General features: G+C 33.7%; 9 protein-coding genes, 3 long non-coding RNA genes and 2 pseudogenes across 15 annotated transcripts; 5 read left to right on the forward strand and 9 right to left on the reverse strand.

Annotated features, from left to right (window-relative positions):
* Nucleotides 1-17,685: 17,685 nt before the first annotated feature.
* LOC144558079 (uncharacterized) lies at nt 17,686-18,956 on the reverse strand (annotated as a pseudogene).
* Nucleotides 18,957-20,990: 2,034 nt separating this feature from the next.
* On the reverse strand, nt 20,991-24,530 carry LOC144557864 (uncharacterized). Its single transcript, XM_078306488.1, has 3 exons — nt 24,019-24,530; nt 22,220-22,327; nt 20,991-21,499 (listed from the first exon to the last, which is right to left on the reverse strand). The coding sequence occupies exons 1-3, from the start codon at nt 24,322-24,324 to the stop codon at nt 21,191-21,193; spliced, it is 723 nt and encodes a 240-aa protein (XP_078162614.1). The 5' UTR covers nt 24,325-24,530; the 3' UTR covers nt 20,991-21,190.
* A 5,466-nt stretch (nt 24,531-29,996) lies between these two features.
* LOC144557865 (glycosyltransferase BC10-like) lies at nt 29,997-33,146 on the reverse strand. Its single transcript, XM_078306489.1, has 3 exons — nt 32,444-33,146; nt 31,323-31,809; nt 29,997-30,299 (listed from the first exon to the last, which is right to left on the reverse strand). The coding sequence occupies exons 1-2, from the start codon at nt 33,034-33,036 to the stop codon at nt 31,374-31,376; spliced, it is 1,029 nt and encodes a 342-aa protein (XP_078162615.1). The 5' UTR covers nt 33,037-33,146; the 3' UTR covers nt 29,997-30,299; nt 31,323-31,373.
* A 7,658-nt stretch (nt 33,147-40,804) lies between these two features.
* IQD5 (IQ-domain 5) lies at nt 40,805-46,815 on the reverse strand. Of its 2 annotated transcripts, none has more exons than XM_078306485.1 (8): nt 46,496-46,815; nt 45,786-45,898; nt 44,967-45,209; nt 44,406-44,633; nt 43,008-43,121; nt 42,582-42,908; nt 42,202-42,337; nt 40,805-41,805 (listed from the first exon to the last, which is right to left on the reverse strand). In XM_078306485.1, the coding sequence occupies exons 2-8, from the start codon at nt 45,867-45,869 to the stop codon at nt 41,657-41,659; spliced, it is 1,281 nt and encodes a 426-aa protein (XP_078162611.1). In that variant the 5' UTR covers nt 45,870-45,898; nt 46,496-46,815; the 3' UTR covers nt 40,805-41,656. The 2 variants fall into 2 exon arrangements, with proteins under 2 accessions (XP_078162611.1, XP_078162612.1); XM_078306486.1 differs by lacking the exon at nt 46,496-46,815 and adding an exon at nt 46,271-46,421.
* An 11,220-nt stretch (nt 46,816-58,035) lies between these two features.
* On the forward strand, nt 58,036-61,791 carry LOC144558751 (dnaJ protein homolog 2). Its single transcript, XM_078307613.1, has 6 exons — nt 58,036-58,318; nt 59,085-59,250; nt 59,417-59,558; nt 59,901-60,177; nt 60,843-61,041; nt 61,303-61,791. Exons 1-6 carry the CDS (start codon nt 58,169-58,171, stop codon nt 61,623-61,625), a joined length of 1,257 nt encoding a protein of 418 aa, XP_078163739.1. The 5' UTR covers nt 58,036-58,168; the 3' UTR covers nt 61,626-61,791.
* A 4,707-nt stretch (nt 61,792-66,498) lies between these two features.
* LOC144558752 (RING-H2 finger protein ATL70-like) lies at nt 66,499-67,263 on the forward strand. Its single transcript, XM_078307614.1, has one exon. It carries the CDS (start codon nt 66,499-66,501, stop codon nt 67,069-67,071), a length of 573 nt encoding a protein of 190 aa, XP_078163740.1. The 3' UTR covers nt 67,072-67,263.
* A 2,144-nt stretch (nt 67,264-69,407) lies between these two features.
* On the reverse strand, nt 69,408-73,185 carry LOC144558753 (Protein kinase superfamily protein). Of its 2 annotated transcripts, none has more exons than XM_078307616.1 (7): nt 73,018-73,185; nt 71,663-71,918; nt 71,390-71,442; nt 71,170-71,237; nt 70,637-70,726; nt 70,292-70,355; nt 69,408-69,940 (listed from the first exon to the last, which is right to left on the reverse strand). In XM_078307616.1, the coding sequence occupies exons 1-7, from the start codon at nt 73,055-73,057 to the stop codon at nt 69,648-69,650; spliced, it is 864 nt and encodes a 287-aa protein (XP_078163742.1). In that variant the 5' UTR covers nt 73,058-73,185; the 3' UTR covers nt 69,408-69,647. The 2 variants fall into 2 exon arrangements, with proteins under 2 accessions (XP_078163742.1, XP_078163741.1); XM_078307615.1 differs by having other exon boundaries at nt 73,009-73,185.
* On the forward strand, nt 71,928-73,162 carry LOC144558754 (uncharacterized). Its single transcript, XR_013512982.1, has 2 exons — nt 71,928-72,868; nt 72,913-73,162. It is a non-coding gene; the product is annotated as an uncharacterized LOC144558754 (long non-coding RNA).
* A 1,370-nt stretch (nt 73,186-74,555) lies between the features above and the next one.
* LOC144558756 (DEAD-box ATP-dependent RNA helicase 27-like) lies at nt 74,556-78,339 on the reverse strand (annotated as a pseudogene). The gene is made up of 12 exons (XR_013512983.1): nt 78,040-78,339; nt 77,519-77,704; nt 77,180-77,373; nt 76,973-77,056; nt 76,640-76,680; nt 76,399-76,507; nt 76,005-76,304; nt 75,859-75,897; nt 75,667-75,771; nt 75,425-75,493; nt 74,938-75,063; nt 74,556-74,823 (listed from the first exon to the last, which is right to left on the reverse strand). The product of XR_013512983.1 is annotated as a DEAD-box ATP-dependent RNA helicase 27-like (transcript).
* A 4,247-nt stretch (nt 78,340-82,586) lies between these two features.
* Nucleotides 82,587-86,396, reverse strand: LOC144558757 (uncharacterized). The gene is made up of 4 exons (XR_013512984.1): nt 85,984-86,396; nt 84,122-84,199; nt 83,957-84,010; nt 82,587-83,469 (listed from the first exon to the last, which is right to left on the reverse strand). It is a non-coding gene; the product is annotated as an uncharacterized LOC144558757 (long non-coding RNA).
* A 6,956-nt stretch (nt 86,397-93,352) lies between these two features.
* NUP1 (nuclear pore complex protein) lies at nt 93,353-102,376 on the forward strand. Its single transcript, XM_078306787.1, has 10 exons — nt 93,353-93,787; nt 94,920-94,975; nt 95,202-95,350; nt 95,743-95,920; nt 96,129-96,422; nt 96,502-96,585; nt 96,904-97,515; nt 97,685-98,100; nt 98,440-100,220; nt 101,233-102,376. Exons 1-10 carry the CDS (start codon nt 93,511-93,513, stop codon nt 102,318-102,320), a joined length of 4,935 nt encoding a protein of 1,644 aa, XP_078162913.1. The 5' UTR covers nt 93,353-93,510; the 3' UTR covers nt 102,321-102,376.
* Nucleotides 102,377-102,446: 70 nt separating this feature from the next.
* On the forward strand, nt 102,447-103,662 carry LOC144557837 (uncharacterized). Its single transcript, XR_013512804.1, has 2 exons — nt 102,447-102,711; nt 103,513-103,662. It is a non-coding gene; the product is annotated as an uncharacterized LOC144557837 (long non-coding RNA).
* A 3,031-nt stretch (nt 103,663-106,693) lies between these two features.
* Nucleotides 106,694-109,063, reverse strand: LOC144558081 (uncharacterized). The gene is made up of 2 exons (XM_078306788.1): nt 107,569-109,063; nt 106,694-107,058 (listed from the first exon to the last, which is right to left on the reverse strand). Exons 1-2 carry the CDS (start codon nt 109,061-109,063, stop codon nt 106,694-106,696), a joined length of 1,860 nt encoding a protein of 619 aa, XP_078162914.1.
* Nucleotides 109,064-123,205: 14,142 nt separating this feature from the next.
* On the reverse strand, nt 123,206-131,208 carry LOC144558755 (protein YABBY 1-like). The gene is made up of 6 exons (XM_078307617.1): nt 130,955-131,208; nt 128,414-128,533; nt 127,422-127,539; nt 127,048-127,096; nt 126,833-126,908; nt 123,206-123,473 (listed from the first exon to the last, which is right to left on the reverse strand). Exons 1-6 carry the CDS (start codon nt 131,036-131,038, stop codon nt 123,411-123,413), a joined length of 510 nt encoding a protein of 169 aa, XP_078163743.1. The 5' UTR covers nt 131,039-131,208; the 3' UTR covers nt 123,206-123,410.
* Nucleotides 131,209-144,179: the final 12,971 nt, after the last annotated feature.

A 144,179-nucleotide genomic window follows, 5' to 3' on the forward strand; every position in this document is an offset into this window, starting at 1 on the left:
AGAAGGGTTAAAATGTGTTCATTTTTTAAAACGTTAATAACTAAACATTTAAATTATAAACGTCAAATTAACCGTTAGATGTGATCTATGTTATTTTCTCTATGTGCTCATAAAATATTATCACGTTTCGATTTTGTTTTTATGTGAATCAATAAGTTGAAAAATCAACGTCTAGAAATTAGCCACATTAGTATGAGGAAATGACATATGAAATGCCATATATAATTTTTTAAGTGTACATAGATAAAGTGATGTATATCATATCCAACGGTTTTATTTTAACTTTTTAGTTTTAAGTTTTGATTTCTTAAAGATTTTGAAAATGAAGACATGATAGAGACACAAAAAATGAAGGCATTTGAATCCTGCTCATAATTATAACACTGATAGGCCAATACTATAGTTTCAAATATCAAGTTTTAAGATTCAAAAGATCAATTTGATTCATATATCAAAATCTTATAGCAATTTTTTTTATTAATTTTGTAAAACTCTTTACTATTCTTTTGCACAGGAAGAAAATCATTGATTTAAAATTCGGGATTGTCCAAACTAGCTTACTTAGTATTTACTATACAAAAAATATGTATATTTTCTAGTTAATCATGACCGGCTTAAATAAATTTATACAAATTAAACTTACAACTCATTACAAAAAGAAAACAGACTTGCAATATTTTCATTTTTCATCATGAAATGCACAAACATTAAAATTAGGCATAAAAGCTATATTATACCCACAACAATGCCTTACTAAAATATTAATGCTGCATCATCATAGCAAAGAATCTTGATGCAAGTTGGGTTTCCATAGCATCCTTTTTGGTACAAAACACGTACTGAACTCAGTCAATAGAAGGAACCAATGGAAAGAGGTCTTCGTGCTTTTCATAAAGGCCTTTGTTAAGCTTCCCAACAGATATTAATGGCATTACCGTCACTTGCAGGCTTGCAGCTTTGCTTCTTCATGATCATTAGTTGTTCTTTTTTATAAATTATATGTCTTTATTTCCGTAAAAACTGAGAAGCTTCGGCGCTGCGGTTAAGGCAGCATGCATGACAATTGCACACTAATATCAAAACTTCACTTTAGCTAGTACTTCTTGGTATTATTGTCCTCGTCAACTTTCCATCCCATATTTTGTGGTGAAATTTTTGTTTTTTTTACAACAAATGATTAATTAGAAACTCATAGATTTTTATAACTAATTTAGTTGTTTTACGAATAATTAGAGTAAAAACTTAGACAAATTTATAAAGTGTTCGCCACTGTTGCTTACAAAAAATTATGAGTATCGCAAAAGTAAAAGTGCTGATCGTAGATACTACTGTCGGTAATAACGATACCTCCAGAAATAATAATTTTTGCCTACGTACGTATCCTCAGCAATAGTCATTTTTTACACTCACAAGTTCTTGTAGCGCACAGGTGGATCACATAGGTCCTCTTGAGAGAGGACTTGGGCTCGAATCCCACAAACATTGGGTTAAGAGATTGACATCACTGTTTTAACTCTATGCAGTGCAAGAATAATAGAGTTAAAATTAAGGAAATATATAACTCATACACTACATGAAGTCAAAACAACATTGTTAATGTCTTTAACTAAGTGCATTGAGTCACTTGAATATGTGTGAAAGGCTAGGGCCTTTGATAAAAAAATGTTTATGAAATGTTCAACTTTTTCATCGCAATGCTTCACCTACAGTTTCCCAAGGAAAAAAAATGATGATATACTCAAGTTAAGTTTGTATGTTTATATTTTTAAATTTTTTTAGTTTATTATTATAATTAGATCTGATGTTGAGCAATGCATTATTTTGACATGTCCAATTATGTATAAATTTGAAGTTATAATATAAAACGAACTTGAGAAAATAATAACAAGAAATTTAAATCTTGACTCATCAAATTAATTAATGGATTAAGATCAACATGCAGTTTTAATTCGTTTTTTAAAACTAATTCGATAAATTTAAAGTAACGTTCAAAAATATTCTTAGTAGTGGCTACTTAATTTTACGCGTACCAACTGAATTTACTCTCTTTAATTGTAATATTCTTAGATTTAGGTGATTTTGATCCTTTACGTGTATACAAATAATTACAAAAAACACAATAATGATGTATATACACTTATATCCCACGGTCATTTTTGGCATATGGAATATGGTATAATACTATAAAGATTCCAATAAAAAAAAAATTATTGTTAGTCAGTTGATGAATAATAATTAATCTATGTTAACATAATAATAGTTCATTGCATGATTGCATGATATATTAATCATTAATTTCTAAAAACCTGACTACCGCATGCATGGTGATCAAACGGGACTGAAATTTGGCTGTCGCTTAATGTTTGCAATAAAAATTTAGTTAAGTAGTGTGATTTGTAAAAGGCAAGTGGTTTTATTTGGAGGTAAAAAATGACAACTGGAGGCGATAAGACCAAGAAATAGTAGCATTATAACGGGGGACGTGGCCCCGCTTTATTATGGTATGAGTAGATATATATTTCGATTAGATTTGATATATCTTGTGGGGCTCTCTTCGTGTTCGTGGAGCAGCGCGCTTGTAGGAAACGATATGAAGCCATAAAGGAATTCATATCTTCTGCATTAACTCAAATTTTGAGTTAAAATGTGGACTGTCCGATTGAGATCTGTACTAATATTAAAGGGCCCCCTGTGTTATAGGCTTGGGCCGGATTGGCCCTAATTCTGATCATACAGTTCAGAAATTAACTCAAACGGTACGTTAATGCAGAGGATATGTGTCCTAACAAAGAAGGCATGAATGATTTGTGAGATAAAGTTCCTAAAATTTACATTTTCGATATTAAATTGTTGATTATGGATAATCGGAACACAAAAGTGATCTCAATATCTCTCAAAACCCAAAAGTTAATATTTTATTTTTAATTATTTTTCCAACTTACATTTTTAAATCATCTCCGTAATTATTTTACTAATAATAAAAAATAATAGTCTGCGTGTTCAATATGTGCCCGCATCCACACATGAGTGCGTATCCTCTGAGACATCTCATATTTTGCGTGACCGACGCATCCGGTGCCTATTTGGGGATAGCATAGGGATCAATATTATTTGCGCTTTGAGATCGTGCATAACATATTTGAACGGTTGAGATTTTCCAAAAAAATACGCAAAATATGAGATATCTAAGAGGATCGAATTCATCCACATCCTTTATTTATGCTTATCGCCGTAATTAACGCTTGGTGTTTATCAATTTATATATCTTGATTGTTAGGTTTTTATATCTTTTATATAATGAGCGAGGTTTGGTAATATTAGAGCATTTCGTTGTATCAAGTGGTTTTGTGATTTTGAAGTTTAGATAGTTAATCTGAAGTGTTCAACGTGTTATCCATATTAAAATGTACTTGAAGTCCAAAGTTCACGTTTTGAAAAAAAAAAAATTACTATTCTTTTCAGATTTTTCAAAATCCCTGTTTTAATATGATAAAAAATAATATACAAAAAAAAAAATCTGAAAACAATGATTTTAAAAAGTCCAAAAAAATAGTAAATTTTTTTTCCAAAAATGTAAAATTTGATCTTCAAATACATCTTAATATGAAGAATGCATTGAGCACTTCAGATCAATTATTTGAACTTTGAAATCACAAAAATCCACATAATATAACGAAGTGCTATGTACCAACTTCTTTTTATAATACACAACTACTTAAAGGTGCATTATCTTACATTTTAAAATTAAGGTTCTTAATTATCATTGCATATTTGTAATGTCCTATGCTCAAACATTTTGATATTTATTTTTAAATTAAGTTAGATATTTACGAAAATTTATAATATTATAAAGGAAAAAAGTACGAAAGGACATAAAAAGTTATTTGTTACAAGGAGAAGGACAGATGAATGAATATATTTGCTAAAAATAAAACAAAAACAAATATTATTTCTTAGGTAGCCAAAATTAAAGGCATTTATATCTTCTTAGATTATAACTCTTCCGGTTTCTTGCATTGTCCTTCAAAATTAGAAAATTAATAAGAAACTGGTAATCATATTATGTGGAAGCATCTTCTTTAATCGAGTGACTATTTTCATGTTTACATATATCTCAGCTTCTTGTGCAATGATCTATTGAACAAAATATCATATTTCTGACTGAATGGATCAGATAAATCATGTTTGGAACAAATTTATCCCACCAATTCATATATAACTGAAGTTCAACTCGAATTTAATTCAAATTTACTTCGCTTAATTAGGTTGACAAGATCATAAATATTAACTTGGTTTGATCAATTCCAAATGAAATATAATTTGATATTATTTATGTTGTTACTAGCGGGATATACTTGTTCAACCAACCATTGTAATTTAAGTTGTTTGATGTAAGATAAAATTTACATTAATTTTTTTTATGGACATCCTATAAATATTATATAATTTATATTTTGAAAAATTGTATGTTAAATTATAAATTATCTTTTACAATTATAAAAATTATATTTATTTTTTATAATCTTGACAATAAGAGAATTATAATATGCTTTCTCTAAAAAATTAAATAGGAGCCTATATATAGGGGTGGCCTACATGTCTAGGTAGTGAATCTGTGACCTAGAGAAGACAGCCTGAAAGCCAGGGCCTCATGTCTCTCTCTCATGGGTTCCATCGAATTGTTTGGAATTCTCCTGTGGCGCTCATCAATATTTCCAAATGTAGTGCTACTTCATTATCTTAATTATTTCTAGTGTGATAAATTAATTATGGTCATGTTAAGTTATGGAGGAAAGTTAACGAGAATTAAATTATTTATTTCATCTTACTTCTCATATTTTGTATCTTGCTTGTTTGGTAGTTAAAGTTATGGATTAAATTAATTCATAAAAAGAATAAAATGTTAGAAAACGAACCTTTGTCTATGACAGTGAGTTTTACATGTGAAGTAATTTAATCCATACAAAGAAATGGAGTAACTTGCTTCGGATTAACTCATCTCTTATTTCATTTTACTTCTATTTTACTCTTCCTTTGATTACTCAAGTGCCAATTGTAGAATAAGAGATTTACTCCACTTCTTACTCCACAATTAAATATGATCAGTAAGTTTGAGTCAAACTAGGGAATATTATGCTTCATGAGTGTTTAAATTTTATGATTTGAATATAATACAAATATAATTAGAAATATAGTTCGTTATTTTTAATACTAATACTTTAAAATATTGATATCTACAAAATAAAAAAATTGTAAATTTTATGAATAATATAGGGTAAATTTCGCTGGAGGTCACTAAACTTTGTTATTTGTCACGAATTGGTGACTCAAGTTTGATTTGTCCCTTTTGAGTCACTTAACTTTGTTATTTGTCTCAATCAAGTCTCTCTATACTTTTTCATCCAAAAATTTAACGGAATATTCCTATTCCGTCCAAAAAATTAACGGAATATACTCATTCCCTCCAAAATATTAACGGAATTAGCATATTCCATCCAAAATACTAACAGAATTAGCATATTCCGTTAAAAATTTGGATGGAAAAAATAGAGGGACTTGATTGAGACAAATAACAAAGTTGGGTGACTCAAAAGGGACAAATCAAACTTGAGTGATCAATTCGTGACAAATAACAAAGTTTAGTGACCTACAACGAAATTTACCCAAGAACGAATATTGTGTTGTTCATAAATTGTCAATTTTCAAAATAAAATAACTAAAGTATAATATGAATATGATTTAGGAACCTTGTTGCTATGGCCCAACAAAAAGAAGTCAAGAAGCAACTTTTCTTGTTATTATTATTATTACTATTATATATATAAATATATATTATAGTGATAAAGATATTTTGATACTCATATTCTTATTCCTTTTCCTCTGATTAAGTCATCCTTATTTACATTTGTATATTATTTTTTTCCACAATCAGTACAACAATTTAATATGCAGGTATCTCTCTTTCAATAGTAAAAAAAAAATCAAAATATTGAACAGTTAATCAGTAGTGCACAAAAGTTTATTGTTGTTATAGTAAGACATAAACACATTAACTAATATTTCATGAAGTAGATGAGTTCCAAGTCGTCTAAGGTAAACCGAGTCATTTAACATAATATCGTTGGATCGATGATAAATTTTTGTCAGATTTAATTCGTATGGCCATAAATAATTTAGCTTTTACTAATAAAATGTCTATCCATGCATGTTGATATCTATTTTTTTTTTTTTGAAATGATATCTAGTTTAAATGTACAAAAAAAAAATGTACATAATCTACATGATAGCATTTGTATTTTGTCTCAGTTTAGAATTTTTTTTCCCTTCAATATGTATTTTTATTCTGGTAATAATATCCAAAAAATAACTAAAATATATAGTTATTGATGGTATATACAGGTTTTTGGTATTTACATGTATATTATAGTTTGCAAACGACGTTCTTTCAAAACTCAGATTTAGACATCAAAAGAAACTAATTTTTTGCCACTTATAATTTCATAATTAAAAAAATAAAACCATCAGAGTATACCTGAGGTCCTGAGCAGAGCTGTAAAAGGTTTTACAGATGACTACTCAGTTTTGTGCACAGTTTGTTGAAATCAAAAAGTTTTTTTCAAATAAAAAAAAAAAATTGTGCATCTATGTGGCTCAAAAGCATTCATCCTTTTTGCACAAATTAGATTGTTGAACAGCTTATCCATATCCAAATATACATTATACCAAGTGTAAAATATTTGCATGATTTTTAAAAGTAAACCATACAACAATATGTAGCGCTCTCTCTTGTTAATGGTGCGCACTAATGTTGGAGATTTGTTAGATGTATATCTCAGGACAAGGTTAAAAACAACTCAACAAAAAAATATTATTTTTTGCTTTTCTGACAAAGGAGAATCTAGTGCCACCCAAAATCATGCGGTCGTAATATTCCATTTGGGAAAGCATCTATGTAGATTGTAGACTATAGAGATTCTGGCGATTTGTATATAATTAACTACACATGCTTCCCGCATTTTGTAAGATCATAAATAATCTCCAAGTTGTCAGACATGTAACACATATTGTAATGATTTTTGTAATAATTTAAGAATGATGGGGAGCTTTCCAGAGTGGTGTCAGTGTGAAAACAAATTGGCAAGCATAACGGTTTTATTGGTGGATCAGGCTTCCTTGAATAATTTAAAGCGATATTAATTTTGTTCTGTTTACTGAGCCTTTTGAAATGTTCAAGTTATATTCAAATATTAAATTCAGTGAACAGTTGTATGTAGACTGTAATTTTAAATCAACTTCTAAATGCTGCTTTCTAATTAAGTCTCATATCTGACATGGAGAAAGAATATTCGACTTAATAGTCAAGTGGTCCAACTTTTTTGTTAAAAAAAAATAGCAGTGTAGTGGATCTAAATAAAATTGAGAAAATATTCAAAAATAAAGTAATAGCAAAAAATAAAGAGGAGGATTCAAATGTCTTTATTTTTTGTGTCTTCACTATGCTTTCATTTTTTAAAATGTTAATAAATCAAAATTTAAATCATAAACGTCAAAATAAAACTTAATTAGAAATCACTTCTGCTAATTGATAGATCAAATGGAATTGAAATCACTTCTGCCGACTGCCAATGCCATGTGAACCCTGTTCTTATTTTGATAGATAAAATGTTGAATTTTAATTAGAACAATAGAGATTAAAATAAAATGTTCTTATATATACATAATTATAATATAATCGCACAAATTGACCATAACAACAAAGCATATTTTTATGCAACAGTGCAGCACGATCGGCTGCAAATCGATAAAACATGTTGATTTAGTAGATAAATATATATCAGAGAATTATTTTCTCATCGCAAAATTGTCAATATCATACAAATATTGTTTATTATTTTTATATAAAGATGCATTCAAACTTTTCAACTTTTAAATATTTAAATATAAAAAAAATTATCAGCCGGATTTCGAATCCGCGGTTCCCACTATATTTATACACACTTGAAGACTTGAAGTTGACATTTTATTTTATTTCTTTTAACATTAGCGCATGGTTGAACAATGAAATGACACAAACTAATATATGTTTTTGGTCTTTAATTTATAATCTTAAATATGTCTTTTATGTTTAAAAAAACACTATAGTACTACAAATAAAAATTCCAATTGCGTATATATTAACGTGCGTAGAAACTTGAAGCATAAAATGATTATTAGGCTGGAAAAAGAACTAGAAATTAACTTGAGATTGTGGGAGCTGGATAAATAAGTATTATGTAATTTTATTTTATGAGAAGACTAAAAATATTATTTTTTTTGCAAAAAGTAAAAAATTTGAAGGACAAAAATTAAATATTTTAAATTATAATGAGAGCTTTGCCCTCTTAATTTCCCCTCTACCTACTTCCGCTCCTTTGTAAAGATTGGTCATATGATCCTACGCATTGTAAATCATCCAACATACTGCAAATTGACAAATTGAAATTATTTAATCCGAGGTTTGAAAGTGATCTAAAAAGCTATATATCATTACATCAATGAAAGTATATATATGCGAAGCACTAATACATTGTTAATTAAGGTAATTATATGCTATTTTCTTTGTAGTTTAACCTAGTCCAAGTGGAAGCCGTTAGGCAATCAAAAGATGAAGTAGTTTAATTCTTTAATTTATTTTAAGTTTTTAATTGTGTGGCTGACATACCTTACTTATGGTTGACATCTCTAATCAAATGCTTTTGAGTCGTTTATATTTAATAAAAAAGGGTCATTATCATTTTTCTATGGATGGGTTCGAAATTTCAACAGTACTTATTTTATTTTATTTTTTATGTCCTTTTTGCTTGCAATGAATTATTTTTAATAAGGTCGGAAATAAAGGTACAATACCCACAAAATTGCACTTCATGTTAGCCATATCTTTCTTTTTTTAATTATTTCTCTTATCTATAAGAATTTATCATTTTTTGGTCTTCCATAAGTGGCACATATATAATAGAATACTATTATTGTGTCCGTGCATTGCAACATAGACATGTTATAAGAGAAAAAAAAAATTCATAGAAAATAACATATTTTTATAAAAAAAAAATAAACTAATAAAAAGAATAATTATTCAACAATAGTTACTAATTATATTTAAAAAGATTGGAACAAGAACATATTACAAGAGACCAAATAAGTTAAAAAAAATTCATTATTTCATAGAAAATAAATTGGATTTTTAAGAGGGATCGAGTTACAACAATTTTGAGTTACAACAAAGTTACCACAACCATTTTTTACATTTTCAAAGTCCAAATCGTCGATCCAAACCGTTCAACTTCAACATGATCTCCACAATAAAATGTGCTTGCAGATCAAATTTTATATTTTTTGAAATTTTTTTACTATTTGTTAAGATGGGTACAAAATTCAATGGTCTGAAATTGACTAGTTTTTATAAAATACATAATAAATAGTAAAAAAATTCCAAAAAATGTAAAATTTGATATCAAGCACATTTCATTGTGGAGATCATGTTGAAGTTGAATGGTTTGGATCGACGATTTGGACTTTGAAAATGTAAAAAATGGTTGTGGTAACTTTGTTGTAACTCAAAATTGTTGTAACTCGATCCCTCCTCATTTTGTAAATCTATTATAGTCTTGTTGCATGAAAATTTGTATAGTTTTTGCTATTAATGTGGATCTGTAATTGTAATTCTTATTGCTATTACGTGTGGATTTGTATCCTTATTGATATTAATGTGGATCTGTAATCCTTATTGGTATTATGTATGGATCTGTATTCTTAAATGACATACAACGAAATCAAGAATTGTAGTGATTATTGTGGATCTATATTTTTTAAATGATATTTTAAAAATAGAAAGAATCAGAAACAATAAGAAGATCGAGTATCTAGCAATCAAATAACGGGGTTTAGGAAAGTTGTCGAAAAAAATGGAGAAATCATGACTAGGGGTGTCAATGGGTACGATATGGTTAGGATGGAAACATTTTCATACCCATACCCACTAAGAATTGACCTTATCCATACCCTACCCTTACCAATTAATAACTGACCAAACCTTACCCGTTAAAATTATCGGGTAACGAAACGGTAGCAGATGAATAATGAATAATGCTAATATAATAATTAATTTATTATATTTTACAAATAGAACATCAAAACTCATTCATTTCACACACATGCAATCACATTACTAATAAAAAAATATGTAAAAATGTGCAATCAATTCCGACTAAATTATTTTTTCATAAAACAAGAAAATTTAAATAAATATTTCTTCGGACAATTTAAATTATTTAAGTAAATAATAAAACGTGCAAATAAAAGTAATTAATATGATTAATATTTTTATAGCAAAAATATACACTAAATAACAAAAGTACAATACTAATTATTACTCAAATATTAACATCATGTAAATAAATATGTTATCATCACTAATATTTCAAACATTATCATATAATTTTATGATATATAATTACCCTATAGGGTAACGGGTACGAAATAGTCTTTACATGTACTCTTACCCGTTTACCTTATGAGAAAATAGTTCCTTACCCATACCCATACTCATACCCGATAAGCTAATGAAAAAAAAACCATACCCATATCCACCTTATCGAATACGGTACGGGTAGGGTAAACGGTTAAAAAGATATTACCCCTAATCATAACATCGACATATAGCAAGTATGTGTCTAAATAAATTTAGATTTCTACACAGAGAAAAATATAAATATTATGCATAAAATAAAATTAAAAAAGATAGATAGTTTGATTAGAGAGTTGATAATCAATATGAAATTTCATCTTTTAATCACAATTGTTGATAGTTCTGAACATCTACGTGCTTAATATAAGAATGAAGATTCATAAACATCTAAAGCCATATAATCATAATTATAGGTTATAACAGTGTGTTTGATTTACAAGATATGCAAGAATGAAAAGAATGAGATGCAAGAAACAGAGTTTATCTATTTCTTTTGATCAAACTTGACGTAAATCGATTTAAACTATAATTTGTCCTAAATTGATGCCCAAAACTACCAGAAAAGAAATCATCAATTAGTCATTCCGCACCCTAATTAAACTGGTAATCAGGAATGATTGATTTTTGAACTAATTTGTTTTCTCTCTCCGTAGCTGCACCTGAGTTTTTGTATTTTATCTATTGTCATAGAAACAATTTTAAGTTGCTGGCTGATATGGCACTAACTTCAAAAGTCTATCAGATTGGTACATGTAAAATTTTCGAATTTATTTAATACAAAATTAAGCGATAAAAAAAATGAAAACATAAAACAACTTAGAAATTAACCTCTAAAAGGTTCTTTTTTTTTTACTGATTGACTTTGTATTAAATGAATTCTAAACTTAAAAAAAAAATCATGTACATACATCACTCATAAAATAGATAAATTTTAAGACTTGGATTCATTGTTTGAAGTCAATTCAATAAACTTTTAGAGTTATGCTCACCAACACCTCTTGGTGAGTACATCACACTCTAACTTTGCTCGTCTAACAATACTGTCTTTTTTCTTTTTCTTTTTCTTTTTTCTCTTGACGCAGTACATTTAATAATATTTACCAATCAAAATAATAGAATAATTTATTGAGCTTTTAAAAAAAAATGAAGAATGTGTTTTTTTTTGGAGAGATTTCATGGACTAATACCTAATTGTTCCGTGATTTAATTTTTTTTATTTTTTTGTTTCGTAATTTATCAAAATACGCTGCAAATACTCTTAATTATTCTTTACTTCTTTTTTGAGGAAATTGAAATCTAGTCTTCATCTCATCTTATTATCTTTATAATTATTTATTTACGAAATGTACTAAATAATTAAAACAAATGAAAGATCAAAGCACTAAAACTATAATAATTAACTGAATTTGCAATTGACTAAAACTTGAGTACAGCTGTTGGAATCTCTTCCTTCGTTGATCATGCTGTCTTGGAGGAAGAAGTTCTCCAATTTTATTAATTCAATTATTCTGAAGTAGTAATCACTGACTACAACTATTTTTTAATGCTTAATTAATAGAAAATTTTCCTTTTCAAGGAGACAAACAAAGAACAGGGACAAAACAAAATTTAGCAACTGGAAGTTGTGTATATTATTTTGTGGTTTGAAGTAATGAAGTGCACATGACCCTGAATTAGTATAATTGAAATTGAACTTAAATTAATAGAACCATGCATGAATGTAAAAGATGGTCCCAAATAACAAAAGTTTTTTAGCACTACTACTGTTCAAAACCATTACTGACTCAAATGATATTATAATGTTCAATCGGTTGATAATTAGATTAGAAATGTATTAAGGAGAGAGAACACAAAACTGTACACACAAGGTACATCCCTTCTTATACCAATTATTCCTACGAATTATCGGGTAAAGATTTTAACAGAGCAGTTTTCATTTCATGTATATATGTAGCGCAAAACCCATATGCAGAATTGTTATGATTATTTTATAGTTTGTGCGCTGCCTGAAGTTAAAACTGCTGCGTTAAAATCTTTACCTTGATTTAGCTCCAAACCAGAAACAAAAATTAACAGTATATATCGGTAAGATTAAATAATCACAGGCAATCAAGATTGAGAGCTGGTAAAACATACAACAACAACAAAAAAAAAAAAAAAAACGGAATTAGTAGCTGATTCTATCTCAAAGTTTGTATAATGTACCTCCTGAGATATATAAATTGGCCATTTGAAGTTTACAGTTTTTGCCTTTGATTTTTACTCCACTTTTTAGGCAAGGGAAGTGGGGATAAGAACAAAAAGCTATATAAACTATTTTCCTACAATATACATAATTATAATATTTGAACAATAAAGTATTGCTAACCATTTGTTGTTATTTTGTTAGGGTTTTACAGAATAAAAGACTATGGATTCCCAAATTGTAATTTTATCATTTTTGTATAAAATGTCTCCACTTTGGTTTTACTGCAGCAGTCTGTGACAGCTTAGTTAGTAGTTTATACATTAATTACTGTTAAACAAAACGCTTCATTACTGTACAGATGTTTTGTTTACACTTTTTTCTATCATTCATTTTTTACAATGTTACTGTGTCAGGTATCATCATAGGCATAGCACCAATAAAATAGCAGATTACTTGCTGTGAAGTGAAATTTATTGCAAACCTTTCTAAGAAAAAGATAATTATAATTAAAACAGGAGATTTCAATTCCTGTTAGAGTAAAACGAAATAAACAAAAACAAAATAAAAGGGTTGACGAAGATAGCTTACATCGCATCTCGAAATGGAAAATTACTTCTGAAATGCGTCCATAACAAAAGCTACAAATTTACTGACAGAAGTCCAGGGATCAGTTTGAGTTGATATCTGGTAGATACCTTAAAATTGCTGTTTTCCGAAGCGTAATTCATCTGCAAATCTCGTTGAATTTTGAGTGCCTGATCTCATAATGATGGAAAACAAGCTTGAATACTCACCTATTTCTACAAGAATATGAACTAGAAACTATTCATAATCAAATTTCTTTCTAAATGGATGGGGTGAAAACTGAAAAGTTAAACAGAAAACTTTTGCTTATGTGACTTGAGCAAACTTCAGTTTGCTATATATATATAACCAGAAAAAATTGATGCCAAAGTAACAATTTGATTTGTACAAAGAGTCTCGTGATTAAAACCAATAAGTTTTGTTTCCCATGCTCTATTCTTCAGTTAATTTTGTTGGGAATCATAAAAGTCAAATAATTACACCTTATCTAGAGATCAAACAATTACATCTCATCTAGAGGTCAAACACTTACATCCTGGAGAAGAAGAAACAATTCTCATCTTAACCTAAGACCGTCTTATGCCAAAGAGATCCAAAAACATAATCTTTAGTGCGCAATACAATACCTGATTCCATGTCGTTTGTCATGGAATATCAAACCCTATGTTGGAGAAGCAACCGTCTTCGTGAGCGCGAGACAAGACTCTAGCAAGCTATTCCTTTCTCGCCCTTTTGGTTGAATCTTAGATTAGGTCTTCCAAAGCAACAAGATCGCCCTTGAGAAATCATTTCCAAGTTTCTAATGAATTTCTCTTCTCAATTCTTTGATGGTGGAAGAAGGAAGAAGGCTCTCAGAATTCTGTCTAAGAATAACCTCTTTTAAGAATTCTGAGTTGAGTTGGTTCATCTTGTGCCTTGGGGACCCATCTATATATAGTTATACACTTCTGGCGACACGAGTGTGGGTGGTTCACCCGCACTGGATTCAGTGCGTCCGCACTGGGTCGAAACGTGTCTAAGTAACTGCCTTAAAATTCAGCCCCAAAAATAGTCTGTATCATGAGTGCGTCCGCACTCTGGTTCAGTGCGGGTGAGCCACCCGCACTGGGCTTAAAACAGAACTTCTGAAATTGACTAAGTACCCAGTGCGTCCGCATTAGGCTCAGACATTTTTCTGCATTGAACTTCCAGAAAATCGACTAAGTCCTCAGTGCGGGTGGTTCACCCGCACTAGAGCTCAGTGTGTTCGCACTGCGTTCGGACTTTTTCCTGCGTTGTTCTGAAGTTCCCAAAAATTGGCTAAGTACTGAGTGCATCCCCACTCAAATCCAGTGCGGGTGAGCCACCCGCACTGGTCTCCCAAAAGGCTCCCAAAAATTGGCTAAGTCCTGAGTGCGTCCGCACTCAAATCCAGTGCGGGTAAGCCACCCGCACTGGACTCCCAAAAGGCAGTTTTCTCAATTGCAAATCTCAGAATCAGTTCATCAATGATTTGATCTTTGCCCAAATTATTCTACATACTTATGGACCACATCCTATTGAATACATAGATTGTCTAATATCTTAAATCCATATTAGATCACTTTAATTGTGACAACTATATATGACAGTAAACAATTCATAATTATATCACATATATGCTCAACGTTGGATTAAGATCCAACAAATTTGCCTATGATACAGAGCCAAAGCAATGCCCAATTTTTTGATTCAAATTTCATTTGGTTGAAGGGAAATTAAACTACCAGAAAACCAATTGATTTTGTTTCTCATGCTTGATCCTTTCCTTTACTATACAACTGTAATACAGAGATAAACCAATTACAACCGTGAAAATTTTAATTAAATGATACTGCAATTATGGAATCTTAAGTTGGGAAATTCCAAAAACCAATGATTTTTGTTTTTCATGCTTTCTATGATGAAAAACTAAACCGATGCCCATGATTTAGTTAAGTAGAGATTCGATTAACAAGGTTCTTTCTTTTCAGTGCCACGTTTCAGACAACAAGAGGCTCCCTGGCCTTTAAAAATGGCATTGTTAATTCCGGGTTATTTATGAAAATTCACATATGCACCGTTCGAACAATAAGCATCTCACACACGCGCACACACCTGTACCCAGGAAAAAACAAAAGACACAATTAATGGAGACGTCCATTGCAACTGGTTTAGCATCAAAAGTATTCTCTCAGCGACCTTGCTTCTAGCCCGCTGGATCTTGTCAAGATTCGTGTGAAAGCGGAAAAATCTTAGTAAGATTCGTGTAAAAGAAAGTAATTGAAATAAGCATACAACGGCCAAGATGAAAGAGGAGAAATCAAAACAGGTGTTAGACCCTTATTTTTCTAAAATAAAAAAGGAGAAAAACAAAGCTTTAAAGTTCATGATTTAAAGTTTTTAACACTTGACAGTACATTGAGAGCCTATGTTGACACGAATTCATGTTGACGCAGAATTCTGGGTTTGATTTTACCATATCTGAATTGATCTCACCGTCTTAATCTTCTCTATTGGTTTTTTATTCTAACATCATCATCATCCTCCTCCTCCTCCTCCTCCTCCTCCTCCTCCTCCTCCTCCTATTATATATTTTCTTCGTTGGGTCCAACAAGTGCACGGTCTAAATGCTAGCTAGCTAGGTGATGCCTACTCTTATTCGTCGGTTGGTTTGTTTCTCGATCAAGTGCCTTAGTTAATTAGAGCCAATAATAATTTTTAGTGGTTGTCAAGCTATGATCTCCTTTCTTAAAGGGCATGTTATGACATTAATTTCCATCTCATTACATGGTAATTTAATATTTATTCAACCAATAATATTCAGAAATCGTGAGAACAGAGTAAACCTGTCCAACTCATTTATGTTTCTTTTCGTAAAAATTGAATACTTTGAAAAACTTCATCAAAAAGAATCCACAGCATTTACATTGATATTTCAAATTGTAGCCTAATTCAATGTTAGCAATTCCCATTGTAGTCTAATTGTAATACCTAAAATAAATTATCAGAACTAATGCTTGAAAATTAACAAAGCAAAACGCTATGTTCCATTGATTGTGAACGCACCAAGCGACTGTAGTATGTAGCGAAACCGAAATGCGGCTGTTTTTTCTAAGAGAAATGTGACTTGAAACAACCAAACCCGAATCACTCGAGAAGTAACTGTTCAAGGAGTTAAGTCACTAGGCTATTTCACTTAGTATGCTTGGTTGGATTCAGAATATACTATTTTTGGAATTAGGCTATTCGGTGCTTGGTTGTGTTAGAATAGCTAGAATAGTTAATTCAAACATTTTGTCTTATTGGAATAGGTTATCTTTAAGAGTTTTGAGATTTGACTATTCTAACAAGACAAACAATAACTATTTTAGATTTTCTCATTTTGCAACCAAACATATCTCAAGAATTGTTAAGGACAGTTAGGGGGTGTTCGGCTGTAGGTGTTCTCTTGGGAATTCACAGGGAAATTAACTTTTCCGTTATTTCTTCCCATGAAGTGTTCGGCTACACCACTGTGTATTTCTATTTTCAAAATCATGTGGGTAACTTTCCTACTTTACAACACATCAAAGCCAAAAAAAAAAACTCTACTCAAAGCTCCGTTTTATTTCCCAAATGCTAGAGGTAGTGTATTCATTATACCCTTAACGGGTATACCCGATCATACCCGCCCGTACCCGCCGCCCGGGTATGGGTCGGGTACTTGGGTACGCGGGTACGGGCAAAAACCGGACCGGACCCATTTTTTTGGACAAATGCCCGACCATACCCTACCCGACCATACCCTACCCGACCATACCCTACCTGACTATACCCGTACCCGAGTACCCGTACCTGATACCCGACCACTGTTCATTGTAATTCAAAATTCAAAATTTCTGTTTTTCCCTCCCACAAAAAAACCAGAAAAAAACAGCAAAAAAAAAAAAAAAAAAACCCGTACCCGCCCTACCCGTCAAGGGTACACAGGTACGGGTATAGGACGGGTAGGGTATGGTTTTTAAAAAATATACCCGACCATACCCGTACCCGTATACCCTTGTACCCGTCCTACCTGTACCCGAGATGTACCCGTACCCGTCCCGGATATACCCGAGGTACCCGTACCCGCCCGCCCATTAAACCCCTAGCTGGAGGTAAGAAAATTAAAGACATTCAAACATGAATACTATTGAATACATTTCAAATAATAATTAAACACATTCAAAAATGAATACAATGAAGAACAAATAATTATTTTAAATAGCATTTCAACATTAGAATAATAATTAATCAAAACATAATTTAAACAAAACTAAAATTAATTAAACAAAACATAATTTAAAAGTATAATACAAAGGCTAAAATTAATTAAACTAGCAATACTTAATTTTAATATATTAAGCTAATTTTAGGTTAAGTTTCTATTCTAACGTCTAACATAATCATCCCACATAAGTCTAGCAATTTTATCTCTTTTTTCATTCCTTGCCTGACATTGATTGTTAAGTCTTTCAACGTCTTCGCCGTACTCTTCATCTCTATCTGGTACTTCCACAATATCATTTGAATCAATTTCCAAATTAGCGTTCGCAGTCCAAGCGGCATCGCCATTATGATATACAATAAAATTGTGTATAATGCATGTTGCTTGAACTATGTCCGCTTGTTTATCAATTGTGTGATATGTTGCAACTTTTAAAATGGGAAACCACATTTTTAAAATACCAATAAGTTTTTCAATATGGTTTCTAAGTTGTGCATGACGGAGATTAAAGAGCTCTTTGTAATTTCGCGGCTGTTAATTAGCTGCACCTTGCTCACATGCGTGATATCTCACACTCCTATATCATCAACCAAAAAAAAATTGCCTCATGGTACTGTGAATCCATCGTCGAGTGCACTCTTTAGTACAATTGCATATGAAGTTAATCATTCCCATCCGACCATTACATATGTAAATCGATAGTCGAAATCACAAACGAGCATAATATTTTGTGACAATGTATGTTTTCTATTACGATACGGAACATGTGTACCGTCAATGGCACCAATACAATCATGTATATTAAAAAGTACTTAATAATTAAACTTACCTTAATTTTAAAAAAAAATATTGATTTGAGAATGATTGAAATTAAATTTACCTTAAAGAAATGATTAAATATTGTTCTAGATTGGATACGTTTGGGTGTATGAAGTCGAGGGGGCATTATGATTTTTGCAGATAGTCGAGTAATAGCCGTAATTACAATATGGAAGTAACGACTTACTATATCACCCGACCGTTGGAATCGTTCTTGCACAGTGCGATTGCTAGCATTTTTAGCAAGTGTGTATAAGAACATTGCAACTTGTTCTTCAATCAATATTTGTCCATCCTGGAGCAACTCTTTGTCTCTCAACAGCTTGACAAATGCACGAAAAACAAAAGTCTCCATACGAAATTCTCGCTTACAACGACACTCATGATCATCTAAGACTTCATTGACATACATCATCCCAGTTAAGATTGAAGTATGGCATGGAGTTGGTTCCATTATATTTCTCTCTATATGTGACATGATGAGATTTGTATAATCCTCATCATCATTATTCATTTTTCATTGAAGAAGATAATCCATTATTTTGCTATGAAAGATGTGAAGAAGCATTTGCTGCAATAGCTCTATATATAAACAATTTAGATTTTTTTTAAAAAATAAATAAAAATGGTCATGATCACCCTTTTGTCACCCTATAGTGTATGGTTAATCATGATATGACTTTTCAGTGTGTGGTCAGTTCACCAATTTATTACTTTACAGTGTGTGGTTAGTTCACTCATTTATCACTTTGCAGTGTGTGGTCAGTTCACTCTAATATCACTTTTCAGTGCGTGGTCAATTCACTCATTTATCACTTTGCAGTGTGTGGTCAGTTCGCTCTGATATCACTTTGCATTGTATAGTCAATTCACTCATTTAAACTTTTTTAGAATCTGATATATACAATTATATTGATCATAATCAGTGATTAGTATTAATACACTTAATATAGTTTAATTTATTATTACATCTTCTATAAAAATAAAAACAAACAAACATCCTAACAAATTTTCCATGCATTTGTCAAACACCTACATTTACAAATTTCCAATGAGTTAAATAACTTTGATTTTGACAAATTGAAATTCTCATTCCCATAAAATTCCCATCCTACCGAACAGGCCCTAAGAGAATTTTATATTGATCATAATGAGTTATTAGTCTTGTACTGTGCCGGAACTTCTGAATAGATCACACAGAAAATAGGTGTAATTGTGTGTAATAAGATTGTAAGACCTTGACCTTTCACTTTTTTTTAGCTATTTTATTTTAATTTACTTCTCCATGGAATTTTGTGCGGCTGTGTTATTTGATCGCATGTACAACCGTTGAAGTGGAATGTGGGTTTATCAATAAACAAGACTCGCTATCTGTTGAATTTTCTAATCTGGGCCTCTTGACTGAGTTTTGCTTTTAACATATTAAGGTTTCAGAAAACATTTGGGCCGAATTTACAAGATCATGACATCATTCCATATGTGACCTTTTTGAAAAGTTGGAGAAGGCTTCAACTTATCTTATGTTAACGATTTGGTTTGTTTGGGACAAATCGTTTAAATTCGTTCAGAGTTGAGTTCATTACAAGAGAAAAAAAAAGTTCAAATTTCGTTGAGTGTAAAGTTCCTTTTTTGTTTTGTTTGAAAAAAATAAATAAATCATGTATACTCAAAAGATAAAGTAAAAAAAAAAAAAGATGACACCTGTAATGGACAAATCCCAGAAGTTTAATCAATCATAGTTAACGAGAAGAACTAGGGTATTTTTAAGCTCTCTGAGGTATTGATGAGCTTAATTTTAAAATCTATTAGAACTGTTTTAAATGGCAAATTTAAACAAGAATGTTTAAACTGTCAAAACCAATCTACTTCATTAGTGATGCACATATAAAATTTATAAATTTTTAAATTAATTTTGTGTAAAATCAAGCAGTTGAAAAAGAATGTTTATAAGTTAATTTTAATACGTTCATTTTTATTGCTTTTGTGACTTTATACTAAATTAACTAAAAAATTTATAAATGTAACATGTAAATGCATTACTCGTGAAGTATATTTATTTCAGCAATTTGAATTTTTTATTTGAAGTTAATCCCATAAATTTTTTAGTGAAGCTCACTAAAGAGCTTGATGAGCTTTAAAACACCATAGTTCTACTCCATAATTAACATTCTTCTCACCAAAACTTATTGTATTGATTTCAAATAACAAACCAATCTGAATAATGTGTTTAAATGTCAAATGTATATATTTTTTTTAATTAACTTAATATAAAGTCAAGCAGCCAAAAAAAAAATATACATATTTTTCATTATTTTTTTTTTTAATCACTTAGACTTCATTGTTTAAAGTCAATCTTTTAAATTTTTAATATAATAAAGAATTTTATATCCTTTTTAACCACTTGACTAGTTGACTTTATCGTTTAAAGTCAATTTTTTAAACTCTTTATTTCTTTTTCCAACACGGTATTAATTGTTCAGGCACAACTGGGAGTATTTTCTCGGTGGGGGAGGCGGACATTTGGGGACCCGTTTTATTAAAATCATGTTTATGGTTCAAGCTTCTATGTGATAATTCTGACATTAAATTGCAAAAAAATAAGCATTTTGAGCAATTATCAGAAACCCCAAAACAAGAATAAACATAAATTACAGAATACTTGCAATGAAGCCTCGTTCAAATATAAAAGGTACGTGTTTACTTCTGGTATCAAATGATACCAAAAAGGTATATTCCTAGAAATTACTAACCGTGTACTTGTAATAATATACATACATGATATCATAATATGAAAAACTTTAAAAAGCAAACTCTAAAAAGAGAAAAACAATAATAAGAATAAGCATTATCAAAAGAAACTGTTGAACTGGTCAGCGAGAGAACCCTTGAGGTCAGAGTAGAGGCCATAAAGAGAGTACTGGTTCATCTTAGAGACTTCATACCACGAGTTAAGTACAGCATCATGCTTGTCAGTACCAGAAAAAGCAACCTGGATACCTACACTACAGTCGACTTGACCACCTTTGTTTTTACAACTAGACGATTTTAGTGCACATGTGGTTTTTTCAAGACAAACAAAATTGCCACCCTTGCAAGAAGAGCATCCATTCGTTTTCCAGTAAAGGTTCTGAATTTGGCCCTTTTTGAACTCAAGAACCTGAAATTAAAATTTATCTAATTTGAGATTACAGGAGTTCAACTTCCCCTTCCAGATCAAGATGCAAACCTAAGAACTTTGTATCATTTTCCAGCACAACAGCAGTTGTGACAACTAAGAAATCAATGAAACTGTCACATACAGAACTGGCACTTGGCACCCAAGAAATGACTTTTCCCTGAATTGTTTTCTATGTTCAGTATTGCTATTTATTGTCCACACAGCAGCATACAGTGCAGTAAATTCCATGCATAGTTTTTCCAAACACTCGAGTCATATTCTTACGAAGAGGGAGTAATTCAACTTAAGGAACCGAGTTTTTCTCATAAAATTTGTTCAATGGAAGAGCTATATATTTCCAGTATACCCATGCAAATTGGGAATACCATGTATGCCACCCATGAAGTATGAAACTATTTCCCACACCCGTTGCAATTAGGAAACCTTCCCTGGTTTGCCAACTAAATTCCCAAATTACCCCTCTATGCTCTCCATCTTTTCTAAACTTATTAAATGAGGAAAACTTAAAGCTTTTCGTAAAAGTTTAAGAATAATATTGCAATCTCAGAAAAAATGTATCAGATATTCGTTGTTCTGCAGGAGCATTAACTATAGATGAAAAAATTCAGTTTTCTTTACAAGGGCCAAATCAATAATATCAGGTACCTCAGGTATCTTGATGAATTCACCTTTGTTTCAGAGTGACAATAAAGAGCGTACCAGTGTAAATCCTGTAACGACGTAAGAACTATTGCCAACAAATGTTGGGAAGGACCGAGCTGCATACTTCCTACCTGCAAATGCAACCATCCATCCCCCTGAATTTGCCTGAAATCGGTAAATAAGAAATCACAAGTTAAAAACTTTACATGCTATACCATGATTACTATTAATTCTTGGTTTAACACTAATAAAATGTACCAGGAGAAGTTAACCGAGAGTGTATGTGAATCACAGTTTTCAGTAACAGGTCTCTGTACACACTCAAGGGTGTTTGGTTTTCTAGCAAGGTTTTAGATTAATTTTGCATCTTTCATGTATATCAAAGAAGTAAACAATAGTACTAAAATAATAAATTGGCAAGTATTTGCAACAAGTATTCATTCTTCTAGAAATGAACAATAAAGTAAAGTATACTTGTGGTTCAATAATTGTATGTGCATATATAACATCTACAAAATTTACTTCACATACATGGAAATAATTTCACTGAAGGTATAAGCTATAATCAAATTTGACTAATGAAATTCAAAATTGTCCCCCACAACCATTGAACTTTGATATCAGAACTGTGTCATGGTGCTCATTTATAACCTCACATGACAAACAAATTATGAAGTCAAACTATTTGATCCATTAATATATAAGAAATATTCTGTAAATACAATTCACGAGAAAGAATGATGTACGTAACTTTACAAGTTTTGAAATTTAAAAAAGTTCCACAAATCAATACTATCCAATTTTAAGAAAAATACCAACTTATACGTACCTATTGTTCTAAGTAGTAGGATATAGCTGCAAAAAAACAGTTTCGAGGCTTTCAGGTCTTAAATTCTAAAACTCTTATCAGATTCAATGCTAAATATGATCTTATATTTATTTCTTAATTGATGAGTACATATGCTTATATTATAGCATGTAGTCCATATAATCAAAAATCTAAATAAATAAATGAGAAAATCCTAATCAGCTGAAGGAGACATGCTTCTTTCAGATATTGTAATGAATTATCCAAAAAGCTTATTTAAATTCAAACTAATTACAGAATGCTTTCTTGAAATATGAGTATATGACCAAACCATGAATCCAAACATAAGCTTAAGAAAACACCTAAGAACTTGAACCACAAACAGTCAAAATGCACCAGTTGTGGTGCCAGGATTTTGTTTTAGAACATCTAATATTGGGAGGATGATTGTAATAAAAAAAACTAAAGGGAAAAAAGGAGAGGATATGACTTCTGCGTTCTGAGTCTCTTATTTATTTTTATACCACAAATTTGCATGGTTGGAAATGGTTATTGAGCTGTGGGCTGGTGGCTTTCCTATTTGCTTTATTCAAGTGTTTCTGGGGTCCTACTTGTAATCATTATATTTCTACGGGAAGTGATCTTATCATCTATTGTAAATGTAGAAATCATTACGGGTTTACATGCCCATAAATTAGAGCAATTAAAGTAGCAATTAAGTTTCTCACCATTAAGTTGTGGAAGGGAATGGTGAGAAACTTAGTTGCATCAAGTAGCAGGTTTTGCCGAAGTACAAGGAAACATAAATAAAGCGAGCAGAGAAAAAGAATAAAGATTACCCTAATAACCTCAAATTAAGGTCCAATGCTTTTTTGAACTTAGAGCAATTAAGTTTCTCACCATTCCCTTCCACATTTTTCTAAAAAGACCATAACTTAAACAAAGCTAGTCCTTCTACAGCCCTGCTTCAAGCCAATTAGAACCCATAAAACAACCAAACAAAAGACATACGCCGCCATAAACTAGCAAAAACTTTATTAAGTCTTACAGGATCGAAATTAGAGGTGTTAATGGTGAGAAGCGAAATTTCATCGACTTTGGGTCGAAACACCGCGAGCTGAGCGTTCTTCGACTGGAGGGAGAGACGGCTGTCGCACGGAGAGTACTGCGGCTGGCCAGAGAAGAACGATTCGTAGCTGGCGAACGCGACGCCGAAGGAGAACCCATCCCGCCGCTGCACCGTCGCATCCTCGCAGGGGCTGTACACGCCGTTCTGATTGTCCGCGTGTACGGCGGAGATCAAGACGATCAGGGAGAGGGTTGCGGCAGCGATCGCAACCGCTTGCGTCGTCATCGCAAAATTTTGCTTTGTTTGATTGGTGCGAGAATCGGGAATCGTGAAGTTGCGTGGGAAGCAGGAGTTAACGTTTGACTGTTTTGAGTTTGTCGCTTGGGTTTGAGACCTGAGAAAAAGACAACTGGAAACGCGTGCGCTAACCGTCTGTTAGGTGTTTGTAGACCAGGTGCAGCTATTTTTTTATTGCTTCTGGTTTGGAGGGACTTTTCTCCGGGTTGCAAATAGTTCGGTCTTTGGAAAATGGGTTTTCGAACTAATGTGGGGAGAACAGTTCAGTGGTTGTGAATTAGTGCACCGGTCCTATTTGAAAGGAGCAAACTGAGCAAATAATATAAAGGTATATGTTGGCCCATTAAAGCCCATATAGAGTTTCCTTGATGGGAGGCTTTATCTGAATACTGATTCGAAGATTTTTCCTTGATGGGCTGAACAGAAGATGAAGACTGTCCACTTGAATCTAGTAGGGAAGCTTTATCTGAATACTGAAATGATCATTGGGCTTTATCTAAATCTATATCGAATAAAAATTTCAAATAGTCCATCGGTCTCCGTATAAAAATATTTCTAGGTCAAATTTTATATTTTTTTAAAAAAAAAAATATTATCTTTTTAGATAGGCAGAAAATTACTGGATGATTCTAAACTATTCAGAAAATTTTACATATCTAAAAAATAATAAAAAAATATTTGACAATATATAAAATTTAGTTTGTAGTACATTTTTATTTGTAGATGATGTTAAAAGATTCAGATTAACGGTTTGAATTTTGAAAACAAAATATTAATTTATTGTACATAACTATAGATCGATATGCGTTATACATAGTACAATAGCCTCACTCAACTTACGGTTAATTTTTTTTTTTTTTAGAAAAATGAATGTTTTCCATCGGTCATCCAACTCGTCCATAAAGTTATAAAAAAATCGTGATAAATAAATGTCTAATAATCAACTATTATCAAATAAATATCTTCTCAGATTATTTTTAAAAAATATATATAAACAAATTTTACCAACAAGTGTGAATGATATAACAGTAAAATTGTGCCAATCAAATTCTACCATTTTTTTGCCGCTAAAATTGCAAAATTGTATAAAGAATAATTTTTATTTTTTTATAAAGAATAATTATTTACCAGAGGTGGTTTCTTTTACACAATTTACCAGGTACATCGTCCTTGATGCACAATGTTAGTTAATGGCATCAAATCTCAGAAAAAAGGCCAAGGCAATAAATTTACATTGTCCTCGGTGCACAATCTAAGCAATGAATCTCCAGATCTTACCCCATTCTGGAAAAACATAAAAAAGAGGAACCATCGTGAAATTCTCTATCCAATCAGTTTTGGTAAATGGTAATGGAGAATGAACACCATTCTCATTTTGAGTACGCATCGTCTGCATTAACTCAAAAGAACATCTTTTGAGTTAATAGATATGGACCGTCCGATTGTAAACGGAGCTCATCTGGGGCCTGCCTAAAACATAGGAATCATCAATATTAGTGCGGTTTTTCATTCACACGAATCATAAAGCTGATCGGACAGTCGAGATGGATTAACTCAAAAGATTCCTTTTTGAGTTAATGCAGAGGATACGAATTCTCTCATTTTCTGGCACTATGACTGAGTTGGAAAAATATCACGGCGGAGTTGGTTCCTTTACGGAACAATACGGTATGCGTGTCGGTTATGTGTTATGACTCGTGCCATGGTTATTAGTGTGCCGTAACTATCTTTTGAAAATTTGACATGACACATCCTGTGAAATATCTGATCATGCACGGCATGTGGACACACAAGTCATGTGTAATTAAAACCGTTAGATCTTGATCAAATGGTGAAATTTGAATAAATTAACTTTGATTATGAAAAAAAATTAGTTAAACATGATTAGTCACGGCACATTTAGATATGACGTGACTCATGTAGCGTGATCATTCGCGTGCCGTGATCATCTCTCTACATTTCAATTACAGTATGGAACCAAAATAACAACGTATTAGTCACAACACGGCACAGCACGTTTTTTCCATTCTTACTATGACTAATTTTTTTTTTTTTTTGAAAATAATGTTGCTTCAGTTCTCTTCAACTCCTTTCATCAGCGATAACTCTTTCAATTTGAGTATAGCTGCCGAGTGCTGACAAGCGGCATCATCTTTGAGACTTGAAAAATCTTGCAATTTTTCGGATGTTGAGAGGATCTACATCAATCAAATAAAAATAATGTTGTCATAAAATTTATAAATATTAATTTAACTCAAAAACTAATTAAATTCTTTTCAAACGATATATTCAAACCGTTAAAACTTCTACTTCACAAGCAGTATGTTTATATGTAAAAAATTATAAATTAATTTAATATAAAATCAAGTGGTAAAAAGAAGATTTATAGTTTAATTTAATACGTTCATTTCTCGTCAATTTTTAATAGCTAGACTTTATACTAAATTAATTCGAAATTTAATAAATTTTACATATAAACGCATTACTCATGAAATGTATATATATCGATGTCAACTATTTGAATTCATGGTATGCATCAAGAATTAATAAAATTAAAATTTGACAATTAATTCCATCTGTTCATGGCTATAGATTATAGAATCGAAGTCAAAATTTGATATATTTTATATACATGTAATATTTGGGTATATATGAATAAAAAAAATTAACACCGTTTGATACTAATTATCATGGACAGTAAATCTCTCATGTTTATCTATATCCATTCTATATGCATTCCTAATGTTGGCAACATCAAAGATTCTAATTTCCACCAAAATCACGTTTGCAACATGTCAATGGCTTTTGTGCACGACTATTAAAATTTTCTCATATAATAATACAAAGAGTAAGGTTAAAATGTTTTATTAATTTTTTGCCTCATTCTTGCCATACACTTTTATTTATGTTTTTAAAGTTCAAACAAGTGATTCTGAGCGTTCAATATGGTATTCATATTAAAATATGTTTATAAATCAAAATTTTTTTTTAAATAATTACTATTTTTAGATAGGTACAAAATCATTGTTTTTTGGATGGTCGAAAAAGAGTGATTTTGTACCTATTTTAAAAAAAAATTCCAAAAAATATTAAATTTGATCTCCAAACACATTTAATGTTAGAGATCATGATGAGTGGTTCGAATCATCTGTTTGAAATTTATAAATGAAGATTAAAAATATAAGACATGAATGAAGCATGAAAACAATGGACATTTTAACACTATTACAAATAACCAAAACTAAGTGGTTGCATCAAAAGCAAGAATATGAAGGAAAAAAATTTATTATTCTTTTTTGCTCTTGATATTTATTAACAAATTTAATTTTGATATACGTATGTATACTAGAGATGACATAAATCATATTTAACATTTTACATGCACTATCAAGAATTCAAAAGTCGAGTAGAACTAGGGTGCTCTTAAGTTCATCAAGTTTTTTGGTGAACTCAAGTTCAAAACTCGTCAAATCATCTTCAAATGACAAATCCGAATCAATGAATCCCGTCTACCTTACGAGTGATGCGTCTACATATGAAAACTTTAAACATTCGAATTAATTTAGTATAAATTTAAGCGGTCAAAATTAGAAGGTTAATAAATTGATTTTAATGCATTCATTTTTTAAACATTTTTTGATCTTTTGACTCTATACAAAATTATTATTTTTTTACATGTAGACGCATCACTCGTAAGGTAGGCATGTTTCAACTACTCAGATTCATTATTTGAAGCTGATTTGACAAATTTTAGACTTCCTTGGTGAACTCAAGAACACCCTAGTTCTACTCTCAAAAGTCGATACGGCATTACGGTTAGCAATAAAATCCAGTGTAGGGGTGTCAATGGTACCTTTTTGGCCATTTACCCGACCTGTATCGTATTCGATAAGGCAGGTATGGGTAAGGTTTTTTTTCGTTAGCTTATTGGGTATGGATATGGGTAAGAATTTTTTTTCATTAAATAAATGGGTAAGGGTATGGGTAATGACTATTTCGTACCTGTTACCCTATAGGGTAATTATAAAATCCAAATATATATTCAATTCAATTTTCAACCCACTTAAATGTATACTCAATTCAATTTTCAACCCACTTAAATGTATATTCGTGTTTTTGAATTTTTATTCTTTATAAAAAATAATTTAGTTGGAATTGACTGCACATTTATTTTATTTTTTATTAGAAATGCAATTATATATGTGTTAAAATGAATGAGTTTTTGATGTTTAATTTGTAAAATATAATAAAACTAATTATTATACTAGTATTATCCGTTATTCACCCGCTACCGTTTCGTTACCCGATAATATTAATGGGTAAGGGTAGGGTAGGGTAAAATTAATTTTTAATGGGTATGGGTAGGGTATGGGTAAGGTCAATTTTAATGGGTATGGGTATGAAAATGTCTTCACCCGACCCGTACCGTACCCATTGACACCCCTAATCCAGTGCATTGAATCTCTATGTGTGAAAAAAAAATTCTTACAAATAAAGGAAACTAAAGGCAGCACATGGGAAGAGAGCTGATAATTTCAGAGTGGGCGTCAAACAAATAAATTGATGTATTAATTATTATGAAACATCTGAAATGCTTTAAAAACGGGGATTGACCCACTAAGTCTTTAACTGCTTGTATCAATTAGCATCCGATTCTCTCTTTCTTATATTAATTTCCTGTTGGACGATTCTCCTCTTCTTTCAATTTTGATCCAGAGAAAAAGAAAATATTCTTCCAAGTGCAACGCCATATCTTGCAAAGCGGCCCTCGCGTCTGTTTCAAATTTTCACAAACTTTCTGAAAAGAGAATATATACGGTGTTCTGAGGCACGTGCCGCCCCCAACTTAAAAAATATTCTTATAAATTAAAACTGGGTCAGATTTGTGTGCAATTATGATGGAAAATGGAGGAAACAAATCTTATGTCAAAAATGTTTCATGTCGTATATTTTCAATTCGAATCGAACGAATCAGATTGCATAACATAGTTATAGTGTTCATAACAATTATGACTGATTACTGAACCTTCAAAAAAAAAATACAATTATGACTGACTTCGTATCACAATAATTTTTCTATCTGATAATGATATCCTTCCGCTGAAGTCTTTGTTTTTCATTTAATTTTTAATCCCCACAGGAGCACTTGTGACGTTGCTAGTTATTAGATACATTGAATTCTTACGGATGGCAATTAATTGGCAGTTACTTACAATTACATCATCAATTTTCTGTGTTTTCATTTTCCAATTGGACTATTTTATCTTATCTTGTCTGAAGCGCTTAATTCGGACAGGCTCCATTTAAAGTCATTCCGTGCCCCCACGATGTGATTACATTTAATTGATGTAAATGCTCTCTTAATTAGGAAATAACTTTACATTATTTATATGGATACGAATAATGAAGCCTTCTAAATTCTAATCAATAGAAAAGAACGACATTTACATCTTCAAGCTTAATTTAATCACCAACCTTACAATCACAAAAGTACTGAAACTATTTTGTGTATGTGGATGGGTGCATGCGTTGCTACTTGCGGTAGGTGCAGGATTTAAACATCTAAAACACTTTATGGACTTACGGACTAGGGGTAACTAATAGCAGTAGTTTGCATGTGCCAGTTTTCACTAGCAACACGGTAAAAAAAAAAAAAAAGATGCACAGGAACCCCATAAAACACTTTATTTATATATTTACATAAACATATATATATACACACATATGACAAGCATATACATCACTACATGTCTACATCAGGTTCCATCGCATCATGTATTACTAGATATGCCTTTGCCTCTACATAATACATAGGATGGTAATCACACATACATATTAGGTTTATCACTAGAAACACGGGGGGGGGGGGGGGGGGGGGGGGGGGGGGCAGATGTGTTCTATACAAAAGCCTTCGGAAGAGATTAGAAATGAATCCGATAGTTCAGTTGCTCACCTCAAAATCCCTGTAAATGTTAAAAGAAGAAAAAAGGGGTTAAAATCAAAAAATAATACTTCAGGTAAAATCCACAAATCAGTAAATGTAGAAAGTTAAGAAACTTTTTAAAGACATTCTAGGTGCAGGTACAGGATTATGAAATCAAATCCTGTACCTCTGTAGACCAGTTATTTTGTCCTTTTGCTCATGTACCTCCGTAGACAACTTATTTTTTCCAAATTTTGTCTCTGTTAACCAGAATTTGGCAAAATATGAAATCAACTTCAATTTACCCTTCATTAAGTACAGTGCAGGTAAGGTGCTGGTACATGCGGATAATACCAGGTTGAACAGATTAAAAGAAAGAGATCAATGCTACTGCTTACTGTTGCAGACAATGTTAAATAACTGGTCAAATAGCCTGTGGAATAAGACATCCCTTTTTAAGCATAGTAGTAAATATAAAGGGATCAGTTCTCAAACATGTACCGGTCAGGACTCAGGAAAGTAGTAAATATAATGGTAAGATATCGCTATTATTGGAACAAAATGGATAAGCCACTGATCTGTGCAGTACTATTAACTAAATTGTGAACCAGGTGCCAAGTAGTATGAGCCTTCGGCATTAATTTCATCCTGCTGGAATTTGTTAGACAGGTGAGGCCCATGAAGTGGTACCAAAGAATGTCGTGGAAATGATAGATAAAGGACTCGGACAAAGGCTTGTTTGATTTAGAGTGAGAAAGGATCGAGAAGCCAGCATTTTGATGCACTGGAATTGTGAAACTTCAAATATATGCTACAATTTTAGTCCCTTTGTTTTGTTATTTTCCCATGTAACAATGTGAATTATCATTGTATTATTTGTATAAGTAACTATGATCTTATGTGGCTGTCAGAGGGATTAATGGAGATGTAAGAGAGACTATCGGTTTGTCAGTTTATTATGGCCCTGCAACTTAAAACAATTTACCAGATTCCATCTATTATGGAAATGCTGACACCATGCCTCTTAAATAAAAAAAAAGGAAGAAACAGAATTTTTCCACACCTTCATCCAACTCTCTGAAACCATAAAACTCCTTTGGAGTTTTTTTTCCCATCACTTATCATGAAAAATGACATCATCAGCAATACCCATCAACGGCTCAAGACATTCCTTTGAAAACTTTCTTGCGAACAAGTAGCTCACACTCTCCTTCTGCCTCAGCTCTTGGATCAGCGGAGGGGTTATCTCAGAAGGCATGTAAGTGCGTGGGTGACCATCAGTGCTGTCAGTCCAGTTAACCCTAGTTAGAGTGTACCCTCTGCAGCCTTGTGGGTCCATGATGTTTAGTAGGGTCGGGAAATAGTGTTCTTCAGGATAGCAAAACCCTTCCATGGTAGGAAGGCAAGGGATGCGAAATTTTCGCCAAAGCCGGCGGTCATGGACTACAAGATGGGCATGGCGCCTAGAGAGGACAAAGAACTGGGACCCGACTCGGAATTGGTCGTATGGCACCTCAGGTAGCATCATGTCTTCTCCTCGTGCCAAGTAGCTGTGAAGGGATCATAGAATTTGTTAATGGAAAAATATAAAGCACCCCAAATCAATGCCCTCCACATGCCCAACAGAAACAGACAAAAGTCCCTCACATCCCCCCTTCCAAAAAAAAAATGACTGGGTGAAATAGGGTGGACTGTGTCACTACTTTTTAATATGGTACTACTGCTGGATTGATATTTGATAAGCTTTGTTTTCATTGCACACTTGGATGAAGTGAACCCTTCTCATTTAATGATTATATGGTAATATGGTATTACAAAGGGCAGTTCCTCAATCCATTTTTACTGAAAATAAAAGAATATGCACAAAATTCCTAACCAAGAATTAAAACCTTCATAAACCAGTAGCTCATCCTACAAAATTCAGGTCTCATAAGTTTTGCAGTCAATTAAAACTTCTTAATGGTATTCAATGAACCTTGTGTCACTGCATCAAGATCTACAGAACCACACAAGTTCTGGTCTCATAAGGCATCATACTTCTCCGTAATAATTTTGTTTAATAGTGTTACACACCTAAAATTAACAAGCCTGCCATACCAAACTCTATACTTCTGACATCACAAAAGAGTAAATTCAAAATAACTATCGGTGTATTTGGTAGTTAGTAAAATTGATAATAATTACCGTTCCTGGAGCTGAGGCTCGTCAGAGAGAATCTCAATAAAGCTCCTCTTCTGCGGGTCGGATACCAGGCTCCTGTACACAAAATTAAATGAGCGAATCGGGACGCATGACTGGGACAGTAGTGCAAAATACTCATTTGCCGAATCATCAATAAGAGCAGCTGCCAAAAGTCGCTTCGTCGCAGCAATCAGACTAGCCGAGGCTCGCTGAGTTGGCTTTGCTGGCACGAACCGGTTTGCAAACAAACCAGTTAGCGGTTTCTCTACCTGAGCAGAGGGGTCCAGATGGATGTAGATGTTAAAGAGATTAGTATTGTTTTGGAAGAATCTCTCCCACAGAGGTATGAAGGAGAGGTCGGTGTTGGTTAGGAAAAGAAAGGCGATCTTTGGCTGACGGGTCTGTAGGGGAGATGACGTGGAGGGTGGTGATAGGACGGTGCGGTGAAATAGGTGGTCGACCACGCTGTGTGGACCCGGGTTTTTGAGGGGGAGGGCTTCGTGGATGAAGTTGGGGAAGAAAAACAAAAGAGCGGGAACAGAGAGGAGCAGGAGGGAAGAGAAGAGGAGAGGTGAGAAGTGAGGAGGGATTAACATTTGGATGATTTGGGAGGGTTTTAGGGGGGTTGCGCCAAAGAGTGGGGGAACAGGGGCGACTTTTGGTACAAGCGGAGCAGCGGAGTATTGAGGTTGAAGGAGGAGAATATGAGACACTGTGTCTGTGTGTGGAGTGAAAGAGAAGAAAGTCAGGAAAGGTAAAAATTGTCAACTGGACGCGGACCACAACCGTGCAGAATAGTGTAATTTTGTTATTCGACCTTGGATTTAAGAATATTAATATATGAGATGAAATCTTAAAACGCAAACTTAAGTATCTTACAAGAGATTATCTATTTTTTTTCATACTTTTCATTCTTTTATTATTATATTTTTTTTCTTGAACTGTATACGATTAAAAAAGTGTGAGACACAAACTTATTTTCAATTTTGTAATTGCTGCCAACTATAAAAAAAAAAAAAAAATTAATTTTACCCATACTCTGTTTCATTATTTTTGTTGAAGTAAAAAAAAAAAAAAGTTTTAGACTACATGATGATTATCAATTATTTTAATGGATCTTTTTATCAATTGTGATATTACGACATGTTCGATTTTCATGAAGTGAGCTACGTGTATGCAAATCTTCTCGTTTGATTGAGTGCAGATAAGGTTCGTAAGTCCCTTTCCTCAATTACCTTTCTTTAATTTCCAATATATCTCTAAATATTATCAATTATTTCTCGTAATTTTTAATATTTCCATATCGGATTCAATGTTATTAGCCGCAAATGACTCGTGCACGGACACTCTCACACCTAGATAAGAACCGTTGGATTGAAACAGTGCGTCAAATGGCATGCCACCATTTTCGCGTGGAAGGGAGTAAATTACGGCGGTGCGTCTCCGACAGTTATCGTTTGTGAACCTTACGTAAGCAAAATGGAGGGAATTTATTGTCAACTGATCCTCGTTTTTTTCCGATGAATCATGAACGCCTCCCGCAAGATGCCTTTTGCACCAGAGACGAGGAGAAAACCCTCCTTGACTGGAGAATAGAATAGGAGATGGCGCGATAAAAACGAGAACTAGTATGTGACTCGTGTCACTGCGGCAGTGCGGCAGCAAGGCGAGTTCATATTACGTTTCTTTATGAAGATTCATCGCGGCAGCTATCATGAGGTAGATTATGCGCAAAACATTTGTTGGCCCTGTGGAGGTCTGTAAGATAAATTTATTTTAATGTTATAGTATGATTTTGATTGCTAATTCATTCTACGAATTATTGTAAAAGGTTTATCTCATAGGAAATGAAAGGAAAATTACATGTTGCCATGGAGATAGAGAGAAAGAAAAAAACGATACATCATATAATCTAACTAGTATGATATCAGTGTTATATGATATCAATTTTTAAATTTATTACATAGACTTCAAACAACTAATTCAAATCGTTCAAACCAATTTAATTTATGTGTGATGCTTTTACTGAAAGTCTGAAATAGAAGTTTAATGTTGTTTTACTAAGAAAAAACAATAATTATAAGATCTTGGACTCGAATATTTCTTCAAAAAAACTCCTTAATTATTTTTAAAATATTTTTTGCTTGATTATTAAATATGAAAGTTCTATTTCTTTTTTTTTATCTTGAATTACATCGTAGCCATAATTTCCTAAAAGAAAAAGAGAGAATCTTAATTTGTAGGTCGTCTTTCGACTGTATTTTTTGGAGTTGGTAAGCAAAATTATATAGCAGCAGTTTCAGAAATTCTTAGCGCCAACCTTAAACTGTTACTTGTGATCATGTTTCACTGGATATAGAGAGTACAATCCGCCATTTTCGCTGCCAATTCTGATTCGCAGGAGATCTACGATTAATCAAATCAGACAGTTTGACGAGAATAATGACTAAATAATTTACAATCGCTTTTTGGTGCGGAGATAACGGAAAACGTCATGACCACATTATTTATTACTATTATTTACTTTTTTGAGGAAAATTACTATTATTATTATTAGTAACATCACAGGACTCATAATTTATAAACAATTGAATATTCTAACGAACACTGCCGACACTTCTGATTGAGTAACGGTCTCGTGTGGTGATCAAGTTGATTTTTTATGTATTATGCTGAGTCGTGACTAAAATATCAAGGAGTGATCACAGTATGCGAATGGTCATGCCACGTGAGTCACGTCGTGTACAAACGTGATTTGCGTGATCATCTAATTATAATTTAAGTTAATTTATTCAAGATTCACCATTTAATCAATATCTAATTGTTCTAATTACATGTGATTCGCCTGACTACATGTTGTGTCGTGTCTAGATTTTTCACATGATGTGTTGTGTCGTGCCAAAGTTTTAAAATAATCACGGCAAACGAATGATCACAGTACGTAACACGCGAGTCACATCATGTAACTGACACACGTGCCATGTCGTTCCGTGACGACACCAGCGCCGGCTTCGCCGTGCCATTTTTCCCACTCTAAGTGAGAGCTAAGTTACAAAATAAAGCGTTTAAGTTTCAGTTATATCTCATCAGATGTGGATTAATTAGGCTGTTTAATTAAGTTTAACTTTAAAATTAAAATTTTAAATTATCTCTTTAGGTGACTTAAAAATTAGTCTTTTCTGATCTCACTTTAACGAGTATTCAATATTTTCTTCATTTTTCTTTAGTCGATACTATCTATATATAACTTATAAAAATTTATTTAATACAGTGGAAATGATATCCGTCTGAATTTCTGGACTAAGATGCAAATAAGAAAATAGAAATCAAAGAGCTGTATTTTTTGTGTAGTAGACTAGTAGTATGCGGTGGAAATGATTTTATTTTTTGCTATTTATAATTTAAGTCAAATCTTCAAATAAGAAAATAAAAGCTGATTTTATTCTATTGTCCAGAGCAAAAATTAAAAGGTAAAAAAATAACGCACTAAATTAGTAAATCCAATAATTATTTTCCGTGTCTCTGCAATGTACCAGGCCGGTTACACAGCTATATATAATCTGCGGGCCTGATAATTTTGAGGTTTCTCCAAAATGTGACATCTCAGTTTATCTTTTTTTCTCGAAAATGGTAAAAAAAAAAAAAAAAAATCGGGACATTGTACAGAAATAACAGTTCAGGTTCGAATTCTCTGTTTTGTCAAAATAAAGTATTTTTTAAAGTAGTATAAGATTAATAGTTCACATTTCTCTCATGAAATTTTAGTTTTGAATTTTTAGTGCCATATAAAACATTAAGTATGATAGAACCAAAAAGGTAGACATTTGATCTATCCTCGTGATTGAGTTTGCCCGGACCCAGCAGTTCACCTATTTTTATTTTTTTTTATTTATTTAGTTCTTTCTTAATTAATTTTGGTCTCCTAAGGAGGAGAAACATCCTTATTTATAGATACTGTCTAATTTCCTCAGGAGAAAATGTCAAAATGCCCATTTTAATTCCAGATAAACTCTCTGTTCATATTTGATTTTGATTGTAGCATTAAGTCATAAAATAAGTATTTTATGAATAAATTAGTTTGATGAAATAACATAGAACAAAAAATTGTCTATGCCGTCATAAATTAACTTATTCCACGTTATTGTTGTTACTTGTTAGTATAATTATCATTATCATTATTTTGTCATCATCTTCGTCACTATTAATTATTACTACTATAATACTATTACTATAATAAGTAGGGTTAAAATGCACCATTGATTTTGTGCCCCAATCATACCTCACGCCTCTATTTCCGTTTACAAAGTTCAAATAGTCGATCCGAACCGCTCAACATGATATACATATTAAAATGTGCTTAGAGACAAAATTTTATATTTTTTGGAATTTTTTTACTATTTTTTTAGATAGGTACAAAATCACTGCATCTGGACCATCCAAAAATAGTGATTTATATTTTTATGGCTAGAGTAATTTGTGCATAAATTATATAATGATATTTTCTTTTAATTCTAAAAATCTTCAGTTGTACCTTGTTTTTTTTTTTTTTACACATTAGTATGCATGAAAAGACTAACATCTATATTTTTTTTAATTTTAAATTATCTGGTAATTAAAAAAATTGTTAATTGTTACCAAATGAGTATCTCAGTTGTTAGATTTTATTTTTATATAATTGTGTTCTAATTAAAATTGCTAATTTTAAAATATGAGGTTCAATTTGTTCCATCGTAACTTTAAGTCACAACCAAATAAAAATATCTCATGTCATCTTAATTTGGAATAAACAACTTATTTTATTATAACTTTAATCCACAACCAAACATGAACGGATGGGCTTTATGTATAGCTGCATAGATAAATCTTTCTTATTAAAAAAAAGTAGAGGGAATAAAAACGAGTATCTCAGTTGTTAGATTTATAGAAAGATCAGATATATTGTTTCCGATCGAAACCAATTTTTTCTTCATCATCAATTTATGAGATTTTTTGTGGCCTGAAAGCTGAAGCTGTGAAAAAAAAATGAGAGCAATTGGATTTATAAAACCGGAAACTGAAAGCTGTTTTCTAAATCAGAATGTATGTTATTGGCTGATGAAAGAAACAAAAATCTGAAAAGTGAAAAAACGTGGCTTCAGAAAAGGGGTCCATTTTTCTGAGAGAAGAAATAAAAAATCTCAGCAATTGCAGAAGAAATGAAAATTGTTTTGGATCGGTACTATTGTTTTTGAGTGAGTCTATGGTGCTATGCATATTACGATTTGTTACCGTGCTACGGTTCTATATTCGAGTTTTAAAATCCTAACGGTCGATCCGAACCGTTCATCTTGTTCTCCATATTAATATGTGTTTGGAGACCAAATTTTACATTTTTTGAAATTTTTTTACTATTTTTTTAGATTTATTGAAAATCACTGTTTTTGGATGGTCCAGAATTTTCAGATCAAGTGATTTTCTAAATATCTAAAAAAATAGTAAACAATTTTCAGAAAATGTAAAATTTGGTTTCCAAACACATATTAATATGGAGAACAAGATGAACGGTTCGGATCGACCGTTAGGATTTGAAAATCCAAATATAGAGCCGTAGCACGGTAACAACCCGTGATATGCATAGTACCATAGACTCACTCATTGTTTTTTATCTTGATTTCTATCGGTCTAACAAGTGAGTAACTCTTTCTCTTTCCCTCTATAATTTTGTAAAAATTTCTACGAATAAAAAATTCTCGCTGCATAGGTACGTCTTGTCAAAATTAGATATGCCTGTGCTCCTTTCTACTGTTTCTACTCACCCGACGTGGCATTACAAAAATTGAATTGTACCCGGCACACACTTGCGCGAGCGTGACGGTGGACAATGAAAAATTGGATACGAATCTACAGCAGCTTCTTGCTTTTTATTTGTGTCTTTATCTTTTTCTTTTAAAAAGGAGGAGAGAGAATAGCAGAAAGAGTAGAAAATTTGAATAGTAGTGAATTTCATTTCTAAAAATTACCACAAACATTAAAATGAGCACGCAAAAATCAGTACGCGTTTCTCTGTATTGTCTGCGTTTAGGTAAGAAGTCTATGATCAAACTTCAAAGGCAGCACACCAAGCTAGTGATGTTCATTGGGTCTGATTTAGTCGGTTTTGAACCAATTCGAATTAGTATGGACCAAACGGTTCGGTTTTTTCTGTTTAATGATTAGATTTTGTTTGCTTTTTAAAGCCGAATTATAACTTCAGATCGATTCGGTTTAGAAATTTTCAAAACCGAAATAACTAAACTGACCGAACTTTTATATATTATGAATTTGGACCGGACTGCCCCGGTTTATTTCTTAATCAATTGCTTTAAATACTTTGGTTTATTTCTTAATATCCCGGTTTATTTCTTAATATACTTCAATTTATTATAAATCAATTGCATTAAATAAAAAAATTAATATATTTCGGTTTGAACTGAACAAACCGAACAAACCAAAATTAAACTTTAGTTCGGTTCGTTCGGTTGCAATACTAAATCGGTTTGGTTCGGTTCTATTTTTTAAATCGAATTATAACTTTGGTTTGCCTAGTTCGGTTCAAACCGAACCGATGAACACCCCTACACCAAGCCCTTTTCCACTGATGAAACGAAGGTTTTGTCACAAAAATAATAAAACTTCCGGACTAGAAAATATGAGCAAGGTCAACTGCAAAATCTCAATTTGAACCCAGTTTATACAAATATTCTGTGGAAATCAGGGGCGCAAAATACTGATCATAATTGGATGGATTAAATATTATAACTACCAGGTACAGCCACAGGACTTAATTTTCTGTTGTCATTGTCAATCCAGGAAGAAGGGCCCTGCTATTTCTTATTTGGAGCATTTGATCTTTGCAGAGACGGATCAAATTTACAAAACAATTTTTCTCCGAATTAACAACAGCAGGTCCATTTGGTCCATATGCTATAAATCACTAGTTATGTATCTGCACGATGTAACATCCAGGTCCAGAGGCAGAGGGACCAATAATTTGCGGTTGATAGGCATCGGACTCAATTTGAGTTCAATGGATTTCCACGTCTGTCCGATCCACTCTAAGATCTGTGTGCACACCAGTTTTAATATTTATGCACACGGATTTTAAAGTAAATCGGACGGTGGGAGTGCAAACAGATCGGATAGTGGTAAAATCATATCCGCATCTATTTTTATTTTTCAGATACGGATACATATCGAATATTAGATGGATATGGATCGGATATTAAACAAATACGAATAAAGATATTCGCTTTTTATAATAGTGAATAACATAAAAAAAATATAAAAACCATATAGTATATATCTACTATTCAAATACAAATAATTTAAATTTAAAATTATGTCCGTATCCGTGCAGATATTCAGATATCAGATATTCGTATTTAATTTTCAGATACAGATTCAGAAATAGTCGGATAATATCTGATCCGTTTACACCTCAATCGGACAGACATAAAACCTATTGAACTCAAATATGAACCCGATGTCCATTGAACTCAAATTTGTATTTGAATTTTCAAAAATTAAACTCCACTTGTGTAGTTTCTACACAGCTTGTCTCAAGTCAAGAAAAAGGAGGAGGGTTCATGATAGGCTTGACGAGCCAGCGGTAAAAAAAAAAAACTCTTTGTGAAAATGAAATCCTCATGAATTGGAGGCAAGAGTAGTATTAGAATGAGTGACCTCCTGGAAAGTCCCTGTGTTGTTGATTTCAGTTGAGTTTTATTTCTAGCTTATCTTAATTTGTTTGGAAATAAAAACTTTGAAGAAGAAAAAGAATTATTTTAAAAAATTAATACTATTAACCTTCCTTGTAAAATAAAATTACAAGATGCTTATTTATCCGGTCCTCCAATTTTAATCTTCTGGCTCCATCATGTCGTCGTGGTGACACCGTGACAGTCCAAGAAAAGACAATATGAATCAAAATCCTAGTAATTATTGTTGCCAGTATGAAATTGCATTTGGTGAAAAACAAATAGAATAATTTAACTGATGAAGTGCAATGATGCCGTAGGTTTGCAAGGACACAAACATTAAACTGAGCGAAACTGTTCGAAAATAAAAATGAGTCTGGAAATATTATACCGTGAGGTTCAGATTAACAAAATCAACTGGATCTCAAACAAAATAGTCTGGAAAATCAAAGCTAAAATCAATTTCTTTGAGTCGCATTTTTCTAATTAAATAATAAATTATTTTCTCTATATCATTTCTCCAGTTAAATATTTTTAAGACAGAAATTCAATTCAGTTATAATTAAGAAAATATCTTCCCTGCCTAAAAAAACCAACACAATTGGAATAGCGCTGAACCCATCCTGAATCGGCCGAAACAAAACAAAGAAGAAATTTAAGCCAAAGCTCTGTGCAAATTAAAATAAAAGAATTACCATAATCTGTACCACTGTCATCATTCTTTCAGTGCCTTCCATACAAAATTCTAAAAAAAAAAAAAAAATACGAATTAAACCATGCATATACATATACAGAGACTTGAAACAACAATCGTCAATTTGTTCGAACAAATAACCCCCTCAACTCCAATTGAAAAATTGAAAATTTACACGCCAGAAATTGCAAACATTCCTGCACCAACCCCATCACATGGCCACGATATACAACAAAAGCTCATGTATATAAATATTATAGATGTTGAGAAGGGCAGTTAGATTAAAAATAAATACTACATATGGAACAACTAAAAACTGCAAATAAAATTGAACCTCCTTCCCAGACAATACCCTTGATAATTACTGATAGAGATGCACCAGTGCAGATGAAAGCATACTGATAAATGCACACTCCAAGTATTTGGCACACAATAAATGTTATCAACCAAATGCAGTAAAGCAATTCATCTGTCAATGATGAGTAAATTACACAAGTGGTCCTTGGTTACAATCATATCCACCAGTCCTAAACATTTCAAATTGAATATTGGTCCCTAACAGTCTATCCAGTTGAAAAAATGGACAGTATTAAATTTGGTATCATATTTCTCCATTATATAACAGAACTGGCTCATTAATCGTCAATGCTGGGTGCTGGCTCAGATAGAGTTTATTTCTTACTGAAAGACCACCGGGGACCAAAATATTACAAATTGGCATGTTTAGGGACTACATGAGGAACTTGCAAGCTACTGGGACCAAATGGAAAACAGATAATTTACTGGCCAATTGTGTAATTTACTCTACTATGATTGCTGTTCATCTTTTTTATTAAGCGACATTTTGCCCTCGGGATTAACACGGCTTTTAGGTTCAGGTTTCACATTATCTTTGCCAGCCTTTTGAGTACGGCTGAGTGTAGATTTGCCCAATGGTTGCTTCCTAGCTTCTCTTCCTGCATGAAATTAATAATATAACAAAATTACAATAAAACTAGCTCACAACAAACCATAATTCAGAAGGAAGTGAAAAAAATCTTAAGATGGGAGGATTTGGGACAAAAAATGCCCGAGTGGTATGGGATCCTCACCATCCATTAATGGGGCATTGATGCAATAAGGGTCTCTACCAAGTTTGTAAACAAGTAACTTTTTTGAAGGGCTTACACTCCGAAACAAATTAATTTTATCTCCCGAAGTTGCACCTTAGAATTACCCAAATTTTGGAATTGTGGACAGAACCTCTACAGGCTCTACTTAACTACTGAACAACCCTAGATAATTCTGTAAAAATAATGGAAAAAAAACAGAAACAGAAAAAATAAATTGTAGAAATTTTCAGTTTGACAAACCACTGCTAGGAAGGGAGAGTCTCTTGTGAGCCTGTGGGTCCATGTGAATAGCCCTCTCTCTCGGATTACTGTTAGAACGGGCCCCAAGACCTGATGGGCGTGAAAGTGCCTCCTCAGAACCATCCTTTGCCTTTAACTGGAGAAACCGCCAATATGAAAAACACAACTTAGGATCAAATGATACTCATAAATGGAAGGAATTTAGTAGTGATGGTACTCATTAGATACAGTTAACGCAACAGTAATACATGATGAATGTACACGCATACTTCTTTCCAATTGGTTCATTCTGTTGGATTAAATAAAACCTAATACAGAACCGCATGACAGAAGTACAAGGACCTAACCCTTGATCTATCAGAAGATAAGTAATACATTACCTTTGATTTGGCTGATGCTGATCGGGCCGAGGAAGACCCGCTCCCCTCAGACTGAGACGGTCGAGCCTTTTTTGGAGTGGAAGAAACCGGTTTCTTAGCAGAAGCAGGTGCCCTGCCCGGAGTCTTGTTGTATCCACCGCTGGTTTCAACCTGTACGGGTTTGGGTTCATTCACTGTTGCCGGAACATCCTTTGTGTTGGGATCAAGCAAACGATTTTCCCAAGGTTTGACAGCCATCCACCTCTCTAGCCAGTTCCAGCCCCAATTGTTCTTATCATCAGCTTCAAGCCCAGCAGGAGGTGGTCCCTGCCTCAACCCAGCTTGCCACTGCAATAAAACCAAAGTTCACAGTTGTTAATCCAAAAGATAGGAACAATTTTGACTGGGAAAATTATGCTAAATAAGTCTTTGAGTGGCAATAATTACCTGATGAGTTAATGCATACGCCATGGCTCTCTCTCGCTTGGCAGCTGCCTCTTGCCTTTTTATTATTTTTGCTTGTATTTGCTCAACTGACCCAATACTGTCACACCACCCTTCCTGAAAACAAAAGAGAAACTTACACAATGCACCCCATGAAGGTGGGTTGGACTCATAAAACATACACTCGCTCTGTTACACTTGAATAGTAACATTTTCAATAAACAAGATTTTTCAACCCATGATCATCAAAGACATAAACTCATTTCAGTAGCATATGCTTTGTTGGTAGATAAAGTTACTAAAATGTGTTTGGAGGCTATGTTGCATTGTTTTGTTAAGAAAGTAATCCATGCTTTGTTGTGTAAATGAACCATAAAGCTGTTATGGTGTTAAAGAAATTGAAAGTATGCAATAAAAAACCCTAAATCCCTTATAGGTTCCCTTATGAATACATTTCACTTTCTAAATTGGAGTTGAGCATCTAATATATTCTAAAAGATGCTGCCCAAATAACAAAATTAAAGCACCGAGGAAAAATAGCATAACAATATGCAATCAATCAAACAAAAAGAAAGTTAATAGTACTTAAATATTGTACACTGATTAGGGCTGTAAATGAGCCGAGTTTGAGCGAGTTACCCCCAACTTGAACTCGGCTCGTTTAATAAACGAGCGAGCCAACTCGAGTTGAGATGGTAATAACGAGTTGTAGAGCCAACTCGAACTCGGCTCGTTATCAACTCGAGTTGGCTCACAACTCGTTTATAACTCGTTTAACCAGTGATAGTATTACAACACAAGTTCAAACATATTTTGCACGAATCTCAAAGCACAAATAACAGTCTAGAGATTCGGATTTGATTATTTTGGAATTTATTGTGACCAATAATTTGCAACTCGAGTTATAAATGAGCGAGTTGGGGCCAACTCGAACTCGGCTCATTTATTAAACGAGTTGGCCAACTCGAGTTGTAAATGAGCTGAGCTGTAAATGAGCCGAGTTAAACGAGCTGTAAATGAGCGAGTTACGAGTTCAAGCTTTTTTGCCCAGCCCTAACACTGATGTATGGTACGTTAGTTTTCAATTTTCATTTAGTGTATGATTATGTTAATTCTCTGCTAATGTATATGTCCATTACTATCTTGAGCAAAAATGAAATATTAATTTAATATTTGGTAATGTACTTATTGGCATAAGCGAGTTACACAAGTCACATTAACTTAAAAGCAAGCTCTTCATAATAGCACAACAGAAGATAGTTCTGTCCAAATATTGCACAAAAATATATAGTAACCAGCATATCTGAATAAGTTCCACAATAAATGATAAATATAAACTCTCTGTCTTTTTTTCATATAAAGATAAAGTAGGTATCTAGAAAAAGCTTATGAGAAAGACACCTCAATTTCTCTAACTTGGTTCTCTTGAACAGGCTGAGGCTGGGTCACATGTTGACCAAGTTGACTTTCCAATGCTATACGGACTCGACGGGCTCGAACACGGGCCTGGACCCGCACCAGTGCTTGCATGCACCTGAGAGTGGTAGCTGCTTGTTTTCTAACAATGTGACCTCTTACAAGGGCTTGGAGCCTAACTAACCCCTTCAAGGCCCTCAAAGCCCGTCTAGCCTGAAATGTTTCAAAATTATCAACAAGTCCATATAAGTAATATTATTTCCCTATTAATGTGATTTTTGGTTAATGCACTCAAATGTAAACCAATTTTCGCTGATGCTTAACCCTCATTAATACAAACATGGCTCAACTAACTTGGATGTCTGAAATCAATCATTGAAGTAAGAACCGACCAAAAAAAAAAGAGGAGTCTTAATACAGGTCAAACTGGTACAGTTACCACGCAAACCAAGTGTAGCAGTTTGTACCAGCAACATACAGACTGAAACATTAACGGAATGTACAGCACAAATCATTCTGAGAAAAAGAGTTGCTTTAAACAAATACCAGAAAAGCTCGAAAAGCAGTCTGAATAAGAGTAGCAGCTTGATTCTCGCTATTGATTATATCAGCCTGGGACAATGCTTGCACATGAACCAAGGTAGAAGCTGTGTTAGAGCTGGACGCAACATTTGTGTCAACTGTGCTTGCACTGACTACTGTTGGCTCATCTTGTGGTGACACAGAAATGGCTTCAGGACTACTTACTTCTCTACTCTCATGCTGGGCTTCATTTGCCACCTCGTTTTTCTTTATTAACAAAATTGTAGGAAATATTGCTTTAGTACCTTGTTATTACATATTAAGACTAGAAAAATGGCTGTATAGTGACAATAAAATTGCCCTCTCTTGGCTGCCATACCAAAGTTTTTTGTTCTTGTAGTTGGTTTGCAAGTTCTATGATTTGGGCTATGCAACTAAATTTCGTTAATACATTGCCTGCAATTTATTCCTCTCTTCTTATTTTTGTTTACTAACAATAGGCTTGGTCCTCTCCATTGGTACTTCCATTTTGTACCTGATCTCATCCGGTATGATCTTTTCTACAATGTACCTAGTCGGTGTACCCAGACTTACAATGGTCAAGGTTTTGTTTCCATAAATCACAGCAATTGATAATTCCATGGTACGACTCAACTGTCCACCTATGAGAGGACCTCTCTTTTGCAACAGCCCACTTTAATTTATATATAAATAAAAGCCTACTGGGGTTTCCCCTAGTCTTTTCAACTTTTGGTGTAATTGGAAATCTCCTCCTCAATAAACAAAAGTGGTACAAAGAAAAACATTCAACAAAAAAATGTACTTCAACTTTAAATGACTTACATCTTCATCCTTTTTATGTTGGTCAGCCTTCTCTGATTTTTTCACACCAACTAGTGATTTGAGCCATTTAGCTGAGATACCCATTTTTGGTATTTTGCTTATAGTACAACAGCCTGAAAGAGAAGAAAAAAATCAAGCAATGATAAACACTAATCACTGCACAAATGACCCTATTTCCAGGCACAAGCAATCAAGAAAGGATTGCTGAGAGTAACAACATGACAACTAAAACCACTTATCAGATACCAATTAAACAACTTTATTGGACAACTGGTCAAAAAAACATAATTGTACAAGCAAAATTCCAATTATTCCATAAAGGCCAGCGTTTAGTAATACTTTGTACACAGCTCCTGTACAAGAAAAAAAATACAAAAATAATCTTTGGCGATGTAAGTAAATTCACTTAATTATACTTTTCTATGAGGCCAATCACTGACAATCTGACATGATCAAATTGACACACAGAAAAAAACAAAAATTACCTTTATATTCAGTCGTTGACTCAAGGAGTTAAAAAAAAACCCAAGATATAACAAAGCAATATTCTTTGAAGGAAACAGGAAGACAGATCAGCCTCGAATATTTTACTACGAAACTAGTCTAATTAGAGAAAGCGAAGGCTTTGCACTAAATTCACCGAAACAGTGGTAAGAAAGTTTTCTGAACAAGAACAATTGCAACAAGTAAGAGCTCGACATTGATTTTACCTCATACATGCGAAGGCAAGAGAAGAGAAGCGATCTGACTGTGCACACTAATTAAACGATATACAAAATGTAGCATCACCCAGAGTTAAAAGCGAGTCAAGAGGGGTATATAGCAGATCTGTGAATCTCCAGAGAGGAATCGAAGCGAACAAAAAGTATAAAAGGAAGAAAATTGTTCTGATTGCAGCCAAAGCTGAAACAATGCTAAAGGGTTTAATAAAATCTCTCCCTCCCTCTCCCTCTCTCCTCTCCTTTCTCTCTTTAAACTTTAAAGTAGAAATGTTTTTTCCCCTGTCCTTTTCTCTGGTCCTGTCGCAAGTCGGAAGTTTTTATTATCTCGCCTTTTATCTCCCGAATTTTTTATTTAAAAAAGAAGAGAGGGGGGAGATAAAAAGTAGTTTTAAGTTTTTAACGTTCTACTGAGAGCAAGATTAGATGAGTGCGTATCCTCTGAGATATCTCAATTTTTGCGTGACCGACGTGTCGGGTGCCTATTCGGGGGTGATGTAGGGGTCAGTATTATGTGTGCTTTGAGATCCGTGCAGAACGTATTTAAACGGTTGGGTTTTTCCATAAAGTCACGCAAAGTTTGAGATATCTCAGAGGATACGAATTCAAGATTAGAAGCTTTTACTGAATTCGGGACTCGCCACGGTTCTGCAAGACAGTCGATGAACATCAAACTACACATAATATGAACCGTTTGATTTGAATCGAACGGTTAAGCTCCTGCTAGACTCATCAATAGAATCCGTATAATTGGAGAGGAGCCGAAATCCCGGCAGAACTGCTGCCTTGCGATGCGAGTGGCAACCTTTCCTTAGTGGGAGCGGGCTGTCCTTCGAATCCGATTTGAACCGTTCGATTAGATGCCCAATTTTTTATAAAAATTAAAACTATAAATTGTTCCGTAAATCAAATTTAAACGCGCGAATAGCCGAATAGACTTTGGACCGAATTAAGTACGCTTTCTCATAATTGAAATCACGAATGTTTGTCGAGTAAAGTAACCATCATTTAACTCCTCCCCATCAGCTTGGTACTCGCGGCTCCGAGAAATTGAGTGCTTCAAATGTGAGTCATCGTAAAATTAGGTCGGAATCTTAAAATCAAATTTGGATGAATGAAAACTTCGTACTGTTTTTTAGCTGTTACGAATAACTGAAAAAAAAAAAAAATCCCGTTACTTTAATATCCTCATAAAAAGTCGCAACCATTATTGCAAATATATTAATTTAATTTTATATTCTCCAACTTTTTATATTTTATAGTAATATATGAAGTTAATTTCATTTTTTTTTTAAATAACGAATTGCAACAGACCTTATAAATTTACTGTTTATGTCACAAATGTGAAGTGTCTTGTTTCAGTTAGATCAAGCCATCTAATTATAAAAATTTACAAAAAAACTTCAATTTCAAATATGTAAATAACATCAAATGCCCCTCTAGATTACTTTATTTACTCAATCCAGCAAATTGGCATTTCGTGAGGAGCTAACTGTGAGAGCTAAAATATATGGAACTATTTTAAATATAAATTTATCACATTTTACTAGAGCTGTAAACAAAAACAAGCTGACTTGAGCTAAGCTAGTCTCGTGTCAGAACGAGCCGAGCCAAGTTAGCTCGCATAGAGCCATAGACCATGAGTCAAAAGTTAATTATTATTTTTTTTTTACAACGAGTTTTATTCTCTTATAATGGTACAAACATGAATAATAAAGAGTTAGAAAATAACTTCATCTTCTTCTTGCAACAAGTTAAGAAATAAGCCAAACCAGTACAAGTTGAGGTAGGTCAAATTTGAACTGATTATTCACTAATGACGACCCGAGTCTCAAACAAGTCACGAGCTAAAATTTTGTTTTGCTAGCTTAGGGCTGCAAACGAATCGAACTGAATCGAACTTATTCTAGTTTGAATTTGGTTTTAATTAATTTCGAACTACGTTTAGTTTGAATTAATTTCGAATTGAATTTTTTATGAACTCAATTTTGAATCTTTTACGAACTTTTTTACGACAAAGAAGAGTAATTGACTAATTGTAGTTGCCGAAAGTGAGAGGTGAAAGTTGTCTAGGGTTTTAGAACTGAGAGCGAGGGTCACGACTTACGAGTTATGACTTATGGCTGAGCGGCTTTATGTTTTAACTTTTAAGTCATTGGCGGAAATCAACGGTTCACGTTACTTTGAGATTCAAACTATTTCGAACGAACCGGGTCCAGTTTGAATTTGATTTGAATTAATTTCGAACTATTTCGAATTGAATTTTTTACGAACTTTTTTGAATCAAACTCGAATCGAATCACGAACTACGAATTTTTTGTGCAGCCCTATGCTAGCCCTACGTTTTATTACATACATCTTCCAAATTAATATTTTATTTATTGCTAGAATAAAAAAAACTTTCACTGAAAAAAATTGGGATTGACTAACAATCCCCCTATTTCAGTCCCCTATCTGTCCCCCCACACTAAAAGACAAAAAAAATAGTTAAAACGTGCTAACTACCACCAAAGAGCAAGATTAATGTTATTTTATTAATAGTCAAAACATATAGTATTCATACCTACGAATTTATAGTATTCATACTTATTATCATAAACATTTGTCATATGTAAACACAAGCTGGAGGGGACCAGTAACAACCAAGGGGACCGCTGACGTCTTGTGACAGCCTGGATTGGGGACCGCAATCGTCTGAAAGCGACATTTGCCAAGATTGGGGACAACTACAGCGAAACTATATATTATTCATATCTAAATAAAGAAGTATTCATATCTAAACAAATGGAGTATTCATACTGACGATTATGAAATATTCATACATGTTTGAAATAATTTATACAATTCAAATTCAAAGTCAGATTCATCTCTCACCCCACCTCTTCCAAGAAGTATTCATACTGACGATTACGAAGTATTCATACATGTTCAAAATAATTTATACAATTCAAAATTAATTGTCAAATTCATCTCTCTCACCCACCTCTTTCAAGAAGTATTCATATCTAGCATGAAGTATGCATATCTAACAAATGAAGTATTCATATCTAACTAATGAAGTACTCAATATATAACAAATGAAATATTCATATATATAACTATTCATATCTAACTAATAAAGTATTCACAGATGACACTAACAATATTCACATCTGACACTAATAATATTCACACCTGCCTAGATTGGGACCAAGAAATATTCTCAACAGACTAGTATGCATATCTAAAACAATGAAGTATTCATATCTAACTAAAGAATTATTCATACTGACGATTACGAAGTATTCATACACGTTCGAAATAATTTATACAATTCAAAATTCAAAGTCAGATTCATCTCTCTCATCCCACCTCTTTCAAGAAGTATTCATATGTAACATGAAGTACGCATATCTAACAACTGAAGTATTCATATCTAACTAATGAAGTATTCATATGTTGCATTGTGACAACCTTCGCTGGGCTAGCATGGACCCCCTCCAATGGTGCACCACGCTCTCTCCGCCGAATCTTGACGGTGCACCATGCTCTCCTCGTCAGATCTCAACGGTGCACCACGCTCTCCTCGCCGGATCTCGACGGTGCACCACGCTCTCCTCACCGGATCTCGACGGTGCACCACGCTCTCCTCGTCAAGTGAGAAGATTGAAGATTGAAGAGGGTAGGTTTTGACCACGTGAGGGAACAAAAAAAGAAAGTTGTTAGGGGGACAGATAGATGACAGATTCAAGGGGGACAACATCTTTACTCAAAAAAATTATGCCTCTATTGCTAAATCTAAAACGAAGTATTGATGTCATTAATGTACAGAAAAAGAAAAAAAAAAAGATACATTCTGCTCCATTAACTATGGTTTGTTAAGCAGTCCAATCAAAATATATTTACGCTTGCTTATTTATTTGGCAATTAATAGTAAATTAATTGCATAGACGTGGGAAAGAGAATCTTGAACCATCGTTGGAACTTGGAAGACGTGCAGCCGGCGCCGATGGGTGCATTGCAGAGATCGTCGAATTAGAAAATTGTACAGACTTCGCCGCCGCCGGCCAATCCCAGCAATGAGCTTCAGATCCTCTCCAGTTACAAACAACCATAGATGTCCTTTTTGATGTTAGATTGTCTGCTTGCGTGTTGATTCAACAATGAACCAGTATTGTAAATAACGGTATGGATTTATTGGACGGATATGGTATCGTTAAACGATTAATTGAGAATAATCGGTTATAATTAGGAATAATTAGTTAATTAATCGAAAAAATATGTAATGGTTTGATCGCCGCCAACGACTAATTGACCGATTAAATGGACGTTTTTTTACAACACTGGATTGAATAGGTGGGGGTAAAAATATTAATTAGAGAGTGTAACTAAAAGTTTGAGATTTAGAAGATTAGATGAATAAGTGTATATTGAAGGAAAGAAAGTGGGACTGTGACCGTAGCTGATTGGTGCGAATTACTAGCTCCATAATTAAAAAAAATTAGGAAATAGGGGAAGCGGAAGTGAGAACTTTGTAAAATTTTGACCGTTATGTTCACTTTCGATTTCATATGTTAAAAAGGTAAACTTTTCTGTGCGCTCTATTCTCTTTTTTCTCGTTCATTTTATCTCTGCGAGCGATTGTGGAGCATATTTTAAAGGATAAAAACTAATAGTAATACTTTTTGTGAAAATTAAGGATTTTAAAGGATAAAAATTGATTAAATTCAATTTATAGTGGTGCTTTGCTTAGCCTTCTTTTCTCCAATACTTTCACCACTAAGTTACGTTTGATGAAACAAAGAATAGAGCAAAAATAAAGATAATCTCAAGTTTAAAAATAGTAACTAATTTAATTTTTGATTGGGTTGGTAGAAATGTAGAATAGTGAGCTAACCTGTATATAGGGCTGCTAATAAGCCGAGTCGGCTCGTGAATCAATGAGTTGAGCAACTAAATATTTCATAACAAATTGGAATCGAAACTAAAAAAAAAGTTCAAACTCAACTCAGCTCGATTTTGAAAGAAAAAACATGGCTCCGTTCGGCTCATGTAAACACTTGGCTCAACTCGATTCGGTTCACAAACCGGCTCATATTTTTAAACTATTAACTAAAATTTTGTCAAATCGGCTCGGAGTCTAGAAACGTTGAATTAATTGCGAGTCTTGTTCAACATTTCTGTTGTCCAGAAACGTTGAATTATTGAGGATTTCAACTTTTTTTACTAATTTTTTTTTAAATAACAAAATAATTAATTTGTTGAATGACCTTAATAAATATTCTGAAAAGGATGGTTTCAGTTCAAATAAGTGAAAAATATATAATCATCAAATTATATTTTAACAAAAAAATTGCTCCCAAAAGAAACGTGCAATTATTACATGCTGGTTCAATATTAGAGGACAACGTTTTCTTTTCTTTCTTTCACATTATTTTTCTTTTCTTCCTTGAGCTTGAAAATATTTCTTTTGTAAGCTGAAAATATGAAAGCTCGATCTATACATTTTTTCCTTTTTTCTAAGTAACATATATGCTAAGGTAAATTACCAAAAAGGGTATGGATCACGCTTTTTCAATCAATAAAGATAAACAATTGGGTCAACGATCTATAATGGGAGTACGGACAATTATATTTATTTTAATCCGGGCCAGGCTGATAATGTAATTGATTGATATGTTTGTCTTTGAGATACAGAGAGACTAGGCATCCCTATCTTGCTCATTATTGAATAGGTTAAGTACTGTTATACTGGTAAGATTCAGAACTCGGTCCCATTAATATCGATCAGGTACAGGCTCACAGTTGCATTGTAAAGGGGCCTGGAGTTAGCAACTTATTACTTATCAGCAGTTTTAATTTTATTGTTAATTAAGTAGGTGAAAACATAAACTAAAAATATGAGTCAGTTCGCGAGTTGAGCCGAGTGTTACATGAGCCAAACTAACTCAAGTTATTTCTTTCAAAATCGAGCCGAGTTAAGAGCCGAATCATTTTGCTTCTCTCATTCAGTCGAGCAGAGTTTGAGCCGAAGCTTAATCGTTAGCAGCCCTACTCATATATGATAAACAAAGAATAATGGGTTAATGTTATTCTTGCTCTATCTAAACATTGAATAGCTCAAAAAAATAGTGCTATTCTTGCTCCATCCAAACGCACTCTAATAGCGTTGTTTTAATTTCATGCATCACACAAAAAATAGAGTTCAAATAAAAAATTATATGACTTTTGCATTGTATAAATAAAAAAGTAAAAAACGTTGTTGTTAGTATCTTTATACGATTATGTGGCATCTTACAACTTTTACAGATCGTTACATTTTGTTAACGCACCTTTTATTGATAATATGTTTTGAATTATAAAATAATCGAATAAACACGTAATTTATTGATCTTGACTTCTTCTCTTTTCTTTTACTATTCCACAGCAGTATTTTATTATGTATGATGTCAATTTTACCAACTAGACATCATTTAATGTAATAACCAGACATCATTCAATTTTGACTTTTTGGCTGAGATAAAACAAAATAGTATAATTAACAAAAAGTGACAGTGTTAATCCGACACGTGGGACATTGTCGAAATTCCAACCCGAAATGTTTAATTATTAAACCCGATACAGTCAAACTTTTATAATACATATAACTCTTATGATGCATATATTTAAAATTATTTAAAAAAAAATTATAAACACATCCACGGTTATTTAGATAATATGTGTATTAAATTTAGGTCAATTTTATTGAAAAGACGTTTAACCTTCTATTAAATAATTTAAAATTTTAATAGTAGACTTTTAATAGTTTCAGATAAATGATCAATCAAATTTTAAATTGACTCAATTTTAATAATTAATACACATCCTATATAAATAATTTAGAACACATTCACGATTTTAAGCAGTGTTTTAAAATTTGGCCGCATGAACTGCATATGTCTACGCAGTGGTCTTCCGCATACAAAATCTCATGCAGTCAAGTTCATACAGTTTTGAATATACGAGCACATAGATAGTTCATGCGGACTTGAAAAAAACCTAAAAATTATTTTGCGGTGGAGGAAATTAGAATCTATAACATTTATAATATGGTAAAGAACACAAATCATTAGACTTAACAAGTATTTAGATATAAATTAGTTTTACTTTATCTATATTTCTTTAACAAAGCATAGTAAAACTCCATATGTACTTCTGCATACAAATCCGCATATGCAGCCGCATGCCGCATATGCGGAATGCAGTGGCCTTTTGCATGTATGAACAAAACCGCATTTTAAAACACTGATTGTAACTATTCAATTTGAATGATATTATTCAAATATATTCATCATAAGAGTTAAATGTACCATAATAATTGAATGTATGATTGTACGCTACAATTACAGAAAAAGAAAAAGAAAAAGAAAAAGGGTTTTGGGTCAACATTTCTGCCCCGTTTGTATTGGGCTGGATCCAACACTTTCTTATCCCGACCAGTTCTTCAAGGTATATTTATAACCAAGACGGATCCAATTTCAATGCAAACCCATACCACACAAATAGAAAAAAAAAAAAAAAAAAAAAAAAGGTAAGCTACCGAATTTCTTATCTATCATGCTTTACTTTTTGTTGTTAAAAATTAATATATAATCAACGTAATTCTTAAATAAAAAAAATACAACTCATTTGTTTTTCTATGCATGAATTACTGCACAGTTGATCATGTTTTTAATTATTATTATTATTAATGTCTTTAGTGTTTGGAAAAATACTCGTCTGTGTCCAAGCGTTGCTATTTACGAACTGTATTTTGGGATAAATTCTCTCATTATAAAGATTTTTTTTTTTTTGAAAGCGAAGTTTGATAAACAAATTTAATCAAGAAGAAATGGTAATGGTCAACATTTTCCAATTGTGAAATTCCAAGGTATAATTTCCATTGTAAAGGGTGATTTTTTTTTTTTTTTGGTGAAAGTCAGTAAGTAGTATTGATAAAAAGGTATAAAGTAGCTTCTTCATAATATTAGATAATGAGTGTGTGTGAAAACATACAGTTAAATAAAATCAAAAACACGTAGGAGTATGCGTATTCAGTGGACATAATTTGATCATCCCTGCTTGATTGGAGTGATTGTTTTCTCTGTATGCATATCACAGCTGATAAGACACTGAATCCAAACCGGATCGGAAACTGAATCGACTGGACCAAGACAGTCACCCATTAGTCGAGAAGGCACTAAATCAAACCAGACTGAGAACTAAATCAATCAGTCCAGAATAACCACCTCTAAGCAAAAAGAGAAGAAAAGAGGCAAAAGAAAAAGTAGGAAACAACACAAAAGGGAAGTTATATCTACTGTGTACAGACAGGAGATCACTCACCCTTCCATCACCAAAGAAGAAAAGACACCCACGATTGATCTGTTACTTCAATCCGACACCCATCAGAATGAGACAGAAGCAGCAGAGGAGGCCATGACGTTTTCCTTCACTGATCGCCTCATATCGCCATTCTGTTCCCACTGTCTTAGGCACCGTTTTTTATTCACGCTGACTGAAAATATTGATTGACTTGTAAAGGGTGATTTATTGGATGGTTATCAACTCATTAGTGGCATATTGAACATATTGAAACCTTGCCACTGTAAATTATTGGACTGACAAACCTAGAGAGCAGAGGCTAAAAACTATACTACTAATGACATCATAATTAATGAAAAAGATAAATATACATAATGGACAGCAAATACATTCTAATAATATACACCTAATTATTTAATATTTACAAGAAATTTTTCAATTTAGATTTCAAACTCTTAATCTTTCATACAGATGACATTGTCTTTACCACTAGACCGAACACTAATTTTTCACATTTTAGTAGTTTTCTATGCACACAATTAATATACCATTTTTTATTTTTTTTTGCAAAATTTCACGTCCTTAGGCTTCTATTATCGCATACTTAGCAATTACATATTTCATACAGTACATTGCTATCCAAGCTTCCAAAAACAAATGACTGGTATTAAAAATTGAAAGTTGGAAATGTAAAACCACTAAACCCTTCCTCCAGTGAGCTTCCCCCCTTTAGCTAGGTACAGTCAACCAAAACTAGTTGGCTTCTACAAACATACCACTCAAATTAATTATTCCGCAAGCTCCATAATTCATTGATTTCTTTAAATGTCCTCCAATCCGTTTCGAGTGGTGGTTGCAACTCTGTCAATCTGTCATAAATTGTACAAGCGTTTGGCTGTAAGATATTTTTGCATAATGCATACTTCGGTTGTGCACAAATGCATGCATACCAAAATTTTGCAGAATTCATAATCCACTATTTTATAAAAGTTGATTAAAAATAGTTCGAAGGTGAAAACTTGAACAATAAGTAATATATTATGAGTCTGGCTAGCGTTCTAATGTTAAAATTTCAGTCAAAATTCTTCGAACCGATCTATTTCATGAGTGATATGTTTACATACAAAATTTATCAAATTTTGAATTCATTTGATATCAAGTTCAAAAGTAAAAATGATGAAAAATAAATGTATTAAAATTAACTAAAAATCTTTTATTTTTCATTATATTTTGACCGCTTAATTTGATACTTAAATAAATTCAAAAGCTCGAGAAATTTTATATATAAGCAAAATTCTTATGAAAGATATCGGATTGAACAATTTGAACTGTTAGGACTCTTGTTGAAATCCTATCGTTAGATGCTAGCCAGACTCATATTAATTTTATATATAAATATTTCTCTTACAGTATTTTTTATATCTAAGATGATGGATTATATTATATCATTACACTTAACAATATTTTATTTTGACAATCACAAAAATTTAACAAACAAACAAAAACTCAAACGAAAAATTATAAACAAGACATACACATGCAGTACACTTCTCACATCTGTACGAAATGCAGGTTTTGGTTTTGATACAAGTATCATCACGGGGTTTTATCTTCTATTAATGATTTGAAATTAATTGTCTTTGATGCATTTTTCATTCTAAATGACTCTTGATTTAATGACTCAAAATAAGATTTGAGCGTGGAATTTATAAGAAATCCATGGATGAAACTGACCAAATTTCATGCGCTATCCAATAGGAGGCAGAAAAGATTGGATCATATGCACATTATACGTGCATGCAATCCATTGGACGTCAAATCATTATCAGAATTCCGTAGAAAAAGCACGATAATTGTAGAGACGGTCCAAAAGATTTTGAAGTTCAGGCCGGAAAAAAAGTTTAGACTCTTTATAACATTTTTGTTTTATGAAACCGGTTAATACGCAGTAACGGATCTACTGTAGCACAGAGGCGAGCAGTCGCCTCCTCAGAATTTTGAGTTTTACTGGTGATCTATTGGTACCGATCGACTTTGTTCATCTCTGAAATTTTTTTTGCTCCCCTCTGGATGTTTGATTTGCAATTCAGGTTAAATTTAGCATTAAAATCAAAATAAATTTCTTGAATTATGATTGGTAATATTAATTATAAGTTATAGGATCATAAATTATAAGTCAGGGTATTGGAAAATATAAGTCAAAACATTATTTTTTTATCGAGTACCCAATTAGTTAATGGGTTTAAATTCGATAAGCTATTTAAATCCGATTCGATATTTTTTTGCCCCCCTTGACAAAAATCCTGGGTCCGCTCTTGTTAATACGTATTCATAAGTACTTCAACACCACATGTTTATAAGTTATTTTTGCATTTTCAAAGTCTAAACAATAGATCCAAACCGTTCAATATTATATCCATATTAAAACATGCTTGGAGACTAAATTTTATATTTTTTGGATTGTTTTACTATTTTTTAAGATAGATAGAAAATCTATTGATTCATAAGATTTTGGACCATAAAAACAATAATTTTCTATCTATTTCTAAATAGTAAACAAATTGGAAAAAAAATGTAAAATTTGGTCTCCAAGCACATTTTAATATAGATATCATGATAAATAATTTGAATTGACTATTTAGATTTTTAAAACGCAAAAACAACTTATAAAATTATGCTAACTATTTGCTTGTATTTTTTTTTTGTCATTTCTATGTTTGGAATACTATTTATTGACGTGATTATGCAATCATTTTTGTTGTATTGGTATTGTTGGTTGGTGATTTTTAATATAATTTATCATTTATCAAAATTAGTAGTATTAAGAGGTATGTCATATAATAGAAATGAATCCCGATGCCTGGCCATCAATAATAAGAATTTCCTCAAGAAATATAAGAATCCCGATGCCTGGCCATCAATAATAAGAATTTCCTCAAGAAAAAAAAAAGATTAATTAAAAGTGAGGCAGAAGCCGCAGAACCGAGAAACATCCAGACTCAAGTCTTATTCTTCGTCCAGAGGTAACTTCGTGCTTCTAGATACTTCTTTTTTCTTTTGATAAATTATCCGTAGACCTGTTCTATTAGAAGTGATCGTCAAAATATAGTACAGACATTCCGGTCCCACTTCTATGTTAGCCTGCTACTTCATACTTGTCTAAGTAGCAACTCATTGGTCTGTTAGACCAGGTTCTCCATACGACATCATCTCCTCCACTCGTCTGTTCGTCTCTTCTTTGCTTATAACCCCCCTCTTTCTTCTCTAGCTCTGCAATATCGACTACAGCTTCCATCTTTCTCCAAACGTTCGAGCGCGCGAGACCTCTCTCTCTCGTAAAAGATGTTTGGTAGAGCGCCAAAGAAGAGCAACAATACGAGGTACTATGAGGTCCTTGGGGTATCCAAGGATGCATCGCTGGATGATCTAAAGAAGGCCTATCGCAAGGCGGCGATGAAGAACCATCCCGACAAGGGAGGAGATCCAGAGAAGGTATCATCCTTCTTGCAATTTTTTATTTGATCGATCTATCGATCGGAATCTTTGTTTTAGCTATGCTTAGTTCCTTGCTCTTAGAAAGTTGGGGTGGAGTATGTTAGGTTATGATATACATTTTAAAGGTAAGACAATGGAATGCAAATTATCTTCTTCTTTTTATCTTCGGTGCTATCCGTGGTGATTGTGCAATTTACATCAGGTTATTTTTCATGCTATGCTAAACTATTGTTAGTTGTCGCAGTTCTTGAGAAAGCTAGAGGCTGAAAATGGTAAACCTAAAATGATAACAGAGGAGGGTTCAAATGTCTTCATTTTTTTCACCCCCATCGTGCCTCTATTTTTATAACCACAATAACTTAAAATTCAAAACTTAAATGTTAAAATAGAACCTTTAGACATAATATATATCATTTTCACTATGCACACTAGTGTGCATAAAGGATCATGACATTTCAAATTTATTTTTATTAGTATTGGTAGCATTCTAAATAACTATTCTTGTTCTTTCGTGATTGATCATTTCTGGTTGGAAGTCTATGCAATGTCATATGATATGATATTTTGATCAAAATAACTATCAATGGTTAAAAGAGTCTTGGTAGCATTCTAAATAACTATTCTTGTTCTTTCGTGATTGATCATTTCTGGTTGGAAGTCTATGCAATGTCATATGATATGATGTGGTTACTTGGTTACTAAAATATCTAATTTCAGTCTCTCATTGGTCAAGTGTCTAACACCTAACTATTTGGCCTTTCAGTTCAAGGAGTTGGCACAGGCATATGAAGTACTGAGTGATCCAGAGAAGCGTGAGATTTATGACCAGTATGGTGAAGATGCACTCAAGGAAGGAATGGGTGCTGGAGGCGGAGGCCATGACCCCTTTGACATCTTCCAATCCTTCTTTGGTGGAAGCCCATTTGGAGGTATATCTATTTTTCAGAATAAGAAATTGTACCTCAAAGTGGGACATACTGCTTGCTAATTGTCCTGAATAAAAAGTTAGAAACCCAAAAGAATTGCTTATACATTTTTGAAATACAGGTTCTTAACTCATTTTGAATAATATTTATTCTCTTTGGGGATTGATAGGGGGTGGTAGCAGCAGGGGCAGAAGGCAGAGGAGAGGAGAGGATGTGGTTCATCCTCTTAAGGTCTCTCTTGAGGAGCTTTACAATGGAACTTCCAAGAAGCTCTCGCTCTCTCGTAACATCATCTGTTCCAAGTGCAGTGGGTCAGTAATTTATCTATATTTTTTTACTATTTATTCTGTTTATTGCACTTCTCAAAGCTTAGTTCTTTTTCCTGGCTAGTCTTGGTGGATTGACATTATCTGTCTGGTGTTCACTTTGAGTGGCCTGGCAACACACTAAATTCTATAAATTTATGAGATAGATTTTTGAGCAGACTACTCAATACAGTAAATTTTAAACACATACTTTTGAGTAACCTTACTCTAGTTTAAGAGGAGGGCTAAGAACAAGACACATGCTATCTGTGACCTCTGATGGGTATTGAGTGAAGTTGCCTACTTTTTCACAATGAGCTAATAAAGTTCTCTTGTATGTAATGACAGAAAAGGATCAAAATCAGGTGCTTCAATGCAATGTGGGGGTTGCCAAGGCACAGGCATGAGAGTGTCGATCAGGCAGCTCGGCCCATCAATGATCCAGCAGATGCAGCACCCTTGCAATGAGTGCAAAGGCACTGGAGAAACGATAAATGAGAAGGATAGGTGTCCCCAGTGCAAGGGTGAGAAAGTCGTGCAAGAGAAAAAGGTGCTTGAGGTTGTGGTTGAAAAGGGGATGCAGAATGGCCAGAAGATCACCTTCCCTGGAGAGGCTGATGAAGCTGTAAGTGTTATTTTTTTTTTTTTTTCGTAATTCAATTGTATTGGTTGGGAGTATAGCTTGGAGCAGGCTTTTGATACTGAGCAACTAGTACCTTTACTGTTAGTGAATTTGCATATAGTTTGTGGACTGGCTGACAAAATTGGATCCCTTTTTTTTTCTTATTTGGCTTGCTTTGTTCTTGCAAAGAATTAAGGCTTAAATTAGGTTATCTTGAAGGTACTTTGCTAATAAGAGATTGCAAGAGAGGCTCAAAATTCAGGGTTTATTGATACATAACTACACTGAGGGTCAATCTGGGAACGTTGCTTTAAGTGCTAATATGGTCAATTGTGGGAAAATTGGGGCCTACTTGGGTTTAGCCTGGCTTGGTGCTTGGTGCCTGGTACCATAATAGGTTCAGGTAGTCTTGTGCTTTGAGATTTATGATTAAACAATTCTTTGTCCCGATTTACTACTGGGGAAAGGTGCTTTTTTTTTGCTGCGCCATCTGTTAACTCTATATGAAAAGTCCTCCAAGGGGTATGTTGCATTTTCACTAGTTTTAATTCATTTGACAAGTAAGGTCTTACAAGTCGCAAGGAGTTTATTGGGCAAGTACGCTTTATTCCTAGGAAGAGACCCAACAGATGCCTGATTTGTTTTTTTTTTTTTTTTTCTCTGTGCAGCCTGATACTGTGACAGGGGACATTATCTTTGTACTCCAGCAGAAGGATCATCCCAAGTTCAAGAGAAAGGGCGACGACCTATTCTATGAGCACACCTTATCCCTCACTGAGGCGCTTTGTGGGTTCCACTTTGTTCTGACCCATCTTGACAACAGACAGCTTCTCATCAAGTCCAATCCTGGTGAAGTCATCAAGCCTGGTAAGCATTTTTACTATAGTTTCTGAGAATTTGCAGTGCCACGTTGAATATATGTGTACCATACTGATCTGCAGTATTGGTCTTGTATAACATGGATGACAAGTCAAAGAGGACTTGTGCTTAAAGCTATATTGAACAGTATATATTAAAAAATTTGAAATCTTTGGTGGACATCCAGTTGCAAACAGCAAGCATTTGAACTGCTTTTCTGTTATAAACATAGTTTGTTTTAAAGCCCTGACTGTTCTGTTATAAACACAGATCAATTCAAGGCAATAAATGATGAGGGCATGCCAATGTACCAGCGGCCATTCATGAAGGGGAAGCTGTACATCCACTTCACAGTGGACTTCCCTGATTCACTTACCCCTGATCAATGCAAGGCTCTCGAGGCGGTGCTGCCACCGAAGCCAGCACAGAAAATGACAGACATGGAGCTTGATGACTGCGAGGAGACGACCATGTATGATGTCAACATTGAGGAAGAGATGCGCCGCAAGCAGCAGCAGTCTTCCCAGGAGGCCTATGATGAGGATGATGATATGCATGCGGGTGGCCAACGGGTGCAGTGTGCCCAGCAGTAAAATGCATTGTCATGGTCGGTATATGATACAATGCTATCAGGGTATCTATTTTTCTTTTGCTGGATTTTACTCCTGCGTAAATTCTAGGGTCTTGTGGTATCATGCTGTTTGAAGTGTAATAGCAACTGAACCGAGTAACTTTATGTTAAAAATTAGCTGAGGTAAATTTTCTCAATTCTTTTTTCTGTTTGTCCCTATAGTTTATAATTTCTGTCCTCTAGTTTAAAAATGATAGATGTATACTGACAAAAAAGAAAAAGAAATGCCAGATGCAAGTGGTTAATCTTTCTTTTTAAAGATAAAATAAAAAAACCAAAATTTTTATTAATATCCAAAAAAATATTAAATTTCAAAAACTACATCTTCTGAAAAGTTTCGAAATCTGCTCAAACTACAATATTTTACAGGAATTCAGTTTAGAACCGCAATTTTTTTTTGCGGTTTTTGGAATTCCAAAACCGCAAAAAAATTGCGGTTTTAAATTTGCAATTCCAAAGTCGTAATGTTTTTTAGTGGTTTTAAGTTTTTTTTATTATTTTTTTAATTACATAGAAATATTTATAATTTTTTTATTTTTTATTGAAATATTAGAAATATTTTATATATTTCTTTGAAAATAGATATAATACTATATAATTTGATTTATTAGGAAGACTGTCACAACCAATATTTATTTTTTAGGTCGGATTTTTTGCGTTTGTAAAAAAAATTAAAATATTGAGTTGTGTTATTGAAAAAAAGAAAAAAAAAATTGAATTTGAGTTATTGATTTCGGTTCAAAAGTCAAGTTGTGTTATTGAAAAAAAGAAAAAAAATTTGAATTTGAGTTATTGATTTCGGTTCAAAAGTCAATAAATACATAAAATATTGTGATTTTTCTATTTTTGTAAAAACAAAAAAATTATCTAACGAATTCTCTGGCAAGAATTCTCTTTGGAAAACTTTTTGTTACAATTTTTTATTTTTTAAAAATTTAGAAGAATCCAAATACTTTCTATATTATAAATATAAGTGATTTTTAATCGGATCAATAATTTAGATTTAAAATATTTTTAACTTTTTCAGTAATATACAAAAAAATTTTGAATTTTTTATAGGCACAAAAAATTCAGTCTGAAAAAATATTGATTCGAATTTGTAGCAGTTTTTCTAATAAATCAAATTATGTAGTATTTAATTTAATTTGTAGAGAAATATATAAAATATTTATAATATTTTAATAAAAAATAAATAAATTATAAACATTTCTATTTAATTAAAAAAAACTTAGAACTGCAAAAAAACCTTGCAGTTTTGGAATTCGAAATTGTGATTTTTTTTTGCTGTTTTGGAATTCCGAAACCGTAATTTTTTTTTTTTGTTTTAGACTGATTTTCTGCAAAAAAAAATGGCTGTTTGGGCAAATTTCGAAATTTCTCAGCATGGGGTTTTGTAGATTTTGAAATTTAATATTTTTTTTTTGGATATTAATAAAAATTTCGGGAAACAAAAAGGTAGTTGATCTTTTGTTAAAAAAATATATTGGCTTAGTCTTGATGCCACTTGTGTTTACTGGGTAAAGATAAGACGCCTGAAAGTGAACGAGGGGCTCCATCTGTTTTCTGCGTTGTCTCTGTGAATTGACAGTGCGAATTGATCTGTGGAAGCTGCTAAGCTATTTAAACCCTTGCAATTATGGTTGTCAACAATGTCAAGAGATTCCGTGTTTAAGATGGTTGTAATTCGGAATTCGAAATCCAGTAAGACAAACCTCCTACGAATTCCGAATTACAATTTTTTTTTTTTCACTGGCAATAAAATAAAATAAATTGTAATTCGGAATTCGTAGGAGGTTTGTCTTACTGGATTTTTCAACAATTAGTAGTAGTAGGCTAGGTGCATTGCTCTGGCTTAATACCTATGCATTAAAAAATATTAACTGATGTGGCGCATGACGGCAGGAGCTCATTTCGAGCATATAAGGTCGGTGAAGCACCCCTAGATCCCAGAGGTAAAAGATATTTATGGAGCAGTTTTTGCTTTATGCAGCACACAAGTTATTTGCAAGTTGCAACGCTGTAAAGCAAAAAAACTGCTCTGTCAATATCTCTACCCGGGCCACAGTATCCTTCAATATATTGCATTTGAACGTACAACGATGTCACGATGTGGCTTAAAATCTAAAAGCAGGAAACATGGAATTTTAGCGCTTACAATTAGAAAAGACTGGATTCCAAATTTTTATGCTTGAATTGTCGCAGCATGAAATATAGTAAGATCTGTACCTTTTTTTTTAATATATTTTTTTTTATCTTTGATGACAAACACGAATTCATATTCGAGCGACTCCGTATAACCGCATGCACAGAATATTTCATGTGCAAATTCGGACATTACGTATTGTATCAGGATTCATAATATAAAAAAATCTGTTTTTGAGAAAATTACATGTAATTTAGTGGTAGTGATTATCGTCTTCGTATAGGAGATTACAGTTCTAAAATTAAGTGGTGGTATTTTGGCTCTCATTATACTAAAAGAAAAAGTCTTTTAGGAGTGCAGCATGAATTTTCTTGCACGAAACAGGACAGGTACTGGGTGACGCAATTTCTAATTTGTGCAGTGGGTCGCGGTATTGGAAACTAAGCGAGATATTTTTCATTTTGTCTGTTTCCTTTTAATTTACATGATTCAAATTCGCCCAAATCGTCTCTCTCAATTCGGATATCAAATTTGTGAAACTAAGCATGTCCGGAAGCACAACAGAACGATCTTTCGTTCATGTTATTATCACAATATTTGATACTCACTTATTCGTAGCATTAATCATATATTCATTCTGAACAAATGCTCATTGACTGTTCAACTAGATGGAGTAAGCCGGAGAGAAACAGACGGATATTTACTAATGAGAGTAAGACGGAGTGTATCCTCATAAAGGACACAATAAGGGAGTGTATGCAATGGATGGAGAACTGCTAAGAGAAGTGTAAGGAAGTACTATGTAAATAGGTAGATTAATTGTAGAGCTAGGACAATAGAAGGCGTTGTAAATAATTGAACTATCTTTTCTTCTTAATACAAAAAGTCAGAGGCTTTGCCCTGACATTAAAAAAAAAACTAGATTTCCTTAATAGCCAATATAAATCAAGATTCGTTCTCCATTACTGATAGTTGAGACGTGAAAAAAATATTAATTGAGTACCTCACACGTATCAAGTTAATTTTTGATGAGTCTATATCCTTCAGTTTTGAGTTGAGAATTAATATTCTTAAATCACTTTCAGATATATAGTGAATTTCAAACCAATCAATCTTTTCATACAGCACAAAAACTTATTTAAATGGGTCAGACTCAGCCCTGATTTTTAATTTTTACAGTTTATCAGAAAATATTTTTATCAGTCAAAGAAAAGCAAAGACATTTAAACTGTCAAACAAAGGAGGAAGTCTTATAATCTTGTGATAAAAACAAACAACCTTATCACGTTTGCTTAATTTCTGCAATAGGTCCTCCAATCTATAAAAATGAACTTAAGCTCCAGATATCAGGTAGCTAATATTGGGAGAATTTACGATGGCATTGGCGTAATATATAAATTTTGGAGTGCATTACAGGAAAGAAAGGCTGTATCTAAATAATATGTAATAAATAAATAAGAGTTGACATTAAAAATGCAAAGAAATTCTGAGAGCTACTGCCCCTATTGGACAAGAGAAGAAGTCAAATGTATAGGGATCTATCATTCCTGATCTTGAACTAGAACAGGACAAAAGGCATTAGAGTGTTTCTTTCAAAATAAAAGAATATTCTGAAATTAAACACTAAACTAATTAAGCAGATTTCTTTTGGTAATACGTCCAGTAAAAGCTTAAAATTCTACAATGTGTTATCATGGCAAATAAAAGAACTGAAAAAACAAAACGCAAGGGAAATGGGAGGTAGCATAATTGGCTAGGAAAATGTTCTAGAGTTGTTATACCCAAAGGTCGAGAGTTCGATTCCTCCTCACAAACCTTGGTAGCTACTACCAAGTTTTCAAAAAAAAAAAAAAAAAAAAAACGCAATATATGAAATTTTTAAACGGCATGAATACAGAGAATTTGAAAATTGTGCTGTTTTTAGATTTCAGAAAAATTGCTGCCAACTTGAAACCAAAAATTCTATACTCAGCAACAAAACCTCTTACGAACTCGAATTATTAGAACATCTAACAAACTCAAACTTATTTAAGTTCAAATGATTAAATTTGAACTTAATAATCGGAACAAAAAGTTCCAAATAATGACACTAAAAAGCAATCGTTTTCCCAACAATCATTTTATAAGTTATATCATCAAGATTAGACTTATTGGATTAATTAATTAACTTTGTGAAAATGATGTATATGGGGTCGAGACGTGCAAAATCTAATTAACTCAGAGGGTATGACGTATGTGAACAATAATTTACAAGCAAATAATCATGTTGGTTAGCATTAAACAAACACAAGCAAGACAAAAGGACTACGTTACCAGCCGATATATATATAGATTCAACGAGAGAGAAATGGCAATAAAATGCCATCAAGCATTGACCTCGAAAACCCTCCCCTCACAAACTTAATTACCGTCATACATTATACAATAAACCTAAATTAATTAACCATTTGAATCTCTTTCCTTCTCAAATTTCAACTCTCTCTATACTTATCATGTGCCTACCCTGCATACTAACTGTTGACAATCTCTCTCTCTCTCTCTCTCTTGTGGGCACCAACTCCCTTCAAAAACACAGAAACTAACATCAAAGCAATGCACTCACCATTCGTGCATCCCTGTTTCTCTTAGCTAAAGGGAATAGAGAAAAAGAGAGGGGGGAAAAAAACAATATATCCTGAAGCAAGAACCATCAATGAGCACATTTGGCTCTAATGAAACAGCAACCGGTATTTTCTCGACTGGTCGAATTGGCGGCTTTGGATACGGTATCGGCGTATCAGTCGGAGTCCTTCTCCTCATCACAACCATAACCTTAGCATCATACTTTTGCACCCGTGCCAGCACCGGCACAAACCACGATGGAAGACCCGCTCGGTCAAGATCCCCCATCCAACCTGTCGGAGATAACTCCGAGGGTGACCTAGAGATGGGCATAGATGAGGCCACACTGAAAAGCTATCCTGAGGTGCTCTACTCAGAAGCAAAAAAATTAATGGCCAAAGAAAACAAGGAAGAGGAAAACAAAGGATGGAAGGTGATGCTGTCATCAGCGACGGCAGCCTGTTGTAGTGTCTGTTTGGCAGATTATAAGGATACCGATGTTCTTCGGGTGCTGCCTGATTGCGGGCACATGTTTCATGTTGCATGTGTGGATCCGTGGTTGAGGTCGCGGCCAACCTGTCCTGTTTGTAGAGCGTCTCCCCTGCCGAGCCCCATGCCGACACCACTCGTGGAAGTTGTTCCACTTACAAGGCCGAGGTCATGACGGTGATTGATCTTGGAAATATATTTTTTCTACCAACACATTTTTGTACTTTAATTTCTGGTTCTTGCATGTTTAGTATGTAAATTTATGCTAGATTTCTCTTTTGCTTGTTTGGATGTAATTGATTCGAAAAGAAACAATATAATTGTAAGCAACTTTAGAGACAAATTAAAGAGAAGTGTCTAACTCTTAGTGTTTTCTGAGTTGTTTCATTGGTTTACCTTGTCCTACTAAGAGCTCTGATGGTTTAATTTGGGAAAGTAAATCAGTTTCTTGTGTATGCAAATATTAATAAACTATCTTGATATTAAATTGATATCATGCATGGTCGACTGTTTATTCATCAGCTGGGTGCTTATATGCAGCGGTACCAGTAAAACTGATTCAAAGACATGTACTGAGAGTGGTGTCAATAATTAAGATCTGATTCGGATTTCAGATGAAATAACGATTCTCCTGCCATTTGTCTTTGTGAGTATATCATACCCAACATTATTTGAAAAATCCTCTATCTTATTTTTAATTTATCAATAAAATATAAGATTTGGGCCTTGATCCCTATCTTATATAATAAAAAAAAAAATCTATTTGTTAAATCCTTCTGCTCCATGGCAACACAAACGGGTGATGCTGATATTCTTACATTTTATTTATCTGCCTTTCATTTTCTTTTTCGATTCTGCAGGACTAGGTCTGTTCAATTCTTATTGTTAAATTGGAAACCTGTTTTCCTATTTGAATAACTCCACTCAAATCTGTTTTCTTTGGTGCACAGAATAATAGAGGATAATTTATTTATTCTGAGAGAACCCATGAACTAAAATCCAATGTCATAATATTTTAAAGGAACGAGCTATATTATGACAAAAGAATCGGGGGAGATTTGTAACCTATGTATTTTATTTTATTTTTGACTGAATACCAAATAGTTGGACTACAAATTATTTAGAAATGGTATGAATATTTTTTTGGGGGGACCTAATTTGGTGATTATTTTCGCAGCTCTATATAATTATTCCCGTGAATAAGTTTATTGAACTAATGCCTTTCTGAGAGAGAAATGTAGAAACTCTGAAACCAAACAACAAACCAATAATTAATGATAAATTGAGGGCAATCATCTTGCATTGTTGGACAAATACGAGAGCAATACTATCTATTTCTTTTTTATAGTTCTCAATTAATAATTCATCTTTTGTTCTTAGAGGCTTAAAGGAAAAAAAAGTCAATAGAAAGGAAAAAAAAAATTGTACACAGGAACCATAAAATATGGTAATTGACTAATTGCAGTTTGATCAATTAAACGTGTGTCGTCACGACAGCTTGTTAACGCTGAACCTCTCCAGCTCTTGTATTATCTTATTTTTTCCTTTTGCAAATTGCAATCAACTTCTACAAGTTGACTTAACAAATATCTTAATATAGTACATGTATATTTTTTAATTGAGGAGGGTTCAAATGCACCCAAATTTTTGTGCACCCAAATGCACCCTATCTTTTTTCTCCGTTTTCAAAGTCCAAATAGTCAATCCGAACCGTTAGATGCGATCTACATATTAAGATGTGCTTGGAGACAAAATTTTACATTTTTTGGAATTTGTTTACTATTTATTAAGCCACTTTGAAAATCGCTGATCCAATGGTCCAGAAATGTAAAATCAGCGATTTTCAAAGTGGCTTAATAAGTAGTTAAAAAATTCCAAAAAATGTAAAATTTGGTCTCCAACCACATCTTAATATATAGATTGCATCTAACGGTTCGGATTGACTATTCGGACTTTAAAAACGGAGAAAAAGAATTTAAAAGATAGAGTATATTTAAGTGCACAAAAATTTGGGTGCATTTGAACTCCTCTTTTTAATTTTATCTCTAGGTTGGCGCCGTCCTACAGTAGTTTACTTCCTTGGTTGATGCATCCTAGATAGACCCAAAAAGGGTACCATACAAGTTTGTCATTCGCACGAAAAATCTTTCGGATTTCTCCTCAAGAAAAGAAAAATAATTTGGATAAATTGGAACATATACTGTCCATTCAGGTCAGATAACCATTTGGTGCCTTTAGTTCAGAACTCGTCCTTTTGGATCTTCTGGGTTGGACTATTTACAGCTATTATTACAAACAAGCTGGTAGATCGGTCATCAGCAGTTACTCGTTGACATTACGAGAGTAAATACAGGTAAGACATTTAACCGGAAAAAAAATACTAGTTTACTATTCGGATCGCTTGCTAGTAGTATAACCTTTGTTATAACTTTTCCAGTATAGATACAAACCATCTCACACAGCAGGCTCAGTACCAGTAGTCTACATGAGCCAGAATCATAAGCATGATGTAAAAAAATAAAAATAAAATACATAGAAAACGGAGGAATGTAACATCTTATGTAAAAAAAAAAAATAACACGAGAAACAATATTCTGTACTATGAAAATCTCAGCAAATCTCCATATGCCCAAATGAACAACTTTCAGTGAATTATTATTTTCAATAATGAAATTGAGAGGTATGGAAAAGCAAGAGACTTGCTATATTATTTATAATTCCTCTTCAATATTCAAATTTTGAACTTTATATTCAAGAAGTTTGCCTCTTTTGCAAATAGCGGTGCACCAGTGGTACAGAGACAAACGAATCATGTCCACTTTTGGTGCATAGCCTTGCGGCAACCAAAAGGCTGTGAAGCTCTTTGGAGTTGTAAGTATTGCCTAAATCAGCATCAACCATGTTGTGAAGAGAGCTATGAAAACCTGATGCCTGGACCCACCGGACCAGCTCCTTTTCTCCACTCAGTGATTGGCCCGTTACAAGCTCAAGGATCAGCACACCATATTGAAACACTAATTCCTTTCTAATTTGTTCTGTGTTTTCTGTAAATAGTCATTTCTATCATCAGATTTAAGAATTGTTGTCAAGAATATGGATTATGCCACGAATACAGGATTGGTGAACAATTTAATTTATCCATGCTCTTAATTTTCTTTCTTTTATTTGTTTGTTTGGTGTTTAGTTCCGCAGCTGAGATTAAACTAAGTTTAAACTTGTTTGAGGCTTTGCAGGATGAGATTAGTTGGGACATAATTAACTGAAGTTTGATCATGATTGATCATTTCTGTCAAGAGGCTTTTTTCTATAGCAGAGGAAAAAAAACAAAAAAAAGACTTCAAAGAGTAAACTTAATTCAAATTACTGTATATATATTCAGGTTATTCAGGTCCTACCTCTTGAACACGATGCGCTGGTAAAGTTGGAGGTATTGTCGTTGAGAAGACCCACGTCGGATAACTAAAACACAAAAGGATTATATTATTATTTGGTATTTTATAATTTGACTCTTTTACATAATTAGAAGATAAATATACACCGCTTTACACAAAACTATAAACCAATTCATTATACGTTAGGGGCATGGAACAGTAATCAATATTCACAAGTTTATTTGGGGCAGTGAGTCAATTTGTTATTGGGCAAAATTGAAGGGACTTCTTTTAATTAATTTCAAATAATCAAAAGGTCCTTTCGTAAAAGTCAAAATATATATCTTTTTAAGAACACAAAGCCATCACCTTTGCAGTGTAATCAGAATCCAGCATCACACATTTGGTATTAACAGAAACATGAACCACAGGGGGGTCACAAAAATAGTATAGGTACTCCTGAATATGCAACAAACGCAATATGTTATTGTCTTAACAGAATATACAAGCAAATGCTATACTGCCCTTTGAAAAATCCATACTGGTGAATTTCTCTTCTCAAATCCGAAATTTACAAGTTAACCTACAAACGGTATCTCTTTCTTTAATTGTGCTTTTATGTACAGTAATTTGTGAAAGGCAAGGACTTTGTGCTAAAATTTCAAGTTTGTAGGGGCAATTATGAAAAGTTTACAAATTCAAAAGCTTTCAGAGATAACAGATAAGATTCAAACTAAGTTGGTCCTAGGTTTCAAATGCTATAGATCCATGTTATCTTGGACTTCATTAGTACCAGCATGTCGTTGTGTCATACTGAAAAAATGGACCAGTAGGGGGGGAGTTATTGGACATTCTTATAACACAATATAATTATAAATGTAAATATGATTACTTCACTGTACCAAGGCAGCAGCTACATCAATAGCTATCTTCAACCGGATGCTCCAACTTAATGGGCTCCTAAGTGGGTCTGTTCCAGTAGAAACATTTTAAAAAAAAAAAAACTGTACTAGTGAGTGGTAAACCATTACATCTCCTTTTATGCTTCAATAAAAAAACAGAATCCCAGTAAAGGCTATTATATAACATTACACAGAATAATAAATTAACTAATAGCTTTACCATGAAGACATTCCATCAAGCTTCCGTTCTCCATATGATCAAATATTAGAAACCTGAGAATTAATTAAGAAATCTTAGCAGAAAGCCAGGCATAAATACTTTTCACACCAGTCCAAACCTCAGAATAGCCCTATCGCAGTGTCCATTGGCATCAAACAATAAAGTCTAGACAAATCAATAGTGTCCAATTTGTACTCAACTACACAATTGCAAGAGGTACAAATACATCACTCCCAAGCCCCGAGTACCTACTGGTAAAGTGAGTCGACAAACCTGTTAACTTCATCAGAAAACCCAAGGAGCCTTACTACATGGCGATGGTGAAGTCGACCCAACAGTTGTACTTCCTTCAAAAAGTCCTCCTTTCTTTGCTCTGACGATTTTGCCCTTTTCACATCACATACAAGCCCATTTTCAAACTGGGCCTTATATGTTGTGCCATCTGGACCCGTTTTGATCACCATACTAAACCCATTAGTCGCTCTTTCAATTTCCTTGTTCTTGTATTTTTTTACAACGGGAGATTTACCTGGTAAAAAATTGAGGTCAGGAGCATTTTAAAACTATACAAAGCTAAGGCATTGAAGTACAACTTCACACTTGTTTGAAGGATAGAAACCACATACAGCACTACTATCCAAGAACAATCAAACAGGAGCTAATGTACCTAACTTGGACTGAATTATCAGATTTTGGTACCATTTGGTCAGGTCTAATCCTGAAATTAACAACTTTGTGTACGGGTTAGTGACGTACATGTGATTTGAGAGAAGTTTCACCCTTTTTGGTTTGTGTTTCAGTTTTATGGGATTTGTCTAGTGTTTCATTAAAAAATGGAAAAAAAATATCTGCAGGGCAAATTGGATTACATTAAGGGTATTGAAACACAATGGCACAAATGATGGTTGAATTGAACTAATAGGCAAAATTGAATTACAAGACTTAACTCAGTTATATGTACCTAAATGAGACCTAGTATTAGGTTTGTAATTGAGAGAGAGAATAGACACAGAGAGATGAATCAATGAATTTGTTATTCAATTGTGTCTGCTTACAATGTGGCCTCCAGTATATAAAGACCTTAGTACATGAGTCAAATCTTCTAACTAACTCTGTAACTGATACTGTTAACCTCACTAATTACAACCTTTGACTTAGTCAAAGTCTAACAACATGCTAACAGTAACTACATCTGACTAATTACTCTAATACATAGCAAAGGTTCATGAATTGGGTTAAAGATAAGATTAGTTGCACACATAACAAATTCAGTGAGTCATGGGTGCTGGTGCTGTACGAAAATGAAACCCATAATGTAAATTTAGTTGTATAAACTAAGATAATCGCTGGTAAGTCATCAGTAAGCCTTGACTGGATAATCAAAATAGTATCTCCGGCACTCAATTTTTTATCCTCTTTTCCCAAAAAAAAGCAATTAGAAAATGAACATAGTCAACAGCCAACACTAAATAAAGAAGGGTCAACGGTAGCTACTATAAGTTAATCATAGATTCATAAGCAAGGAGAAATCATGTGATTCATGTCTCCGTATCCCCGATCAAGCACTTCTCCATACTCTCAACCAAATCCCACACACACGCACGCGCACACACACTCACACAGAGTACCAGAGCGAGAGAGTTGGAGGCACAAGAGATGGCGCTGCATCGCGAATTCCAATGTATGACGAGCTGGTGCCACAATTGAGGGGACGAGAGAGAAAGACGAAGGAATCTGGCGAGACGAGGGGAAGAGGAAAGGGCCATTTGGTCCCTCCCCCTCGTAGTAAAAAAGAGAGCAAAAAGGGGTGGTTAAAAAAGAGAGAAAGCAAACAAAATACTGTTGCTATCTGGTTAGGAATATTGTTGGATAGGTTGCCGAAACAGAAGAATCCGTTGCACACCTTTTCTGCCAACCCGTTTTGCTCAGTCTTCGACTATACGCCTTCTTCTGGCATTTAAAAAAGAAAAAAAAAGTAAAAAAAAAAGGTGGTATGGGCGAGAAGAAATAAATCTGCTACGACCCTAAGGGATTGTAGGGTCCTACGATTCTAAATTCAACCTTTCATTTTTTTGAATTGCACGAATCTCTATAGAAGTTATTTTATATGTACGAATCTCAAAACAAATAAAAGGTTGGATTTAGAATCGTAGGACCCTACAATTCCTTTAGGATCGTAGCAGATTTATTTCCATGGCCGAGATGTAGTTTTTAACCTTTAAAAAGCAGAAATATCACAGCTGCCCTTGAAAGTAGGAATTCGTATCCAATAGGATACCGCACGGGAATCTTTTAGAATAATTCAAATTGGTGGATCCGAACTGTTTTTTTTAACTTTGCACGAATCTCAAAAATTAAATAATACTGCTCATGCGCTGATCCGAATCTCAAAGCAGCTGAAGTAAATCTCAACTCGTATAGTGGATCCCACCATGGAGTACTATACAGGATACTCATCTATGAGAAGGGATACCATATCTTAATTTGTTGCCTTGCTTAGTGAATTTTCCAGAAATTAAAATAGGTGTCCCTATATACTTCGATCTTTGCATCCTTCTTTTCTTTTGGAATTGGTTTTTTGTTGAATGTATTGAGTGTGAATGCAGTGTGGGTGTTGTTTATACCAAGTGTATATGGAGGGAAACTCGAGTGTAAATGGTTGGTATACCTGGTCCTAGAAAGTTTGGAGTGGAAAAAATTACACATCGGAGTTCATCACGGTACGGCATGCGTATCGATTATGAGATGTGACTTCTGCATCATGTATCGTCACCATTTATGTGTTGTAAATGATTATTAACAAAAAAAACATAGCACATAAATTACTTTGATCACGGCATGAAATATGACACGAAATACAACACGTTTAATCACAAAATGTTTTTTTTTTCTAGCATTAATTCTTCATTTTCAAAATTTTAAAAAACCATTCCACATTTTTTTTAAAACTTTGTTAAATATTTTCAATAAACAAATTTAATTACAAAAAAATAGTTAAATGTGATCAAACGCGCCATTTTTATTCATGACACGACTTGGTCACGACACGACAAAGCACCTAGTTGACACATGACCAAAATCACAACGTGTTAATTAGATGGGGTGGAACTAGAAAATCTTCCCTATTTCCAGTAAACCTTAAAAGCATTGTAACAGCATGATCAAATCAATCAATGAAATTATGTTTCATTCAATTCAATCTCACATTTAAACAAAGATCGTCTTCCAAAAATCAGCTACAATTATTTTATGCTGATCTACTATTACCTCACAAACTGCCTGTTATTGACACCCATATTTCCATAAGGGTTGGTAAAGCTCATGCCGGGCAGGCTTCGGTTCCTTTCTCGCCTATTCCTAGTAGTTGAGGGGCGGCTTTCGAGGTTAACATTCACTTTTGGTGGTGAGCTGAAGCAAAATGATTTTGCAACTCCCTACAGAAAACAATTAACCATCTCACACCGCAAATAAATAAGTCAAAAGAAAAGAACTATACATTATTTACTACATAAGCAAGCTATTGAAGTCTCCAAAGAAATTCAAATTACCGTCAGATTTAGCATGTGCGCATTAAAGACTGACTTGATTTGATGTGAATTGTATGCCTCAATGCAGGTTTTGTATGCATTTTTTGCAGATTGACACAGATAGTAATTCTCACCAACAATTTTCTCCTGCAAAACAGGTATGCAAAGAAAAGCAACTTAAAAGTTATTGCTTCTAACAAAATTCTAATGATAGGTGCAATCTATTATGGTCATTATTATTAGAAGCATTACAACCAATGCAATAAAAGTAAGCTCCAATACTTATAGTGCTCAGTCTGTGCAAAACCAAACCATTCATTTTAGTTGAAAATTTCAAAATTAATTTCAAATTGATTTGTAAAGTAAAATTTGGGGGCTTCAACTAAGTGCGAGCTTGGCAAAAATAATCTTCCACAGAAGATCCAGAGGCAATGCTTGTGTGTGTGTGAGTACTGTGCTTTATTATTGTCTGTGCAAAGTCATGTAAACATGAACATAGTCATTTCACCAAGAGAGCTTGCAGGTGTAATGTCTTTGTTATGTCAATCTTCTGTGTGATGACTGAGACTTTGGCTTCCTGTAAATAATTACACAGTTGAAATCAAACTATTTCAGCCTGATAGTAGGAGTTGTGGTAAGAACAAAGTAAATCTTAACAACTTGCAATTGCCAAGTTGGTGGAAACCCGAGATCTTCTATAAAGCAGATAATTAATAAAAACTATATCATTAATTAGGCCAATGCTAATACCTTCAAGCAAGAAAGAAAAGTAAGCTCTTGGGTCAACAAAAACAGAAGTGCTTTTCCTTTGCCACATTCCCCACGAGCTGTTCAACCAACCCTATGGATATACATCTGAGAGCACCGAATCAAGTCAAAATCTTCATCTGACCAAACAAACAAAGTTTAACGATTCAAAAGAAAATTAAAAGAAAGTCAAACCTCAGGTTTTCGAGGAGCATCATATTGCACCACCCAGTCCTGCAAGGATATGTGCATGAGTATTTATACAAGAATTAAAGCAGTGCAATTAAAAGGATTCCCAAGAATAAATTGAAGGAAAAAGAGAAATGAGGAATGGAACAAACCACAGAGGGGATATCAATTCCACGCGCGGCCACATCAGTGCACAGCAAAATACCGCTCTTGGCTTGAGTGAATCCACGTAAATTAGAATTCCGGGCACTCTGTTTTTGAGTGCCATCCATGTGAAAACACTCCATGTTTATGTAACCAAGAAGTTCGGAATAAAATTTGACCGCCTGACGGGTCGAAAAGAATACCATTGTCTTTTTGGACTGTTGTTTCTTGAGAAATTTATAAAGCGACATAAACTTCTCTTCACTCTCCACAATACAACAGTATTGTTTTAGCCCAGAAACAGTTGCCTACAAAATATTAAAAAAATTGTCATATGGCATCTCCATCTCAGTCGGTGCGTCTCTAAAATGAATGGGTCATGACCACAAGTTAATTCCTTACCTTGGGTTTTTTGTCATCGACTCCAATGTAAACAAGTTTTGGTTGAGCAGTCTCATGAATATTCTCTTCTGCCCTTTTCTTTAATGACAACTTTGCAAACTCAAAAACCCGAGAGATTTTGATTAAATCAGAAGCCAATAATAGTAGGAAAGATAATAAACTGCAAGTACTCAACATTAAGTAGGCAAGGAATGAACTAATTAAAAAAGGCAAAAAGAATATAAAGAAAAAAAAAAGTACCTCTGTACTCTGTGTTGCACTAAATAATATAGTATGCCTCTTCTGCACATCAAGTGAAAATCAAGTACATTATCAGAGAAGTTCTCATCATTCCGATTTCTGTGGAAAATAATATTTTAGAATTTAAATTATTCGTGGCATATATTGTAGTTATTACAAGAAGGACATATTTGGATCCTATTAAGCATTCAACAACAGCTTCAAAAGGATTCTATTAAATTGACAAGAGGATCTTTTCTCTTACTGTCTATGTCAGAAGACGAGATTTGAGTGTATAAAAAATGTTTAGCCTAATTGGAGTAAATAATTAAGTGCTAACAATAATTCAGTCTACCATTGGAAGGCGCTTAAGTATCTTCCCCATTTCATCCTTAAAGTTTCGACCTAGCATCCGATCAGCTTCATCGATTATGAGGCACTACAACAAAATCAAAAGAAACATGCACTTTGTGAGCAACTTATTAATTTAAGTTAAAATTAGTTTTTTTTCTTTGATACTAAAAAAGAAAAAAAAGGGATATGAAGGCATAATGGTTTTTACCTCCAAATTTTTGTAGATGAAGTTGTTTGTTTTCTTTAGGTGGTCAAGGAGTCGACCGGGTATCGCTACCAGCATATTCACCCCCTTTACAAGTTGCTGAGCTTCTTTTCCTATTGGAACACCACCAACTGCAAGTCCAAGTGTTTGTGTGTGGTACTGTGGTGCTTCAAAAGACTCTTTGCAACAACATGTGTCTACATAAGAGAAGAGTTCATTATTTGCAACATGAAATCAGAATTTAAATTATGTCAAGCAATTTCGTCTTGCTAAAAATTAAAATTTTGCTTAGTGAAAACAACATTAATTATCACCACTGTGCTTCACAGACAATTTCAATACCTGCATAGCAAGCTCCCGTGTAGGACTAATAACAATGATTTTCGTTCCATTCCTGGGAAGGCACTGGGCAAAATGCATCATCTCTATTGCTGGGACCAAAAAAGCAAGAGTCTTGCCAGAACCGGTATGTGCTGCACCAATTACATCTCTCCCCTCCAACAAAAGGGGTATGGTCCTTGCTTGTATCTGAAAGAAACCCAATGAATTTAACTGAGGCTGAGGCTGAGGCTCTAATTTCAGAAAATTTAATATTAACGAGGATGATAATGAACTAATTAATTAATGAGTATTTTATTAAGGTCCACTTGCTATAGAATCTTCTATTCTCTGTGATTAATATTAAAATTCAGAAGGATGACAATTAAAAAATAATAACACTACTTTAGAAAGAAAGGCAATATAATATAAAATAAATAAAGGTAACCATGAAGGGAAGAAGGGCTATAATTCTATAAATTATAAATTACCAATACCAAATTAAATATGAAAGAAGAGAGAGAGATATTATTGTTTATTCTCACCGCAATCATGGTTTTGAAACCCATCTAAGTGCCTTCAAAGTGGGCTAGGAAAGAGGAAGATCGGAGAAGGCACGATCTGTGAGGATACTACCTTCCAAATTCGTCCCTCTTCGTTACCTTCACTTCTTCTTGCGTTGTTCCTCTAGTAATATCGCCTATCTCAGATTTTGCAACAAATTCGTCTGTCAATCTCTTGGCCTTCTTGTTCTGTCCTACTTCCTCCTCTCTTTCGAAGCATGGAATCGGCGCTCCTTTCCTCTTCATCTTCGTTTCGTTTGATTGGTTGGAGCGAGAGAGACTCTTTTCGCGCTGAAACCAAGAAGAGAAAAAAAAAAAAAAAAAAATTCGATTTCTATCAGAATGGGGGAAGTACACAAACAATCCAATAATTTTAGAAATTTCCATCCCTGACTCTTTCCATTAAATGAGAGAAGTACAGAAATAAAATCTATCAATATGAAAAGTAATAATTATTTGCAACTCCAGATCACAAATGAAAATAACATCCTCAAAAATCGGAGAGCCTGAAAAAGAGGAAGATGACGAAGAACAAACCTCAGAAATCGAAGAGCCTAAACCCTAATCTCTAAACCTTAAACCCTAATCAACCCCATCCAGCCCATCCAAACAAAGAACAAACTATTTGAAATAATTTTGTTCTAAGAATAACTTATTCTTACTCCAACCAAAAATACCCTTAATGTATAAATAAATTTAGAAAAATTCATATAAAATGACATATTCTTATAAAATTAGACTAAATGAGTAACAATATTTATTAAATAACATGTAAACTTAAATAACATTTTTTAAATAATATAAAAAAATAGAAAGAAAAGAAAGACACGATCAATTCCAGTGTTTTAAAATGCGGTTTTGTTCATGCATGCGGAAGGCCACTGCATACCGCATATGCGGTATGCGGACGCATATGCGGATTTTCATGCCGATTTATATATGCGGATTTTAAAATAAAAATTCACGCATATATATATAGAGAGTGTGTGTAACTAATGTGCATTCGTATGCATACGGTCCAAATTTAAAATTTTAAAATCCAAAACGTTGATCCGAACCGTTCATCTTGTTCTCCATATTAATATGTGCTTGGATACCAAATTTTACATTTTTCTGAATTTTTTTACTATGTATTAAGCCACTTTGAAAATTGCTGATCCAACGGTGGCTGCTGATCCGCATGGGAGGACTGCATGGCCGCATATTCGGACCGCATGGCTGCATTTTTAATCCGCATATGCATTTTTTTATTCCGCATGGCCGCATATTCGGACCGCATATGCGGCCGCATGCTCAAAACCGCATGGGATGACTGCATGGCCGTTCTGAGCGCGGCTGCCGACCGCATACGCATATGCGGCCCATGCGGCCGCATTTTAAAACACTGATCAATCCATTCAAAAATCTTTAATTGACATTTTAAAAATAGAAAGAACTCATGACCAATAAGAAAGATGATACAAATTAGGTGTAAATAGTACGTATCTAAATAAATTTAGGCTTCTACATGTAAAAAAAATATTTAAAAATAATATATAATCAAAATATTTAGTCGGAAGACTAATATTCAATCACAAATTTCATATTGTTAATCAAAATTGTTGACAAATTTGAACATCTACGTCCATAAGAATGAAAATATAATAATATTTTAATTCGACAATTTTGACAATCTTTATCAATGAACTGATTCTTAAAATAAGGAATCCAATTTTATAAATTGAAAATATGTGATTAAAAAAAAATATGCGAAAGTATAGTCAAAACGTAGTATATTAATCATGTTTTGCCCTTTTCCAAAAGTAACTATTTCAAATTAGTCATGTAGCACCCAAATCATTCGGTCATATAATTTTCAAATTCATATATTAACTCCCAAATACTGTCTTATGTAATCCAAAGAGTGCAAAGTCAATCGAAATGCAGCAATCAAGGCTCTAAATGTCACCTTATTCTTCTTATTCCTAACATTAAAAGACACATACTTCGTATTATTTTTATAAAATGTACAAATTTAATAAGTTCATAATGATCTGTTGCGGTTCATAAGATGCAATAATTCAACTCATGAACTGTAATAATTATAATATATGGGTTATGAGTCATGAGAAGATGAGAGTTCAAGATGTGAAAAGCACGCCTTCGGCCTCTTCGTCATTTTAGGTTTTGCTAATGTAGCAATGGTTCTCTTTTAATTAACTAATAAGCCTCATGACTAAAATAATATAATTTCCACATTTTAAAAAAAAAAACAAAGAAAAGGATTATGATCAAATGACAAAGGCATAATTTAATTTTTTGACAATATTTTTTTGAAACCATTTAATTAATATAATGTATATTTAATATTGTCGATTAATTTTCATACAATTTGTATATTGTACATTGCTAAATTACAAATCATTTAATTTATATAATGTATATTTAATATTGTCGATTAATTTTCATTTAATATATGAATGGTACAAGTTGGATTAAATTTTAGAGGACTAGGGTGTTCTCAAGGAAAATGTTATCAATGCTTCATATCATTTATTATGGTTTTTAGTAAATACGATTATGTCTACCGATGAAATATAAATCTGGATTCTTTGAATAGTTTAAAGAGTTCAAGAATTAAGTTGAAATCTAACTTAACCAAAGTCTTGTAATTCAACTAAGGTCCTAGAGAACCTCAATAATAAATTTGATAATTATCTAAGGAGTATGAATTAAATTCATGACTTATTCTTATGAGAACCTAGTCTAACCATGTGGTATGTGGTAAGGATGATAATTAATTAAAATTGTTATTATTTATATTGAAATTTGCAATTAAAAATGTCGCGTTCACTCTTAACAGGTATCATCGAAGTCGGTTGAAATGACCACATGATATATGGACTGGAAATGTTTCAAATGTGTATTCTATTAAAAAAAATCTAAAATTGCGAAATTTATGATAGTTGTTAACTTGTTATAGGTTAATGACTAAGCTTGAATACAGATCCAAAAAGTACTCCACCCTAGAATATATTCTTCCCCTGAGATGAAGCAATTTTCTCGTACTTTTGTATACAGTTACAGAGGTATATATAAGTATACTAGTAATCGTGCCCGTGCACAGCAACGGAAGCAAATTATGTAGTAGAAAATCTAATTTACTAAAGTATTTTTTTTCATAAAAAATAGAGAAAATAAATATCACTAAATGTAAACCAAATATATTATTTCTGAATTGAATATAGGAATTAAAAAACATAGCATTCTCTAATAAAAACCATCAACATACAAAGCTAAAACAAAACAAACAACCTAAAAGCTACTGAAGTAAGTAATTTCAATACGTTGACACTACATTTGGTAGCACCTCACAGCATGTTGAGTCTGCACATAGTAAACAAACTGTTTTAATTAAGGAACTTCAAGTTGATTAATATTTATTAATTTAAGACAGAAAGTATTTTGATATTTTAATTTTAGAAGTACCTAAGTCTCAACTCTTCATATTCTGGCATCTGGGGATTAATCTGGGGATTAAAATGGACAGTGGAAATATCCATGGCAAGCAAATGTTATATGTGCTTTGTTAATTATCTCACATGTGCACTGTTTTTTCTCACGTCTTTTCTTGTGTTAATCGTGACACAATGTCCCAATTAAATTTAACAAAAGAATTACATAAATAAATATTAAATGTAATTACATAAATAAATCAAGAGAGAGTAAAAAATCTGTAAGTTCTTTTTTTTTTTTTTTTGCATTCAAATGACCGTAAGCTATACATCTATTTTGGGATACACATGTTTGATTGTAAATATAAAAGATTCCTTAAAATTAATTTAAAAGCTATCCTTAGATTTGTTGCCAGTGTATAGTTAAGGAGCACTGACATCCTTGTTCTCAACATCTTCGAGATAACATGCAGCTCCACCAGACCTAACTGTTGTGAATTCAATATCCTTCGGATCAATTTATGTCAATTTCAATCTATGAAATCTAAAAGTCATTTTGGAGTCTGTGTTTAGGCCAGCTACTTGTCAAATTAGGAAAAACAATTCAAAAAATTAAAATTGAGAGAGTGAAGTGGACCTCAACATGACCAGCATGGAATAGATCAATGCACCTGGAGAGTTGGAAATAACAACACAGAAGCAAAAAGAAGAGCAAAAGAAAAAAAAAATCACTTTTTCTTTTAGCAACAGTTAAAGAAAAGAAGTTGCCTCCACAGAGAGTAAAAAAATCACTCATTGCTATATGAAAAAAAAAACAATCAAAATTCAAATGATTAGATTTATTTTGTTCGTGTGTTTATGTCAAATTTTACTTTAAGTAGGCATATTTTTGCAAATCACACTATATCTTATCGTAATGTGCAAAGAACATTGGTAACTGTATATCATATTTTGCAACAAAGAAGCAACATTTTGGGATGCTTTGCAGCAGGCATGATCATTATCTCAATTATATGGTATAAGAAGTAGCTTCAATCAAATTTTGGGATTCTACCAGAAAGTACCATAAACCAAATTTAAAGCTCGGCAGAAATAAAGTAGGAACACATTAATTTGCCAAGTTGATATGAAAGGGATACTTCAGTCACTTATGTATGCACCTAATGGTTGGTTGAATGACACAAAATTTGTTGGTAAAATACAATAGTAGGTAGGTAAGCATGCTACCCACATGAATACAGACCTAAACATATGGAACTCTACATATATATAAATAAACCAAAATTCGACCAAACTAACCTTGGTGGCAGTACTTCTCATATTGATAGCATCATGTGCATCTCCAAGGAGTATCTTTGCAGCCTCGTCTAGTGATATTGTATCAGCATAAACATAATGTGCAATAAATTAAACAATAGAGAACAATAATTCAGAAGAGCAGTTATTTGCTAAGCTTTGCAACGTGATTAATTGGATAGTATGATTTGTTAAACTTCTTATGCTATGACAAAAGGAAATAGGTTTCCTTTGGTCTGCTAGGAAAAATTGAGGCATCCCAAATGGAGTTTTAAGTTGCTCTGCTTGTTTGATGGGTTGCTACTTGTTTCTTGAATTTATTTTTTGCTACCTAGCTTTTTAACATTTTTTTTGGTCAAAAAATCTTGTATTAACTTTTAAGTTTATTTGGTTTGGTTGGCAATCTGGTTCGTTGGTTCTTATGTTTTGAAGTTGAAATAAATTTTTATTTTGACCACCTTTAGTATAGTTTGCATGGACCAACCAATCTCTGATCCAAAATTTATGGCAAGTGAATGAGCTTTATCATACGTGCCATCAGTTTTAACACAAGAAAAATAAAAATTTCTCCGAATATAAACATGCAAAATCTGAGTTTAACAACTTACATATGTTGTGATGAAAAGCTTGACAAAGTTCTGAGTAAGGAGGCCAAGGGACTTCTCTCTCCTTTGATCCAAAGCTGAAAACAAAAAAGAATACATCTTTAGAATTAATTTGTTCAACATAAAAAAATGAGAACATATAACAAGTATAAACTGAGAAAATATTTGGTTTTTCCAAAAATTGACCAGCAACACCAGGCTTTGGTCCAAAGCCAGCACAGTTGATGGGAGAGGAATCAAGTAAACCAGTTCATTTCTCTCTCTCAAAATCCGTGCATTGATTCAGTAATTCATCATCTTCTTCAAAAACATTTATTCAAGATCAAAATTTAGAATAATGAATTGAAATCAAATGTTAAGCCTTTATTCATGACTGTGATTTCTAAAAAGTTTTATTTTGCCCTTGCTTTCATTTAAATTTTCCATTGAAATATAACACTGTAAATCAATGCAAATATGAACTGTAATTTTAGCCAAGAAAATTATTTGGCAAGAAAAGTGCACATCAAATATGCAAGACCAGAATCTTAAATAGAAAAAAGAAAGAGATAATAGCGAACTTACTTTAATCGGTTTGTCCTGTGCATTTGGTAAAAGAGGATCCTGTATTGCGCTATCCTGATGACAGGGACATAAGAACATTTTTATCTCGTTTTAATCTCAAAAACTATATATAATACATTAAATTTTACCTTAATTTTTTAATGAAAAAGGAAAATAGGCACAAACCTTGAGAACTTGCAGGGCTTTTGGAATTCCAGAAAACCCAATCCATGAATATTGATTCTTCCCCTTTCTTACAAGAACCTAAAAGAAAATGTTCGCGTGAAAGCGCAACGCAAGTTTCGGTACGCTTGGGAGCGTACCTTTTAAAACCGCGGTTACACCTTCTGATTAGGGTTGCAAGTGCACAATCCTATCGAGGAGTATAATCGGGTATCGATCTACAGGGACGGTTCCTTTATCTAGGTATTTACTTATCTCGACTAAAGACTAGAAGTGAGAAAGAGGGAGTTTTGGTACTTAATTTTCCTAAAGAATCAACTCAAGCAATCAAACAATGCAATAGAATAGTAAATGTGCAAGGAAAGGTATAAACTGTGTTTTGATTTGGGATAAAAGATGTTTCAAGGGTTTCAGACTTCATCTCTGATTTGCCTCTAGTGGTACGGGTCTTACCAAGTTGGTACGGCTAGGCCGCACCAACCTGGTCCGACCAAGCCGAGTGGGGCTTGGTACGGGTAGGCCGCACCACTCTTGTAAGACCCGTACCAATGTACCAGTACAGAGCTTACAAGTTCGAGTTGATGCATTTCTTGCTGGTACCTCGTGTTAAACTCTTCAGAAATGTTCAATTGACCATACCTAAGGTTCCTAAACCTCAACTCTCGTGTGTTGGCTCAAGATCTAGGTTTTGGAGTCAATTCTTCACCTTCTAGGGTTTCTAGACCTCAACTCTCGTGTTTTGGTCCAGATCCTCTAGTTGATTGATTGGAGATCTAAGGTATTCTCTAATCTGTCAATTAGGGGAGAATTCAACCTTTCGGCTTCAATTCGAACAAGTCTACCTAAAGGGATTGGTTTGATTGAGAGAAAGCAATGGTCACATGACCTTGTTAGGTTTGATCTACCACTATAGGCACACCATATGCAATCACAGAGAGACAAAGCAATCAAGACAAGCAAATTCACAATCAATTCAATCAAAAGAGTTCATACAAGATCCAAATCAAGAAAAGCAACACAAATCAAGAAAATCCATCTACAAACCCTAGAAACAATGATCTACTACTCACAAGTCATGGATCTGTCCAGAAATACAAATAAAGAGATAAAGAGAGACATGATAGAACTAGATCGAAGATCGGATGTGGAGAAGAGGTTGATCCGTCGATTTTCGCCTCTTCCTCTTCCTTCTTCTTCTCTCCTTGCTCCTTTGCTCTCTTTCTCTCTTTCTCTGAGCTCTCAATCTGGAATGGAATGGAATCCCCGAAAATGGAGAGATCCCTCGCTTTAAATAGCCTCTGCCAAGATTTGAATTCTGTCAGGCGGCATCTATGTACGGCCCGTACCAAGGTGGTATGGCCAGGCCGTACAAGATGGGAAAGAGGCTGGATCGGCTAAGTCTGGTAAGGGCCGTACCAAGTCTGGTAAGGGCCGTACCAAGTCTGGTAAGGGCCGTACCAAGTCTGGTAAGGGCCGTACCAAGTCTGGTAAGGGCCGTACCAAGCCTGGTAAGGGTAGGTCGTACCAAGTCTGGTAAGGGCCGTACCAAGCCTGGTAAGGGTCGTACCAGGGAGTCCAAAAATGCCGTTTCTTCGTGTATTTTGCTCCAATCCTGCAAAAAACAAACAAACTCTCAGCAGTACCAAATTCTAAGGATATATCAATGAAATGCACATGATTTTGACAATTTAGAACGTGAATTTGGTACGAAATCAAGTCAAATATATGCTAAATATGCGAGGTATCAGAAAACAATTACAGTTGTCACAAACACAAATCTGGATTTCTTGTTTTACATATAGAACCCTGCAATTTGTGATTTTACATATCTTCTCTATACATTTTTTAAGGAAAAATTAACTTACCGCATACCCTGAAATGGTAAAGAACGATACCAAGGTCGTGGTGCTACCCTACGACCTCACCTCTAGGCCCTGCTTCCAATCCACGAGCACAAGTGACACCGAGGCACACAAGCAAAAGAAAACCCCTAACAGGTTGAGTGTTGAGCGACTCAAAAACCTAGGGCCAAGGAGGCGGAAGCCGGAGATACGGATCGCGGAGAGCACTGTGTGCGGCGCGTCTGGGGGGGCTGGTCAGTTCGCTGTCTCGCTGGTGGGGATTAGGTTAGGGGTTATAACTTAGGTTAGAGAAGGCGGGGATGGGATCACGGAGAGCAATGGAAAGAAAAGGAAGAAGGGCAGAGATGGGATCGTTGTCTCGCGACTGAGGGAAGAAAAGCCAGCGACTGAGGAGATGAAGAGAGAAAAGGAAAGAGTGAGAGGATCCCAAGAGAGGAAAGAGGTAGGAGATGAAGACGGAGAAAGAGAAATGGATCTGCTTTTCTGCCAGCGACTGAGGGGAGAAAGAAAAATTTGTGTAGCTATACATGTAGCGGGTCCAATTTAAACTAAGTTTAGACTTCTACATAGAGAAATAGTGCATTTAATCAAAGGAATACATATTATTTGTTTAAATGGTTCAGATTCAATCAAAAAAAAAAAAAAGTAGATCAGGACCCTTAAAGAATCTAGACATTAAGCTCCTTAATAAGGAGGAGATAAGGAGGAGAGATAACTGAGAGTGCGATATTATTTATCGTGACTATTTATAGAATTATTTAAACTTGTTGTTAATAATTTTTAATATTAAGTGACATTGTTTAAAAAGCTTGTAAATTCTTTAGACCGATGCATTTGATCTGATCATTCTTGTTGAATAAAAAAGCTCTAATTAATTATAATGAGACATGTTACATGATCCACATGTTGAATTGGACCACACTCCACTTGTTTATTTGACTAGATTTGCAAAATATATATTAATTAAATTTTGCAGTTTTTTTTTGTCTTGAGATATTGTGCAGGTTCATGACTATAAAGAATATAATATATGCATCGAGGATGAATGAACAACTACAATAATTATCAAGGATGAGTCATGAAGCACTGGGCATTAGACATCAGAAGCATCATCTCAAGATTAGGATTAATTATCTGTAAAATTAGTAAAATAAGCTTGAGATTGACCTAAGTAAGACCTACTGTTGTAACGATCCAGTGACTATTGTAACGTATAAAATCAGACCATTTTACCCTTGCCCCGTGGATTAATAAGAGGCAACGGTCCTGTAACGGTCTAAACTCTAGAATCGACCGTTATGGGACCATGACAATGGTCCATCAACTGTTAGGGTAGTGACATCCAAACCCGCCGTAAGTTGGTCGACCGTTATGACGGTACCTGAACCGCTATAACGGTCTAGACCAAATTAATTCATTTTGATAAGCTCACTAGAAATAGAAATAATTTTGGGATTTGGATTATCACTCTCGCAGCCTTAGCTTCAATACACGAATTCTCAGATCTAGAAAAAGCCGTTGTAGCTTGTGCACTTGAACTTCAATATTCTATTCAATATCAAGCTTATTCAACCAATACACAATGAGCCTTTGTTGCTCGCCTTGTTATCTTGAGCCTTTAATGCTCGTGAGTTATTTGCGTGCTTGGACCGTGTGACTTCTCAGAAGATTGTAAGGACTCACTGATTCCACCTTGTACTCCTTTCTCATTGGATAAATAAAGGCGCACCGTCTCGAAGGTCGCGGGCCACAAAGACGTAGGCGTTAGTGTCGAACTCCATAAACAACTCTCGTATCAAGTGTCTCTAAAATCTACTATTTACTTTATCATTTATTAGTTTAGATTCAAGTTATTCTAGTTTTCATTAATAATAACTTATAGACACGCTAGATAATTTAATTTAATATATATTTTTTTAAAAATACCCTATTCACCCTCCCTTTAAGTACCTTTGGGACTAACACCTCACACGTGATGTACTATAACATATTGTGATAAAATTAATAACAACATGACTAATTTTCTTTACTACAATAATACAAAAAAAAAAAAAAATTCTCCAGCCTCATGAATTCAAAAGCTATTAATAAAAAACTAAAAACTTTCCAATATTTTTCGTTACACCATGAGTACTCCAAACAATCAACAATAAAATTCTGAAAATACTACCCAATAATCCAAAAAAATATAATTATAATTAAATGTAAATGATTTCTCAAATGCTTGGAAGTTGTGACATATACTCGCTCCTAGAGTAGGAAAAATGGCACGGCAGAGCTGGCTCCGTCACAAAACGGCATGACACGTGTGTCAGATACGTGCCATGACTCGCGTGTTGCGTGCCGTGGCCATCTTTTGAAACTTTGTCACGGCACGACACGTGAAAGATCTAGTCACGATATGGCACGGCACGTAGCCACGCGAGTCACGTGTAATTAGAACTATTAGATATTGATTAAATGGTGAATCTTGAATAAACTAACTTAAATTACTATTAAATAGTCACACGAGTTGCGTGAGAAATGTTTGGTCACGACACGTTTAGACACGGCGTGACTCACGTGTCATGACATTCGCGTACCATGACCACCCTTGATATTTTAGTCATGGCATGACATGGCACGAGACCAAAGTCACAGCGCGTTAATCACGGCACGGCACATTTTATCCACTCTACCCGCTCCAAATCCATAACCTCCCTGTATCTGAACCGGACCCGATAATTCACAAACAAGTTCTGAGTATCTATCTACCCAGAACAGAAAGACTGGACTCGAAATATCTACGGGTAGAGAGGTATTCGGATCCAAACCCGATCTAATTTGACACAAATAAATATATGGATTAAAATTAGAACCTGAACACTTTTAGAGTACGGGTTCAAATATAATTGTATCCGGACTCGACCCGACCCGGTAGCAACTCTACATAGCCAAACATATATATAACATCTGGAGCGATATACCAATTCCTTCCCGCGGCCTTGGGCCTTTGTATTTTTTCAGCCCATCGAGCCAACAGATCAGGTTTTCTTTCTCATTTCTTCCATCCCTTTCATTTTAAGTTGTGGCCCAAATGACATAGTAATTCAAGCAGTCACCAAGGAACCTTTGGGCTGGTTTTGCAAATGGATCATTCAGGGCTCCTATAAACGGGAATCCTTCGTCATTTGATTAGAAAACACAAATAAAAACAAACCTGCAAAAAAAAATTGAACCTAAGTTGCTTGATCAAATAACAAAGAGCATATGTTTCTTAAGGAAAAATTAGTGTATGATTACAAGATCAAAGGAATAATAGGCTTCGTATATTATTTTTGTGAAAGATAAATTAAAAAATATATATACCTATAATAAATTGTTAAATACATTATTTTCGGCCATTTTTTTTAATACCCCCAAAAAAAAGAAAAATATTAAAAATAACCTCTGTTTTGGATTTTTTTCATATATGCCCTGACCGCCTGGAAACGGGGCGGGCCAAAATTTTAGCAAACCGCCCATTGTATGGGCGCTTCATGCCATTACCAAACCGCCCATATAATGGGCGGTCCACTTTTTCTTTCTTTTTTCCTTTTTTTTTTTAAGTTTTTTTTTTTTTTTAAACAGAAATTTTTTTATTTTTTTTATTTTTTGTATTGAAATATTAGAAATATTGAATATATTTCTTTAAAAATAGATGAAATACAATATAATTTAATTTATTAGAAAGACTATAACAAATAACCCGGATCAATATTTTTCAGGCCGGATTTTTCGCGGCTGTAAGAAAAATTAATATATTTCTTTATGTGTTATTGGACAAAAATAAAAATGCTTAGATTCCGAGTAATTGATCCCCGTTCAAAAGTTACTTCTATGTAATCTAGAAAATATTATAATCCTTCTAGGATATTTAATTTATAAAAAGTTGTATCTATTTTTGAAAAAAAATAAAAACTTTAAGTTATTTAATAATTGTTATTCAAAAAAATTTCTCAAAATAGATACAACTTTTTATAAATTAAATGTACTAGAAGGATTATAATATTTTTTAGATTACATAGAAGTGACTTTTGAACCGGGATCAATAACTCGGAATCTAAGCATTTTTATTTTTGTCCAATAACACATAAAGAAATATATTAATTTTTCTTACAGCCGCGAAAAATCCGGCCTGAAAAATATTGATCCGGGTTATTTGTTGCAGTCTTTCTAATAAATCAAATTATATTGTATTTCATCTATTTTTAAAGAAATATATTCAACATTTCTAATATTTCAATACCAAAAATAAAAAAATAAAGAAATTTCTGTTTAAAAAAAAAAAAAATTAGAACCCCAAACCGCCCAAGCCTGGGCAGTTCATTTTTTTTTTTGAAAGTTTTTTTTTAAATAGAAATTTTTTTATTTTTTGTATTGAAATATTAGAAATGTTGAATATTTTTTTTTAAAATAGATGAAATACAATATAATTTGATTTATTAGAAAGACTGCAACAAATAACCCGGATCAATATTTTTCAGGCCGGATTTTTCGCGGCTGTAAGAAAAATTAATATATTTTTTTATGTGTTATTGGACAAAAATAAGAATGCTTAGATTCCGAGTTATTGATCCCGGTTCAAAAGTCACTTCTATGTAATCTAAAAAATATTATAATCCTTCTAGTACATTTAATTTATAAAAAGTTGTATATATTTTGAGAATTCTTTTTGAATAACAATTATTAAATAACTTAAAGTTTTTATTTTTTTTCAAAAATAGATACAACTTTTTATAAATTAAATGTCCTAGAAGGATTATAATATTTTCTAGATTACATAGAAGTAACTTTTGAACCGGGATCAATTACTCGGAATCTAAGCATTTTTATTTTTGTCCAATAACACATAAAGAAATATATTAATTTTTCTTACAGCCGCGAAAAATCCGGCCTGAAAAATATTGATCCGGGTTATTTGTTATAGTCTTTCTAATAAATTAAATTATATTGTATTTCATCTATTTTTAAAGAAATATATTCAATATTTCTAATATTTCAATACAAAAAATAAAAAAAATAAAAAAATTTCTGTTTAAAAAAAAAAACAAAACTTAAAAAAAAAAAAAGAAAAAAAAAAAAAAGTGGACCGCCCATTATATGGGCGGTTTGGTAATGGCATGAAGCGCCCATACAATGGGCGGTTTGCTAAAATTTTGGCCCGCCCCGTTTCCAGGCGGTCAGGGCATATATGAAAAAAATCCAAAACAGAGGTTATTTTTAATATTTTTCTTTTTTTTTGGGGTATTAAAAAAAATGGCCGCATTATTTTTCCCTCTAAACCTAACTATTTTTAATATGCCATCTATTGATATATTCACTTAAAATTACTATTTAATAATAATAAAAATAGATTGACGATTCTGTTGTTTAGTCAAGATATTGTGTTCGGACAAATCCTACTTCTGAAAAGACTGAGTTATCGCAGAAATTTTTATTTTTACCATCTTAAGAAAATAATTAAACCAAATAATTACGATTTAGTCAGAATTTCGTTTTTGATATAGCCATAACGTGAAATTGCAAATAAAAATTGAACATCTGTAACTTCACGTTGAGGACATATTTCATGGTCCAATGCAATATTGTTTTGGTCAAACAACACTGAAAACCAAATTTTTAAGAAAACAAAAATATAAAATGTGTCCTCAACGTGAAATTTTGGACACTCAATTTCTGTCTGTAATTTTACGTTGTTGTCGTGTCAAAAATAAAATTCTAATCAAATCATTGTTATTTGGTTTAACTTTTTTTAATTGTATATTTGAATTTTCGAGAATTATTGCATAGAAATTGCAAGATTAAAAAGTAAAACGAAAAACAAAAACTTAATAGGTAAACAAAAAAAGAAATTTAACCCATTCATGTTTCATAAGTTATTTTATGCATTCTTTTTTTATTAATTCTTTTTACTACTTTATTTTGTATTAAATTAATCTGAAAATTTCAAAATTTTATATGTACATGCATCACACATGAAGTAGATGGATTCTAACAGCTTGAATTCATTGTTTGAAGCTAATTCGATAAATTTTTAGAATTCTGCTCACCAAACTCTCAAGCACAATACACACTAACTTTGAAAAAAAAAAAAAAAATTATCCGTAAGGAGATGCACCACACTGTTTTGCACCAAACTCTCTTATGTTGTGTATATACGCATCTCTAACTATTTCTCTTAACATTAGCTTCACAGATAAAGTATCACTAAGTAATTAACCCATAGGCGATCAATTAATCGAAATTTTTCAGACAATTTTGCATTTAGATTGAAGTTATGTACGTGTACTAATAATTTATTACATGTAATTAATTTAACTTAGTTTTTTTGTTAACTAATTAAAATTTATAAAATTTATATTTAAAAAATATATATAAGATAAGAAGTACTTCTTGCAACTAATAAATGCAGAAAATCATAATAAAATAATCGACTATCTAGCCATATAAACATAAAACAAACAATTAATTGGGTTGTTTAAACGAAAAATAGATGATTAAGCAGTTTCATCTGCAAACAATCTTCTAACAAGTCTATTCATGATCACTGTCGTCGACTAATTGGACGATTAATCAGAGTAAACGATTGTTTTTTACAACAATAAATACATACGGGCCCATATAGACGTGATACCATACAAATCGTCGAGTAAAGTTTTAATGCCACTAGCTTTTAGTGTCACAAAATAGCAGAAATCTTGATTTTTTATTTATATTTTAAAATTTAAAATTTAAATGTTAAAATCAAACAGTTGACCATTTTTAAATTTTCATGAGATATGCAGCCACACAAAAAAAAAAAACTTATGATGTATAAGATTTATTTTTTAATTGATCAAGTAATGATGCAAATCTAATTTAACATGATAAATTAATTTGAGTGTACTCATTTATCGGATCGATATACTATATAAAGAACTAAAAATTGGAACTCACAAGTCACAATGTAACCACATTATTTTATAATCAAATTACTGTTATAGTTTTATGCAAACAAATTCTTTTAAAAAAATATAATATAAAACAGTTGGATCAGGTTTCACTCAATCTTTTTACAAAATTCGTATTCAACATTTTTTTTTCTTGAATTCACTAAAATTCAACTTATATCTAAATAATTAAATTCATATTCATATTTTTCAAATAGGATCGATCGAATCATCCCAATAGGTCAAGTCGGAAGAAACAACCTGGTTCGACGGATATTAGTTCGGTCCACTGACGAGTGGACCCAACAACTAAAAACAGTAACCTTTCCTACTCGCCCCGCAGTTTGACGCTTTCAGCTGGCCACAGAGATTCGGACTTGTACGTACTTGATACGCCGCCACCCAACAAGCGGCGAGCCCATCAAGCTCCATCAATTCGAACCCACATACTTCTCTCTCTTTCGCTCTCTCGCAATTACCCTTGTTTCCCTTCGTTCCCTCCCATCCTATCAATTCCTTTTTTAGTTTTTGAAAATCCCCTTCTTCGCTTTCCTCTTTTGCGTTTCTTCTTCTCGCTCCAATGGCGTCGAGCAATCCTTACGGAGGGGGCGGGATCGGGGGCAAGATGCGCCGCCGCCCTGCTCGCTCCCAGTCGACGCCGTACGACCGTCCACCGGCTACTGCTCGTACCCTAGCCATTGTTGCACCGGCTATTGACGATTCTAACGGGTGGCTATCCAAGCTAATGGACCCCGCTTCGCGGTTCCTCTCTGGCAGTGCTTCCAAGCTGTTTTCATCGGTTTTTCGCAAGTCTCTCCCAGCCCCACCACCAATTCCTTCCTCCTCTTCTTCCCCAGGTTTGGTCCCTTTTCTTTGTGAAACTTGATTTTGACTTTTTTTTGTTGGTTTTTACTGATTTTAAGTGATAGGATTGATGGTTGATCAGGATTAGGGTTTTGAGGTAATTGCATTTGATATAGAATAAACTTAGTGAAGTACTGTTTGTTTTGATTGGGGGGTTGGGGGTATTTGGGTTTGGATTTAGGGTTTTGGGGGTGGCTAGGGTTTCTGTTAAGTTTGCCCTTTGTCTGACTGAATTAATCTCATAGCATGCTTAGGTGATCGGGGATGCAATTAGGGTTTTGGGGAAGGCTATATTTCTGTGAAGTTTGTCTATTGGTGCAGGATGCATTAACTGTGTAGGTAGCATTGGGGCTTTGGTTGGAATTAGGGTTTAAGGGTTGGCTCTGATTTCAATAGAATTTGTGCCTTTGATTGGAGATGCTAATATTAAGGGTTGTGGAGTTTGCTAGGATTTAGTGAAACTTCATTCATTCATTCATTGATACTTCTTTTACTAGTCCCTATCAATGGCAAGGTTCATTTATGTAGCCAGTGTTTTGTGAAATAGCTACTAATTGATATTTTGCTGCGTTATGCTGAAGTAATGAAGCAGTTTGTTTTATTTGTACCTACTCTTATAGTATTGAATAATGGAACTTGGGGTTAAATTGGATTAGTCTTAGGATCCTTTGGTGATTGGGGTTGTGATTAGGGTTTTGAGGAAGCTAAGGGGATTTATTTGAAATTAGGGTTTTAGAGAATGGCTCTGGCAACTATGTAATTTGTTCCTTGGATTGTAGATGCTGAGATTAATGTTGTTTGAGCTCGCTAGGATTTCTTGAAAGTTTTTCATTTATTGATACTGCTTATACTAGGCCTTATAGTGGTGAGGTTCATTCTGTAGTCAGTGTTCTGTAAAATAGCCATTATTTGATATTCTGCTGGGTTATTCTGAAGCACGGAAGAAATTAGTTATCTTTCTACTTACGCTTAAAGTTCAACATATTTTATGCAATCTCACCCTTTCTAAAGTTAGGTTTAGCTTACTGTTCATGATGTTGTAGCTTGCCGATGCTACACAACATGTTTTATGCAATCTCATCCTTTCTAAAGCAACCATCTTGGTTCAATCATTTCTGAATACAGAGGAGATGCATCAGGAGGGAGAGGAAGAACAAGTGCCTCAACTGACAGCTGCTGTTGTAAGTGCCTGTAATCTTAAAGTACACAAGTTTTTTTACCATTACTAGAGTGGTTCCTGCCTTGGATGTCCATAGTCTGTTGAAGATCTATTGGTTGAGATCTTGATCTGTCGCCCTTGTTTTCAGTTGAATTATTTTGGAGGTGTTGTGATGACCTTCTTATATTAAATTCTTATGTAGAGAGGTTTTTGTTGTAGAGAATTTACACTTGGTAAGTTTGATGCAGAATCAACTTGCAGAAGCTCCAGTTAAAGCTACTGCTGATGCTACTCAGAAACACAAACAAAGGCATGATAGAGAACTGGCTGAAACTTCTACTGAAATAAAGAGCGTCTCTGAAATTGAACAATTTCTTGTGCAAAAGACTTTCACAAAGTAAGTGTTACTTCCTAAATGAACTTCAGTCAAGATAAAGGGAACAATGTACTTTAAGAAAATTTGAACCCTTTTTGATTGGATATGAACTTTGGACAGTGTTCAATCGAGGTCTGATGACTGATATACATTTTATATCTTGACCTGCACTGTAGCGTGCTTCTTCTGGATGGTATTGGAATGACTGTTTTGTACTTTTTTTGTTTCTTATTGGTTCTTTATACGTTGAATTATTTGTGGGAATGATCACCTAATTTTGGACAATATTTAAAATGGCCCCTTTCTATAAGTACAGTTCCATATGGACCATATCATCTGGTAAAATTATACTGATATTGTAGAGAATAATAGCATCTTTGACTTTTTCTCTAATGTACTGTTTATCGATGCAGGGAGCAGTTTGAACATCTCACAGAGCTGCTGCGTACAAGAGTTGTTGAACCGAGTTTGTCAAAGCCAGCACAAATGATCAAAGGGAAGGAGGTGGAAGCAAATATTCCTCATGGTGAAAATGTGGCTGAGAGCTCGAGAAAAAATGTGATGTTTGCCACTCCTGCAAGCACTGTACTTGTAAGAGCAATATCTGTTTTTACTTTTTTCCCCACTGTATTCAAGTTGAAAAAAGAAATTCGTAAGGAAAGTATTTTTTGCGAGTTTCTAATAGAATAAGCAGTTTCTTATTATTACTAAAGGCTTGGTTGTTGTTGTTTTTAATACTAACAATAATATTCTAGCTGTTTTAACAGAGCCATTGACAATACATTTTCTTCTGGCACAGATTCCGAAAGAAGAAGTTGCTTCTCCAATGGAGCTTGCAAAAGCTTACATGAATTCTAAGTCCTCAAATGTTTCCCCTACAACTCTCAGGCTGAGGACCCCAGCTTTCATTGAGAGAAAACCAACCCTGCCCAATTCAACAGTGCTACATACATCAACGAAACCACCACCCTGTGCTGCAATCACGCCAGGACCTGGTTCTCTACATTTTGATCAGGTTAGAGATGCCTACCCTACTCCTAGATCGCTTGGACGAACTGCCATCAGTAGAATGTGCCGCTCTCCTCTTGTAAAGGTTGTTGATTTCTTCCATTGAAGTAGATTATATTAAAAGAACTTGCCTTCTTTTATTGAACCTGGGCTATTTTCTGCAGAGTGGAGGGCTCTCCAGCAGTGGGTATGCAGCTAAGTTTTCACCTTATGAGGCACCAACGGGAAGCACCCCTGGTAGCAAATTGGTATCCTGTTTACACCCCTTAATATATTTTGATTACTCCCATCAATTGTAATATGGAATGCTAAGATGAATACTGCTACATACCTGTACTGGTACTCACTGAAACTGTATATGGCTATTATTTCTGTACGGTACTAGTGTTTGGTACTTCTGTGAATGATTATCTGAATAGGTTTAATTTAGCTCAGAAAGCAAAAGTTAAGTCTGAACTATGTAATTGGAAAGCATACAGATGTTCCTCAATTTTCAATGTATTGAACTATTGTTGTTTATTAACCTGCCTCTAATCATCATGTTATTATTCAAACGTTGTTGGCAGGCCTTGAAAAGGGGAAGTTCGGCTCTTTATGACGAGATCGGCTCAGTGGGACCCATCCGAAGAATAAGACAAAAGCTAAATATGACAACTCCTCTGAAAGAATCCGCCTCAAGTCCATACAAGAACTTTGCACCCACCCACACAAGTCCACTCAAGATTGACTCCAACCATGCCTCAACTTCAACTCAGAAGCATCTCCAGTTGGCCAAACTGAACCAGGAAAATGATGAGTCAGCATGTAAAGATGGAATTGTAGATGCTGAAACAGAACATGAAAAAAATAACATTTTTCCTGTACCAACACGTTCAACTGAGACAGCCATGAAAATATTCAACCAGCTTGAAAAATTTGTTCAGTCACCTAAAGACAAAAAGAGTGAAAACCATGTTCTGGAGATTGAAGCTTCCTCTTCTCAGAAACAAGATAAACCGAAAGTTGACCTTCCAAAACCAACTAAATATGATGGGGAAATTTCGTTTCAAGGTAACGGTGTTGGTGTGATTGGATCCATGGCAAGTACAAAAACTGGGAAATCAGTTTCTGACAAAACTTTGAGTTCTATAGCATTTCCAAAATTAACCAAGCCAGCTTTTCGAATGAGTGTTTCAGAGGTATGGCAGCATTTTCTTTTTAACCGTTTTACACTTTCATAGTGTTTTAACAATTTGTGCTGGAACCCTGTGGATTGTTCTATGTGATGCCATTGAGTAGTATTTAGTCGTGATTTCTATCTTGATATATAAACTCTTGTTTGCTTCATTTTGTTTTTTGCTTTCCAAGGAATTTCTGGACGACGACGACGAGGAATTCAATGATAAGGTTGAGTCTACTGTGCCAGTAAAAAATGTTTTCCATAAGGTGGAATCTAGCACGTCAAAGCAGAGAAAGGTCGAATCAATTATACGAGAGGAAAAGGATACAACTGCTTCTGAGGCAAGAGCCGCACCTGCGCCGACCTCTGAGCTTGACAAGGTGTTCTCAGCTCCATTTGCCTTTTCTCCCACAACAACCCCTCCTATCAAATTCGATTTTCCTTCTGTGCCTGTTTCGCCTACAGCTTCTCTTGATGTATCAGCCAAAAAGGATGAAAAATCTTCTAGTCCTATCTTCAGTACTGGTTTGAAGCAACAGGAGAAACCAGAGACCCCTGTATTTTCATGGGCAACCGGGAGTACTGGTGCAAAAGCTGATTCCAGGTTAGTTCATAACATTTCATGTTTTTTTTTTAATTGCACGAACACTTGCATACAAGACACTCAATAGTCACATGCTCAGAAACACCATTTTCATTATTACCTGTTGTCCATGTACAATTGATGTGATATTGTTCCTTCTGGATGCTTCTGATGAGTTTTTTTTATTGAAACAATATGGTGTTTGTACCTATAAGAGGTGAATCCGGAACAAAAACAATGTGCTGCATGGCGGAGCACCTCAAGCTAATACATAAGAAGAAAAGGGAAAACAAGTTCAACATTCTATTACATGCTGTTGTTTCCAGTTATCTTACATTCCATTGCTTTGTTAATTGACAGACTGGCTACAGCAGAGGCTTCTGTTTCAGACAGAAGTGGTCAAAAGAGGAAATCGGAAGATGAGTGTAAACCAACTGAATCTGCTGCTTTCTCGGCCTCACAGTCTTTGGGCACACAGGTGTCTGCCAAGTCTGTTTTTGCATTTGGTGGATCTGGCTCTCCAGGCTTAAGCAATGGGTCAACACACGCGTCTCCTCCAACATTTTCTTTTTCTGCTGTGCCTGCTGTCACACCTGCTACCCAACCTGCTGTGGCTTCATCGACAGGTGCTTCTTCGATTACCACCTTTGCAAATGTCTCTTCTCCTTCTTCAGAAATTCCAAAATTATCTTTTGTCCAGTTTGGTGCTAGCAATGCAGCCAGTTCTCAGACACTGGCATCCCCACTGCCTGGTGATTCAAGCGCCAAAGCTGCTGACACGAACACTGTTAAGCCATTTGCATTTGGTGGTAGTCCTAATTTGAGTACTGCTGGTGCCACAACCGCTGTAGTTCAAAATACTGCAGCTCCGTCTGGTATTACTTTGACCACCCCCACTGCAGCTGCAGGGCTATTTTCAAGCAATGTTGCAGGTCAGTCTACCTCCGCAACCACAAATACCCCCACATTTGCATTTGGAAATTCAGAGAAAACCATTACACCAAGTGCACCTACATTTGCATTTGGAAGTTCCGCAACAACTGCAAGTGCAACCACTAGTTCACCTTCAGTTGCACCAACTCCTGGGATGACTGCACCTGTAAGCACAAGCACTACCACAACCACAACCACATCCACAACCAAAACTGCACCTTCGGTTACATTTGTTAGTTCAGGGAGTACAGGTGCATTCACCTTTGGTGCTTCCTCTCAGCCTGCCGACTCAAGCTCGCAGACAGCTCCATTTGCCTTTGGTGCAGCTGCCACAAGTTCAAATTCGGGTACCAGTATTTTTGGTTTTGGTGCTTCTACGAGTCAGAATATTAGCTCTAATACAAGCATGCCCTCTAGTGGGAGTTCTCAGTCGTCCTTTGGATTGGGGGCGCCTACTGGATCAGTTTTTGGCACCAGGCCAGCTCAACCTGAAAGCACTGGGACCCAATTACATTTACAGTCTCAGAGTTTGAGCAGCCAATCCAGCTCTCCATTCTCATCTGCAGCATCATCTCCAGTCACATTTGGTGCATCAAGTGGTTTTTCTTTCTCATCTACTGTCAGTCCATTGAGTTCTACGTCTGCATCTACTACCCAACCGAGTATGTTTGGTTCGGGATCGTCAAATACCCCATCTATTTTCGGAACCACCACTTTTGGTTCAAACCCATCCACATCAACTTTCACTTTTGGGCTGTCGAGTTCTACTCCGAGCACTTCTTTCACATTTGGCGCGCAGTCGTCAACCCCGGCATTCTCCTTCACTGCCAATAGTAACAACTCAACAGCACTAGGTTTCGGTTTGTCAAACCCTAACACAAGTTCAAGTACAGCTTTTGGATCCATTTCTCCTGGCGGCAACAATGATCAGATGAGCATGGAGGACAGTATGGTGGATGATACCCACCAGGTTGCCACTCCAAACCCACCTGTACCAGTGTTTGGTCAGACAGGTTCTTTGTTTGGGGCTCCATCAGGTGCCCCAGCACCTGGTTTTCAGTTTGGTGCTCAGCCAAGCCAGTCGCTATTTCAACCTGGGAGTAATTTGGAGTTCAATGCAGGAAACCAGGCTGTCTCAGGAAGTGGTGCTGGTGGTGACAAGGCTAACCGGCGTATTGTCAAGGTTAGTAGGAATAAACCGAGGAGGAAATAAAATTTGAAATAGAGAGAGAGGAGAGAGCGTGTGTGAGGGAGAGAGAGAAAGAGAGGGAGAGAGAGATCCTTGGTAGCCACTACCAATTTTTTCAAGAGAGAGAGTGAGAGAGAGAGAGAGGGTGGTTAAACTTCTGTATGAGTATAGAACAGGGGGTGCCCTTTTCTCCTTTGGAAATGCTTGGATTTCCTTTTCTCCTTTGGAAATGCTTGGATTTTTGGATATCTAAGCAATTTCTAATGGCTTGTTCTTTTTATTTTTTTTTTCCCATCTGTTAATTTTCTTGTTTTATCTTTGGGAGAACAAAGTATCTCGTAAAGCTGTTTTAATGCTGCGGCAGGGAGGTTGGTGATTTGTGAGGTATGGAGATGCCACAGTATTGTATTGTTTTAATGTAATATCTTAACTGTAGTGTGTTGGGATTTTGCTAGTTGGACTATCCACGTAGCAGGTTAATTTTGAAAACTCTTTTAAATTTTTCTCTCTACGGGCTATGGCTATAAATTCATTTATCCTTTCATTCTGTGCATTCACTATGAGTGTTGTCAATTTTTAATTTTATTTTATCGGTTCTGATCGAACTATGATCGAACTACAAACCTTCAGTTTACAAGACTAACGCTCTACCACTGAGCTATACGGGCTTTTGTTTAATTACCGAGAAAGATATTAATTGATCCATTAATTGTGTTAATTAACATGATTTCGATTTCTTTGCGGCTAAGTAACTTGAGATTATCTGAGATGACCAATATAACGACTTTGGGTCAATGGGGTCCTTTATTAGTGAATAAATAAGTGACAACTAAAGCGATGAATACAGAGACACGAAAAGAAAACTGAACTGCCTCCCACTATCAGTCTCCTTTCCGCTTATTTCCACCCAAACTCTCTAGTCACTACTAAACCTTCATCACCATGATTTCTTTCGTTTCCTAGGTATTGTCTTGTTATCTTGTTGCGATTATGTCAATGGTTATGAATTTATGATTACTTACAATATTCAGTTGCACCAACTCCTGGGATGACTGCACCTGTAAGCACAAGCACAAGCACTACCACAACCACAACCACAACCACACCCACAACCAAAACTGCACTGTCGGTTACATTTGTTAGTTCAGGGAGTACAGGTGCATTCACCTTTGGTGCTTCCTCTCAGCCTGCCGACTCAAGCTCGCAGACTGCTCCATTTTCCTTTGGTGCAGCTGCCACAAGTTCAAATTCGGGTACCAGTATTTTTGGTTTTGGTGCTTCTACGAGTCAGAATATTAGCTCTAATACAAGCATGCCCTCTAGTGGGAGTTCTCAGTCGTCCTTTGGATTGGGGGCGCCTACTGGATCAGTTTTTGGCACCAGGCCAGCTCAACCTGAAAGCACTGGGACCCAATTACATTTACAGTCTCAGAGTTTGAGCAGCCAATCCAGCTCTCCATTCTCATCTGCAGCATCATCTCCAGTCACATTTGGTGCATCAAGTGGTTTTTCTTTCTCATCTACTGTCAGTCCATTGAGTTCTACGTCTGCATCTACTACCCAACTGAGTCTGTTTGGTTTGGGATCGTCAAATACCCCATCTATTTTCGGAACCACCACTTTTGGTTCAAACCCATCCACATCAACTTTCACTTTTGGGGTGTCGAGTTCTACTCCGAGCACTTCTTTCACATTTGGCGCTCAGTCGTCAACCCCGGCATTCTCCTTCACTGCCAATAGTAACAACTCAACAGCACTAGGTTTCGGGTTGTCAAACCCAAACACAAGCTCAAGTACAGCTTTTGGACCAGTTTCTCCTGGTGGCAGCAACGATCAGATGAGCATGGAGGACAGTATGGTGGATGATACCAACCAGGTTGCCACTCCAAACCCACCTGTACCAGTGTTTGGTCAGACAGGTTCTTTGTCTGGGGCTCCATCAGGTGCCCCAGCACCTGGTTTTCAGTTTGGTGCTCAGCCAAGCCAGTCGCTATTTCAACCTGGGAGTAATTTGGAGTTCAATGCAGGAAACCAGGTCGTCTCAGGAAGTGGTGCTGGTGGTGACAAGGCTAACGGGCGTATTGTCAAGGTTAGTAGGAATAAACCGAGGAGGAAATAAAATTGGGAATAGAGAGAGAGGAGAGTGTGTGTGTGTGTGTGAGAGAGAGAGGGAGAGAGATCCTTGGTAGCAACTACCAAGTTTTTCGCATTGGCCGCTTCTGCCAATTTTTCAAAAAAAAACTACCAAGTTTTTCAAGAGAGAGAGAGAGAGAGGGTGGTTAAACTTCTGTATGAGTATAGAACAGGGGGTGCCCTTTTCTCCTTTGGAAATGCTTGGATTTTTGGATATCTAAGCAATTTCTAATGGCTTGTTCTTTTTATTTTTTTTTTCCCATCTGTAATTTTCTTGTTTTATCTTTGGGAGAACAAAGTATCTCGTAAAGCTAATTTAATGCTGCAGCAGGGAGGTTGGTGATTTGTGAGGTATGGAGGTGCCACAGTATTGTATTGTTTTAGGGCCTGTTCGTTTTTCACGGGATTATACGGGATGGGACTCGATGGGGGTGGAAACTCACTTTTGAAAATATAGGAACCCATGAATACGGGTACACACAAGATTCATTATGGAAATATGTTAAAATGAGTGTTTGGTTGTATCTTGTAAATAGTTATAAATTTTTTTATTTTTGTTTCTAAATATATGATACCAATACAATTATACTTATTAATAATTATTAATATAATTAAATAAAATGATTAAATAATAACATAATAATTTTTTTATTAATTATTATTTCTTAAATTAAAATTCTGTAACCAATTGATCTTTTAAAATGCATTAAGTGTTTTTAGAGTGTCTTGCATTTATACTTATTTTTAATCTTATGTTTTAATTCTTACATTAATAATTTTAAATTATTAGTTTAATCACAACATGACAAACAATAATATATATATTTTATTTTCTTTATGTACCACGGACAAGTCTAGCAGCATTTAAAATTTTCAATTATTAGTTAAATCAAGTTTGATATTAATAATTATGATAAATTAGTTTAATCAAGTTAAGATACAACAAAAATTATTGGTCTTCAAGCTTCATAGCAGCTGATCCATTTGATGAGAAAAAAAAAATGAGGTCCAACTCAATTTCATTTATCCCATTAGAACAGTGCTTTTGGAAGAGAAAAGTAAAGTGTGTGGGAATTTAATGGGAATTAAATTGAAAAAATTCTTAACAACCGAACAGCATAGGGAATCAAATGTGTAAATGTTATCTTTCCCCATCAAATTCTAAGCTGCCGAACAAGGCCTTAATGTAATATCTTAACTGTAGTGTGTTGGGATTTTGCTAGTTGGACTATCCACGTAGCAGGTTAATTTTGAAAACTCTTTTAAATGTTTCTCTGCACGGGCTATGGCTATAAATTCATTTATCCTTTCATTCTGTGCATTCACTATGAGTGTTGTCAATTTTTAATTGATATGGTACTGCATTATTTTCATTTTATTTCAAGTATTTTATCGGTTCTGATAATGAAAATGTGTTATCAATTTTTTTTCACATTTTTCTAGTATTCCAATTTAATTTGGTCCTATATTGCAACACAGAGAATTATTCTTGAAATTAGTTTTTGTTTGTCAATTGTACTGTCGTAAAATAATGTTTAAACTGCAGCTAAGATGCTGACATTATTCTTAGCCGACATCTTCACATAAAAAATTAAAAATCCTCTTTGTAAGATTAGCTTGGTTTGAAAATTACACATGTTTTTGAGGCCCGTGGGCTTTAGATGCTGCAGAACCTTACATATCCGAGCTCTCTTTTTACTTGATAAAAAGAGAGACCTTCGTAACCTATGTTACTCGGATACTTGACCGTACTTTTATCGGACACTTGCCCGTACCTTTATCGGACACGTATCGGATACCGATACGCGTCCAATACGTCTACAATACATATTAGATACGCCAGCTGGCGTATCCTGTATTACCCGATACGATCAAAGATACGGCTCTGACTTATTTGGACACGGATCTGACACATCTGGATATGCCTCTATTACGTCTCTGCATAATCCATTATTGCGTGAACCGCACGTACGGACCGCGCATGGACCACGTACCAAAACAATTTTTTCGTGCGGGACACATATCAGATACCAATATGCGTCCAATACGGCCACAATACGTATTAGATACGCCAACTGGCATATCGGCTTACGTGGCGTATCCTATATTACCCAATACGGTCAAAGATACGACTCTGACTTATTTGGACACAGATCTGACACATCTGGATACGCCTCTGATACGTCTCTGACTCTACATAATCCGTCACTGCGTGCACCACACGTACGGACCGCACTCCAGACCATGGACCACGCATGGACCACGTACCAAAACAATTTTTTCGTACACCTGGAAGGAATCGAACCAAGGTCCTGTGACCCAAACAACATGCCTCTTGACCACTAGGCCAATTCACATTTGTTGCTAGAAATTAGTAGCTGTTGTATTTATTGTATCCTCAGGCTGTTGTATTTATCCAAAATTTTATTATATTTAATTTTATTCTTGAACTCCAAAATTATATTAAATGTATATAAGTATTTTAATAATATAATTAAAATAATAAAAATTAATATATATAATAGGCGTATCGTATCTTTAATTTTTGAAAATTATCGTATCGCCGTATCAGTATCGTATCCGATACGATATCCGTACCCGATACGATATCCGTACCCGATACGATATCCGTACCCGTATCCATATCCATACAACATAGTTTGTAACCATTGTCTGCTTTCTTTCCTTTTCTTTTCATATTTTTAATGATTTTTCTGTGCATGTCACAGACTCATTCACAACCCACAAGTGAGGGTATCTATCTTTTTTCTGTTTTCCATTATCACAATATAAGCACCCAGCAAGCTGCAGGATGTCTCCGCTCAGGTATTGGAGGGGTATAATACTTTAAGGTCATGTTTGGTTGTGGAGTAAAGTTAAACCGGAGTAAGTTAATCATGTTTGGTGGAGTAAGCTAAACCACCTCTCTAGGTGGTGTAAGTTACTCCGGTTTAGCTCAAATCTTACTCCATCTTAAACCGCCTATGTTACTCATCGTTTGGTTCCTTAAACGTGGAGTAAGGGGTTTACTCCACCTCTTACTCCACAACCAAACATGGCCTAATGGATTAGTCCCAAATGGGTCAAATTCAATTTGGTGTCTATGATGAAGTTATTGGAGGGGTCCGTTTCGAGACATGTGCCGGGTTAAATAAACAGTTTGGATTTAGTTATTGTACTTAGGTACCTGGGAGCAGGGATGAAGTCGAGCCTTTAAACTATAAAAGTTAAATATAAATAAAGATCAATCATATAAAATTTTTATGTTATAAATGAGAATTAATTTTAGAATACTCATAACATTTTATCCTAAAATATGTTGAAGACACATATAAAATTAAAAATTTCTAAAAAAATATTAAGGTCAATTGATTCTGATCTTGTTAGAGGACCTGCTTCTTCTTGAGGAATGAAATCCGCTGCTATTCTTTATCCGTAAACATTAACCCTGCTATTCATATTTCTTCGAATCCAACTGTTCAATTTTTTTCGGGAATGAATCTCAAAGTAACTTTTTTCAAAACTTTTCTGTGCACACATTTTGAAATAATTTAATGATTAGATTAAAAAAAAACAAAGATAGCATGAACACTATTCCAAACTGCACCCCAACTATATACTCAATCAGCAGTGCCAAGGTCTTGTGATATCTATGGCATTTCTAACATCACCGCGACACTATGACACTACGCTAATTTCTTCACCGGAACACTTCAAGACATATCCACAACGTCTTTCATTGATACAATGATTGCACCTTAAAATCAAATTTTTTTATATTTTACCAAGCTTGTTAGCCGGTTAGGCTACTACACTATTCCGTCCACAGAATCTAATATCATCGACTTCAAGATAATAACGAAAACAGATTCAGTCACATCCGCTCCCTCAGGGACGGATGCAGGATTTATGTCAGGGTAGGACATTAATCGGATTCAAATAGTTAATCGGGTTCAACCCATTAACTTATCGGGTTCAACCCATTAACTTATTGGGTGCAAAATTGGCTAATGCTACTAGTACTCAGCTATGTATAAATCATGCCAGTAACTGATCAATTCTGAATTGAGACTGAAATTTATACTTTATTAAGTATTAACTATGAACCATATCAAATTACCAATTATATGAAAAAAGTACTTTTAGGTAAAAAAAAAAAAAGTATTTATAAGATGCTACGAAGATAAGAAGAGCTTATAAGCAGTGGCGAGTCTAGGAATTCAATCAAGGGTAAGGAAGCATAATAGTTGTAAAAAAAAATTAACATAAATGAATATCAAAAGTTTCAACTAAGTCAAAAGTTCATAGCAAATATTCTTTTACATATCAAAAAACAAGAAATATATTAATGCCCATGAATCAAGTCAACGGAGGAAGCTTTCCTCTACGGTTACTCATATTTTGCCATCGTTGCATAATTTGTTCATCATCTACCTCATCAAATAACTCACTCTCAACATAAGTAACCAAACAATCATTCAAGAATTGATCACCCATTGAATTCCTTACTCGGTTTTTCACATAATTCATCGCCGAAAATACCCTTTCAACACTAGCCGTAGCCACCGGCAATATCAATGCTAATTTCACTAATTTGTAAACTAATGGATAAACATTGTGCCTCCTCTTTTCCACCATTTTTTGAGAAAGTTCAACTATGCCCTTTAACTCCAAAAAATCATCATCACTTCGCATATCCATGCAATAATTTTCCAATTGACCATCTAGGACGGCAAGTTCATATTGGTTGAAATCAGAGGGGTATAATCGAGCTAATTGAACCAACCTATCTTTATTAAATGATGAAAAAAAGTTACTCGGGTCTAAGCATGACATACAAATAAGTAGCTCGGTACTAGTTTCTGAGAATCTGTCATTAAGCTCCTGCAATTGCATATCAATAACCGTGTAAAACAGTTCAACACGATAATAATGCAAATTAGTGGTGTTCGTTGCTTGTCTCTTTGGCTTACCGGCATACCTATCCTCCATATTGGGAATGTCTATATCGTGCTTCACACAAAATACACACACTTCTTTGAATAATGATTCCCAACCACCATCCCGCATACCTTGCAAGCGATCTTTAGTAAAATTCACCAACCGCATAGCATTCACCATATCTTGCTCTTTTCGTTGCAAGGCTTGCGATAGATCATGCGTGATGAGTAATGAAGCTCTCATGAGATGACAATTGAAAGCAAAATCAAAAGATTGGATATGAAATAAAATACCAGTCGCTTCAACTCGTTGTTCTAGAATAAGAGCATCCTTTTCTATTTCCTCAAGTACACCTATCGTGGCTGAAAATAGTGTAATCACACCATTTAAGGTCTTGAAATGAGAACTCCATCGAGTATTACATGGATGTGCAAGACCCATTTCTTGATTCAAACCACTTCCGGTTTTAATCTCCTCATTTGAAATAGATTCCACAAGCCCAATTCTTTGTTTCTCACGTAATTGATCACACCTTTTACAAGATGCACTCGCAACATTGACAACTTGAGAAATCATTCCAAAAAACAAGCCAATCTTGTGATGATGCTTGGCAACATGAACGAGAGTTAGTTGAAGTTGATGAGCCCAACAATGCACATAGTAAGCAGACCCGTTCTCCTTCATGATCAATGTTTTGAGACCATTGAACTCCCCGCTCATATTACTAGCTCCATCGTAGCCTTGACCACGTAATCTAGACAAAGTTAGACCATTCTTAACAAATAACTCTTCAAGTGCCTCCTTCAAAGACACCGCTTTAGTATCGGGAACATGAACAATACCAAGAAACCGTTCAACAACGGAACCCTTTTTGTTTACAAACCGAATCACAATCGCCATTTGCTCTTTGACTGAAATATCTCTCGACTCATCAATCAAGACAGAAAACAATTCGTTGCCCAACTCTGCAAGCATCTCCAATATCGTCTCCTTTGCGGCACAATTAACTATCTTCTTTTGGGTATTAGAGCATGTCAACTTTCGGTTTTTGGGAGCATTTTCCAGAATCACCTTATCAATTTGTGGGTTATGATCTCCCGTATACCTCAAAAGATTTAGGAAGTTACCTTTACGGTGAGAGCTTTTAGACTCGTCGTGTCCGCGGAATGCCAGACCTTGTTTTACGAGCCATCGAGAAACATGTACAGTGGCACCTAACTGCACTCGGTAATCCATCCCTTCGCTAACACTTTGTCTTACCATGATTGTTTCGATGCTCCGTCTTTCACTCATCAAATTCAAACACTTCCTTTGAGCATGATTGTGCTCACTATTTACATCACCGACATGATCATCAAACCCTTTCTTACATTTCCAATTTCGATAGCCCTCTCCTACAAACTTCGTTCTTCCACCTGATCCAAGATTTTCTGGTCTAAATAGATAGCAACAAAGACAAAATGCCGCATCTTTAGCAATGCTATATTCCAACCAATAGGGGTACTGACCAAACCAAAAGTTGTTAAATCTTCTTAAAAGACCACCTATGTCTCTTTGGGGAAAATCGTGATTGTTTGGTTGACATGGCCCTTTGCCTAGATAATACCTACGTATATCCTCCTTCTCATTTGGCGAATATTGAGATATGGGCGGCCTTGAAGCGGGATCATAAGGAGGTTCTTGTGAAGATGAAGAACTACTAGGGCGTAAGCTAGGCCCTATTTGTTGTGATCCTTGTGAAGATGAATCAATAGGAAATTTAGGTGCCGTCGTGTAGTATCTGTCCATTCTCTATTAACAAATTCAAAGAAAAAAAAATAGAGTTAAGCAAAAGCCTAAGCAAGAGTCTAAGCAATTCTAAGAGTATGCGGGGGGTGGCAGGGGGGCGGCAGCCCCCTGCGAGCGATGTCTGAGGTTACGAAGCACCGCTCTGTTGAGCCCGGAGAATTTTATTTCTGAGAAGTCAATTGCATGTAAATCCTTTTAACCAACCGCTCTGTTGTGTGATTGCTCTCTGGTACTCACTCTCTCAACATTTAAGCTACTTCAAAGTTCCTTTTTTCTTTTTTCAAGAACAGACTAAATTTGTTATCATTTCTGGATATGAAATTGCTTTTGGGAGATTGCTTCAGCCTATTAACTTGAACCACCAAATCATATTAATACAATGCAACGCACCTGAACTGTGGGGTTAGAAGAGGGTCTGGCAAGGCACTGCTTCTTCTGTCTTCACTCTAGTTTTCTTCAGAGATTGCTTCACCCTCCAAACAATAGCGCATTTTCACAAGCACCTCACGTGCATGATCCAGTTCTGAAAATGAAATAAAGACTAATTTCAAATTAAGACCAGAGATGAGGTTGCCATTTCACAATTAATTCGGTGAAAGAAGTTCCAAAAAATGTGATGATAAACCAAAATTGAGTTGTTCAATTAAACTCAACTCAACCCAATTTCAACCTCATCAGTGAAAGGGGATTTACCGGAGAAAATTAATTAATCAATTGCCTAATTAATCTGTTATAAAATTGACCAATTCTCCAAGTAATTGACCAAACAAATTAATTGACTAACCTTTGCAATTAAAGCTGAGGCGCGCAGAGAAGGCGCGTAGAGAGTCGCGCGGGAGAAATGTGAGACGCACGGTGCGCAGAGAAGACGTGTAGGAGAGACGCGCAGCGGCGCAGGAGATGAGAGTCACGCTCAGCGATTGAGCGAAGCAGAGAAGACGCTCAGGAGAGGCGCTTCTTCTTTTCCTTCGCGTATCAGAGGGTTCTGGGCCTGGGGTAGGCAGGATTTAATTTCTGGGGTAGGCAAGCCCATAACAAAAGCCCGGTCCTAAAAAAAAAAAAATTTCCAGGGGTAGGCAAGTGCCTACCCCTGTTGTATACTGGACTCGCCTCTGCTTATAAGTTATAACTATCTAGTCTGATTTTCAAGGTAATGCTACAAATCTATTGGGATGCTATTCTCGAGCACATAGATTGGATCTTCTGATTTTCATATGCCTGTATATCCACACACAAAAAAGTAATTATAAACACTAGGAACGATATTATGAGGTTGCAACTTGCAAAAATTCACTTTTTGAGCAGCTTTGATAATTACACAAGGGACAAATTGGAAAAATCAAAGATTTTCGTCCAAGAAAATCCGTAAAAACAAAGATTTGTGAAATTGAAAAAGAGGAACAAAAGAGAAAGCTTGAGAGACCGAAGAAATGGAGAAATCGAATAACGAAAGCAAGTAAAAACGAAAGTCAGAGAAAACGGAGGAATCGAAGAAATGGAGCAATACGGAGAGCATTTGCATCCCTAAAACTCAAAAGAATTTCTAAATAACTGTTAACTACTTTTTAAAAATTATGGTTTTTAAAGTTTTTAAATCTCACATCCCTAAAACTCATTTTAGAGTTTCTATTAAGCCACGTCAGCAACAAATTAAAAAGGAGAAACAATTTGAGCCAATCTTTTGGCTAACATAGAGTTTATAAACAGTTTCTTTAATAAGAAACTTTCCTGCATAGTTTCTAAATAAGAAACTCTCTTACATCTCTGAAATTGAATTAGAAACTGCCATGTCAGATTAGAAACTCTAATAGTTTCAGGGATGTAGATGCTCTGATACATCATTTAAGAGAAAGTAAAGAGAGAGAGAGAGAGCGACAGGCTGTACACTGCCATTTGTTTTCCTTTTTTGCATTTCTTAATGAACTAATTGGGCTCTTCAAACGTTATTGGACTTTTCAGGATAGGACAATATTAATTTAGAGGGTAGGGCAAAGGTTAAAATTTAGTTCTTGTAAATTAGTTTTGAATTTTTAAAATAGAACAATTGCTCTATCCTGGACTTAACTGGATCCGCCCTGCGCTCCCTGGAGAGCAGCTATATATAACAGAGAGCAAGAATTTTAGAGCATAGGAATCAATTAAGACCAAATGATTTTTGTGGTGAGTCCAATCCCTAAATGCTAGGGTTGAAAACAGATATAGAATTATCCGACCGAATCTACTCCGTATTCGAACCACATCCGGATTCGGATAAACGGATTCAGATAATTTTCGGATCTGAAGTCGGATAATAAATCAATACTCGAAAGACACCTCGGATACATATTCGGTAGGTAAAGCATAAATGATCGGAAGACACCCTAGATATGGATTCGGTAGGTAAAGCATAAACGGATCGAATATCCGGACATATCTGGGAAACAAAGTTTGCTCCCCCACGTGACTGAATGATGTGTGTTTTAAAAGTTATCTTTTAATAATAATTTATGTGTTGTTCATGATTTTATTACGAATATTATTATTCTTGTTCCTTGAGATTTATATGTTATATCTTTGGAAGTATTCAAGAAGATGCTCTTGGTCTTGAATCATAGAACTCCTAAGATGAGAAACATTTAATCACTAAATAAGTTCACAATCGTGGTAATTAAGGAGGAACATTAATTACCGAGGAAGATTGTCATGTAGATTAAAGTACATTGAAGTTCTATAAATGTTGATAAAGGATTATCATTTAATTACATGAATATATAAAATATGTATTTTATATATTGAACATGACCTAAATGAATGAAACATTATATGGATTGTGTTTTGTGTCATTAATGTTTCCATTGTGTCTTTAGAATCTTAGATATGAGATGTGTAGGTTTTTCACATGAGAAGCATATAATGTGATTGCTATTTAAATACTATCTTATGATAGGAATAAAATAGTAGTTCGTTGTGTACAACTTGTGCGGGAGAAATCTATATGTTAATATTATCATTGTCTCTCAATTTGAGTTATGATATTACTGGGCCCCTTGGTAAAGTGGAATTATATCGCATGCAATATAACTGATGTAGTTATAAGAGTAAAGCTAGCGTGTGACATGCTCACCAAGAAAGTTTGGTGAGCATAACTCCAAAAGTATATCGGATCGACGTTAAATGCCAAATCCAAACCGTTGAAATCCATGTACTTCATGAGTGATGCATATACATGCAAAATTTTGAAAGTTTCGAGTTTATTTGCTACACGGTCAAGTGGTCAAAGAAATAATAAAAATTGAACATATAAAATAACTTATAATAAAATGTTCATTTCTTTGACCACTTGACCGTGTAGCAAATAAAATCGAAACTTTCAAAATTTTGCATATATATGCATCACTCATGAAGTACATGGATTTCAACGGTTTGGATTTGACATTTGACGTCGATCCGATATGCTTTTGGAGTTATGCTCACCAAACTTTCTTGGTGAGCATGTCACACGCTAGCTTTACTCTAGTTATAATTATAATTCACTTGAGAGACCAAGAAAACGAATATAATGCAAAAATGACACGATCCTATTTTGCATATTATTCATAATATCATGTGACAATGATAGACACAAAATTAGTGGATTGAGTAAATGATTACTATGTCGTTTGGATAACTATAATGTAATGATAGAACCTCTTATAGTCAATAATATAAAGTTTTATATTATTGCCAAGATGACATAGATCCTCTACGGTCACACCAACTGAAGAGAAACAACAAGTATTTTACATTTCATAATGATGTATAAGATAAAATACATGCGATGAAGTTCTAAAATAAAATGTCATAATATGACATGCTTAGACCATAAATAAATTTATGAAGTTATACAAATATTATTTGGTATAATGTTTGAATACATTATAAGAATAATATAAATATTGTATAATAGAATAATATGAATAATATTATTTGTTTATAAATTAACTTATTGAACCAACCATAAGATGAGATTAAATAGAGCATGAGATGGCTAAACAAGGCTAGTGGCATTTGTGTAATTGATTCAAACCTTACACAAAGGGTTGCCCTAACCCTTGCCTATTTAAGGGGGGCTCATTTGGGAGAAAACTATGCCAATTTTCTGCCTATAACACTTGCCAAAATCAGCCCCTTTGAGCAGCCACATTTTTCCTTTATCCTTGACCGAAAGTTGAGAAGCTTGCTCTCTCATCTTCTCTTGTTAGGTTTAGCCACCAATAAATCAAATAGTTTGTTGATTTAAAGATCAAGAGGTGGTTGTATCTAAGCCTTGAACTCTACATCCATCTATCTAAGAGGTGTGGTAGTTCGTTGTTTAGGTTCAAGGTGAACCAAGAGGTGCTTCCAAGAGAACGACGGTTCCAAGAGATCTAGAAGAGAAATCGACTTCCCTCTAACAAGAGATTTGACAATCTCTTTAGGTATGAATTCTTATCTCATCTTATGTGAGAAATAAATTTATTTAATTTTATTTGAAGCACATGAGATGGTAGAAGAATTTATTTAACGTAATATTGCTTGCAATTGTCATACAAATAAGATCCGTTGTGTATTGAGCCAAGTGGTGATAGGAAAAATTTTAAATTCTCACCACATAGGCATACACATGAAATCCCTACAGTGACCACTCGGCGCGCTACAGTTTTGTTGTATCCACTAGTGGTTTGCAAAGGGGCAGCAGGTTTGAACTCGGTCCGGTTCGCCCGTGCCTGTTACCCGACCGGATTGTGCCCGTGGGAGAGTTTGCATGGGTACACGGGTGCGGGTATGAAACGGGCCGGACCCGATATTTAGGAAAAAAACCCGTCCTTATCCAGACCGAGCTATACCCGTGCCTGTCCGGACTGGTCCACGTACCCGTGAGCCCGTGCCCGTGCCTGTTGTACCCGTGCTTGTGAACCCGTGATATCTGGACCACTTTAATTTTGAAATTTTTCCGCGGATTCTCCATATACAATTTTTTTTTAATAAATATGTTCAATATGTAAAGCATGATTAATTGTTAAATGTAAATTATATATAAATTATTTTGATAAAATATTGTGAACTCTATAAAAATTTGTATATTATTATATATTTTTTAATATGTTGCATAATAAAAAAATAATGATATAATTTTAATTATTCAAAAATAATACCGATGTTACTAAATAAAAGTTTAGCAAATTCGGATATACAAACCAACCAAATTAATTTGTAACATTTAAGTTTATCCTTCAAATTAAAAGAACTAGGAACTTGTTATTTTATATTTTGAAAGAGATGATTTCAGTGTCTAATTTTTTTCGTCACAAGTTGTCACAAGGATTAATAGTATTTTCCTTTATTAGTCCTCCATACAATAATTTAAAATTTCTAGAAGTCACTCGGTTTATAATTATAGATATTTGGAATATCAATACAAAAGAAAATAACGATATCTTGTAGCAAAATCAGAATTTCTTTACAAAGAAAAAAATAAAAAATAAAAAAGAAAACCAGCCTACCCGTGAACCCGGACCAGACCGCTCTGTCCTCGAACCCTAAACGGGCAGGGCAAGGGTCTTCAAAATTAAACCCGTGATACCCGGCCCATTGTACCAGTTTCACCCGTGCCCGTGGATTTTGCCCGGCCCGGTCCGTCATGTCCGTTTACAAACACCTGGTGCTCACTATGGCCGACTATATATACCCTCCACTCTAAAATACTACATTTCTTGTGGGATTAAACCCTTCTTTGAATCCGGATACATCAGTTCCGTCCTTATTATTGGTTCTATTAACGAGTCCAGCCCAATTTGACTAAGCCCGCAAGGTGTAAATCAGCCCAATTCGTTTTACTTGTCTAAGTCATCTAACGCAATTCAATTACATAGTTGGTTCCAGTATTATTATTATTATTATTATTATTTTTATTTTTTTTACAAATTACATTAAAATTTCATATTTAATTATTGATTTATTTCCTATTTGAATTTTATTAATTAGTATTTATATCTTAAAGTTTAAATAATTCAATTATCCGACAATTATTCGTTTTATATCCGTATTCAAATCCGTATTCGTGGACTATCCATTCCATATCCGTATCCATATCCGTTTAAAGCGGATTTGATTTTAAATTTTGATATTTGTTTACTATCCGTATCCGTATTCATATCCGCTCATTATCTGATGGATGCGGATATGATATCAACATTATCCGCTCCGTTTTCACCCCTATTAAATGCTGTTATTTTATTCTGTCGATTTTTTTTAGTTAGCAACTCAAAAAATCGGAATTAAATAATTACCATCATTCAAGCCATATTTTAAAACCTACCACCCACGCAAATTCAGTTAGCGCATCAAATCAAATTGGTACGCATACTGAGGACGCACACCAATTCAGTGTGCCGACTTGATATGCGCACAAAGTTTTATACTATTTTATGTTTTGTGACAAATTAAGTACAAATGAATTGTATAAATGAATAGTGAACCTCGGTAATGGTGCACATCATATCTGCCAAATAAATGATGTACAATTCTGTGTGAACACATGCACCTTAGTAATTGGAACAAAGAAAAAAATCCTATTGTGCATACTTCCAAAAAGTAAATAAATTGTATATTAATTTATTGCAAAACAGAAAAAAAAAATTGGTGCACATACTCAACTGGCACACGGAATTAGTGCGCATCATTAGTCTGTGCACTATTTCAATTTGGTGCACCGACTGGATATGTATGGATGGATGGTATGATTTTAAATATGACTGATTGGGTGATAATAATTTAATTTTGATTTTCTGAGATGCTAATTAAAAAAAAATCGATTTATTCTGCCGCTGCAGCTAGAATATCTGGTTCTAACATAACCTCTGCGAATTAACCATGAAAAAATTTGAAGAAAACAGATGGGGCCTTGCTATACCCCTGAGTTGTCTGCATTCCTCAAGACGAGTTCGTGACATATATATCAATTATTTGTTTTATTTTTTTTTAGTTAAACAAGGCGCCATCCCCGTCTCTCCAGCAGGTTCAACTCTCTCGAAAAGTACTATAAGATGCTTAGGTGGAGGCCCTTTTTTTAAAAGAAAAAATAATAATAATAAAATTGCTTAAATGTAAATATCTTTGTAGCTTATATATATATAGCTCGTACCTAATATGTGCAAGTACTAAGAAGAAATAGTTGATTGTTTTGCTGCATAATAATTATGAACAACTTTTTTTTTTATTTGTTAGATTTGGTCCGAATTTAATATTTATACATTGCAACATAAAAAACATAACAGAAAATATTTCTAATTAATATGGTACAACGGAGTATAAACCTAACTCTAAGTTGAAACTTATTAAGATACAATTACTCGGTTATATAACTTATTATTGAGTTGCCATGTATGGTATTCTTTTTGCTCTCTCTTTTCGCAGAGATATCACATTATCAACCCCTCTTTATAGTTCTCAAAGTTGAGTGTATGTTGGTTTTCTTCTTTAAATATTTTTCAATCAAACTATTTGATCTCATATGCTCTCAAATTGAAGTTTTTTATTTTCTTTAGTCGGTAATCAATTGAATGTTTTTATTTCAGTAAAATATCAGTTTGTTATCTAATATACAACTCATCTAAGTTATAAAAAAAAAATATAATACATGAACAATTTTATGTTTTTAATTTTGATAATCATTCTATTAATCATCACCAATTTTGGATGAGAAATTAAAAAAGCTAGAATAACAAACTGACTTCAACTCTATATAATAGCTTAAATCCAACTTTTTGTAGGAATAGAGAATAGGAAACTATTCTAGCTAATTAACCTTAATTTTGCTAGCTAATCAAATGTAGAATAGTGCCTAATCCCAACCTTTTCATTATTCTAGTTATTCTCACTTCATCCAAACTCACCTTAATATAATTTTCAATATAAATTTCTTTCATAAAACAATATAATAACAGGGAAAGTGCTTTCTTTTTAAAAGAAATTGGATTGTTGAATCTGAACATAGCACCTATGATGGTCTAATCTGAACACAGCTTTGTGACATGTCGCACGACAAAGATGGTCTAATCGGGGCAAGTTGTGAGGGAGTGCGAATTCGTTGTAAGGGACAACCTATATAATTGTAGGGACCTACAATCCCTTAGGATCAAAGATGGTCTAATCGGGGCAAATTGTGAGGAAGTGCGAATTCGTTGTGAGGTACAACCTATATAATTGTAGGGACCCTACAATCCCTTAGGATCAAAGATGGTCTAATCGGGGCAAATTGTGAGGAAGTGCGAATTCGTTGTGAGGTACAACCTATATAATTGTAGGGACCCTACAATACCTTAGAATCAAAGATGGTCTAATCGGGACAAATTATGAGGGAGTGCGAATTCGTTGTGAGAAACAACCTATATAATTGTAGGGACGCTACAATCCCTTGGGATGATAGCAGATTTATTTCCAAGACAAAATGATGTGACCATTCACATTTCAACCGTCAGAAGCTGACGATCGATGTAGGGATATATACGCCTACCAATGATATATCACCAGATTAAAGTTATACAGGGCAGTACAGAAATTTTTTTATAAACCATAATTAAATTTTTTTTTTTTACCAAATTAACATGATTATTATTTTTTTTCTAAAAAAAACATAAAGACCGAAATGTCATTTTGATTGGTCCTAGCCGTTTTCAGATATTTTGAGAAAAAAATACGATGAAAAATTGTAAAAATATCCGGGACCGAGTTGTCATTTCAGTCTTGAATGTTTTTTTGACATTTCGGTTCTTATGATTTTTATAAAAAAATAATATTCTTTGATAAAAATCTTTTTTCTAATTATGGTTTATAAAAAAAATTCGGCAGTACAGGCACAGCGCATGGGAAAAATGTTTCACCTCTGCCATGTTCATTACTTACAGACTGGCAGGTACTTACTAAATGCCAACCAAATCCTTTCTACAGTTTCTTAGATTTTATGTATGTAAATATTATTGATTGCATCTCAAAGGTTTTGTATAATCACCTTCATTTATTGTCAAGTTCATTTAATTAAGTGTATATCAAATCTACAAATTAATATTATATTTTATATATGATAGTATTTTTTTTAAATGTCAAGATTTTCAAAATAGTTGATTATCTCCCTCCTCCTAGCTATAAAAAACTTGCATATATTAACTTGAAATGCCATCTTATGGTGTCTCAAAATCCAATAGTTTAGCAAGTTACCTGTAAACCATTAGTAGAGGTGCTATCGGGTCGGGTCGGGTCCGGGTACTATTATATTTGGACCCGGACCCTAAAAGTGTTCGGGTCCAAATTTCGATCCATATACTTATTTGTTTCAAATCGGGTCGGATCCGGATCCAGATACCTATCTACCCGTAGATATTTCGGGTCCAGTCTTTCGGTTCCGGGTAGATAGATACCCGTAACTTGTTTGTGGATTATCGGGTCCGGTTCGGATACGGGGCGGTTCCGGATCCAGAGCGGGTATAGGTCACAACTTCAAAGTATTCGAGAAATTATTTATATTTAAATATAATTATAATTTCTTAAACATCTCATATAATAAATCATTACAATATAAATTAAAAACTACTGCAAAATAAAAATTATACTATTAATCATGTTTATAAATAATAAAATATATCATGCTATATAGCAAAATAAAAATAATAACTCTAAATTATTAGTTGGTTGTTGGTTGTTTGGAGTACTCATGGTGTAACAAAAAATATTGAATTCAATTTTTTGTTAATAGCTTTTGAATTCAGGAGGATGGAGGAGATATAATTTTTAGAAAGTAAAATATTAGAGATGATGATTTCCTTTTCTATAATTCAAAAAAATCTATGAATTGAATGTAATAGAAGAAAAAAAGGTATAAAATAAGCTGGTTATGGAAGAATAAATTTGACAATCATGTGTCATGTGTCGCATGTGTATAATATAGAACAAAAATTAAAGGGCGTAATTAAAGGGCCAGTTAAGGATGTAATTAAAGGGTAGTGTAAAACAGTAGCATAAATTTGGTTAAGTTTTATCAAATTATAGCTCAACTGAAATATATTATCTAACACAAAAACTTGATGTAGAGTTATTAATATATATTTTATCGGGTATTTATACGGGTATCGGGTCGGGTCCGGTTATGGGTCGGATAATTAAATGATACCCATATCCTACCCATTACAGTATCGGTTCCGGTTCGGATCCGGGTCGGATATTAAATTATTAATTTTGTACCCATACCCATAATTTAATCGGTTATATTTTTTAAACCATACCCTATCCAAATTAATCGGATCCGGGTCGGTTCCGGGTCGGATCCGGTTCGGTTCCGGATCGGATCCGGGTAATCGGGTAAAAGTAGCACCTCTAACCATTAGTACAAATTTAATTATACAAATATACAAATATGGAAAAAAAAATCAAGCAGTGTGAAAGCAACCAAGAATAAGCCACAAGGAGAGACTTGCGGTGTCTCCAAAGAATAGGCTCTCTCTCTGATCTCTAGTAGCCATATCAAACAAATCTCTATTATATGTTCGAGTTACAGCGATTTTCAACTTGAGGTTCTTTTTTTTTTGTGCGGAGAAAACGCCCGTAGGCTTTTTAATTTCTACCTATAGTCTCTGTAGATAGGATATGTGAAGCCCTAATCCTTCCATCTGTTGAGCCTATCCTTTTTTGCTAAGAAACCAGCCTAAGTGTTTTGGCTTCTGGACACATGGCTGCATTTGAAATCCATTCTCGATCTGAATATCCCTCAGACTTCAAACGCTTCTTGGCGGGTTCGCTTGTTGACACACCTTTGCCAACTCCTCACTGTCAGTAAAAAAGATACAATTTGCCATTCCCCAACGCTGTACCAGTGTAATTAGTGTCTCTTTCATGGCCCATGCGTGATGCCTCTGTTTGTAACGGGCAGCAGGACGTGACATACCTGCAGAGAAATATAGTAGGAGTTCACTGAATAGTGCATATACCTGAGAAAAACTGAGACACTCAGTAGTTCAACTTGAGGCCTTGCTTTCCAGAGAGGTTGCACTGTTCAAAATTTGTTGGCATATCGATCTTACACTATTTTTAACAAGAAAGAGGTTCTACAATTTTCAAATTGACAACATGTATACCAAATAAAATGATGACGCTGATGGTCTTTTCACCAACAAAAATATAAGTTTTGTAACACAACTATAATTTTCACGACTCAACAACAGAAATAACAACAACAATAACTAATTCTCTCAGTTGATCTCACATCTCCCAGTGAACTAGCTAATTAAATTAATGAGATCGATTGCACTATATTTGTCGGAATTTATTGACTAATATAATACTATATCTTGATTTGAAGCAATGACTCTAGGTACATCTAGATCTAAGATGAATATATCGATAATAACAACTTTTCTAAATTTATTGGGAAAGAGTAATGGATTTAACTTTTTGTCTAGATTTTTTTGCGAGGATTTCGCAATGTGATTTTCCATTTGGTATTGCTACTATTTAAGGATTTTTTTTTTTTTGAAAACCTAATAGCGGCTATCAGGTCGGTACAGAGAAGAAAAAATAAAATTACAACAATAGATACACAGCCCTATTAATTAAACCCAGACCACTGTACACCACACTACCAGTTCCTATACAAGTTCTTGATCAACAATACCGCGACCACTGTATACTCTCTTGTACTGCTCTACGCGCCAAAACCCTTGGTTGACACCATCGTCTCTCAAAAAATTCAACGGTAGTTATAGGGTACACCCAATCTGTAAGTTAACTTGGTTTCTATATATGAAACGGGTTATATGCCTTATTTCAAAAAAAAAAGGGTACACCCAATCAATTTATAGTCATTCAAATCGATCGAGCCATGCATACCAATTCATTAATTTTGTAATTAATGGTTTCATCAATTATCACAACAAGTAATTAATTAGAGACTGTACATGCCTACATGACCGTTGGTCAATTAAACCAGTAGTACTGCCCTAATTACACTAAACTATGTTTTATGATTTGCCGATCTATTTAAAGAAAGTATTTTGTTATAATATTTTCAACATTATCCCCTCATTTTTCACTCGGTATTGCTGCGTCCGGCAACGAGACATTGACTATTAGAAGCACCATATATTTTATAAGTTTTCCATGAAGAAATGTAAATTCTTTTTTTAAGACGAACATGAGCATGAATTCTGCTCCTACGTATTAGTAAAATGCAGTGTTGTAAATAACGGTATGCGGTTGTTAGACGGACGGAGTACCGCCAAGTGATTAATCGATATATGCGGCTGCTTAATCAGAATTATACGGACAATTAATCGTTTTCATTAAAATTGTATGTATATATTTATAATTTATTAAAAATGATTTATTTACCTTATCAAACTTACCAATTACCAAATAAATTTGATTTAACTTAATTCTATTATTATAACATGACACTACCCTTATTTCTTCTCAACAATACATACACACTTTACATGTGTAAGTACACATTTATTTAATCCAAAAATAAATTTGAGAATTAAGCTTTTTTAAATAGAAGAATTAATCAATTTCAAAATAAGTAAATGAAAAAACATATATAAAAAAATATTGGATGTATATCCAAGCACATATAAAACTACAATATAGAGTTTATGAAATTTATTGTCACACATAGTCACAGAATAAACAAAATAATCGGGAATAATCACTCGATTAATCGGAAAAATCTGCAAACAGACCTCCGATTAGTATATTCGTAATGATTTTGCCACCGTTAACGATTAAATGTGCATTTAATCGGCCATGAAGACCATTTTTACAACACTGGTAAAACGTACTGAAGTGCAGGGTGAAGCATTACTTATGTCTCAAATATTATTGATATATAATATTCATGTTAAGCTTTTAAATCATGCAAGGTTGTATATTAATTTTTTTATTACTCTTTCCACTTTTATAAATATTCTTAAATAAATATTTTAGTGTAATAAGTTGTTACACATTGATCATTATATATCATCCTGGTGAATCTGGGAAATAAGATCATATACCTGTAACATTGTTTCGAGATAATTAAATCAGAAATTTGGAGCAACACAAACAAAAAAAATAATTAAGAAATTCAATAATTACGTAAATTATCGTTTGGAACAATTAATATATTGGTTTTTTATTTTATTACTATATTTGTATTTACTATTATATATAAAAAAAATATTCCATTAAGGTATATTGAAAATTTGGCAGAATATTTTTTTAATTTCGCATAGAAAAAAAAGAAAATATAGTACTATTTAATATGGGCTAGACCCCCTAATAATATTTATTTGGCATAAATGCTGCAACAATTTAAAATTTAAATCTTATAGTGTGATCTTGTACAGAATTCTAGTTTTGTTCTCTACATTGAATATACCAAAAAGTTCAACTGATAGTCAAAATATTAAGTTCAAATATATAAAGTCCTACGTTCATATTTATATAAAAAGATAAATAGTTATATCTGTATTAACATTTGCCAATATTTTTTTTTCCCCTAGCTTGTAGCCGCGCGCCTGTAGTTCACAAATGAGTTTTAATTTTGTTGTGATCCCTGTAATCTAGCAGCACCATATATAAATACATGTATCCTGCATATATATACGTAGATTCACATCACACATATTTATAGATAAATAACTACTAATTAAGAACCTGATCAAGAAGAACTAAAGTACTTTTTCAAAAGAAGAAGAACTAAAGTAGATAAATATCAGTTCCTCGTAAAATCATATATAGTCTAGGGTGAGGCTATATATATATATATGCATATAGAGCGAACATTGGTTTGTAATATGTATTAATATTTTCATTTACAAAATTTAAATAGTCAATCTCAACCGTTTAATATGCATGATTATCATATGAACATGTATACTTGTAGATCGTATTTTACATTTTTCTTTTAGAAATTTTCACCATCTTTTTTAGATAGGTAGAAAATCATTTGATCTAAAGATTCTATACCTTTCAAAATTAATGCTATTTCTAGATATCTAAAAAAATAGTAAAAAAAATTAGAAACATATATAAATTTATTCTGCGAGGACATTTTCATAATATAAACGTCCATAATATTGTTTAAATGAATAAATATTTGCAACAGATTGCATATTCACGGATGGAAGAAACTCTTTATTGAGCTGAACCGTACATGCACATAATATATAGTATCTGCGTTGCAATATTTATATATATCGATCATAGAAAAAGAAATATTTATGGTTTAAATTTGTCATAAATTATTTCACAAATTTGCCAATATGAGAAGCAATACTTCATTTGTTCCATCATCCGTTCTTCAATGAAATCCTGGAGCGTCTTATAGTGGTGGACTGGTTCCATCAAACGTGAGCCCCATGTGTATTCTTGGAAGATGAGCCCACTGCAACATAAACATTAAATTAACAAAAATTAAGATTTACAAATTGACGGAAAATTACAGTACACTAAGCAAGTAATAGTTTTAATTAGTGATTATTGGCTCTATCAGCCGACCGGCATGGAATGCATGCATGCAAAACAAGAAAATGTAGGTTCTATTAATTAATGCACCATTAATCAATCATACGCTTTACATACTGTCAACATGGCGGGCATGTGTTTGTTGGGATGTTGAGGCTCTTAATTTGTGTTTCATTAATTATATTTTAAGTTCCATGCACTTTGTACAAGTAATAATTAAAGACGCCAATTACATTTCTTACTATTATTTGAGAAACAAAGAATGAAATTAAAATATTAATTAGTTCTTGTTTCAACGGTACATATAGCAAGGTGTAAATTTTCATGACTAGAAAATTGAAACAGATTGGCTTAGGAGATGCAATTTATATTTTCTGGAGGGTATCTTCTTCTCAAGGTTCCTTTTCCTTGTTGCTAATTTAATTGATTTTTTGTTCTTTCAATGATGATTTTCCTGGAGTTAATTCTCATGAAAGATTGTCTGCTGTCAGAGAGCTGCACTTTCGAATGCAAATTTACAACTTAGAGACTTCTCTTTTCGTTTTAGTATTAGGGTTTTTCGTGGTGGGGATTGGATTTTGTCCAAAGGGCTTTGGATAAAGTTTCATCCAAAGTCAAAATTAAACGTCTGATTTGCATCGAGATTCGTACAATCATATTTAAAACTTAATAAACTTAAATGACTCCTTGAATCTAAATATTTATACAAATTTTGATGCAAATTAGACGGTTTGGATCAGGTTTTGGATGAGACTTTGTCCAAAGCCGTTTGGACAAAAACCCCACCCTTTTTGAATAGCAATAAAAAAAGTTGAGGTTAAATATTAATCGAATATTTAGGAATAGAAGTTTAAGATGTTTTATTTGTAGGTAAATGTATAATTGTATATATCATCATCAAGTACAAGTATTTTAAAAATATATATATCAATGCATCTAAAGTGCAAATAAGATAATGCATCTAAACTTCTCAACACTTTGCAAAATATATATAGGTATAAATATTTGTGCATTCATATATGACAATTTACATATTAAGTATAGAATAATTATAACAAACCCCCCACTCCCATCCCCCCATTTTCCCCGCACTCTCTCTCTTCCTTAACTGCCATATATCCCCCCACTAATTTCCCTAAAAGTTTCCTTTTATCCCCTCACTAATTTCCCTAAAAGTTTCCTTTTATCCCCCCACTAATTATAAGAACCCCCCCCCCCCCCCCCCCCACTCCCATCCCCGCATTAATTATGCATTCCTCTACTAACAATTTCCGCGTTAATTATTGCTTTAAAAACAATATGCGCATTAATTATACTGTTCTCTAATAACAATTACTGTTAATAAATGCTTATCTGTTAATTGATGTTCAAAAAAGTATTTATCATTATTTCTGAGAAGTATTTACCCTTGTAACATAGAGTATTTATCCATGTAACATAGAGTATTTATCATTATGTCTGAAAGTATTTATCATTGATGTTTTACTGTAAGTTGCAATTATGTCTAAGAAGTATTTATCTATGCAATACAAAGTATTTATCCATGTAACATAAAATATTTATCATTATGCATGAGAGTATTTATCATTGATGTTTTACTGAAAGTTGCAAATATGCCTGAGAAATATTTATCCATGTAACATAAAGTATTTATCCATATAATGTCAAGTATTTACCCATGTAACATAAAATATTTATCATTATGTCTCAGAGTATTTATCATTGGGTGAGAGGATTGTTTATTTAATGGTCTCCAGTTGTGCGGGGACGATTCAAAAAAAAAGAAATTTTGTGCGGGAACAATTAATGGATTGATTTATTCTTTCATAAATAGAGATCATTGCATAGGGTTTAATACCTGATAAATTCAAGTTAAATACTTTGATGCTTCAAGTTAAATACTAACAGTTTTTTAAACGTTCATTAATGATTGAGCGGTCCCCCCATGTTTAATGGTCCCCAGTTGTGCGGGGACGATTCAAAAAAAAAAGAAATTTTGTGCGGGGACAATTAATGGATTGATTTATTCTTTCATAAATAGAGATCATTGCATAGGGTTTAATACTTGACAAATTCAAGGTAAATACTTTAATGCTTCAAGTTAAATACCCGCAGTTTTTTAAACGCTCATTAATGATTGGGCGGTCCCCCCATGTTTTTTTTGGCAGTATCTGCGGGGATAAACCTGCGGGGATTGTTATCACTGTCCTTAAGTATAAACACTTTTGAGGTGCAATAAAGGATGTAGATATGAAATGCAAGAATATATATAATTTCTCGTAGATTCTTTTGCCTCACAGCTAGTTCAATTATATAAAGCAATTCATGATCATATCTTGTATTGTGTTTTACATATACAGAATATATTTTCTATATTTAAGCATATTTGTCAAAGAATCATATATGATCAGAAACTTGACTTAAAATTTGATACCTGAATTTATTTTAACTGTTAATATCAACAGCTAAATTAACTAAAACTATACAGGACCTACTATAATTAATGTACATGCATATTGATTATTACCAAAAAAAAGAAGAAGGAAGGAAATAATGGAATATTAATTTTATGCGCTGTCCAGTTTTGCGTGACCATTTTCACTTGAAGATTTATTGAAACATTTCTTCCATATTGGATTATAGAAAATGGATAATTTAAGCATACATTCAACTTTTATGATATTTATATAAAAATATTATTCAAAATTAAAAATAAAATAAAATTGTAGGTATGTTGACAATTATTTAGATAGTGTATATCAATTTTGAATCAATTTAAAATTTTATTGGACGTTCATCACAAGTCATTAACCTCCACAGTTAATTTTTTTGAAATAGTTTGAGGGAAGACTAAATGTCTTCCAAATTGATCCAAATAGGATGTTCATGATATTTAACAAATGAAGAACATATCTATAATTTACTATTATAATAATTAATTTAAATAATATTATTCAATATATATCCCATAAAATGAAAGTATATATGCTAGAATTACCCAATACCCATGAAAGATATACTTGAGGAAGACTAATAAATAAAATAAAGGCATGCTACAATTTTAGTAATTTCATGGCATGGACACACAAAATTTAACCCCGACCAATTATTCTGATAATCTCTTCCTTTGATCAAACTTTTGTTGCATATTTCTGAGACAACTATATATATTTTAAGAATACTTACGGGGAGTTATCCAAAATTTCTAAAGATTATTGGTTGAGTTTACCAGAAATGGAGAATTATATACCTGCATTGTATTGAAAATATATTGCTTACATTTTTCGCTGCGGCGCTAAATGCCTCTCGATGGCTGATCTCCGGATTGCTTGCTTTTATCCTTTGTATTTCCTCCCTAATTAAATACAGGAAAATGAATCCGACAAGGAAAAAGCATTTGGTGCAATTGAGGAATGATAGTTTAATCCACGTTGATCAATGTTCACCCCAAATTTGCAAAATGAAATACAAAGTGAATATATAGTAGAGTTTACTTGATGAATTTGTTATAAGCTGAAGGAACACGCTGTCTCTTCTCAGGAGCTGTCAAGGGCCAAATGAAACTATGTGAATGATTATATAATGGTCGAGATCTTGATAACTATATTAATTTTGTTTCAGATCCGTACGTATTTAACATGAGTGTTAGCATTATTACCCGTTGTATATACTTCTAATTAATATATGAATATTGGCTTTGTTCAGGTACCAAAGTTATTTATGAAAGATACTATATATTATTTCTAGACTAATGGGCCATCATGCATGCATATATGACTTATGGTGTGATTAGTTTGAAGTTTCCATTAAGGCACTAAAATGATAAATAAGAAGTTATAAAATATCTTATCTAGCTCTTACGACGTACGTATTGGTAAAGTTTCCGGTAGATCATTTTGCATAGGGAGAACCACTGGCAAACGATGGTTTGTAACTGAAAAGTTAATATCTCTAGGAGAGGTTACACAGAAGTCTTTGTTCGGTACCTGCATGAATTTTATAGACCATGCATGTTAGTGATGCTACTGAGTGAGAGATGCTTTAATATAATTCATATAGCCAAAGTAAATACTAAATATATAGAAAGAAAAAAACTAGCCTATTGGGAAGCAAGACCATACATATCTGTAATTATGTATATGTAATTATATAGAAAGAAAAAAGTAGCCTATTGGGAAGCATAACTGGGAACTATTTATATAGATATAGGAGTGCTAGAGGCTTGCTAGATCATGCTGAAGCATACTGTGTCCTCCTTGCATCATTATTTACTAAATAGCTTGCATTACAAATAGATAAGGTTTATTGTAAATAATTTTTTATTTAATATATTTCGTTGCCGACAAATTGGTCGACAACCTTCAAAAAAAAAGAGGGACAATTCAGATGAAAAACTACAGATAAAGATTTTAATTTTTCGTGGGGCCTAGACATTTTGTGAAGACACAATATGAAGCTGATATATATATAGCTTCCTTGTAGTTCTGTTAACAATTCTGACTTCTCAGAAAGTGTCTGCCTTCATTTTTGTGTGTTTTCTGGCAGGCAGACAGCACAATGGTTTCACTAAAAAAGATACCATTTAATTATTGAAGTTTGTGGTTATTTTCCCATTTTATTTTTTTTGCTTTCAACATGTTATTGCGAGCTTGTAGTATCCTGCAGAAATTAATTGCTTGGTAAGTGCCCACAAATAATTGCATTTCTAAGCTATGTGCATGGTCAGTGCCCACAAATAATTGCATTTCTAAGCTATTACAAGCATAGTAGTAAATGAGGGTTAAAATATTGCATGTAGCTGGTCTAATTAACAGCATGTACTCCGTGCGGATAGGTTAATACAAACATTAATTCATTGACCTGTTGATCTTGAACAGCAAGGGACTGAAGCAATGGTGCCATGTTAACTGACAGTAGATTTGTGCAGTGTCCGCATCGCACCGTCACCATGTTGAACAAATAGTCTCGTGGTACACTGACCTATATTCACAATTAATTAAAAACTTAAAATCAAACAAACAATATCTATGCACTTTATAAACATTATTATTAGGTAAGAAAGACTTCAATAATGATCTTAATTAGCTTGTAGCTAGTACAAATTGTAAAATGAATAATATGAGGTAACTTTGGAAAGAAAAGATTAATAGTACTCACAAATAGTGTCGAACAGTCTAAAAGAAGTTTGAAATATTGTGACATTGTATATTGATTAAGTACAGCATACAATATATACATAAGAGCAGTAGATTGTATTTTTGTTCCACTAATTGAATAAACGATAAGATTAGATATGGAATGCTTCTAATGGGAAAATAGTTTACAATGATACAAAATATAGAACTCTTGTTGCATTCTCTCAATCCCTACTTCAGGATTGAGAGATAAATCCTGGCCCATTTTTATCACGCACAAAAAAGATTGTTTATAATTTAATCTCTCGGTATTAGTTCATTATCTTATATCATAGAAAAACTAAACCGTTTACTTCTCTCGGTATTAGAATTAAAAGTCTTAACTCAACCCAGATTGTATCGAGTTTTGAACTTGCATCTCCCATATGAGAGACACTATCTATTACCACGTGTACTAACTAGGTCATGGCCAAGTATAGACTTATATATATGTACTAATGACTTTCTTAATTCAACCGTAAGATGTCATATTAACAATAATAGTTCAAGTATGAAGATTTGAAGTTGTCACCTGAATCATATCTCATCACAATCCTAAACTAAAAATGAAAAGTAAATTAATAAACGCATGTGGACTTTGTAAAATAGCTAGAACAAGCACCTAATGACATATTACATGCAGTCAGAATGCAGGCCCAAACTTCCTAGCTACTCTAGAAGCTAAACCTGATATATAGATATATTGTACATAGATATATGGTCATATATAATCATGTGTTGTTGTTTCTTATATTTGAAAATGGCACATGCACTTATTACTATAGCATCACTCTTATTAGTATGATGAGGAAGAGGAGATTTTAGCAACTACAGTTGGAGCTGCAGTAAAGAAATTAGATGAAGATATAGTAGGATAGCTCGTGCAATGTCCCCACTGCTAGTGCTTGCTCAGAGTGTCTGACTCTTCACTTCATGAGAATTAATGAAAGTCCTTGAGCTACAGAGCCAGTCAATGTTATTCCATCTTATATGTGATAAAAGAGAGAGGAAAATGACCTGACATATATATATACAAAGACTGTTTCACATTCGCCTCTGAGTGAGTAAAACGTGGTTGAGACAGACTATGCGTGGTTAATGGTTTTGCTTTTATCACTGAAATCAAGCCAAGAGACAGAGAAAGAGAGTACTTGGAATCACTTTGGTCATGGGACTAGAGAGAGAGAAAGAGAGAGAGAGAGAAGGGGGGAGGTGGGGGTGTTGTTACTTTTAACGAGGGAAGCGAGGCACTACTTTAAACGTAAAAAGGCATACAAAACATAATTTTGGTAAGATTAGAAACAGACAAGCGTACACGTGGTAACATAGACATGATAGTGCTTCTGACCGGATGAAAATGTAGCATTATGATATTTTTGGTCAACCACGCCATGAAAATTGATGCAAGATAATAAAGGAATACAACGAATAATTCAGAAATATTACAAAATTAACCTCCACTAACAAAAACTTGTATATCTAGCTTTTCTCCTTTGTTTTTGAAACTGAGTACGAGATCTAAAAGCTAGAATAGTTAAACAGGTGATCAATCATTTCAAAGAAAAATGAAATTTTATTTCAAAGAGAGAGAAACAATGAGCAAATTATTTATGAACATATGTACACTCCTTTATGGGCAAAGAAATAAATATAACAGACACAATTTAGCAAAGAGCGTATGTACTATGTAGCTAGTCCAGAATAAATGAGAGAGAGAGAGATCCAGCTTATATGTAATTAATATTTGTGCGTGTGCGAGAATTGCAATGGTAAGTTTATAAAAAATATTCTTAAAAAGGAAAAAATATACAAATGTTCGTACGTACATAGAAGTGCTTTTATTTTGGTTCCAATTAGCAAATTCACAAGAACTAGAGGAAATATATGCATGAAATAATGCTCTCAAAGCAGTTAATGGAGTTCAAGCAGAACAAAAAGAAATAAAATAGTCCAAATTGTAAAAGGATTAAATCCAATTAGCTAGTCTAGCAGCGATCTTCAAAAACTTAGAAAAATATATAATTACTTCTTTGCTATCAATCATCAAGAGGAAAATCCCATGAAATCTCATAAATATTCCTAACCCAAAAAGGAAAGTTTAATTCGCCATTATAAATTAGATTATGTACACAATTGTTTAGTCTTTTTCATTTATTTTCAGATTGAGATCTATCATGTCAAGACCCAATTTTGTGAGAGAGGAAAAATTAAGAGAGGTGAGTAATACCGCCAGGATGGTGCTACAAAAGTTGCAGTTAACGTAGCAGACATGCTCCGATGCAATTTGGCCTGACATTTTTTTTCCGATCATTAGAGAGAGAGAGAGAGAGAGAGAGAGAGGAGAGAGAGGGAGGGAGGAAGGGAGAGATGAATTAGGGTATGTTAAAGATCTAGGTAAGTACTAGTAGCTTTAGCTTTCCTCTTTGCCTCTAGTTTCTTTTGGTTTTGGGATCAGCTGGTATGACAACAACAAATGTCATTTCGCTAAAACTTCACTAATTCCAGCCAATTTCTCGCTTTTGGAAGGGATGGAACGAAAAGAAAAGAGCTATATATTTTCATCCTACCGCTTGATGGAATTGTTAATCCTTAATTATGCAACATTAAAAATTTCAATGGTAAGAAAATTATATATTTTATAATTCAACAATTTATCTGAAAGTGTTACGTAAGTAGTTTTTAAATTATTTTGCAAGTGATATGAACATATACATCTATGTAATTACAAAAGAATGTTGTTATTACTAACTCTATAAAAATAATTTTTTACCATGTCAACAAAATTAAAATTTTAGGAGCATATATTACATGAGCCAATTTAACTCCCGATAAGAATACAATATATATATATATATAGTTTCCTGCAAGATTTTGATATGTATATTATATATATTCAAAAGATTCAAATCGAATTGATTGTTTGAACCTTAATTAAAACTTGAGATGTTTTAGTTAAAGTGTCTCAATTAAGGGTAAAGTACATGCATAACATGTGAACATTACTATTTTATATTATCAATGCATAAATTAAGAATAACAATTCATCTTAATTAAACTAATTTATACGACTAATTATAATTTAGTTTCTTTTAAACATACGTGATAAATATATGTTTGAAATAACTCAAATCATATTTAATATATAGAATAATGTTATTTATTAATTAGATTTTAAACTGGCTTCGGATTCGGATCATGCAAGATTCAAATACATGATAGATCATATCTTGGTCAATTTTCAAGATCTATGCGATTTAATATATTTTTGGATTCATATGCAGATTCATTCGTATGAATTTAATTAACTGAAATTTCGGACCATTACCGGTAAACCGGGGACCAAGAATCTACTAAATTCCGACATCAAGGTCTTTAAGATGTAAAAACACAGAGTGCGGGTGGTACGAAAGGGACACTACTACAAAAAAAATATATTTTATATCGGTTGAAATCGCGTTCCATCATCGGATTTCGAACCGATGTATATCGCCCCGATAGGAAATGTACACATCTATGCTATCAGATAAAACAGATGGCGTTAATCAATATACCATCGGCAGTGCACCTTTAGCCATCGGGTTCGACGAACCCAACGCCATCGCTTTTGTTTCGCCAACTGATGACAAATGTGATTAATGCTGTCTACTGAATTTCAATAGCCGATTGCAATAGTGTCTTGCACCATCTGTTTTGTCTGTGTTGACATTGGTAAATCCTAGAATTCTAGCAGGTCATTAATTCCTGGGCCGATGGTGATGTATATGTAATTATTATTATTTTTTATTATTAATTCTCGTATTACAGGCTAGCCTAGCCATTTTTTAAAAAAAGTTAGCAAAGCAAAGATAAACATGCATGCACTCATTCCATACCCATCTCTGAACCAACAATTAATATATATACACACAAGTACTCCAATATATAGTATATATCAATCCATGCCACAAGCAATATATAAAAAGAGTTTACAACAATTATTAAACATACAACCAATAAACACAACAATAGTTCATTGTACCAGAAAACTAATTGTTCTTACCACAATTATTAAAACCAACAACAAATTAATTAAGTGTTTGAATACAAGAACCTAAAAACAATAACTATTTCAAACTACATACAACAACTTGTCAAATCCTCCCACCACTAAGTACATGCACGATAACTAAACTGATGATAATTCTAAGAAGAACTTACACCATTGGATACGGATGTCATGTAATTCGTGTTCTTTGTACGACGTTTTGGATAGACGACACTGCATGAATAGATGAAAACATATGAATAACATAAATAATTAAGAACTTAAATCTGAAAGGATGATAGAAATAGGTGATTGACAAACCTTTGAAAAATAACGTGCATAATTTTTGATGAGCGTCTCCATGTTCTTCATTAGATAATACTCGGACTCCCGTAAATTACTTTGTGTAGGGATTTGATCAAATGTGTATTGTTTAAAACAAAATCTAATTAGTAGTGCAATTGGAACTTCAAATAAGTTGCAAGGAAATACTCGATTAAAATATTTCTCACTTGAAACATTCTGGCCTCGAGTGCTCTTCTCCCTGACGTGTGTTGACCTCCATGGGAGATGTATGACTTAAAAGCCCTAGAATTATTAAATGTCAATATACGGTGCATACCTAGAAGTAGTCAATGGGAAGTACTTTGTAATTTAAATTATATGTATTTTGCTTACTACTGTAACACAAGAACAATGTAAAACTCCCGGTCATTATTATTCGGCACCGGGTCCAGCAAGTAGGCAACATTTTGTCTTGGGATAGTAACAAGAAGTCTCCAATGTTCCCTACAATTTAAGTAATAAAATTATATTCTTATCATGTTAAGAATAAATAATAAACATGGGTATAATTAGCAACTTACACATCTTTGTAGCATGATAAGAATACAAGATTCTTATCCTGTAACTTCAACAAAGAATCATCCAAGTACGAAAGGGAATGTTCACCAGCATATTTAATAGCTGTGTCGCTAAGCTGACTGGGATCCAGGAAACCAATGTCAACATTATTTTGGGCACCTTTAGGAATTAGTTTCATGCAATACCTGAAAATAGTCAGTGTCAGAATGAAATAAAGGAGTTGATTATTAAAATAATAGATCTGTTTATAATAATAAATACTCACACCGTCTAGACTTGGATAATAGAGACGTCAATATCGTTAAATGCCATAAAATCACGGAGATCTTTGAAATTCACTGTTATATGAAAGCTCTCATCCCGTAAAGCTCCCGGCCCGATAAAGAGGCAGAACGCTCCTCTTTCGGATAGTGGCATTGCAAGATATCTGTCATGCAGTAGTTGGAATTTCAGGCCCAGTTCGTCCAATGCCTCGTGATTTACAAGCGGGACCCGACCCCGTATTCCTTCTACAGGTACTAGCTGTCTCGGTAGCACCAATTCAGTAATACTCTTACTGGTCATCTCATTAATCCCATCAATAGGCTCCTATCATGTATGATAGAATAGAGACAGAGAGATAGAATAGAATGAATCAATTGTATTTCATCATTAGTCTGAATCAATTATACTTTAGCTGTTTATATAGCCATTAGCTTTACATCATAGCAGCATATAACTAACTCTATGGTTACAGCTATAACTAACTACACTAACAGCTATTACTAACAGCCATAACTAACTTATAAAAGAAACAATGAATAAAAGACTATAGACTAGTCTTGACAATGTACATATGATTGTATCACTTTCGTGTACATGTAGCAACTTATTTAGAAAAACACTAATTTATTCAATCATGTGCCTTACCTTAGTATAGTTTGGGGAATCAGCTTCTTGGTTGGCATTTGGCTTTGCTCTAGCTAATATTCAATCCCTTGTTCTTCTTGCATTCCTCCTAACAGGTCTTGAATTGATGCAAATATTCAAAAATAAAATCTATGTAATTGGATGTCAAGGAAAGGTCGTTCTTAAATATTTCATGTTATTGAAGAATTAAAAATCAATAAAATGTCAAATTAGAAAATTTTACTCACACATCCAAACCAGCATCACCGTCGGTGGTAATATGAATTCGTTATGGATCAGCGACCGGCCTTCTCAGTCTTTTCGAAAGTGGTAAATAATCTTGGACCGGCATTGCTGAAATTAAATTACAAATCAAAGAGTAATGAACCTTCAAAACTACAAATTAATGTTTGAAAAAAACTAAAGATCTCTAAAACTAAACCCTATAACCATATTATCCTAAAAACCCCCAAACTAGTAAACCCTAGAAATTAAGATATAGATAGAGTGTCAGTTGCATGATCTTTACGACAGAGAGCGCTCGATTGGTGTTTTTGAGGTGGCAGACAATGAGTGTTATTGTCAAGACGGAGTAGCAGTGGAGAAAGCGAGCTACCTCGATATGATCATTAATTTTGAGAGTGCGCTAGAACACTCTGTGTTGTTGGATATATATTTTTTTGAAATCCTAGCTCTCCCTTTACGTAGTGATGGTCAATAGTGCCACCGATGGCAGTATGTGGATAAATACGGTAGATAAATGCAAAGAGTATGCGCGTATTTATTAATATAACAATGTTGGATTCAACTCCTCTCTGATACCGTAGAGGATGGGCCAATTTATGGTTTGAGATTAAATTTCATCGCTTTGGAATTCAGACTAGCAGTATTATTGGACTTTATGATTCCTGCCAAGTTAAAAAGAACGGTCTAGATCCATTAATTGTAATAGATTCCCTTGTACAGTATTGAATAGAATGTAAATTTGAATTAATCCACATAAATTCAAGCAATATTTACTAATTAATTTATGTAACTGTGTAATTAATTTACATAAAAGTTAACGAGTCATGCATGCAATTAATACAAGTAAACAATATATGAGGAGGGATCCACTTACAATTAACATTTGTTGATATATGTTTCTTATAAATTGATATTTCTTAGGCAATAGGTAAATAATTGTAAAGAAATATTAATTGTATGTGGATCCCTCCTTATGTGAACATGTTTCGTTGATATTTTTTTATAAATTGATATCTCCTAGTGATTTTTCAATTCTAATATTGGAGTTCACTAATTCAATACAAAGAGCTTGACAACACCAATTGAATTGTACATACAAGCAACATTTACTTAATTTATCTAAATGTGCAATTAATCCGCATAAAAGTTATCGAGTTGTGCATGCAATGGGTAAACAACATATATATATATATATATATATATATATATATATATATATATATATATATAGATAGAGGTTGGCTATGATCAAAGTGGTAGTTCCTGAGCTTTGGTGCTACCAATTCATTTTTCAATTTTGAAAGTACAAAACGTCGATCCGAACCGTTCAAGTTGTTCTCCATATTAAATTGTGCTTGGAGACCAAATTTTACATTTTTCTGAATTTATTTACTATTTATTAAGCCACTTTGAAAATCGCTGATCCAACGGTGGCTTAACAAAACAGTAAAATCAGCAACCACCGTTGGATGAACAATTTTGTAAAATACTTAATAAATAGTAAAAAAATTCAGAAAAATGTAAAATTTGGTCTCCAAGCACATATTAATATGGAGAACAAGATGAATGGTTTGGATCGGCCATTTGGATTTTAAATTTTAGATTTATGGTCCAATGCACAAACCCCTCTATGCATTGCAATGCACCATAGCCCATCTCTCTCTCTCTCTCTCTCTCTCTCTCTCTCTCTATATATATATATATATATATATATATATATATGAGGAGGGTTCAAATGCCTCCATTTTGTGTGCCTCCATCATGCCTCCATTTATAAAAACTTAAATAACTCAAAGTTTAAAACTTAAACATCAAAATAAAACCGTTAGATGTAATCTATGTTATTTTCTCTATTTGCCCATAAAAAATTATCACATTTTGATTTTGCTTTTATATGAATCAATAAGTTGAAAAAATCAATGTCTAGAAATTATCCACATTTGTATACATTTTTACAAGCTCAAAATGACAATCAAAACAAAGTTGAAATGCCATAATTTTTTACATGTGCATAGATAAAATGATATAGTTAATATCCAACGGTTTTATTTTGAATTTTAAGATTTAAATTTTGAGTTATTAAAGTTTTTAAAAATAGAAACATAATGGAGACACAAAAAATAAAGGTATTTGAACCCTCCCCTGTATATATATATCGCTATTAGTTCTTTTTGGACTCTCTTTTCTCTTCGAATTTTCTCTAATTTTTTACGAAACATTCGTTTGTAATTTTCTGCAGCCAAGCTAGTGTTGACAAGAATGTGGTGACAAAGTACAAAGTGAGAGAGGGTGCAAATTTTTTTAGTTGTATTTAACGCAATGTTTGTCCACAGAACATCTACGATACTGGAAGCGAGAAAAGTGTGGCGACCACGTGTGTTGATCTTACAGCCCAATCAACTTGGAACACGCAGGCATGCGATTTTGCCTCTCGAGTCATCTATGAACATTTTCCGTGTAGTTTTAAGTATTAAAGGTGCAAAATAATTAATAATAGACTCGCCACACAACAAGTAGCTTAGTAGACGCACCATATACGGAAGTCGGCTAAATTTTTTTTTGCAAACTTACCGATGAATAACTCTGAATTAGGGCTGTAAATGAGCCCAGTTCGAGGGAGTTATCTCTAACTCGAACTCGGCTTGTTTAATAAACGAGCGAGCCAACTCGAGTTGAGATAATAATAACGAGTTGTAGAGTCAATTCGAACTCAGCTCGTTATCAACTCGAGTTGGCTCACAACTCGTTTAACCAGTGATAGTAGTACAACACAAGTTCAAACTTAGCTCATTATTAACTCGAGTTGGCTCACAACTCGTTTAACCAGTGATAGTATTACAATACAAGTTCAAACGTATTTTACATGAATCTCAAAGCACAAATAACAGTCTAGAGATTCGGATTTGATTATTTTAGAATTTATTGTGACCAATACTATATAACTTTATGTAACTCGAGTTATAAATGAAAGAGTTGGGACCAACTCGAACTCAGCTCATTTATTAAATGAGTTGGCCAACTCGAGTTGTAAATGAGCCGAGTTAAACGAGCTGTAAATGAGCGAGTTACGAGTTCGAGTTTTTTTGCCCAGCCCTACTCTGAATAATATTAATTGCGACAAAATTATGTGAATTAATAATTTTATATTTTAAACATGTATATCAATTTGGGATAATTTTTTTTTCCTAAATGCTCTTCTCATCTTTGTGAATAAATGAGCCAATATTACATATGTTTTGGATGCATTTTACAACCATTTTTATAGAATGCAATTTACCAAAAATTTATATAGAATTTTGTTAGCAACTAAACAAGGATATAGCATTTAATGATATGATATGCAACAAGAAATATGTTGATGTTGATATGCACACATTTTCTTGATGACAAAAACTGAGTTGATCTATTCGAAATGCTGAAGTCCCAACAAATTTGAATATGACACGCTCAATCCAACTGTCAATTTTCCATCCTATTAGCCTTGATAATTAAAAAAAAATCAAATTGACCCGAAGTCCCGAACTCGACCTGGCCCACTTTACTTGGAATTGATCTGAAATCATATGATCCAAAAGCGAACAGGATCTGAGATCCAATAATTATATCCGAAGTCAAACTGACCCAAATCTGTTTTCACCTCTAATTTTATGGTACTTAATTTGTATCCTTCCGAGTTGGTTTGCTAGGGAGTACCAAAATATGCGTTCATTCCTTGTTCACAGGTTCTTCCGGCAATTTAAACCTATTTTATGTTTCCTCAAAGAAAAGCGATCAATTAAAAACAAATTAACTATTTCAGGTAATATCTAGTCTCTCATGGACTAGGATGGAATCACTTAAAGCCTAGAGGTAGTGTAGGGTGCGTTTGAATGAGGCAAAGAATAGTGCTAACCTGAGTTAGCTACTATTCCGAACTACTATATTACGTTTGGATATGTTTGGATTAGCAAAAAGGGACTATTCTTTATTTACCTTTTGTAGGTTAGCATATTATTTTACTAACTCAACTAAAAGTTAAGTAATTCACTATCTCAAATTTGGGTTAGCTCACTATTCTCACTAACCCAAGTCTTCATCCAAACACACCCTAAAATAAGACATTCTACTTGATGTATCTAATCATTTCAATGTTTAACATTAATTCAAGTGATTTTCTGTCTTAAGAAAGAAGAGGGGAAAAAACAAAAATGGAGATGGAAAATGCCAGGGCGGAAATAGGCAGGGTCGGTCCTGAAGATTTTGGAGTCCAGGGAGAGAGAAAGTTTGAGGTCTTAATATAAACATTTTTTTTATTAATATATTAATAGATTATACAAAATAGGAGGAACATAAAACCAATACCACTCAAAATAAAACACATACAATGAGACAATGATTAACATACCCACATCATGCTTCTTGTTTCTTGATAAACTAATTCTAAAAGCTTCCTTAGGAAAATTAATATTAGAATCTCTAATAGGACCATTCTCGACAAGCAAATCTCTCAGTTTTGAATCTAAACCATCTCACACTCTAGGATCATATATATTTATAGATAACGAAGAATCAAAGCATTCAGACACATGATTAATTTTTTCACTATTTTCACTAGTCTCATTTTCAAGCACATTTGTTATTTCTTCATTTACCTTATTTTTATTTTCAGACACATTTGTTGTTTCTTGATTTACCTCATTTTGGTTTTCAAATACTTTTTTATTTCTTCGTGCACTTCACTTTCAACTTGGTTTTCCAAAAACTTATTTTGTAGTTTAATTTTCTTCCAAAGTTATTGTATATAACCTTTTTTAGGTTTTAGTTTTTCTCCTCCCTCTTTTTTTTTTTATTTTCGCTACCTGATGCATATTTTCTAGAAAATATTGTTTTAAATTAAAAAAAGAAAACATTGTTTTAAATAAAAAATGAAACATTGTTTTAAATTAAAAAATAAAATATTGTTTTAAATTAAAAAGTAAAACAAAGTAATAGAAGGATAAAACCTAAATAATGAGGTAGAGGCAGTCCAATTCAAAGGCCGCAGTCTACCGCTTTGCCTCACCCAATTCAGTCGCTGCCGACTGCCGCTGCTCGTGAAAAATACTAGATTTCTTAATTTCTTTCTTCCCTCGTTTACTCAGATTATTGATTTACAAACCACAGAACTAGATTTTCACTTTATTTTATTCCTACGACGGAACTTGGTTTTAATTTTTTGGATTTTGTCGGCTGTAACTGTTAAATTGTGATGAAAACCGATGTAACTTCCTTCAGCGAACAAAGGAAAAAATGAAAAAAAAAAAAAAAAAAAAAAGATTGAAAACCTTTACGAACAATTAAGAATATTTTTCAGCTCTGACGGTTGTCACGGAATTGAATTTTAATCTTTCTGTTTTTGCATTTTTAACATATATAAAAAAAAATTATTTGGGGACCCTTTTAAATTTTGGGGCCCAGTGCTGGCCCTGAAAGTAGGTAGAGAGAGGGCTGTCAAGCACTTCTACAAATTATGATTTTTCAGTTTTGTCTTTTAAATTTTGACAAAAAAAAAATACTATATTTTTTCTTATAAAATAAAATTACTGGACCTTTAATTTTAATTTTCTGAGTCCGTGATGAGAAAATGAACCTAGGCTAGAGGTTAGGCGAGAGGTTTTTGGCTTGACATAGGTGAATGTTGCAGATCAGTCTGCACGTCGGATGCATCCCTGCATATTAAATTAATGCTTCCAAAAAAAAAAAAAAAAAAAATTAATGCTTCCAAGCCAATCCAAATTCTGGTCCGGCAGATTTTTTGAATGGACCCAGCTGCTTCACAATAAACCAAAATTGATGTCATGAGCGGGGGTCTCAAGACATTGTAATTAATAAGAATGTGTCATGCTAAGTTGTCAGTATTGATTCGTTCGTTACACGCTGTCTCAAAAATATGTAACAGAAAACCCGGACCCCCTTCAATCCTAATCTCTCACCTGACCATTTGACCGGCCATCTAGTCAAAGAAAAATATAACGTGATGTAACGAATACGTAATTTCTTGATCACTTGAAGTGGTATAACTAAAATGGTGAAAAATAATTAATTTTATTTTTCATATTTTAAGTTAGTTCATAAAAAAACTTAAAAAAATATTAAAAAATATTGTAAAATAAATTAAATTAAAACAATGATGTTAGAAAAATTGGTCACATTATATACGTGTTGCGTAACTTGATATGACATGACATGACTGGATTAATTTGTGTGGCATGTTTTGACGTATCATTTTTTATCGAAGGAAGACACATCATGAATGGACATGTCATGAGACACGCGAGTTACGTTATGTGACCGATACGCGTGATGTGTTGTGATGAAGCTAATAACAACGTACTTGACCAGGAGCATATTCAGGTAGAATGAATGAGGTTAATCGACCCTCGCTTTTTATTTATGTATTTTTTTATATAATTTAAAAATTAATATCATAAATAATGTAAAATAGATTTATTTAAGGGAGCTGATAACAGTACCCGCAGGAGGGCCACCAAAAATTAAGTGTGGGAAAAGAACTTTCTTTGGGGATCGCAAAAACTCCACAATTCAATTTTTTCTCTAAAGTATTAATACCTATGCAATGGAAGTATTTATCGCTATGAGGGAAATAATTATTTATTGCGCGGGTACAGTAGCGCGAAGATAATAGTACCCGCAGTATAGTACTCACGGGTGGATCACTGAAAATTAAATGCAGAAATATAACTTCCTATGGGGAGCGCAAAAGATCCACAATTTGAATTTTTTTTTCTAAAATATTAATACCTACACAATTTTCTCTTTCAAATGGAATCCATGATTACATACTTTCAGGCTTGTCATCAGGTACTTCCAGGCTCGTTGTCACGCAAGTATTTATACCTTATTGTACAAGTATTTATAACCATACTTATAAGTATTTTTTACGTATGACACTGAAAGTATTAATATCTAAGTATTGAAAGTATTTACTATACTTATGCACTGAAGTATTCATATCTTTTGAGTTCAACTATTTTTGTTAAAGGAAGGTTGACATAATTGAAAAACTAAAAAAAAAAGATAATCATATATAACAAATTACGCATTAAAGTATTAATATCTTCTAGCTTAATCTCTTAATACTCAATTTAGATATTTATACTTAATTCTCATTTTCTCATCCCTTAATACTGATCAATTAATTGGTAGCGCTGGATCGGTGTGAGGCCTATTAACTAGAAGCATGGCTCTCAGGAGATGCATCCTGAGCATATAAAGCTAGAAACATCTAACTTAGAGAGTCAACTGGGACCTCTACGGTGCACGACTCCAACTTGCAGGCTTCTAACTTACATGTCAGTTTTTGTTCTACTTTTTCTTTACAAAGATCCAGCTCCGCATTCTAATGCTAATGGTGTGCAACCACAGGCGTCAAATGAGGCTGGGATTATTTCAGCGTGTCTTTAGTATTTAAACTGATACTAGTAGCCAAGTAGTAGTTCTTTTGTGCTTATGGTGTTGTTCTCATGCAGCTTCTATGTTATTATCCATTATTATCCTGATGTAGCTTATCTGCTGTTTTGTACAATGGAACTATTTTCTATTGATTATTGTATGAACTTTCTTTTGTTTCAATATGAAACAGGTGGGGTTACCCACTTTTATCAGTTTATATCTACGAAGGTATAAATATTTAAGTATTTTTTATATATGACATTGAAAGTATTAATATCTAAGTATTGAAAGTATTTATATCTATGCACTGAAGTATTTATTCTTATAAAGTCAACTATTTTTGTTAGAGAAATATTGATGCTGGGACGAGTGCGGAGATTCTGTGAAAATCGGACCATATAATTAGTGAGAACCATAGAGAAAGGGTGGGTGCTGCTCAGATTTTAGAATAATAATTAGTGGGGACTATATAATATCTTTTTAGAATAATAAATAATGGAGACCATATAATAGTAGGGACCATATATAATACATCATTCTTCTAAGTGCAGATACTGTAGTGTGGGTACGGTAGTGTGGTTACTGAAATAATAATTATTATTTCAAATTTTAATGTGTGTTTAACTCTTTTAATTTAAAAATTTGACTCCACCACTAAAATTGACTAATTTCCTTTATTATCAGTGCCGCAAGCCAAAACATATTTTGTAAAAATTAATAAGTTAATCTTTCTCCTTCCTCCCTTTCAGTCGGTCGGCGAATTCCTTTTCTCCATGTCCCTATTTCAACAAAAGACAATAGAGCACAAACATTTAGAAGAAACTACAAGACTCTTTTCTCGTGCATTTTCAATGGTGGATAATCTATGCTGCGTCGACCTGACATAACAGGATACTCCGCACTAACGCTAGCTAGGCCTAATTCGAAAGCAGTCTCCAACAATTCAATCCAATAATTAATTTCTGAAGTTATAAAACCTTACTAAACTATCCCTGTATGAGAACATTATATTCCAATAGACTTTAATTCCTCTTAATTAATTCTTGAGCTTTGCATATCAAAATCTGATTATAATATATATAGTCTCAAATTTCACTTTGCTGGCTAGTGATGTAGTCGTGACGATCGAGTGTCGTATTGAGAATTAGATCTTGTATAAGTCTATTGAGAAAGATTTTGATTATACACAACTAATTGCTGCTCATTGACTTCGTGTAAGGGATAATTAAGACTATTTTACGGACTTCGATCGATTCATTCCAAAAAAAAAAAGTATGGGCAAACAATATTGAGCTTTTAAATTAAGACAAATACTATCAAATAATAAAGAGAAAAAAAGTGCAAAATTATTGATATATGATTTTTTTCAATATACTAATTAGATTTTATTAAATTAAATATATCCAACACATTCATGAATATTTATTAGTAAAAGTTAATTTATTTTCATTCATATGATTAATTTATATTAATTTAATTATGATTGATCTAACAATTGAAACTTCTTGATGGCTTGGCTTATTTTAGAAACCAGAAATAATAAAAGAATTAACCATATATAATAATTTTGTGGATGAAATTCTATAGCGGCAAGCCCAAAATTGAATTTGTCATATATAGATGACCTAAAGTTGGGTGTAACATGGCATTTTCTTATACACTAGAATAGAAAATTGAAAGACAATTCCCTGCGGGAGCTGTCTCGCTCTTTCTGCTAAACTTGGAAGTTGGAATGCATCCAAACCAATGATATGTCACTTCAATTGGACAGATTGGATCCGCCACAAAGTCCGTGCAATCATTGAAAAGAGGCATGCCCGACCAATTACACCTACACCTATATTGTCGATCGGATTCAAATCCCATCTGACCCCTCCAGTGCCAACTCTCTATTTTATTAATTGTTCAGGAGTCTGAATCTGAGTCTGTCTGTACTCCAAAATGTTCGAATCTATTGACGGGATTGAAAAGCGGTGCCGCTGACCCAAAAGCGGGGGAC

This window comes from Carex rostrata, chromosome 8 (genome assembly GCF_964058835.1).
Source record: "Carex rostrata chromosome 8, lpCarRost1.2, whole genome shotgun sequence".
Classification (NCBI taxonomy): Eukaryota; Viridiplantae; Streptophyta; class Magnoliopsida; order Poales; family Cyperaceae; genus Carex; species Carex rostrata.

What these genes read in the sequence shown, in the direction of transcription:
- LOC144557864 (XM_078306488.1), bottom strand. Translation starts at nt 24,324, where the DNA reads ATGACGACGCAAGCGGTTGCGATCGCTGCCGCAACCCTCTCCCTGATC. An exon ending in ACACCTCTAATTTCGATCCT is followed by an intron (nt 22,328 to 24,018) that starts GTAAGACTTAAT and finishes TACCGATTTCAG; the next exon opens with GCAAATTCAGGGGGATGGAT. An exon ending in TCGTTACAGGATTTACACTG is followed by an intron (nt 21,500 to 22,219) that starts GTACGCTCTTTA and finishes TTTTAATTTCAG; the next exon opens with GTTCTTGAGTTCAAAAAGGG.
- LOC144557865 (XM_078306489.1), bottom strand. Translation starts at nt 33,036, where the DNA reads ATGTTAATCCCTCCTCACTTCTCACCTCTCCTCTTCTCTTCCCTCCTG. An exon ending in GAGCCTCAGCTCCAGGAACG is followed by an intron (nt 31,810 to 32,443) that starts GTAATTATTATC and finishes ATCCCTTCACAG; the next exon opens with CTACTTGGCACGAGGAGAAG.
- IQD5 (XM_078306485.1), bottom strand. Translation starts at nt 45,869, where the DNA reads ATGGGTATCTCAGCTAAATGGCTCAAATCACTAGTTGGTGTGAAAAAA. An exon ending in AACATAAAAAGGATGAAGAT is followed by an intron (nt 45,210 to 45,785) that starts GTAAGTCATTTA and finishes TTGTTAATAAAG; the next exon opens with AAAAACGAGGTGGCAAATGA. An exon ending in CTGCTTTTCGAGCTTTTCTG is followed by an intron (nt 44,634 to 44,966) that starts GTATTTGTTTAA and finishes GAAACATTTCAG; the next exon opens with GCTAGACGGGCTTTGAGGGC.
- LOC144558751 (XM_078307613.1), top strand. Translation starts at nt 58,169, where the DNA reads ATGTTTGGTAGAGCGCCAAAGAAGAGCAACAATACGAGGTACTATGAG. An exon ending in CTGGAGAGGCTGATGAAGCT is followed by an intron (nt 60,178 to 60,842) that starts GTAAGTGTTATT and finishes TTCTCTGTGCAG; the next exon opens with CCTGATACTGTGACAGGGGA. An exon ending in TGGTGAAGTCATCAAGCCTG is followed by an intron (nt 61,042 to 61,302) that starts GTAAGCATTTTT and finishes TTATAAACACAG; the next exon opens with ATCAATTCAAGGCAATAAAT.
- LOC144558752 (XM_078307614.1), top strand. Translation starts at nt 66,499, where the DNA reads ATGAGCACATTTGGCTCTAATGAAACAGCAACCGGTATTTTCTCGACT.
- LOC144558753 (XM_078307615.1), bottom strand. Translation starts at nt 73,057, where the DNA reads ATGCAGCGCCATCTCTTGTGCCTCCAACTCTCTCGCTCTGGTACTCTG. An exon ending in TTTTCTGATGAAGTTAACAG is followed by an intron (nt 71,443 to 71,662) that starts GTTTGTCGACTC and finishes ATTAATTCTCAG; the next exon opens with GTTTCTAATATTTGATCATA. An exon ending in CAGCGCATCGTGTTCAAGAG is followed by an intron (nt 69,941 to 70,291) that starts GTAGGACCTGAA and finishes GACTATTTACAG; the next exon opens with AAAACACAGAACAAATTAGA.
- NUP1 (XM_078306787.1), top strand. Translation starts at nt 93,511, where the DNA reads ATGGCGTCGAGCAATCCTTACGGAGGGGGCGGGATCGGGGGCAAGATG. An exon ending in TTCGAATGAGTGTTTCAGAG is followed by an intron (nt 97,516 to 97,684) that starts GTATGGCAGCAT and finishes TTGCTTTCCAAG; the next exon opens with GAATTTCTGGACGACGACGA. An exon ending in GGTGCAAAAGCTGATTCCAG is followed by an intron (nt 98,101 to 98,439) that starts GTTAGTTCATAA and finishes GTTAATTGACAG; the next exon opens with ACTGGCTACAGCAGAGGCTT.
- LOC144558081 (XM_078306788.1), bottom strand. Translation starts at nt 109,063, where the DNA reads ATGGACAGATACTACACGACGGCACCTAAATTTCCTATTGATTCATCT. An exon ending in ACAACGAGTTGAAGCGACTG is followed by an intron (nt 107,059 to 107,568) that starts GTATTTTATTTC and finishes TTGCCGTCCTAG; the next exon opens with ATGGTCAATTGGAAAATTAT.
- LOC144558755 (XM_078307617.1), bottom strand. Translation starts at nt 131,038, where the DNA reads ATGATCGGAAAAAAAATGTCAGGCCAAATTGCATCGGAGCATGTCTGC. An exon ending in TTGCTGTTCAAGATCAACAG is followed by an intron (nt 127,540 to 128,413) that starts GTCAATGAATTA and finishes AAATTCATGCAG; the next exon opens with GTACCGAACAAAGACTTCTG. An exon ending in ACCGGAAACTTTACCAATAC is followed by an intron (nt 127,097 to 127,421) that starts GTACGTCGTAAG and finishes GGCCCTTGACAG; the next exon opens with CTCCTGAGAAGAGACAGCGT.